This window comes from Trematomus bernacchii, unplaced genomic scaffold, assembly GCF_902827165.1.
Source record: "Trematomus bernacchii unplaced genomic scaffold, fTreBer1.1, whole genome shotgun sequence".
Classification (NCBI taxonomy): domain Eukaryota; kingdom Metazoa; phylum Chordata; class Actinopteri; order Perciformes; family Nototheniidae; genus Trematomus; species Trematomus bernacchii.
The window spans coordinates 4,087,616-4,218,804 of NW_022987840.1; the positions used below are offsets into that span (position 1 = coordinate 4,087,616).

Here is a 131,189-nt window from a genome sequence, read left to right on the forward strand (position 1 = left end):
GGTTAACATCACCAGGTCATGGGTAGTCTTTGAATGGTCTCTGGTCCCTTTGTACATACTGAGCACTGGAACTGATAAAACCTAAAAACACACATGGAGGAAAAAAAGAGAAAATTAGCATCATGTGATTTTTATACAATATAATAATGTTTTAAAAACTGCTGTCATCTTGTGTGCAGACTGCTTATCATTGTGTTCTTCATACACATTCTGATGTTTCCCCTTTTTACCTTCCTTGCTGTTTATATAAGTCACTCTTCTATAGATATGTTGTCATATAAATCAGGCTGAACTAAAAATAAACAGACAGGTGCATTAGTTTCAGTATGATAACATGCTGTTCTGAATGACCCTGAAACTCACACCACAACAACAATGTGTGTGTCTGTCCTAATATGCATGTGTTTGTGTGAAGGTCATTGGGAAAGATAAAGCGCAGACACAGTATGACGGCAGCACATGCTTACTATTCCAACTGTGAGCTCAGTCTTCACTCTTCCTCCATCACCTGCTCAGCAGATGTTGTACCAATCCGGCCTCGCTCCCCCCGACTGTCAATCTAAATCTAATCCCTCCTTTTCTCCCCCCTCAGACAGCTTGGGCAATAACAAGGTGTCAGGGAGGGTGTAGGACCCAGTGGGCTAACACAGATGGTTAATGACAATAATGACTTAATGGATGGATACATTTTATTACATGCATGAGATGCAGCCTATCAGACTGCACCGCGATCAGCATCTTGCCTATCCTCCAGACATCAAATCTGAACAACTACCAGAGAGATGATATGTCTGCTCTGCTGTCTGTCACTGTCCCTTTGCTCCGAGTGTGTAAGGAGCACAAGTCAGTGAATCCATTAGCATGCACGCTAACGATTTAGTCTACGGCTAATTAAGGTAGTTAGGTGACAAGTGAAGCTGTCATGTAGACGCGTTCATCTGAATATCTTAATCAGACTGCAATCTACTGCTAAGAAGAGTTGATGCTTAAATGTCCTGCTTTTCTATTTTACATGATTTTAAACTGTGCATCTTCAGGGTTTTTAAATGTTGGTTGGTATACACTAACACATTGAAGATGTCACCCCTGACTGTAAGAAATAGTGATGGGTGTTTTTTCACAATTTTATACATTAAAATTATTGATCAAATACATGGTCGGCAAATTATTTGAAAATGAAAATAATACATTTGTAAACATTTACTTAGTTTGCAAAAACAGGTTTCTGCTCAATCCAACCTTAATATTGTACAAAGTCAATTTAGCGTGAGAATCCGACCCCCAAAAATATTCTGATCAACGCAAAATAGGTATACAGAGGAGTCACATCAGATCCTCACTTATATATATTGACATGACAGTGTCAGCTAATATTGACCCATCAATTGTCAGTATCCACATTTATGTTGAGAGAAATTGTAGTAAAACACTTACAATTGCATTTTTTTAGTTTATTTCATTTTTTTGATTTCTTAGTTTTTTCTTAATTCAAATATTTTTAATTAAGTCTTATTTAAAGAGAGTTCACTGTATCACTCTACTATTGTTCAATTATTATCAAAAGGTTTTTATTTTTACCTTGTACAAATCTGCTTTAAAAAACAACAAAAGATTCAAGTCAAGTTTCTGAGTGCACTTGAGACGTGATACACTCTGAGAGTAACGTCCAATAAATCAACTATTTAATCAAAACATTTATAATTCAGAATATTAAGAAATCCGATGGTTGAATGCTCGGTAACGCACCTGTCTCCATACAGCAGCGGCTTGGTCAGACACTGTGTGCAGGCCTCGTGGAACCACTGACCGCAGCTCGCACACTGCAACATCTTCAGGTTCCACCTGCAGGCCAACAACAGGAGAGACTTTAAACACGTGAATGAATGGATGTGTCTAACATCTGTCACCAGACATGATATGTATAATTGAGGAAAGACAGAAGCCTGGTGATTGCAGCTGACAGTTCACATTTTCTGAGATGAAATGTGTGTTCAGGTGTTAACTCCCATTGGATCCAACTACTCACATGCCACTTGGGAGTTTGTTTTATACTTATTGATGTTTCGGGTAGTCGGGATTTGACACATAAGAAAAAGAGTGCAACATAAGTAAAGGAGCAGCAATTGCATTAAAAAGTTTAGTGTGACACATTGTTTGATTTACAACTTACCTGACAGTGAACTGATGAAGTGAAAATCTCATATCTCATATCATTTTGAGAAAGTCATAACAAACTCAAATAACTCCTGCTAATTCAGTTTGACACGTGTCTGATATGCTGTATGCAATTTGCAAATAAATCAGAAAAAAACGTTGATGAGATGAGATGCTGCTTTCAGAGAAAATGCCATATGTTAAAGAGCACACATGAACTGTTCATTCATTCTCAAACTGGCCTCTGCAGTGTCACTCACTCTCCAGGTCCGGCACAGTAGCAGTAGCACTGCTGCTGATTGGTCAGGTGCTGCTGGTCCCAGTCTAAAGACGACAGCTGGTAGGGAAGCCGGAGTTTCATAAATTGCATGAGCCGGGCAAAGCGTCCCCGTTTGAGCGCCCCGCCTCTCTGAAAAGACAATTTAAGGACAGAACTGATTGGTCTGTGACCCCTCAAATCACTGTCATGTCAAAGCAGAGAGGGAAACGGATCACATTCGGAGTGGAGAAGGCAATCCGTCTCGTTTCATTGTAGGTCAGCCGTGAGAGATAGTGTCCTAAACAGCGGAAGTCTGGACAATGAGATATGGACATTGACCGATTGACAATTAACCGGGTGCTTTCTCATCTCGTATCTACAGAACTGGAGCACATGTGATTGATTGACTTTAAATGTACTTCTCTCGACTTCAGCGTAGTTTTTCAGCTTCGCCACTATTGATTCTTCACAATTTCTTGGACACAATGTAGAACATCTAATATTGAAGTCAATACTGAGGGAATTAGTGTGCTTTTGCCTGGAATAAACCCATTTTCCGCTGTACACAACAGTATAGTGGCAGCAAATCCAATATATTTGACTGGATTTCTCCCATATTACACGCTGAATGTCTTTTCCCCTGAGTGTGAGAGGGAGAGATTAGCAGCCTGACCTTGGTTGCGACTGCAAAGACACATTGCCGACATATCCACGAATCGCTGTCAGCTTCCGGTTCGATGGTTGGCGTGTGGCACTCTGGATGATAACCTGTAATGGGAGGAAGAGGCAGAGCGTTTAATTTGTGTTTACAAGACAGACAGATGGAGTGACAATAATGGCAGAGAAGCTCCATGTTTAGCGCTCTGCTGGTTTGTTTCAGGGCATGCAAAACATTTAAATATGGTTTTTGGGAGACGGCAGTGTGTTTGTCTGCTTTTTCCTCAAAACAGACTAAGTGTCATCACACCTAGTCTGACAGAGCGATGAAGACATGATGGTTAACTTTGCTGCCCTTTACTGATTGTGAAGTCTGCGGCTGAGGGTTTGGAAAACTTCTTCCCACTTGCAGTTCTGTTTATTTCATCATTCACACTTTTAAAATCGTCCTACACAAAAATGTTATATTTTTTATTTGAGTTTTAACTTTACTGTGCAGAATGAGGCTTGTGTGGAGTTTGACACCAGATGACTATTTTTCACGTAAGATCTAAGTTTACAGCTGTTTGGAAGCCAGAGCAACTACTGTGCGGAAGTTACAATGACGTAGGAGACATCTTGTGCCCAGTAGTTAAAACGTTTTAATAGGACAAAATAAAATGTGCTTACTCCTAGATACTGGACAATTCAATAAGGGAGAAGGAGCAGATGTAGTTTTAAGAAATAGACAAAAAACAAATCAAACATACTTTACAATTTAATGCAGAGTTTTATAAGGTCTTAAAATATGTCTTGAGTGGATATTTAAATTGGCAATAAGCCCAAGTAAAGACATCTTGTTTTAGTCTATGACATAAGCTCTATGTCTTCGGGCATCTGATTCATTTTCACTCTAGAAATTATACAGGTGCAACAACTCATATCCATCATTTACGATGTATGGTTTCTGTGTGTCTTTTTAAAAATCTGCAACACTATTATTTACAATACTGTGTCAAATCTTCAAGGTCAGTGCAAGAAGTGTAGGAGAACCAGCATTTGACAGCGTATGATAAGGCGTGTTTCCTTACCGTGGCGACATTTAAGACAATTTATGAGGGGTTCTTTAAGAGGCGGAGCGTCACAAATACAGCAAACTTCTTCCACTCCAGCAGCGACTGAGGCAAACAGAGAAAGACAGAGAGAGGCAGGGGAGGGGAGGAAGTAAATGTGAAAGAGGAAGACAGAGAGAGAGCCGTAAACTGCATTAATTTATGTATATTGATTCACATCCTTGCCACCTCATTGATTTCAGTGTCTCCTGTACCCTTTCAGATTTCACTTCATTTGACGGGCGGATATTCAGCTTGGTCCTGACAAGCATCCAACTTCCCCCTTCACTCGATGTAAGGTGGAGTGGGGGCACCATCTCCCTTAAGAGTCATTAGTCTAATAAATATAGACTCTAATAAACCAATTACAACATGCCCAGATGCATATACTCAGTATCACAACCTACAACGTGCCTGTAATATATTTTCTGCATTGTTCTACGAGTGAAAATTCTGAGATCCTTTGAGATATAAGGAGGAAAATAATAAAATTGTTATCACAAAATTGGAAAAAGTATTTGTTTAACTCCTCATGCAGGAAACAACCACCTTTAGTATGAGTTCAGCTGAGCATCTGCATTCAAAAACCACATCTTATCACCTTAAATGCTTCCAACTGAAAGCTATTTAACTCTTGCAGATGAGGGGAGAGGGAGGGGAAAAAAGAGAGTTCTTCTTACACGAGTGAATGTCCTTTCTCAGTACCCAGAACTCCGAGTTGTCCTCGAATCTCACCAGACAACATTGCTTGACTCCATCTACCTGAGAGGAAGATAGCAGGTGAGCGGGAATGATTGACAAAACTAAATGGAAGTCTTTTCAGAATCCAGGTGAACACACTCACTGAAAAGTCCCCCTGCCACACACACATGCACACTCCCACACGCACTTACTCTTTTCACATTGCCGAGGTACAGTAGTCCATCACTCCATCGAGCCAACACATCATCTCCTTCACTTACTCCCCCCATCCTGAGGAGAGAGACAGAGAGGGTAGAGAGGGGGAGAGAGAGCAGGGCTCATGTGAAATGGAAATCCGATTTATTCGCTGAATACTTTGCTGCCATTGCTGACAGAGGGGTTTATGGCCCCGGCGTTACGGCTGGCTCTCAGACAGGCGGGCTTCGGTGCAAAGGGGTTAAAATCCCCCACCCCCTCCTCTTCCTTTTAGATCAGAGCATAGCGACAGCCTGTATCCACCACAGTGAAAGATGAGAGTGAGTACACAACCAGAGAGCAAGACAAATGATTACTGCACACATGAAACACACACACAGAAAAAAAACACTGCATGATGACTGCTGCAATACAGTTTGATTGAATGAGCAAAGATCACTGTGCAGCTACTTGAAGCATCTGCCAGGCACTTTTCTGCTTCTTCTCTCCCAACATCTGAAAAACTTGAATAGATGCATGAAATGACTGTGCAGGCATTATCTCTGCTCAAGCATTTGTTCCAGTGCATGCACTCAAGACCGACGCAGGATACACAACAGTGCATGTAGCCTTTTGTGATTCAAAGGGAAATCAGGCAAATTGCACAGTGCCGGTGAAGGGTACCTGTCAAGTCGAACTCCTTTCCGTCGGGGTCACAGTGATTCCTGGGCAGGCTGGACATGAAATGCCCTCATGAGCTGTGGATCTCCTCTGCCCAATTACTGCCCGTTTGGATGCGCAGCCCTGCGTGTTTCCAAAAAGTGGAGGATGTGCATGTATGTCCCTGTCTGTGCCAAGCGCCCGCGAGTGTGTGTGTCAGTCAAGCCGTCAGCCAGGAGGAGGGGGAGGAGGTGGGGTGACTGACTGTCCGTCCGTCTCTCAGCCTAGTTTGTCCGTCCTCCGCGATGCCGTTTCGTCATGTTCCCGTCGCTTTAGCCCTCCTCTCCCCCCTCTCCGCCTCCACCTATTGATGCTATTAAGGCGGGTTTGTCAGAGCAGCGCCGGAATCAAGCCGCCAGAGACGCCATCATCCCTGCCTCGCGCTCTACACCGACTTGTTGTGACGCAGACATAAAACACCGAGATAGAGTGGGAGGGAGATACTGATAGAGGGGGGGATCCAGAAGTGGAGGGGGGGTCCGCGGCGAGAGCACCTTCCCGTCTGAGAGACTGACCCTAAATCGTTGTGACAAGGTGGGATTGTGATGTCTGGCGGCAGGGGGAGGCATGGCGGTGCGCTAAAAGCCAAAGGAAGCAGCGCGCGCAGCGACAGGGGCCAATTAAGTGGCCAATTAATGAGTTTAGCCGCCTCATTAATTGAGCTCAAACACGAGCATCCAGCCAAGTTTAGGAGACCCGTGGAGAAAAGTTTTCAAACTGAGAGGCCCGAGCAAGAAGCGCCAAACTCTTCAACGTGTCTTCATCAATATTTATGTCTTATACCTAGAGGAATTTAGTGTGTTTGCTGTCTTTATTATGGGGGAAATGTGACTTTATACAATCTCTTCTGATGCTTATGTCTAAAATAACACGGTCGTCATAGTAAATACAGGTATAATGAGCTCACTAATTTGCTTGTTATAAAATTTAAATTTAAAATAGCCCTTTGCTGAAGATATAACTCCGAAGTGGACAAATACCATATCTGCAGGAGAGATTTGTTACCCAGGGTCACCTCCACTCACAAGATTGATGGAAAATATTGTTCAGATATGAGTATGCCCCTGAACTGATACCATCTAAAGTCATGGATCATCATAAACCAAACATGCAAAACGTTAAATCTATAATAAATAACATAAAGCTTATTGCATAATTAAAGACAAACATGAGGCCTACACTTATTTGAGAGTCAAAGCCACATAATCAACAATAATTATTAATTGAGCGTAACAGTCGATTATACTCACAGATAAATTGCTTTTGAACACGCTTTGTCTGCAGGCACGTGTGTCAAAGCCACGTTTTGGTTTGTTTATTTTATGTGTCTTTTCTTGTTAATGGATTCCTTACACATTACTCACACCAGTCAAGCGTGTGGTAACACCGTGCGGTTCAAAATGGCCCCTGGCAGATTAACAAGTGGTGAAGTGCCAATTCCCAAATCAATCCACCAGGTGGCGTGCAAATACCAGCACAGAAACTCTGATCAGTCTGGGGATGTTCAGGGTCATTGGGTTGAAACTGAAGTAAAAAAGGATGACATGATGTGATACTAGTTCCCAACCTGCATCAGAGGCAGTGGTGGAATGTAACTATGTACTTGTACTCAAGTACTCACACTTAAATACAATTTTGAGGTATTTGTCGACTGCTTATATGAGTATTTCAATTTTTTTTAGAAGAAGAAGACGGACCTTTATTGACCTTTTACGAGGACAACTTAGTTTTAGGAAGGCCCTACAGTGTTTTTACTCCACCATATTTATTTGACAACATACATTTCTAGTTACTGCAATGTAATCAGAGCCCAAAATGTGCAGGCAGTGCTTGTCTTAAAGAGTCCCAAGACAAAAACATTAGAAACCAGTTTGATGTCAAATAAAGTTGAACTGGTATGAACTGTGTTTTTTGCTGGCTTCGGTTAATGTGCTTTTTGTTTAAATAACTTACAATTGTGCTGAAAACCAATTTCCCTATGGGGACAAATAACTTGTATCTATCTACCTTAAAATAATGCACATGGTCATCACCATCCCATTATGCCTGGTGTAATGAAGGGGGGGAGGGGGGGGGGGGGGTTTGGTTACAGACAGTCCCATTCATAATTGCCTTACAGTTGAGTAACAGCAACAACATGTCTAACTTCAGTTAGTCTATCGGCATGTCTGATCCCCACTGGTAAGAGCATCAGTCAATTAATCAAAGGAGGGTTAAGCATTATACTGTGTGGATCAGTGTCATGAGATACCATGAGACTCAGGGGCACACACATAAACACACACACATTCAAGCTGCATGTCTAGTAGCCAAATGTGTGTTTCAGGCCAGATGAATGAAACATTACAAACTCTTTCGATATCTGTATTGGCATCCAAGAGGGCACATTTGCACTGGTTGTTTTTTAACATGGGGGAATCAGATTATGGATCAATCTAAAAATAGTAGGACTAGTAAATGTAATTGAGCCAATATAATTGTTTTCCACAGTCAAACTTTAAGTATGTAGTTTACATTAAAGTTTTAGGATGTGGATTATTTTTGGTTATTACAGTAATATTAGGTTAGAATTAAGATAGATTGGATGCACATTAAGCACACTGTAACAAAAAACACAGAGGATTTTACAGTAAATTACTGGCAGCAGAGTTGCCAACAAGTTACTGTATTTTTACTTTACAGTAGCGATCTTGTATTTTGTTTACAGTATCAAAATCAGTGCTGTATTTTTATATTACTGTATATTACTGTAATTTTGTATGTTGTATACATTTCCCGCCTAAGGATAATATTCCCACAATGCAGCATAATGTACAGTATCACACTGTATTACAAATTCAAAGTAAATTACTGTGGGTAATACAGCAATTGACTGCCTACATTACAGATTTTTTTTTACAGTGCATGAACCAAGGTTATTTAAATTAAGTTATAAATAGCCTATGCAATGTTGGAATTAAGGTCAGGGTACGGTTAGATGATGCGAGGGAAGTTACAGATTTAGGAACTGTCATTGGCAACAGAAAAGCGCGTGTGTAGCCTAAACGCTACGTGCGTGCGTACGCACGAGCCGTGTGTGCGGAAATGCTTTCGTGTCTTGCAGCGAATGTTTCTCTCCTCGATTCCTGAAGTCTCATCTCTCCCTACAGGAGCAGTGCGTTAAAAGCGTTCTGCCGTAGGCTACAGTATCCTCACACGGTGCACCACCCAGAGAGACGGGGCTGTTGCCAAAGCGCAACATACAGGAACTGCGACGTCAGAGAGAGAGAGAGAGAGAGAGAAAGAGGGAGGGAGGGAGGGAGGGAGAGAGAGAGGGGGGTGGGGAGGAGAGGAGAGAGAGGGAGTTTACAGCTTGTCCGAAGTGCGCTATCAGCTGCTGAAAGCTGGACACACGAGCGGTGCGAGGACACTGACAGAGGGGAGAGAACGAGAGATAGGGTGGGGGGACGGAGACCCTCGTGGTTGTCGGCGGTGACGGTGGCACAGATGGGCGCGACTTTCCTCAGCTGAGCCGGACACCGACCCAGCAGCAGCGGTCACCCGATGCTGCCTGAATCCAGCTGACCACCGCCGGATAGCACACATCCTACGAATGACACTTGGCTATAAGTAAGTTGAATTACAGCTTCCTTCATTTCTGTTCCTCTATTCGGTTAATTGTGCTGCGTTTATTTAAATTCCCTTCATGTGATTGAGTGACTCATATAGGAAGCACATATCAACATCTGTCAATCGTGTGTGTTTTAATAGGAGTGTCAGCAGGTACAAACTTTTACAGCCCTCACACTGTCAGGCTTTATTTACATCATCTACTGTGACAGAAGCTATCTCTATAGGACTTAGCATAACTGTAACCAGCATCCTATGGTGGCATTATTGAGCAGAAAAGGAGCATTCTGGGCTGGGACTTAACTGTAACCTAGTTACAGCTAACAGTATGAGTGTGTGTACACCTCAGTCATATGTGGGTTGTTTGCTTTGGTCAGAGCGTGAATAGCAGGCATTCAGAACTCTGCATGGCCGTTGGTTGGGACATAAACTGTACTGTTTATGACTTCAGTTTCTTAAGCAATATTATATTGGTACAAGAAATCTACAGCAATGATAGATCATTACGTAGGAGAAAGTAACATATTCTACAGAGCTGCAGGAGTCAGAGAGAGAAGCACAATGGAAAGTTGGGAGTGCCAGCACATTTTTATATTACACTTGAGGATTTTTTGCCCCTGTTGTTTCTTATCCAGAGCTGTGAGAGCTGCCAGGCGGTCCCGAAAGGACATTTTCTCCAGGATAGAAGTGTCAGCAGGCACTGTAGGGGATTGATTCGGTGCACTTTTAATTACAGCAGCCACCTGACAGCACACTATGCTGGAGAGAAAAAACTAAATAAACTCAACGCACACATCCTTTATCTGTAAATGTATTGAATATATAAGTCTCATTTCCATAGCACATATATACTGTGTCAACCTTGCTATCTCTCTCCCTCCTACACCTCTCTTCCTGAAACAGTGTTTACAAGATGTCTATCTTCATGGCCATCCAAATACCAAAGTGAGGAAAGGGAAATGGAAGGAGGGGTTGCTATGCAAATCCTGACCTGCTGGGGCAGAATGAATGTGTTAAACAAATGAACCACGCTATGGCCTCCAAGCTGCCATTAACTTACTGTAGTGTGTTCTTTCCATTTAAAATGTCATGGACTTGCACTCAAAGCTTGTGGTACTCTGCCTGTCACGGCTACCAATGTTGATCTTGAGAAGTTCCGAATATTCATAGTGAGTGAGTTACAAACAGGGCGTGGAAATAAAAGCTGCAATACATTTATCGGAATGTATTTTTGAAAAATAGACTGGAAAACCCATCTTTTCTACCTTTGTGTCAACAATTAGTAATCTTTATGGTAACACAGCAAAGTGTTTAAAAATACTAAAATATAATAGAAAAACAATAATATGCTATGATTGGAAAAAACAAACATCTATAGTTAAAGGTGGGGTAAGTTTGAGAAACCGGCTCGAGATACACTTTTTGTTATATTCCATGGAATGCTCTTAACATCCCGATAGCAATGAATATCTTAAGTGCTTTGACAAAAATTCCATAAAAAAATGTAATCTGTGGAAGCCGTAGTACTGTAAAAAGCACGACCAATCATTTTAGCCGGCCCGGCTAAAACAACTGGATGGCCTACCTGCCTGTCAGCCTTCCATCTGTGCACAAACTTATCTCGTGCCCTCATTGGTCATGTGCGCGTTCGTGTGTGTTGGAGGAGGGGCTCTGTAAGGAAGTGGCAGATTTTTTCCGGCTGTGTATTTTCAATTTCTAGCACACTCGAGCTGGTTTCTCCAAAATTACCTACCCCACCTTTAATTTAAAGATAATTCAATAAAAGGCCTTGACGAACAGAACAATGTAAGGCTCAATTTAAAACTGAAAGTTGGAGCAGATATTATGTGGTGCATAAAACTTGTGTATTAAAGCTTCAACAGGAAGGACTGGTTGGCAATAAATAAAATAATGGCAATAAATCAGAAATATATTTTGGCCAGTTAACCATTCTGTGAGGTTTACACATACTTAAAAAGAAAAGGCAGCAAGTGCTTTCCTGTTCTCTATACTTATCTAGAATGATAAATGATACTTTGTACTATCATGTACACAAATTCATATTATCACTTCCAACAAACGCTCAAGATGTTAACCTGAACTGCTGCCTCAGAGAGCATGAAGTACTTCTTTCCTAATGTCCTCCCTGTCCGTGGCAGCTGGCACCATGCTCCCCCGTAACCTGCGAACAGGTGGTTATGACCTGCCGGGGGTGGAGTCAAGCGACGTGCCTCTCATTGGCTACCGGCCCTTACTGTCTGACAGCGGCACCCCGAGCAACCAATCAAGGAGAGGGAGCGGCAGCGACGAGTTGGAAACTTCACAGGTGAGTGTTTTCCTTTCGCCTCAGTGAAACACATCCATCATTGTGTCACTTGAGTGTCTAACAGAAAGTGATATGAAGTTTATTTCTCACAACTTTGTTCTGTGCTGTTTGAGAACAGACAATCTCCGGCCTTCTTTATTAGTTTTTCTTCTGTTCACACAGTAAAGTGAGAACGGTACAAGCTGAGCTCCACAACCAGCTTCTTCTATAAACAGCAGATACGGTCCGCTGGTTTTCGGACCCTGAGGGAATTAAGTCAGTGTGATACAGACAGGAAAAAGAAAATAGATAGTGTTTGGGGAGGGGTGGTGTCATGTTTTGTTATTTTCTTTATACTGAATACATTCCTTTAGAGCAAACATCAAGCCAAACATCTAATATTCCTTAATATCTGCAAAACTACACTCCTGACAGCTTCAACAGTGCTTTGTCATTAGTTCTCATTAGCAAATGTAGATGTTGACTAGGGTAAACATTAAACCTACTTAGCGTCAGCATGTTAGCATGTTGACGTGGGTATTTAACTCACAAAGCAGCCAGGCTTTAGAAACTTTGTCCTTTTTAAGTGTAATTTGTTTTCAAGACTTATTTTCCGCACTCTTCTGAAAGTGTGTATTAACTGACTCCGGGATAAAGTCTGTAAAATGGATTTAAGTTGAACTAAAAGGCAGGAAGGTAAAAGGTTCATGACAGGGGCTAATTTCCCACAATCTGTCACCTCTGTTAATGTTTAGTGACTTAAAAGTGAGGTTATCAGAAGCTCCTAGAGGGTTTAGCTTCACACATAGATTGTAGAGTTGTTTTGAAACGTTAGCCCTAGAGAACTTTGTGGACTTATATTGCAATGTTTTAATCAGGTACATCTACAGCTGAAAACAGGATGTATTCTCCCTTGCACATGTGGTTCTCTTAAGACCTCAACAATAGCTGTATTTGTAATACATTTTCTCTGAGTCATGGTGACCTACTGACCAACTATCTTGCCCCAACCACACCTGACCTGCATATGGCTCTTTGGTTTTACTTCACACCGGGCCTAGAGAAACACCTCACAGCTAAAAACAGAAATTACACCGAATAAGCAGACTTCCTCCGTGCTTGTGTCACAAGGCGGCTGCTGGACCATGCAGTAAATAATGTATGTGGTGGCTTGGCCTGTGGATGAGGTGTACAGCTGCTCTCCCTATAAACAGTATCCAGTATCACAGGCTGTCTCCAAGGACCGGCTGTCGAGTGGAATCCGATACGGCCACTTGCTGATTCTTTAATGAGGGAAACTTGGATGTGTGAGTCAGAATGCTGGAAGTGAAAACCTCGAGTGAACAATGGAGCCTCGAGGTGAAAGAAACTAAATGTTTTCAGGTTCAAATTGATCGATTGAGATTAAAATCAAGCTTAAAACAAGTATGATAGCAGATTGATGATTTTGCTTCTCCCCTTTTTGTGTTTGGTGATGTATTTTTCCAATTCAAAATATACATATTGACAATATTTTGAATGCAGCTGCAAAAGATTGGACAGCTAGGAAAACTCAGAATTGTATCGAGATATTCAACAATTACACAGCAAGAAATTCATCAGCCAGAAGGCAGTAATAGGTTTCTGTAATGAATGTTGTCTTAATAGACCTCAATATAATGTTTTCTGTGGCCATTATGACAAATAGCTTCCAAGTTGCATGGCCAACAGCGTGTGTGTGTGTATAACACTCCTGATGAACAGGTGGCACCTTGTATGGTGTGTAAATGCTGACATTTGTGTAAAAAAAGCTTTTAGTGGTTGCAAGGACTAGAAAACATCTATACAAATTAAGTCTCTTTACAGTTAAGAGATGTTTTTGAGACCTTTCTTTTGAATGAGAGACGCAACGTTGATTTTGACGTGAGATGGAGTGCACTGATGATTAAGAGCCCCGTGACACTAATGTCCTTTTTTTGTTAACGCCAGCCTGATACGAAGGACTGGACATGGCCGTGGTTTCAGGAATAACACGTTCACTAATCACATATAGGTGTTATGTTTTGGTCTCCATATACTTCGCCTGGATAGGTACCGACTGTTTGCACCTATAAACACAATTTTGATTGACTTGAACAAGTTAATGCCTGTTATCTGGATATTTTAGTGAAAATGACTCACTGAAGTAGAATTTGATGAGTCAGATTAAGTCAACTATTCCCTACAAATTAACTTGCAGAACATCACAGACTGATGATATCTTACAGAGTAATCGTATCCAAGGCAGGATTTTTCCTTTAAGGGGAATAGAACAGCTTTGACCTGAATGCCACCGAGTTTTACTTGAAAGAGAGTAGATAACGGGCACCGAGGGATACATAGATGAAAGCGTGAGAAGAGGAGCAGAGAGAAAGATAGGAAGGAAGGGTCGGGGTCTCGGAACACTCAAAAAACAATGGTTATCTTTAAATAAGCTTCAGAAGATGTATTTATGACCCCCTGTTCAGTGGAAGTACTTGTGTAGGGTTTTAAATAAGGACTGCTGCGGTGTGTGTATTTGTTCAAATCCAAAGCGTGGAAACCAAGCTATATGGATTTATTTAAGTTAAAGATTAGAGCTGGATGTTTGGTGAAAATGGAGAGTCTGCTTCCTGCCCACTGCTTTTCTGATGCCGTCCAATAACTGGCGTAGTTGTTCAGGAGGAGAGGTTGACGCAGCCTCGGTTTGTGATAGAAGGAGAGGAGAAAAAAATAGCTTCACAACACGACAGCACGTCCTGCTTCCTGTGTTTGTCTCCACTTATTATGTACTTCCTGCATGCTGATGGGGGTGGGGGACTTGAAAAAAAAAAAAGGGGGAGCTTAGGGCCTTGAGACAAGGTCCCATCTTTGAAAAGAACATAAACAAAGTCTCACATATAGCAATAACAATGGTGCATGTGGGAAAAATCAATATTGGTTTTGATAATACTTAAAAACAACTAAATAACAGCTGCTGGGTTCTTTTTTACGCACCACAACCCATCATGCCACCCACCACTGTGGCCTATAATCATGCTGCTTATCTAGCAGCCTACGAGGCAGCTGAACTCCAAATTACATACATCTATAACGCTTTGAAAAGTTCCTCCACAGAAAGGCTGGTTCCTCTGACCCCGATTCAGTCTGGTTTCAAAAGGCAAACTCAATCGACACTCCACTGAAAATACTTTAATCTCAAGTATCTCATCACTTCTTTCTGGAATAAGGAAACGGAGCAAAGGTTGAGTTCTCTTTGTGTCTGTGATATAAAAGGCCCACAGGATCAGTGGAAGCTTTAAATCATTTCCACACTTTTATAAGCCGTAAGACAGTACATTGGGGGAACACTTTTTACCATTTTATATATATAATCTATATTTTAAGCCTCTTTTACAAGTCCTTTTTAGCTTAGCAAGACTCTTTAACCCTTTGATGCACAAGCTATGCAAACCCCTTCTAAGGGACAACATGGGTAAAAAATGACCCGTATTGACCTACAATGTTATTTCATGCATGGCTGAGTGTTTCTTCGCTATATTTTTGGAAATCCATTTATTTAATCATTTAATATTCCAAGTATTCATTAAATATCTTGTTTTTGATCACCACACATCATTATTTTCAATCAACCTTTCAAAATGTAGGAACTAAAATAGTTGTTGTATTAATACATCAGGTTTGCAAAAATGACCCATGTGTGCAAGTGTGATAACAATGATTACAAAAAACATACTATAATAATAATTTTGTTAAAAATAATTATTTTATCAGTGATTTGGACCAAACAATACATGTGGCTGGGTGGTGTGTGTGTTTGGTCTTTTTAGCCCACATCTTTCCATTGCCCCTGTAATGTGCTTTTGGAGGTGGGGCGTGCCATCCATGCGTCTCTTTATTCACTATATAGACACAAGTATTGGGCCATCAACATATTACACCTACAGGAGCTTTTATGACATCCCATTTCAAATTATTAGGCATTAATATGAAGTTGGTCCCCCCTTTGCAGCTATAACAGCTTCCACTCTTCTGGGAAGGCTTTCTACAAGATTTTGGAGTCTGTCTGTGGGAACTTTTGCCCATTCATCCAGAAGAGCATTTGTGAGGTCAGACACTGATGTTGGACGAGAGGGCCTGGCTCTCCATTCTAGTTCATCCCAACGCACAGTTTTGGTGCTGATATTAATGCCCGAGCTGGAACTCTGCAGTTATTGAGTCAGCAGAGCTTTGGCCACTTTTACGCATGCTCCTCAGCATTGTTCTGGGGAAGAGTCCCCACAATGGTCAGGTTCTTCTCAAGGAGCTTCTCAGCCAGAGGGATACTGGTGAAGAAGTTGTCCATTGTGATGTTGCGATATATAATAATATCGTACACTAGCAGCATTTGGCCAGTTCCTTCTGTGTAATTTGACATAGATAGGAAGTCTCTTCCTCACTAGTAATGGACTAGGTAATGTTCAAATATTATGTACTGTTATCTTTCACAAGTTATCAAATATCTTCTTAGGTAGAAGAAGTGTAAAATAAGACTTACATGAATCAGAAGTGCAAAAGCAGCCTGTTGAGTTGTGACAAGTTTGGCATGTGAAAAGTTGCAACTGCAATCGTTTACAAATAAAAGCTTCCTATCAAATTCCTTAGTGAATACATGCTTGGTCCAAATCACTGTAAAATAATTATTTATAACTAAATACTTATTATAGTATGTCTTTTTTTCTTTTTTTATCACACTTGCACACATGGGTCATTTTTGACCCATGCATGTAAACCTGATGTAGAAATACAAAAACTATTTTAGTTCATAAATTAAGAAAGGGAGAATGAAAATAATGATGTGTGGTGATCAAAAACAAGATATTTAATGAATACTTGGAATATTAAATGATTAAATAAATTATTTCCAAAGATATAGCTAAGTCACCAGTGCATGAAATAACATTGTAGGTTAATACGGGTCATTTTTTACCCATGTTGTCCCTGAGAAGGGTAGTGATACAAAAATGATTTTTATTCAAAAAGTAAGAAAGGAAAAATGAAAGTAAGAATTTGTGATGATCAAAAACAAGTTGATTGAGGAATACCTGGAATTCTGAATTATTAAAGTAATTTATTGCAAAGATATTTACAATTAAAACTCACTCGGGTCACTTTTGACCCATGTTGTGTATCAAAGGGTCTCTCTTGTCTGAGATTTTAATTCAAGGAAATAGCGTTCTTATTTGTCTTGTGTCTGCACATCCATATGTTATGTTTCACGGCTAAGTACATTTGAAATTGTAAGTGTGCATTGTATCAAAGAGTTTATATAAGTTCTTAAAATAAATAAAGCTCTTACATGTGTTGAGTAGGGAGTTTAATAACTGGAGATGGTGATGTCAGACTTTGCAAAGGTTTTAAGTCAGAGTAAATACAATTCACTTTGTGTGTGGTCTAGCTTTTTAGGATGACTAATGCAGGGTAGGAGACTTTTGGCGCCACTTACTGCCTGTGGAGTAGTTTGAAAAATACGATAGTGTGTGGGTTTTTTATTTAATTATTTTTCACACATATTTTGTGCATATTTAAACACTTCTCACAAGCACTTTAGGCTGAGTTTTAGACTAAATTAAGCACACATTCATCTGGAGGATTGCAGTTCTATTGTACGTAAGGCTGTACTAATTAATATTTTTTATAAACATTGGCTAAAGGAGAAAAGTAATGAAAGTGGTGCACATCGTGACAAGGTTTTAGAGAATTATCACCAGACTCTGCAGCTCCATTGAGCATTTTGGCGCTTTAAGCACATGTTTTTGGTTTTAGAAACTTTTCTGTTGTTAGACGTCTCACAGTTCAATACAACCTCATTTGCAGTTGAAACACAGACATAGACAGAGCTGTGAAAGTCTCCACCTAGTTAACATCGCTCTGCAATGTCATTAGCCCCTTAAATAAACACAGCTTGCTTCCTGGTTCAGTGGCCATCTGAACATGTATTACCTGTAAAGACTACAAGCCTCTTACTGCTCAAAAAGCAGAACAGGCTTTAGATTAAAGTACAGTATGAAGCCTTCTCAGTTTATTGTTGTTTTGCTTTGTGTTGTATTGAACAGGATACTCAGTCAAACTGGTTTATCTGTATGGGAAGGTCATATAGAAAGACAAAGAGAGCAGGAGAGAGACTCAAAGAGAGGGGGTATTGTTCTGGAAATAGCTTCAGGGCTTCTGCGTATGACGTATGTGTGTGTCTATTTGATGAGGGTCTGCATTTGTGTGAGCAATTTGTCTGTCCATTGGTGTAAAAAGAAACTAAAAATGAGTGTTGTGCTAGCAACACCAACATATCCGTATCTCTCTGTGTGTGTGTGTGTGTGTGTGTGTGTGTGTGTGTGTGTGTGTGTGTGTGTGTGTGTGTGTGTGTGTGTGTGTGTGTGTGTGTGTGTGTGTGTGTGTGTGTGTGTGTGTGTGTGTGTGTGTGTGTGTGTGTGTGTGTGTGTGTGTGTGTGTGTGTGTGTTTAATGGGTGTGCCTAGGTGATGCAGGCTAGCGGGGGCGGGACTTAGCTCCTGCTTCAGGTGTGTCTTTGTGATATAGAGCCACAAGGCATTGAGAGGCAAACAGTAAAGACATAAACACACAGATCTAGGTCGACTGACAGGTAAAAAAACGGCGGTCGAATTCAGAAAGGGAGAGAGAAGGAAGTGGGAGCAACAGATGAGAGAAAATGGAGAGAATGAAAAATCGATTCATACCTTCCTCCTGAAGATTTCCAGGAAGATTAGGGATTGCTACCTGTCTGGACTCGCAGAGGGAAAGGTAACTTGTGTGTCCAATTTTTTTTTCAGTCTTTCTGAGCTTGGGGTTTTTTCATTGGAAAGATAGAATTGCATGCAGATTTGTGTAGAAGCAAGCAGCGATAGCAGGTAAAAAAACAGGTTTGATACACGGATTAATGAGTACAGTAGGATCCTTTCTAAATGAAAGGAGCGCCTGCTTGGACTTTTGACCTTCGACCAAGTCAAGCCAAGGCCATTTGAAATAGGCTAATAGGGGCGAACAAATGCTTATTACAGCTAATTCGACTTAAGTCAAACATAAAAGATGGTCCTTCTGCTTTCTGTATGAATATGTTTCGTGGCTCATTCTGTGACGGACTTTGCATGAAAGAAAGCTTACATGTCAGCCTTGGCTACATAGATGAAAATAAAACTTGTCAGGTCATGACTTTTCCTCTTTATGACCGGAATACTTATCAGTCAGAAGGTTTTATAACATGTTGTGCTTTGAGTGTAGTTTCCAAGGTGTTGCTCATGTGTTTTTGTAGATCAAAACGGTTGACTAATGACGACGTACGAACAGCTGGAAAATGTTGCCAGACAACCAGTATGACTTCACTGTGTCTTGCTCATGCATTTTCTATGATGGAAAAAGTCACCGATGCGAACGCGTCACTGCCAGACGATGTGTAAAGTGATAGTGATCGATGGATTTCTAAAATGCATCGGTCAATTTGATGTAAACAAAAGGCTCAGCCACACCCACCTCCGACAACAACAACACAAGACCCTTATTCTGAAATGTGTTGACAGTTCTCTTAGCATAAGAACTAACACAAGACAACAACGACATCTAAATAACTTGGAATATATGAATGAGTAAAACATGCCTGTATCATCTGAGAAACACAAAAGCGGATTTCTGAAACCCCGAAACCACGAGAGGGAAAATGTGTCTTTGGTAGAAATGCTTATAATACATGCACACTCAAAGCATGACACACTGTTTTTCTAAGAAGTCGCAGGCAAAAAAGGTGAAGGAACCTTTGCTTATCTAAACAAAATGTTGTGTTGTGATAGCCAGTCATGTGCTTTGTTTAATGTATTAAGTAAAAGATAAACAACATAAGGAACATTTGTAATAAGTACCATATTTGTCTCTGAAATGTAGAGAAGAAGAGGTATAAAGTTGTATATGAATGAATACTCTGTAAAAATACTGTAAACTGTACTTAACTATACAGACCTCAACTAAATATATTCACTATCACTGGGTTTTAAAGATATATTCACCATATTTCGCTAATATCAGCAAAAGCAGGTTTGTTTGTCTCTGGCTTTGTCTCTTTGGCTGTTTTGGCATTATTGAAATGTCTCTGCAGTGCTACTGTATTTCTCACACTTCTTCTTACTATTAAAGTGCTATGAGTCATCGGCCGCCTGCGACATGACTTAGGCTGCATCTACACGGAGACGAAAACGAAAACTAACCGAATTCGATATCAAAAAAGTCTTCCGTCCACACGGTATCGGCTCAAGAAATGTGTCCGTCCACACAAGACCGCTCGACCCGCTGGAGACGCTGTAGTACATATGCCGGGCCTGTAAGTGGCGCTGTACTTCCGCCACAAAATACACCAAAAGCAGTGAAGAAGACCCCCCCCCGAGCATGGTTGCCATGGTTGCCTGGTTGCCCTTCTGTTTATTCTCCGCAGTGGATTTAGCAACATGTAGTTCATGTAGTTCTCCATGTCCACTTGTTGCTGATGGTTGTGGTAGAGGAGCTGTAGATTTTGCACTAACATCTGTAGCATGGTCAGTAGCAGTAGCTACTGACCATGCTACAGCAGTGAGCAGCAGAGGTGGGGAGAGGCGGGCCTATGGCTTCATCGTTATCAGGAAATTATCGTATAGGACGTACACACGGAGCCGTTAGGCCCCGCAGATCTACCCACCTTGGGACCCGTTACCGTTTGAGGGCTCCGTTTCCACGAACAGTCCATACGATAGAGAACTGTAGCAGATACAACCCGTTTCGTGTCCGTGTGGAAGGGGCCTTAGGCCTCAGGATCCAATAACTGGACGTGTCACTGTCAACATAGTTGTTAAGACTGGGCACTAATACTGCCAAGACAAATTCGTAATAGTTGTACCTGTCCACAGGCCTTTGAATTGTTTTTTTAGGCTGCACAAAGGCTTCATTTTAAGCTACACTGAATCATGTATGAGTGATTGTTATTAATTAGCATCCATTTTACTTATAATTGCGTAATCTGGGGAGTTTTCTGGTCTCTGTGGGATTGATACCTGATGGCTATCACCAACAAGGCAAACTAAATTGGAAGATAATCTAGATATATTTTTTTATTGAATTGATCATTTAAACTCTGTTTAACCAGCCTAATGTTAGTTTATTTATTTAACCAAGGTTCAATATAATGTTCAATATAATAGAAATTATGTGAAAGTTGTTGTGGCTTATAAATGCTTTACATGTGTGGGATTTGTTAGACTTTATAATTAAAATCTGAATCTTTGCATATTGTGCATACAGAGCCAATATAGTCCTGTAACACAATATGTGTTCTCTTTTGTGCACAAAATGTAAACAGAAAGTCATATTTTGGGACTGTGGAAGCTTAGCATTATTCAGCTTCTTCAAAATTAACATAAGTGATGCACATGTGTCCACCTGATAAATTAAGTATTTTCTTCAAAACTTTTCAACATTTCTTGTGATATACTAACATGCATTTGTACTTTCTGCATCATCGTACCATGTAAATCATAAATTATGCAGTATATGGGTCAGAATTAAGTAAGTGAGTAAGCCGACCAACCACAGCCTCAGGCTATACACTTAATGATTGTATGATGTGTTGCTTTACTGCTGATTTGCTTGTTTGGAACCAAACCTTTTCCTAATATGACAAATAAGTTAAGCTTGTGTTTTGTTTGGTTTTCTAGGCAGATCCCTCACCAATGAAGACCACCTGGTACTGTCCTCTGGATCTGGTAAGGCCAGTATGTGTTGTGCATGTAACATGTCCAACATAAGGTGCCTGTGAGCCAGTACAAGTATAAAGGGTAACTGTGTCAGGGACTTTCCTCCAGGCTACAACAGGATCATTAGAGCTCCATGTAGCGTGTTAGAAATTAGTTCAAAGCAGCTTGATTTTATGCTCTTTTTTCTACATTGATATTGTGTGTCTCATGTAGAACGGATTATACTTTTCAAGGTGTAAATCTGTTTAGTTCAGTAAAAGGACATGATTACATTTAGTATGTGGAATCAGTACCAGGAGAAGAAACCATCTAGATTTTGACCCACACAATGAAATTCCTCACAATTCCAGTATCCTTATCAGAATCCACTGTTAATTGATACACTCTTTGCCACACAACAACACTGCTTTAATCTGGTTTCACTGCTCTACAGTCCACTGTGGTTGAGGAAGAGGAAGATGGAGTGATATACACAGTGGTGGTGAAACAGCAGCATGGCACCCCCAACAGTGTGACGGTGAGTCATGTGTAACTGAATTGAGACAAGGGGTTAAATAAGTATCTTATTTGTTGTAACACTTAACTTACTTTATTATTTCTTCTCCTCCAGTCAGCGGTGTCTCGCTCCCAGTGTGTGAAAGCAGGGACAGAAGAGAAGCTGGTGCTCCACCTCCTTCACTCCTTTGCTATGGGAGACTCCTCCTTCATCACAATCTTCCTCTCCACCTATCGATCCTTTTCCTGCACAGGCAGAGTGCTGGACATCCTCACTGACAGGTAGGGGACAAAAATGTCATCTCAACGGCATGTTGTTTTGCTCTGGTAAAATAATATAGGTTTCTGGGAGAGTTATTAAAATGACAAGGAAAAATAACTTTTCGGATTGCGCGTCAGCGATCACTCGGTTCTACGCATGCGCAATGGCCGATCTGAACTTTACGTTACTTTGTTAGCCAGCAGTTTAACACCATCATGTGTCTTTGTATTCCTTTAAAGACGAATTCATTGTATTGTTATGGTTATAACGGTCTTAAAGGGAAATGTCCTCAACCAACCTCTCGTCAAACCAACTAAAATGTTGTTGACATTGTCTTCTTTTTATGGGAAAACCAGAGGTGCATAGCAGGTTAGAGGCTACAAGTGCACACGCCACCAACCTGACAGTAGTGTTGAACGAAACCGAGCACGCACAGTCGGCACGATCGATAAGCGCACGCACGGTAGGCGTGGTCATAGATTTTGGGTTCAACCCTTTTTTTCCATGCCCAGCAGGAGTTCAGTTAAAGCAGTTTACTTTTCTCTTGCTAAACTGGGAACATTACAAAATTACAGTCTTCAGCCTTGCTAGCAACTCTCTGATTTGAGACAGTGTTAACAAAGGGTAATGGGAATTCCCTATGACAATGCTAACAATTTTATCAGGTATAATGTTTAATATACCATCTTAGCTAAGTGTAATTTAGCTTGTAAATTAGCACCAAACATGTCTTAAATATTTGTTGCATATTCACAAGACTAGTCGATATCCATGCTAGCTGCTCTGTGAGGCTCTGTGATTAAAGCTACCATGCTAACATGCTCGCTGTGACAATGCAAAAAAAGTTTGAACATGTTCGAATGCTAAGATTTGCTAATGACCATTAATGAAAATGTTTTCTCAGTGTAAATGGCAACTTTATTGTGGCGCTAGAAGATAAATCAGTCTGATATATTCTGAAAACCATGCACATCTGCACAAGATATTGTTTCAATCCATGTTGTAGAAGTTGAGATATTTCACTAAATACATGAAAACTCTGACACGCTAATATCACCTTATTAAATATGAGAAAATCATCAAAGTCCTTTTTGATGCATCATATGAGCACTGGGCTTGCCTGTTCTAAGTTTCATGTCAGTTCATCAAGTAGTTTTAAAGATATTTCAATTTTGTTGGTGTATTGATTGAGTGGTCGACATTGCCGTCTTTGTAGTCACACTGCTTAATAGCACAGATAAATGGTTACATTAGAGTCTGCCAACTGGGTGATCAATCCACTGTACATCTAATTTCCAATTTGCACAAAATAAACAGATGTTAGTTTAGCTTTGCTATTTGTCAAGCTCTAATTTAAACACCAGTAGCTAGATTAATTGTTTAATTTAATTTAGAGACACTTCCACAGTTGAGGAAGCACCATGTGCCAGTTTAAAAAACTGCAAAATAATTCAGCAAAACGCTAGTGAAGGCTTGTTCTGTTATAAAGTCTATATTAAATAATGTTTGTTTGTTTGTAGCCTTTATTTAACCAGGTTAAAAAATCCCATTGAGATCAACGATCTCTTTTTCAAGGGAGACCTGCGGTACATTAGTTACACATAAAAACAAACAGAAAACAAAAGGACATCACAACATAATTACAGGGGTATACATTAGCAACCTATTTACATTGACAGGTATCCAATAACATTTCATCCAGCCGTGCTTTAAAACGATGCAAGGGAATCAAAATGCTCAGTTTCAATATTTTTTGCATGGTGTTCCAAGCTAGAGGAGCAGCGCACATAAAAGCTTTAGTACCTAAAACAGTCCTAGCACTTGGCACATGTAATAAAAATACATCCTGGGATCTCAGGCAATAGCTACTTGCCACTCTCCGTGAGATCAAAGAGCATATATAAGTCGGTAGTTTACCCAGCATGGCTTTATATATGAATATGTACCAATGACTGAGCCTCCGACCAGTAAGGCAGACCTGCCTTGGCATACAGGGTACAGTGATGAGTAAGTACTTTCTGGAGGCGTTTGCATGAAACAGCTGTTTGGAAAGTTTTTCCGAAGACGCAGTGTTACCTGTAAACATCATGATAATGCCTTGGAGAAAAAGCAACTTGAAAAAAACAAGCCATAAATTAATTTATCACAACGCATTATTTATGACATAGCAGATGCGCACATTTGAAGTTGAATAATTGTTATGTTTCCTCATTTTCTCTTTCTGCTTCACTAACAGATTGGAGAACCCACCTGGGGAAACTGAGAGGAGTCACATAAGACAATCCTTCAACAGGTGAGCTTATGAAGGCTACCCAAAATCTTTTAGCAACGTTTACTGTGATATGCTGTATGTTGACGCCCCTTTGTAGCGCCACACAGCTTTCCCCTGCTACTGCTAGAGAGAGATTTCTCAGCTAAACGCTGCAGTGATTAACTGCCATGTTATGCTCCTAACCTCTTCAAGCTTTATTTCTGAAACAGTATGGAGCTCAAACCTTTCTCTCTTGCAGGGTTTACCACAAGGACATTACGTTACACATATTCTCTCCAGTAGCCTACAGCGTTAGCTCCATGGTTAGCTCTGAGTGTTAGCATGCTTGCTAATGTAAACACACAGCATATTACTCCACACGCCGCGCATTGTTTCTGATACAGCACATAGCTTGACATGTTCTTTCTTAAGTGTTTACCGCTAGAACAGTGCTTATTATTTAGACTATTACTGGTCAAACATCACCTTCACTTTGGACTATGTGACTGTTGCCAGCATCCATAGTATATAAAGAACAGTGATCTACTTATTTATGAGCGACTAAAAGGCCCTAGGAATACTACAGCCGTATCCTATTGATTGATTGATTGATTATATGTATTATATATATAACAACTTTACTCTAAGCCTCCTGCAGACATCCTGCTGAATACACAGACACACATTAGCGACTGTATACGGAGACGATAGGTTGGGACGTGTCACGTGTGCCGGAGACGATAGTTTGGGGCGTGTCACGTTGGCCGGATGTTGCCAATGACGTTATAGGAGCGAACATTCTGGATCTGCTTGTTAGCACCCCCTTTTTTTTTTTTTTTTTTAGATGTGGGTACGGAGGAAAAGAGAAAGGGTTTTGTTTTCTGACACTTTGTGAGTTCCCTGACACACCGGGGACACATTTATGTATAAAAGACATCAAAAAGTACATTTTGCATAATTGGTCCCCTTTAAATATAAGTGTGGAGCTACCGATGCCAAAAATACATCTTCTAAAAACTAAAGCTATGATGAAAGTAGTTACTCCTTATTGTTTCATTATCTTTTTTTAATTACCCATTTAAATAAAACAAGTGAACATCAGCAGAAGACACCAACACTAAAGCCAGCAACAGGAAATGCAAACTCTCTACCAGCTCTTTACTCTGAGTTTTAACATAGACTGTAAGAACCAACACAATCTTTATCTTACAACATATCCACTAAATTATAGACTTATCTCGAAGCTGCTTTTCTACTTTAAACCCCTTGAGAATGTGATTTATTGGCAACCTCAATATCAATATATTCAATCAATTCCAATCTGCAACAGCTTGTTTTTCTGCTTCTGGCAATCAGAGTTTAAAACAGAAACAGATTATTTTTCTTCAAGGAAACTCTCGGATTGATTTTAAAATGTTTCTTTCCTTTGCTGATGATCTGATTTATCGACGCAGTGTTAGAAGGAACCTTTTTGTTTTCAGAACTCTGAACTGTCTGGAGGTCAAGGCTTAAAAACAAAAGACGATCATGTTTCTGATGTTGACCTAAACATTTTAGAATTGCATTCCCTAAATCCCTCAAAAATCATTTCTTCATTCCTCCAGAGCGGTGTGTACGGTGTTCAGCACGTGGCTCTCTGAGTATCCTGAAGACTTTAAGAGTTTGGGAGAGCCGTCTCGCCTGCTGCGCCTCGCTCCCCTTTTCCCCCAGGACTCCTCGTCTGCAGCCGACCTCCGTGCTCGCCTCCTCAGGATCGCAGAGGAGCTCAGCGAGAAAGCCCTGCTCCCTGACTCCCATAGAGGTCCGTAAATAAACTGGGATTTACATGACACCAGTTAAAACTAGAGGAGGTTTTCATGTCGAAATATGCTTGTCTGCTCAGCGTAAATCCCAGGCTGCAAAAGACAACAAATTACAACATGGGCTGGTTGTGGCTTTCTTTCTTAAAGAAAAGATACAAAATTGCTTAACAAAATCCAACATTTTACTTAAGTTTTCTGGACACTAATCTGCTTTGAAAGCCAAAGGTGGCCATGCTTGCAATAATTGCTGTATTTATTGCTAATTAGAAATTGTAAGCCTGCTAACATAGCTAAATGCCGAACATCGTTAGCATTATACATGCTAAACATCAGTATGTTAGCATTATTCTTTTGTTCAAAGCACTACTCAGTCTTAGTACAGGTTCAAATACACTAACTCTTAAACTTGTTTTCTCATCCTGCAATCTTGAGGTCATGAGTGAATAAGCTCATTATCTCTCAATAACAAACACATTTTCTCATTTAAATTACATATTTATCCTCTGGTGTTCCTGAGATAACTAAGCTGCTATCAGTAAAAAGTCACCATTAGCCACACTGGACACAGTGACGGATGAGAGCAACAGAAACTCTTAGAGAATCTGTTTCTTGCTACTAAAGGAAAATACAGACACCTGGGGCCCACAAACAGGTTTTTGTTATGCTCTGAATCGACTCCATTTTATTGAACAGCTTCACTCTTTGCAGATGAGACCGGATTCACCAGCCCTCTTCCTGACGCCTCCAAGTTTGAACCCACCTGTATCCTTGGATTTCCTGCCGCGCTGATCGCTGAGCAGCTCACCAAAATAGAGACTGTGAGTCCTCTTATAACATGTTTCTGATGGATCAAAATATTGACCAATGATATCAAAAAAATTATGTTATTGACTTATATTTTATATGGGAATTATCTAGTACATTTAGCTGATCCCTATATTGCCCGCTGGGTTCGCTTACATATTCATTTACATCAGGATCTCACCAACATGATGCCCAAATATACTTCAGGGTTTTCATCCTCATTATAAGACTTGGGTACATTTTCTCTTTACTCAAGTGCTTGATATATCATTTGAATGAATATGTGTAGTTTCGTACAGTCTGATTTCTTCCATCATAACTTGCTCTTTTGCTATATCCTGGTTGGTGTTATGATGAACTTTGATCATCTGATATGGATACATTTAAATTGTTTCTCCTGTATTTCCTCTCCATCTGTTGTCAATTATTTGCCGATCGTGCTGTTAACACCAGCAACTGCAGTTGTTTAGAAAACACAGAATTAAAGTAGAGGAACATGAGCCGCCTTGGCTGCAAACACAAACAAGAAATTGTGCCACCCACATAAACCCAAACTCTGTCAGCAGGAAATCTAAGCAGAAAGACCTCAGAGTATGGGTCACATGGATTGATGTGATTGTTGGTAAACAGGCTGGTATTTATTGATCTATGCTGTCTCTTATCAGGAGCTGTTTGTCCGTCTTGTCCCGTACCACTGCCTCGGCTCACTGTGGTCTCAGAGGGACAAGAAGGGCAGGGAAGGCGTTTGTTGGTCTGTCCGGGCCACCATACGACAGTTCAACAAGCTGGCCAATGCAGTTTTAGCATCCTGCCTTTGGCCCACAAATCTGCGCAGCCAACAGAGAGCCCGGCTGCTGGAGAAATGGATCAGCGTGGCAGAGGTCAGTGTGAAAGAAAGAGAAGGTCACATCTTAAAAAATGCAGGATTTTATGCCATTTCTACCGGCTAGAATTTAAAAATGAAATGTTGCTGGTCTTTAAATGAAATTGTTAGCAGTATGTCAGTCGGGGTTGCAAGTCTTTCAAAATCCTCAACGGTGCATTTTTACTTCACTAAACCCCCTTTAATCCCTAAACATAATCCTGTTTTCAGCTCTGACTATGCACATACCATTACACGTTCACAGTCAGCTTGGTTTCTTCTCTGACTGTATTTTCACTTTAATATCTGCGAGCAAAACATATTATTAAAAACACATGTATGGTCGTCTTCTGGACAGAGCGCCAGCAAATAACAAACGATTTGACCGCAGCTTGTGGTACTTCTTTGCTGAGAACAACAAGAAAGATTGTAAAAAATCAGCAACTTTGTTAGACTAGAAGTAGACTTGCAGTAGACTTGTACACCTTGGAAATCAGGAAATAAACCAGGAAATAAAATAGGAAAATATTCTCAGCATGACCAGTTGTTCGTTCATACAAGAAAAAGAGTCCAAACAATGTGATGTATGACCTTTAGGCAAAATGTAAAGCTTTCAAATCTGCATACAAATTGCAGTATAGTAGAAGATGAATGTGGATTAGTTGGGTTCTGTCACAGCTTTGTGGATATTGTGCACAACAATCAGTTTATTAAAAAATATTGAAGAGATTTATTCCTCTCCAAGCATTTTTGCCTGTGAATAAAACACTGCTTCTCTCCAGTATTCCTGTAGGAAACTGCATTTGTCATCACATACACACACTCACACACACTCCAACATCCTCTTTGGCAAAGCGAGGTATCACTGGTTTGCTGCCAAAGTGCCGTCCTAAGCACACCGCAGGGTTTTTTGGGGACAAACCTCTTTAGCACTATGCATTATTCAGCTCCTCAGGCTGACAAAGTAACTCAATACCAGCCAGACCCACACCACAGGTGTTCTCAGTTACAGTGTGGGTGTGTGGGCATGCAAATGAGTGCGTTCCTCTGTGTGCTTTCAACAGGAGTGCCGAGCCAGGAAGAACTTCTCCTCGCTGTATGCCATCGTGTCCGCCCTGCAGAGTAATCCCATCCACCGGCTGAGGAAGACGTGGCAGGAAACTGACAGGTGTGCAGCTGAACAACACGCAGTTTTGTTCAGGACATTACTGATTTAATGATTCATTTTATTAATGGATTATAGATACAGAAACAAAAATGTATAGATCACATGTTCAGGTGCACACACTTATTTGCAACATGTTCTCAATATATTAGAAGACAAAGAAAACACAAAGACAGCATGAGACATCAAGATAAAAACTAAACAAAAAATACATATTATATAGTATTATTTTTTAACTTAATATAGTGTAGAGCAAAATGATCTATACAACTGATCTATTTGTCTATTGATTAAAATACAAACCAACCTTTTTACAACAACAATCCCAATATAATCTTCTTTCATTTGAGCCTTGCTATTCTTTCAGACTTATATGAAAGAAAATCAATACTTATCCTTTTTTGTTTTTGGACTGACAAATGTATTTTTCACTATGTTCTTATGTTACAATTTTGACCGGACAATTACAAATGAATCAAGAAAAGAATCCTCAGATTAATCAATAGTCAAAACTGTTGTTAGCTTTCAGCCCTGCTATTGTGTGGTGCTTGAAAATATTCAAAAGAAGCTTATAGTAAATAATTAAAGCTGACCCTCGTCTTTCTGTGATGTACTGTACGTGATGTAGTTATTTTTGGATGCCAAGAACGTGTTATGTCTTTGATCATGTGTTAAAAATATATTTAAAAAAAAGCTACCTTACATATAAAGTATTATATTAACTGTGAATGTGTCGTTTATTTAGGACCTGGAAGGCAGTTGCTTCAGCTTAAAACAGCAATGCAGGATGTGTCCCTACAGACATTGAATTTATTATACACCAAGTCAACCTTGTAAATAACTCTGAAACCATATAAAGACGAAGTGGTATAAAAATGTCGGAGATATTGCCTCTTCAGCAGTGTTGTCTCCTCAACATAAACCAAATGTACTTTCAGTCATGGCATCGTCCCAGAATCAGTTTCTGTTTACAAGAATTTGATTTTGACAATGCAGACTATTTAAACTCAGTTTCTGCTAAATGTCTTTATTGCATTTCATTAGCCTTATACATTTGACATATGAATAATAACGGAAATCCAATTTAAATTCAATGTTTTGGTCATTTGACAGGGAGGCAGTGAGGAGGTACGAGGAGCTGTCAGAAATCTTCTCAGAAAAGGACAACTACTCACAAAGCAGAGAACTCCTCAAGGAGGTACGTGTCTGCCACGCCAAAAACAGAGTCACAATGGAAATGTTATATACTGTCATTTGATATTTTATTTATGGCATGCAGCGGCTTGTTTCTAGCCGAGTCAGGCATCAGACCATTTGGACCTTTTTTTTTTTTACTTTAAAGCGAAAGGTTTGAGTTTGATTATGTGTTTTATGGATGTCTTGTCAACTGACTGCTTGTGTGTTGGTTAAAACGTACTGGTTGCTTAAAGCTGAAGAAGCAGTTTGGGTATCAGATTTCGACAACTGTTTTCTGATGTCTTGGTTTTGTTTGAGGCCTGTTGTCACTAGGATCTGTGTTGCTCTTGGCAGCTGTCTTCAAAAATACTATCCCCCCTTATTACTAGAAACACTTGAAGTTTAAACCTGTGTGTACGATGTGTAAGTCCTAAATCATTAATGTATTATACAGAAAGAAGGACACTGTTTACTGTACGCAGATCTTTATTTTGGACTGTATTATTCAGCTATCAGTCGTAATACAACATAATCACAGTGTACAACCTGATTTTAGAAAATGACTGTTTATTGTATGAGCTAATCTGTGTGGAAAACAGGAAAAAGAAAGCTGTGTAATGCTGTACTTAGAGTTGTGAGCTAAATAATAATGTAAACAATGGTAGAGCTAACACACCATTGTTAAGAAGGTATAATGTTTGGTAAGTTACCTATCTTACTTTAGTGTGTAAGCTCGGTTTGCTTACAAATGTTAATGCAGTATTTGATCATAAACCATTATATTGGACAAATGCGTCTTTATAATGGTGCTAGAATAAAAGTCAGGCGGTCACCAACATCAACAGGATAATTCCTCTTGGAACCATGAATATCTGTACAAAATGTCATCTGAACCCATCGAATAACAGTCAAGATACAGTATGTCAAGTGGTGAACATACAACGCACTTCTGACATGCTATGCCTAGAGTCTAACAGTTAGCATGGCTAAAAGCAACACACGTGCTTACTGCAAGCACACAATGCTCTGAAAAACCATGTGACTCCTCTGCACTTACATCTCACATCCTGCTGACACACATCCCATAATCTAAACAGCAGTATGTGACATTTATTAATGTGTCTGTCAAGAGCCACTACTGGACCACATTTGTTAAATCGGCACAATCTGAAGCCAAGCATTCTCCTCGGCTGAAAACAACACTCAGAAGAGATATACGACTGCTTTAAAAGACCAGGAACCAAACCAGTCTAATCTGGTTGAGTAGAACTGCCCTTATTCTGTCAACACTTCCATTTCAGTGCGAGACACCCATCTGAAGACGTATATTATATTTAGTTTGCACTGTGTCAGAGAGTTAGGAAAGTTGACAGGATTAGTTGTGTTTTGATTTGCTGTGATGGTGCAATGCGGGCATCAATACTTTCGCATTAGTTGCGATTTTACCCATCATACCCCCAAAGGAATTCATCCAAACATATGCTTTCATTTTGAAAGCTTCACTACAAGCTTTGATGCCAGAGAACAACATCGCCTTCTGTTGCCCTTTGATTTTCCTCAGCACAGCGACTTGCTTCCCTTTATCTCTCAGCTTGTCTAAAAATGACTACCACAAGCAGACAGAGTGAGATGAGTGATTCAGACTAATGAAAGACTCACTAAAAGTTTAGGGAAATAAATAATACACAACACTGTCATTGAAGAATTTTATGAAATAATATAACTATAAAGCATTATTAAGATTGATCCCTACAGCAGGACTAGATTGTGGTATTTTTATTGTAATGGTTCATTTATGGTTTATTTATTTCTGATCGCATATGTTTTGACTTTGTGGCGAGGCTGTTCTCTCAACAATTGATTCCATGGTCAAGATTGAACTTTCCTTGTTTTTGTGTTTCAGGAGGGCACATCCAAGTTCGCCAACATTGACAACAGGATCAACAACAAATATTTTAATCGGGTAGGTAGAGTGGAAAGAAAGACTTGTGTGAAATGATGGAGGTTTAGCTTTTAAGGAGACAGTGTTGTTTGTGGAAGGTCACATGGTTGACCATTAAGAAATGAACTCTCTAACAATCTGCTAAAAACCAAAGACTGTTGATGCAAAGGTCAGCAGCACCCAGGTGTATATGGCTGAAATATTGCAAATAAGTGTCTTTAAACACTCAGCTTTGCTCAGTTTAACATTTGTAAATTATTCTCAGTGGAGTGTCAGATCACCAAGACATATCAGAAATAAGAAATGACCTCAACCTTTGTCGTTGAGGTAAAGCATCAGATCTTAAAGCACATTAATAAAGAAACTTTTTACACTAACTTTACAGCCCACGCCTAGTGTGCATACTAATTGTTTTAGCCTGAAGGGTTATACACCACCACAGGCCTTTATGGGAGACCTTGGGACATTTATGAATGATGTAAGACCCTGCAAAAGTGTCATTAGTATTGTAAAAGTTAGGGGACAAAATGTGATATATCTTTTGAAAAGTGTTCTGTGTTTAAAATTGCAAGGAGATGTAGTTGAAGGGCCTGTCATGGATATTCAATATAGGTTTGGTATGTCACACGCATGAAAGACATTATTGCTAAAAACATGAATAGTTTTTAAAATCACAGTTTTTCTACAAAAGAGTACATTCAATCATTGATACTGATGTCACTTCTGTTAAGAGGGGGGTGTTTGAGAGGTTTGATGGAGGGCATGCAGCGGTGGACTGGAACAGAGGGCTGTCGTGTGTGAATCCTGAGCCATTGTTTGAAAAATAGCTGCAGGCCGCCACTTTGTAATCTTTCGTTGGGCGGGCTCGTGACAAAGTCAATAGAAACCTCTGGGGAACTGATGAAACACTTGCCTTTTCTTTTCTTTTTTTACAGTCTAATGCCCAGGGCACAGTGCCCTACCTGGGCATCTTCCTCACTGACCTCACCATGCTGGACACTGCGGTCAAAGACAGGCTGGATGTAAGTTGCTCCTATCTCTACCAAAGGGAAAGCTGGTCATAAAGTTGCTCAGTATTTTACAATTATCAAACTGACCTAACACATCCTGTCACTCCCTTCACAGAACGGCTACATCAACTTTGACAAAAGGAGAAGGGTGAGTGATGCAATCGGTGTGAGAGATAAAAGGTTGAGCTGATGCTCTTGACTAATGTTCTGTTTCTGCAAAATCATTAAAAAGTCACGTGACCCTGTGAAAAAAAGAAGAGATGCATGGCATAATCTTTTAGATAAAGCGTAATATATTGAAAAGAGGTAAAATAATATTGGAGGGAGAGTGGAAAGGGCCTTGTGGTGCAGAAACAAAAAAAAAACTAGCACTGTAATACCAGGTTAGCCAACATAGGTCATTTTGTTTTATTATGTAACCTTTAGGTGATTCTTTGTTAACAGGAGTTTGAGGTTTTGGCTCAAATCCGTCTCCTGCAGTCTTCCTGCAAAAACTGTGTGTTCACCAGTGACGAGGCCTTCACTCAGTGGTATCAGAGCGTCCCTACACTAACAGAGGAGCAGAGGTACATATATATACATGTATATTCTGTATAAAGAAAATTCATTTGTATGACATGTTACATATATTTGATCTTGTTGATATTGTAATTCAGTTACAGGCTGTCCAGTGAAATTGAAGCCCCTGGTGAGCCCAGCCCCCGTGGCCTTACTCCCACAGTCATCATCACACAGTGCCAAGAGTAAGCTATACTGACTGCTCTCACACACATAAAACAGACAAATTACCATTATACCACACATACATTTGTTGTGCTTTTGATCCCTTTTTCTGGCATTTTTCTGATTCATTTTAAAAATAAGATTGATTAATCACTAATAATAAAAGCACTACTTTCAACCCTAATTTGAAAAAAAATTCTCGTGTTTTTCAGCCTGAGTAACTCTCGGAGCAGCCTGACGGGTGACAGTGACAGCCTCTTTGACTTTCCCTCCCCTGTCAATCATCTCCTCTCAAAACTCACAAAGGTAATACAGTTTGATTTGTGCTTAAAGGCCAATTTGTATTAGCTTGTTTCACAGACATATTCAGAAACAACTCTTTTATTTTGCCTAAATCTGCTAAAAAGCTTTGTACTGAACTTGGAAGTTATACTAGAAAAACCCTTTGATTATCATCTGCCCCGTTGCTGTTTTTCTGATTGCAGCATATGAGATCTCCGTCTGTGTCCTGTCTGGATGTTGACACGTCGTCTTCAACCATTGAATCCATCCCTGCCACGTTGACCCCAACCACTCCCACAAAATCACACCGCCGATCAGTCTCCTGCGGCAACAACCCCACGTACAACATCCAAGGGTCGGGGCCTGACATGCAAATCATCAGGATACGGATGGACCTGCACGATGGAAACTTATACCGAAGCATACTGGTACTTTTTCAAGCTATTTTATTAACGGCTGTAATGAGAAAAGCTCTGGTCCCGAATTATCTGCGACATGCTGCACTTACGGCCTTTCTTCTTATCTGCGAGGATCCCGTAATGATAGTCATCAGGATCAGATCCTTGGCTTCAATGGAGCCAGGATATCAATTAGTGCAAATCAAGCTGTCCCAGACTCATTGTTATCCTCCTCGCTCCCCTCAGGTCACCAGCAATGACAAGACACCCACCGTCATCAGCTCTGCCTTAGAGAAGCACAATCAGGACCCCAAACAGACGTCCAGATATGAGCTGATCCAACTTCTGCCTGAAGGAAAAGGTATAGACACACGTGACTCCAGTGCAACAAACAAAAAACACTTATAAGAAATGCAAATTGTATTTTTCACTTTTAAGAGTATCAGAATCAGAATTCCTTCATTCAGGGATATTGACATTATTACCACAGCAGAAGTATAATAAGTGTAACTGAGTAAAGTAAAGAGAATAGACTTGCATGTTAAGAAAATAACAAAGTAGGCAAAAGTTATTAATAATAAAAAACACAATAAGTAAAAAACTAAAAGCAGATAAGTACACCATGGTCAAAATAACTAAGGAGCAGTATGTATATGTTTAAAAGGGACAATACAAAATTAAAGAGGTATCTGGCACTGTGGTAGGTGGTCTACTTTGACACAAACTGAGTTCATCTTGATAATTGTATTTCTACTTCTGCTATCTATAACTTTGGTTAACTTTTGGTTTTTGGTGTAGCGCAGCAGCAGCTTTGGAGAAGCTTTATTGAACCCTGTCATATGTATTCATGTATTCCTCTCTCTTCTTCTCTGAACACAGAGCTGGTCATCCCTGCTACAGGAAATGTCTTCTATGCCATGACATCATCTAGTGTTGACTTCCTTTTGAGGAGGAAAGGCGGGAACACTCCTCTGGGCTCATCGCCGCTCAGCACCGAGACGAGCGCCACGTTTCCTCGAATCAAAGCCAAGGGGAGGAGACTGGTCCGGACACTATTTTGACATCAGACTTTCCTCAACCCAACCTTGTCCACAGTGACGGGGTTTTCTCCTCACAAACAGTAAATGTGGCCTTTCACACATGCCTTTCCCTCATGCTCCTACATAGCTTTTTCTACCAAAACACCAAGACCAGGACCACGTCTGAATCTGCTGCTGAAGAACTGTCCGTTTCCTCTTCTCCACACAGTATGCATAACTTTACACCAAGAGAAAGAGCAATGGAAGCCTTTATCTGAGTGCTTTTGGTGCTGGCTCTAGATTCCCAGTCAGGGACACTTGATGCATATTTTTCATTCCATCTCAATGAATAAGATCTGTTTTAATTGCTTATATCCGCAATCCGGAAATTCCCTTGTTGTTGCGTGCCTCAGTTGTGAGCGAAGCTTCGAAATGTAAAAACCTGAGATGCTGATGAAGGGTTAAGGAGAGAGTGTTTATTTGGGAAGAAGCATGAGGAAATCTAAATATACAGAGCCTGTCAGACGAGTTCTTGGTGAAGAGCACACATGAGGAGAGCCCAAAGACATAGTGAGAGTGCACTGGAGCTTGACAAATGAGACCTATATATGTTTTGTACATATTTATATATTTTGTACGTCTGAATGATGTCAACATCGTGTTTACACTGGCGAGGAGCTTCAGGTCCATGTGTCCGAATTGTCTAAAAGAAAAGATGCATCAAATACCTGCAAGATTTTAAATTTTTAGTCATACAGATGTTTATTTAAACATAAACTTGAAGCTGCATTAATCAATCAAAAATTATTTATTTTTTATTTGAAAGGAGCTGCTTGTTTTGACTAACCTAAAAATAATGATTGACTACAGCTATGTAACACGTTTTGTCCTGTTTAAGCAACATTTGGAGGGTTTGCAGAACACAGAAAGTTCCTTCATGGTGATTCTCACAGCTGTCATCAACCCTGTTTCAGCAGCAGCTGTTGGGTGAAGCCCCTGAATGCCACCTGTCGACAGCAGACACACACAGTTAGAGATTTGCTGGTGAAACAATGTCAGCTAACGAGAAAGATATCTTTTCTCAAGAGTTGTTTTAGACAAAACCACCCCTTAAAGGAGAGTGATAAGCACTTGTGTTATCAGTCTGACGGTAATACAACTCCAGATAAACACTTCCTCTTCAGCTTGTTGCATAATTAGGCAGCTGTTTGGCAACTTTATAAGCTGTCATAGCTTGTTTAAAAAAATCTTCTGACCTCTAGTGGCCAAAACATTGATTATTGCAGCTTTAAAAAACAACCTCGCAGCACTTTTAAAGCTTGTGGCTGTGCTTCAGTTCCTCACTGCTGTACCAAAACCATGAGGAAGGCACTAAGGAAAATCTGATCTCCCTTCATAGGTTTTACAGGTCTTACATTATCAACAGTGCATAATGTAATTCATGCACATTCGTACCCAGCTCTGCAGCTTCACTACTGTTTACATACAGTACAAAGCCTCATGTTATAAATTAACCTGTTACCTTCCATGTAGGTTTGAAACACGTGTGACCTCTGGCTGTATCTGCTCAGTGCTTGTGAGGCCTCCTTACAGGCTGAGGCTTGAGCATAGCGGACCAGGGAGAGGATTCTGGGTAATAATGGATGACGTGTACTAGCATGATACTATGCTACTGATTGTTTTAGTGCCTTTCTCCACAGGATACTCATCTTTCCCGTGTTTGATTTAGAATGTATACAGTGTACGTGAAGGAATCGCAGTCACCTCAGTGCTGTGCAGTTTCACATCAAAGCTATTTATGCACTACATGCAGGATGTCTTATTTTTGTGGTAATAAATTTACTTTTCTATGAATTTCAATGCGTCTGACTGATTTGCTGTAAAACATCCCACGTTCAATACAGACATATATTTTTTAATGCTGCTCAGTATCCCATGAATATAAGTAAAGCTGCCTGTATACGTCAAATACACACCTTATTTATTTTCTAATGGAAAAGGTAAACAAGCTAAATTAATGTACAATCAAATAATACTCTGTTTTAGATTCTTTATTCAGATTCAAGCCAGCAACTCCACCTTCAAGCATAATCAAGGAATGTATGATACAACTATAAAATCTAAGACACAAAAAAAAGAGTTCTGGATATGTCAGAAAAGCACATTAGAAATTCATAAACAGTTATAACCAACCTAGTTAATAATACGAGCATTCGTGAAACACAAAGTATTAAAGCATTCCTTAAACCTGAAGGTTGTCAGTATCTGTAGTTGAATTATTTGTAAAACATCACTTTCTGCTGAATGTAACAATTAATAATACCAAATTGTTGAAAAATGTGAAATTATATTTTCAACCTGCAAAGCTTGAGAATCCCTGAGAACATTCCCACAAATCATTTAAGGCGAATAGAGAAAACAATCATCAAAAAGTTTTAATTTATGGAGGTAGCTCATATCTACCGTTTACCACAATGTCTCTTCAGTTTCTGTTAAAAGAGCTCACAGCATTGTTTAAGACCCTTGATCAAAATGCATTAATTTAAAGTAGCACTTTGAGGTTTTTTTTTAATTATTATTAACACTGAATTTCCCATAAAGCCCTCTGCTTCCTGTCATATGTGTCCTCCTCCAGCATTGTTCTGTATGCTTTTAGTCTGAAGAGGAGGATGCAACAGCCCTTAATAACATCCAATGATCATTTGGAAGTCAAATTGCTTTGGGTACCAAAAACCTTAATCCGCCTCTTACTTTGAGTGATGCAGTCCCACATGAACTCACCATTTCCTGCCAAATGTGGATAAGTTTCAGCCCTCCAATTTTAGAAAAGATCATTAATTTAATTCAATTTAATCAAATATGAAAAGAAACATGTGCAAACATTTCACCTAAAAACCCACATGCCGGTTATTATCTTATGCATGTTGTTCCTCTCCTCAGGCCCAGGTATCCGATCATGCTCTAGCAGCGAGTCAACACTGACCCGTTGCTCCTCCACAGCCCTGGCACTGCAGCGCCGCCGTCCTGTAGGCCTTCCACACCACGGGGTCCTGCAGACACACCGTGCCGCCGCCCCGCTTCTCCTCCGCCTGGTTCCGGTTGATGTCTCCCACACACACCCATCCCCCTCCGGACCCCGCCCCCCCCGCCGTGGGGCTGACGGCCCACTTAGAGTGGTCCTGGCTGTTCTTGAAGTCGAACGTCTGCCCCGGGTGGATGAGCTTGATGTCCAAGACCTTCCATCCCAGCGAGCAGTCGGAGGGGAGGATGCCTGTGGAGCGAATCCAGAACTGGACCAGGAGATCTGACTGGAGGCTGGGGGCCACCCAGGAGTGGTACAGGTCTGCAGAGAGGCAGGATGGAAAAGAACAGGTTTTTATTATCTTAAAGGTCTCCTATTATACCGTTTTTCATCAATATATTATAGGTCTCAGATATATACAAACATGTCTCTGAAGTGTTCAGCTCGAAAGCCGTGTTACCTTGGTTGGTGATTGGCTAATGGTTACACAAGCCAAAAAATCATTATGACATAAAGTGGCCAAAATCTGATCGGCTCATTTTCAGCCAGGTTTTTATATAAATGGATCAGGACAAAAAGTGAGGGAATCTTTTTTCCTGAAACTTTCAGAATCTCTTTACACAGAGGAGACACATGTTTATGTATAAAACACATGGAAAAAGTGGATTTTGCACAATAGGTGACCTTTAAACAGTCATGCTGTGTCATAAAAAGTTTAATGTGTTTAATGTTTAATGTGTTAATAAAGTAAAAAGGAAGAACTTTTTTCATTAATGAGAACATATCATGCTCACATTGGCCAGTTTATACCTGTAAATAAACTCAAAGTTAAAGCTGACAGATACTTTAGAACTTATTTTATCTCTCCAAAGTCGTACCGTTGTCAAAAGAAGCTCCTTTGGCAAAGCTGATGAAGTTGGTGCCAGCCTTTGAGGTCAGAGTCACGCTGCGATTGGATACAGGTTTGATGTGTGGAAAGATGTGAACAGAAGGATGTTTCTTCGCACAGAGATCAGCCAGAGCGGGCACGAGGGACGCCAAGGACTCTGGGACGTCGCAGTCGTACACATTAGGCTGATTGATCTGAAGCTGCTCTCCTGCGGTGCAAAACAAATTAGATTTCAGGCGAACGCTGCTAACGGCACTGTAGGCCCTTTACTTGTTAGGTACAGTAAATGAACAGCACTATCCTGGTGAAGTTGGTACAGAGGGGTATACATTACTTGCACTGCTACACTGTGCACAGACACATATATCTAATTATAGATACTGAAAAATAAATTAAAAAATCATTCATGTAAAATTGGAGTAATTTGGATGTTTATAATTGCTCTTCTTGTCCCTACTCTCTTTCAACCATTCTTGATGCAAATCTCCTTTTTTTTTTAAACAAAGGAGTATTAAAATAAGCACATTGTTCTTTATTTCACTTAAACAATGCACATTTTCTCTCTAACCATTATTATTGATTAACCAATCCATTACATAATAGACTGCTTTATCATCAGAGGCCTAGACCCATTGTTTATTCTATAATTAAATAGTCAGTTAATATAAAAACCTCTAGAGAGTCCAAGGTGACGCTTGCTTAGAGGAATTATTTAAATGAATTATAAATTCTGCACAACAGTCATGATGGTCCATTATACTTTTAGAATTTGCTGCAGGCCAATAAAAAAAATGGACCACGGCCCCCGGGCCATAGTTTGGACATCCCTGATAGGGCCACCATGAGTTTGACGGTTTGGGATTGACATTCATGAACCCTTAATTCATGAAACATAATACGTTTTTTCGAACTTACATTTTCAATTAATCCAATACAATGTTTGCCAAAATATTCTCAAAACGGCTTACATTTCTTTTGTTTACAGCTGCTCTTTTTGTTAAATTACTATGAAGATTAGCATGGTAAATATATTTCATGCTAAACATCAGCATGTTAGCTCGTTGACATCGAGCCAAACTACAGCCTCACACAGACTCTAACATGGTGGTTGTGCTGCCTTAAAATAAGTCCTTTTAATCAACTATTCAAATCGTTGTTGATGCAGATTAGATCAATTGACTTATACGCTCTTTGATTCAGCTCTAACTGGTAAACATAAGTACCTGTACAAATCAAATCAGTAATTAGGCTTATTAAATCATTATCAAGCACATTTTTCTGACCACATACTGGTCTAACACATTGGAGAGGTCGTATTTGTGAACTTGGTGAACAGTATTTTAGTGATAAACTAAACTAAATCTCAGTTTCACCTCATTAATGTGCAGATTCCTGCTTCAAGGTGCTTTAAAAATGAAACGTGACACCTTCTGTATGCATGTCACCCAGGACACGGTCACGCTCTCAGCTCCTCAGCTAGAGAGGCCGAATATTTGATAGAGCAAATATATGCCGCAGTGTCAGGGCCAATATCTCTATGGTAACATACTTCAATCTAATTAAATTACCCCAGGCACTGCCATAGCAACGGTGCCAACTTGTGAGTCTGCCAGGGATCTGCACAGGCAGCGCGGTGACACGGTGGTGACACCTGTTTACGCTGATTATCCTAGATCTGCATTATCCTGTTGTTGTTGTGTCAATACCTGACTGGATTATAAAGCACCCCCAAGAGAATAATGACTTAAGAAATCCCTTTTGAAATGAGAGAGAATGACATGAAAGGACTATGAAATAATTAAGGAAGAATATTCTTGGTAAAGCCTTATAAACAACAATTACACCCTCATGGGAAACTAAGACTAAAACGTATTGAAACTTATTTACACCAAGCTGCTCTTGAAGGCCGGGTAATGCTCTTATCAACATTTAGAGAAAGTCTCAGATAGATTGTACATGATTATAGGTTTAATATAAGCGTCTTTGAGCACTAGGAAAAGCGCTATAAAAATTAAATGTATTATTATGACTATTTTAATATGTTTTGTCTTTATGGAAGAACTGCTATTATATTGGCAGGGGATTACATGATCGGCTGATGTGATAACTTGAATGTAATTTTAATAAAAACGTAGAATGTATCAGACACCCAATCTATCAGTCTAATCTTATTTGTTCTCTTGCAGACTTTGCTTACAAAATATCATCATTTAAGAAGCTACAAGATTGGGTATTTGTTATATATTTTGCATAGAAAAGGATAGTTCTCACCAATGTAGATTTGATGGATAGGAGTTTCTCAAATGAATTCATTCTTAAAACTACTCATTAATATATAATAGCAGATAGAAGGCGGATAATTAATCGTTATTCGCTCCCAGCTCTCATACTGTTATTGTGATTTAATACCATCATCCCTACTGTTAAGTGCATTGTATACCATCTTTGCCTGTGCTATCCAGCCTCATGGCAGGACTCCAGTCTTACCGATGGTCTGGAAGCGCTCGAGCGGGTAGGTAACGCAGATGAAGTTCTGCCCGTTGATCACACCGCTAGGAGGGTAAGAAAACGTTCCCGCCTTCCGTACAGGGGGGAAATGAGGGGTGCTGTGGACCAACCAGAAGCCCTGATTTTTATCCAGCAGGACAAAACCTGAGGAACAAACATATTAAAATGATCAACAAAAAACTTCAAGGTCTTCCCTCCAGGTGGTTGATACCCAAACCAAAACTAACTAAACTGAATTATGCTCATATATCTCATAACTCTCGAATAACAGGCCAGGATGCTGCAGTTAAAGGTGATAATTATCTGTAGCTTCATCACTACCAGTGAGTCCTTTCACATTGTCCTTTTTTACATTGCATACTCAAGCAATGAAATTATTTGGGCACTAAACATGAGTTGGGCTGCTTTAAATCTAAATCTAATCCAAGTCTCTGTCAGGAGTTCTGTTTTAGTGTTTTTGACCAACTAGATAAGCATTTGTTTTTATTTGTATTTCCCCATACTTCCATACAAGAAGTAAGGCTGTAATGACATAGGAATCTAAGGTGTGTAACAAAGCTTCAATTTAAGAAATCTTAACAAATATACAGTGTTGCGATAGGCTTTGAAATGTTTCTTTGACAGAGCTATAGTCCTTACACACTTGTCCATATTTGCTGATTTTGAGTATAAAGTCAAATCACTTGCAGCATATATGAACTATTCATGTAATGGAGCTGGGCCACTCTGGAGTTCACCTTTTGTGTGACCCCCTTTACTCCCACTGTTGTCAACCCATCTGTCACCAAGGTCCTCGGATGGCTTCTGGTCATTGTAAAGGATGTATGCTACCTCTGTGTTCTGTGGAGGGAGAGTTTTTTTTTAGGAACATTTAAGAATGTTATTCCTGGGTACATTCCAAACACACACATCTGTTAAACGAAATAAAACAGCATAACAATGTTAAGATAAGTAAGGTATACAATCATTTGTTTTGTACGATCATGCAAACTACGATATTATCTTTCCACAGCTGTTAGCAGACACAGACTGCATATAAATAAACAACTCTCAGTTCTCATTCTCAGTTTCCAGGTTTGATCTAATTTTGTCAAGTCATGGCACACTCATAGCATTGCGGTGGTGGCGAAGTCCATAGGGACTTGGCTTGGCAACTGGAAGGTCGCCAGTTCAAGTCCCGGAAAGACCAAGTGCTACCGAGGTGTCCCTGAGCTAGGCACCGTTCCCTACACTACTCCCCAGGTGCCGTACATAATGGCAGCCCACTGCTCCTAACACTAGGATGGGTCAAATGCAGAGAAACCATTTTGTTACATAGTTCCTACGTAATGACAATAAGTTTAATCTTCTTCTTCATCTTCACAATAAGTTGAATCTTCAAGATTTCTATCAAACTAAGAATTCTTAGGTCTACCGTTAAACATTAAAAGCAGCAAAAAACGACATTTTAAACAAGTGTTTACTACTGATATTGCTTGAGCTGAATATAGTTATATTGTGGAAATTCAAGAAAGGTATGTGCAAAGAAATGTAACATTGAGAGTAAGGTTTAAAACCACTATGCTATACTTTATATGACTGTCAGTTTTAGAATAAATAAAATCTATCAAACAAATACTGGGATGAATTTGTACTTTTAATGGGTATCATTTGCATTTTAAAGAGCTTTTAAATAACATGTACAGTCCTATCTGTCATTACAAAAATTAGACTTTGGAATTGCCATTTGACAATGATCATACATATTAAAAACATGAATAATAAGGAAGTGAAAACTGTTTAATAACTCAGTGTCACATGTATGCTGACTCCAGCTCTCAGTAAAACAAAGCTTCAGTTAGACTAAGTATTTGTTCCAGTTTCAATACAGATAAAAAGACGCCTGATGGAAACAGACCTCTCCTTGTGAGTAGAGTTGTCCGACGGTCCTGCCCAGAGCGCCCGTGGTGTCGTTCACTGTCCCCTTCCCGTTAGTCCAGCCTTCACTCCCTTTGTCCAGCAGTAAATACATCTCACCCTTGTGGGGAGATTTTTTGCCATGTTCTTTAGGCAGCTTGTACAAATAGAACCTGACACAGAGAACGAGACACAAGAAAATATATAGATGAAACAGCTTGACATTAAACTGATATGCAAATGCTGGTTTAATCTAGAAAGCTTTCTTATGACACGTGCATTTAGGTGTTTAGTGTATTTGCAGAGGCTTGTCTTGTGCAGCACTCAGTGATTTACCAATCCACAGCATCTCCTTTGTCGTTGTAGCAGGTGATTGGGGAGGTGTCGCCCCCTGAAGGCACACAGAAGATCAGCAGGGACAGGAACAGAAGCATCTGAGAATACAAAATAGACTTATAATAGTCATTACAGTTAATACTGTTCATACCGTAAATATGTTTTTACAATAATTGTGTATTAACCCCTGTAACTGGGTTCTAAATTGCTGCATTACTTTGGCTAAAGGAGTTTTCCCCCTGTTAACAACACATATTTTAAACTATGGAGATACTATGTGCCTCATTCCAAAATTGAGGAAGTACTCTGGTATAAAACTTTATAACGGTACCAATACAACAGTGAAGATATTACAAATTAACATTTACATTCGAAGTTATACTTCAATTTAATTTCAAACCTTTATTTAACCAGATTGGTCCCATTGAGATCATAGTAGGGCTGTGCGATTATGGCAAAAATCATAATCACGATTATTTTGGTCAATAATTGATATCACGATTATTAAATACGATTATTCATTGACTTTGAAAACATCCATTTATTGAACTTTAAAACAAATTAAAATAATAATTTGAACAGTATCTGTTTAACTGTTGATTACCCTGAACGTATAATTCAACTGAAAAACCAATAAATAAAATAAATGATAAATGATGTATATTCACATTTAAATAAATAATATCAAAATAATAAATACCAATAAAAAAATATATATATAATTTGGAGCGCACTTCAACAAGCTACTAAACATATATAAATATGATAAATAAATTAGACTATAAAATAAATTAGATCAAATATGTTGCAGTGCACTGTCACAACCTAGCAAAGCAAAATAATCGTTTTTTTCGATTATGTTGTTTTTGTAATTGTGGGAGGCCAAAATCGTAATTGCGATTAAAAAACGATTAATTGCACAGCCCTAGATCATAGATCTCTTTTTCAAGGGAGACCTGCAGCAATTAGGTTCCATATGAAACATAAAACAACATAAAACAATAAAGGACATCATACAACATATTTACAGGCTACATTTACATACTTATCGACATTTACAAGTAGCCATAGTTTCAAAGAGCATTTCACTTAGACTAGCTTTAAAAACATGCAGAGGAATGAAATTGCTCAGTTTCAATTCTTGCTGAAGATTGTTCCAAGCAAGTGGAGCTGCGCACATAAAAGCTGTCTTACCTAAGACAGTCCTTGCTCTTGGCACATCTAACAAGACTACGTCATGCGATAGATACAAGTACAAATATAATTGAAGCACTTTAATGCTACTTTAAGTTCACCAGTTGGATACTTAAGGAATGCACCATTTCAGCATATTAGCTGGTGAAAGGGGGGGCTATCTATTTGAAATACTACATAAAAGCATATTCTCTAATAATACTGCGTTTATTTGTTGACTGTATTTAGTATCAATAACGTGAAGCATCAAAGTAAATACATATATCAAATACATGTAGTGGAGTGAAAAGTATATTACTCCTCCTATGACAGACCTTAGTGACCTTAGTAACTTATTAATAAATATCATACTGAGTTTAAAATCTGAAGGGGGAGTATAACGTAAATCAGAGCAAGTCGCAGTCTTTGAGCTTGGTACTAAACACGGTAGGAAAATAAAGTTTAATTTAACCACTTCTACTCACCTTTAGCTGAGCGTCTTTGTCCTCATGCATGTCCTCAATGTGTTACTATCGTGTTTTTTGCACAAACTTGTAGCTACTGTAGTTCCACATTTCTGAGCAGGTTTCATTTTTGTCCACATCCTTGTTTAGGCAAAAAAAGAAAAAATGGGATGAGACAGTGACGTCATTAAACCGACAGGCTTCTTGAACTACACACAAGACACATCAACTAAGAAGTGTTAACTCTTAAGAGAATCAAGTTTACGAAACTACGATTGACAAAAAAACATTATTTATTTTAGATTGAAATGCTAGTCACTTCCTTGTCCAAGCCTTTAAATCTATAAACGTCCTTGGTTTCAGTGAAGTGCTCGGTGACGTCACTAAATGGGCGGGGCTGAGTAGAAAAAGTGGTCATAGCTAAATTATTTAGCAAATAAACACAAAAAGAAAAATAAAGAAAGAAAGTACAACCCTTGAATGCCGAGTAATATTAAGACATTATGTTTTTTTATTAACTTTTTAAGATTTTATTTACTTTCTCATAAAACTTTTTAGCCAACTTGAATTTTAAAGTTGATTTTATTTTATTTAATCTAAAAGAGCATGGTACTTAAAAATATTTGAGAACTGTAACCATTATCATTCCCAGTTAAAGAGACATTTACTGTCTTTAATCCCTTTATATGTCTCTGCATTGTGGATAAGCCTAGGAAACTCTGTATGCATAGACAGTAAACCTCCACGCTAAAGTTAGATGTATCTGAGGTTTTATAGACCTAAACACTTCGAAATCTGTTTGAGTGAAATACCCCATCACCACACTAAAAGGAGCTCTCAATCAACCATCTAAAATGAAAAAAAACACATGCTGATCTGGCAAAGGCCTCACAAGAAAAATTGTAGTGTATTGACCAATCCTACTCCATTTTAAAATTTGACCGTGAATGTAGTTAGTTTCTTCCTGTTTGACTCTTTCACAATTGTGTGTGGTTATTTTTTTGTTAGGTGGCATTTTAATTGTTCTCCTCCTTTTTCCACTTTATTTGACTTGATGTCTGGAGCACAGGCTCATAAAAGCAGGTTGCTTGAGTTTTATTAAGACATACATTCTGACCTTTGACCTTACATAAGAAATTCAAGTGGATCAAGTGAATGGGATCTGGCCCTTCCTACATCCAGGACATGGTTAAACCATACACCCCAGCACGTGCACTCCGCTCTGCATCAGGCAAACGGCTCGCTGCACCCGCACTGCGAGGGGGACCCAAGTTCCCATCAGCAAAAACACGTCGGTTTGCTATCCTGGCTCCAAAATGGTGGAATGAGCTCCCCATTGACATCAGGACAGCAGAAAGCTTACACATCTTCCGGCGCAGACTAAAAACTCATCTCTTTCGACTCCACTTCGAGCAATAAAATTACTAACAAAGCACTTATATACTAATAAAGGACTGGCTTATCTAAAGCTAGTTGAGTAGCACTTGAAATGTTTTGGCTCTATGAAACCTGATGTACTTATATGATTCTGTCCTCTTCAAGTTTGTATCTTCTTGGTCGAATGCACTTATTGTAAGTCGCTTTGGATAAAAGCGTCAGCTAAATGCAATGTCATGTAACTTGAATAGGGTTACACCTTTCAATGTGGATTTCAAGTATCAGTGTTGATCAGTGTTGCTATAACATCTCTATATGTGTGTTCAATTTGAGGAAGTGACAGAGCATTCTGCTGTCACCGCTACCGTCACTGGTGCAGAGCGATCAGGACTTCCTCAGAAACATTTCGCTCTAAGCTGAGTGGACGAAACCCAAATTAGAGAAGGTCAAAGTAGACCACTTCTGGCTGCTGACACAGTGTGGCATTGGATTATTACGTGTAGTATTGAAGTCATATCAGACAAGTTTTACAAGTTAATATTCATGAAAATAAACCTATTAAATGTGTATATCTCATTTTTGTCTTTAGATCTTCAATAAAAATGACAACATTAAGGAACTTCGAGATAACACCTGCTTTCAGTTAATCCATTCTGTGAGATATTAACACCCTTATCTCTTCCTCATTTGTTCTATAATAGCTACCTGTTTTTTTTCTATGTGAATGTTTGATTTACGCCCTACAGGATGTTTAAAAAAGATTAGACCATATCACAAGTTTGTGGGAATGTGACATAGCAAGGGAATGAATAACGAGGAAATTATTGAACATGTTTTTTCACATCCTTGTTCGTGGCACTGCTTAAATGCCTGCAAATACAGGCTTACAGGCAATTACTGTGTGTTTTATATGTGAAATAATGATAGCATTAGAGTGTGTTAAATCTCCTTTTCTCCTGACAACATTTTAGACAAATGTAATAAATGGATAAATGCAAATGACTCTGCTAGACATTCTGTTTATTTCCTGGAGCACAATCATCCATATACAGTCAAGCACAGTTTAGCCTTGAAGCTATCTCCTCAACACTGTCCATGGTGTGTTTAATGCCAACTGTACAAATAGGGAAAAACAATTGAGATCAGTCGAGTGCCTCCTCCACATTAAGAACAGCAACACACACAAAGTCCTCCAACCACTCATCGCAGACACTCAATAAAATAAAAATGTTGGCAAGATAAGAAGGAATCTCTTCTGGTCCTTTTTACCAGGAAAGAAAGCAATAGCTAACAAGCAGTAAACTTAACAATCTTATCATAACATCCCTCAAGTTACGTTAAAAGCTCTGTTGCTCAAACATTAGCGTTCCTTGCTACTTTCTCAACAGCTTTAACACTGAACAACAATTTCAAGGGGCATACAAAGCATCATCGGGGTCGACAAAAAATACTTGTTTTAACAGAAATCAGACAAAAAAAGCGACAACACTGTGCGGCTGCACTACAGCCCTACAGTTTTTTCGGTCTCAGGTTTGTAGCAGGCCAGGTAGTTCAGTCCTCTGCTCGTCCATGCGTCCCCCCTGGACCCTCAGCAGCAGGGAGAAAAAATCCTCATCATCCATTGGACCGGGAGCTCTGCTGCGCTGATCCTCCAGCCTGCCCTGGGCCTGAGGTTGGAAAATAAGTAGGAAAATAAATGCCAGAACTAATGTTTAAATATTTTCAAATCATGATAAAAGCATTGAATCAAACTATTTACAAATTACTCACTTGTGTCGAGAGAATCATATTATAGAGATCCTCTTTGGGCACGGGCACAGGCACTGGTGCAGGCGCTGGCCTTCTTGCAAAAGAGAGTTGCCTAATGCTGCCCCTGAAACTTCTGCCTTTTGATTTTGGTGGCTGAGACTTTTCGAGCTGGGCCCTCTGGTCATCGAGCCGGCGAGCTTGAGCGGTGGCCACCAGATCAAAAAACTCCTCTTTCTGAAGTGAAGTCATGGAGGAAAACACAACTGTGGATAAAAGTGAGAGAAAAGCTTTGATGGTCAGATGGTGGAAAACATTAAGTTGTCAAGAGAGACATAGAAACATGAGGGTGAGTATACGTATGTAGTTTCATGTTGTTTTATCTCAAACAACAGGAGTCAGCATTTGAAACAATGCAATGGCTGCACCCATCTTATCACTGTAACACTGTAAAGCAAAATAGGGCTTTTCAAAGCACACTCCCACCTCTGTGTGCTGGCCTGTTGGCGTTGGGCTCAGAGTGGCACCTCCTCCTCATCCCAGTCTCCAGCCTGAAGGAGCAGCGCTGGTCATTGAGGCGTCTCCCCTCCTGAAGGGTAAAGAGCAGCTCGTACAGTGCCTCTGGGAAGTCGGGGGTTAACCTGTGAGCCTGAGAAAACACAGGTAGGAAGAAGAGAAAGCAAGAAGGAGGGAGTAAGGGTTTCTCAGTTAGCATCACAAACTGTTTGTTGGCAAAGCAAATGTAATCCTTCAACTCCTACGTACTCCCACATGCTCTGTAACAAAATGACACATGCTGTTTCCACCATGGGTTTTTCTCTAAATGTCAAGAACGTGATAAACAAATACATGCTTACAATTACTATAAAGGTAATCTCAGGGCCTATAATGAAGTCAAAGTAAAATAATAAAAACATAAAAACCTTTGTTGGATCCTCCTCTTGGTTTTGTGTCCCTTCACGTTGTTTTACAGAAGAATTTAACCTGTTTACGTCCACTTGAGGGTCATTCTGTGTGACCTTTTCATGCTCTTTGTCACTTGGTTTCTCCGGTATTTTATAACTCCTCATCACCACATGTGTCTGCCCTTCACTCTCAATCTCACCCCTGTTTTGTCCATCATTCATGTTATTTGGTTTTCCCTCTTTAGTCACAACAACCCCTCCAGTCTGGTCTTCCTCTCTGTTGGTTTGTTGTTTTTCGGGGATCTGCTGTTCCAAACACATTTTACTTGCTGTCTTTTTTTCGTTATTGCCAGCTTCGTTGTGTTCCTCTTCCTCTTTCAGAATCGACTCTCCGCTGCGGCTCTGAAGGATGACAGCAGAACTACTCGCTGCCCCTTTGTCAACAACACTTTCAGTCATGTCTTCCTCTTCGGTGATGACAAGACGTTCCAGCAGCCCCTCTTCAGCCATTTCAACTTTGGATGTTTGTGCAGTCTATTAATCTCACTGTCAACCCTTGACAAGAAGATACACATAAACAGGGGTTAGGTTAAAGACTTTGAGGACCCCATTGTTAATACTGCAACCAAACCTGTTAAAATACTTGGAATAGAGAAATGAAAACTGAAGCTGTGTCTTTTCCTTGCACAGAAATGTATGAGGAACCAGTTTGGCAAGTTGTAGCATGTTGACTACAGATGTTTAAGCCGAAAATCCAATAAGTATATTCCTGTGTGATTTAGCCTGATAACATGATTACATGAAATCAAAACTTCTTGTTGTCGATTCATTTCTGTTTGAAATGTTGCCAAAGGTAATTCTTGTTGTTTTGTCTGAAAAGTAGCCTTTCGGCAAATAAATTCAGTAAATTCATTCTTACCTTTGTATTTTAAACTTTTCTCTTCAAAGCATCATCTCCTGAAGTCCCCAGAGACGGACCACAGCATGTTTGGCTTGATTCTGCCTCGTTAATAACTTTAAACAAGAAAATAAACTTGCTTAGAAGAGTTTCGCATGTCGAAGTGACAAGCTCTCACCCTTTCTGTCTGCCGCGCTACCTTCTCTCTCGTCTCCTCTCTTCCTGTTCCTCTTACCACAGCCCACCCTTATTTACTCGGCCCGTATCTGACACGCCATGCTATTGTGAAATAAAGGTGTCAAACGCAGGAGGAACCCAGGTCATGCATTTGATGAGGCTAGGTATGGTCCAAACAAAGGTTATTATCAACATTTGAGAGAAACTTTAAGCTGTCAGCAGCTGCCGCTTTGAGTGCTTCTCATTTGATTATGAGCGAGTTAACTGCAACATGTTGAGACAGGCGCGCAACTCTTCTGACACTGATGTGGTTTTGGCTCACATCCTGTTGACGTGCAACTAGAACGAGAAGTAGACTCGGGCAAGTGAGAGAATGTTTTTCTAAGTGATCACGTCAAACCAGACAAATACAAAATCATTGAATGTCTCTGTTGATAAGTGCATAGGATGACACTGGAGCCCAATATCTACATTTTTTAAAGATCAACTAATTTATGTTATTCCCAGATACGCATACTTATTTCTTTGAGTGCATATGTTTTGTTGTTGCAGTTCATTTTAACTCAGCAGGTTCACTGCCTACCACATGCGGTGCACTGTGTAGACATGGCTTGTACCTTTTCCTGTCTCTCGCTAGGGGACCCTGCTTTGCACGATGCCTCGGATCAGGCAGTGTTGTGTGTCTGTGAGCACAGTCGGGCAGCAGTCGTCGCCACTGTGCGTCGCTGAAGATGTTGCAGCAGCAGCCTCTGACGGGCAACGGGCCCTCCAGCGGCCGGGGACTCGGCTTGAGTGGCCACCCCGGAATGCATGTGCTCAACTCGGTTCAGCAACCTTCACAGCACCGGTCCGATGACCCGGCCCTCGAGGGCACAGAAAACGGACATGAAAACCGCAGAGATATTGGTGACATACTGCAACAAATTATGACCATCACCGACCAAAGTTTGGACGAAGCGCAAGCAAAGTTAGTGAAAACTAGTTTTTTGTATCTATGTAAAAGTGTGTCGATACTGCAGCCGTCTTTTTGTTTTTGTTTTGCCGACTAACAGTGACAAAGTTTACTGAACTTCAATGCATTGTTTAGATCATTTAGCCAGTAGCTAACTAAGAAGCAAACGTTAGCTAACTAGAATAAACTTTATTTTGTTAAAACCTGTTCTGATATATTATTATATAAGACAGAAATGTTAATAGTTGCTGCCATTTACAAAAGCTATATTTAGCAGGGATGGTCTCAAGCGTACGGTTAGCTTTTGTTAGCTTGCTAGGCTAACTAGCTGAAGCTACAGTAGGTAGCTTTCAGGTAGCGCTGATGCAAATGTTTAAACAGTCAATTCTTTCATATGTAAAGACCTACTACGTGAAACAAAATTATAAGATGACCAAACTTACTGGTTGTCGTATACAGACATTGCCGGTGAACATTTGCCTCCTTAGCTCTTAGCTTGTGAGAAGCTAACGTTTGCTAAATTAGCCACGGTGAAGCTAACCTAGTGGGTATTATGTTGTGTTTTTGTTTTGGTCAATTTGCATATTGTCACCATACTTCTGCTTGCATTTAGCCTGTTAGCTATAAGTGACGCTCTTTTCTTTCTGCACAGGAAACATGCACTTAATTGTCACAGAATGAAACCTGCTTTATTCAGCGTCCTTTGCGAGATCAAGGAAAAAACAGGTAACGTTATTTGCCTAAAAAGAGTTTTGTTGTTGTCAGTCATATTGCATTTCATTACAAATTACCGCCTTACTGAGTTTTGCTATACAGGAGCTTATGCCTCGTTGCAGCGTTATTAGACTGTGTTGACAGTGTGTCACCAGAAGCCAATAAAATCATAGTAAACCATACACACAGACAAAAGGGATTTCACGCAGGTTGTCAGTAGCTCAATATGTCTACTTGCAATAACAAAAACAAACCTAGAGCCAGATAAATGTAATAATACAGCTATTATGTAAAATCCTATATGGTGTAAAAATAGAGACGATCTACAGCAGTTGGACAAAGAAACACACAATGCCTACAGGGCTATACAATTATGTTGCTGGTTGATTTTCTTTTACAGTGCAATAATGGGGTGGTAGAAGTGCTGCTAGATATTATTATGTATGCTACAACAGCTTATTTGATTACATCTATATATTTTTTTCTCCAAACAAGCAGTTTTTCAAAGGCATACATAAAAGAAAATCTACCATACACACTTTAATAAATCAACTCTGACCTACAAGTTCCAAATGTAAAATGCATGAGTTGCACAGGCTAGACTGTGCAAAACTGTATCACAAGTTGACACAGTCCTCTGTTGATATTTCATCTTATGAAGCCAACTGACATTTGTCTTATTGACAGGCCTGTCCATGAGGAATGCCCAGGAGGACGAGTCTCAGGATCCTCAGCTGGTGCGATTGGACAACATGCTGTTGGCAGAAGGTGTCGCAGGGCCGGAAAAGGGAGGAGGAGCTGCCGCTGCTGTGTCTGCGGCCACAAGCTCAGGAGGGATGTCACCTGACAGCTCGCTCGAGCACTCGGACTACAAAATCAAGTTGACCCAGATTCGCGGTATCTACCACACGGAGCTGGAGAAGTATGAGCAGGTACCGTGTAGAAACAGGAGACGATCACTCACATTGCCCACACACGCATACCTGCACTAATGCTGCTCGCCAGAAGCGTAATTCATTGGCATGTTAGGTCTAGAGTTCAGTCAGTTGCATTTCATTTGCCGGGTAATACACTTATCTCCTTATGTTGCTGATCAAAACACACCAGCTATAATTGACATTTCTGTATGAAAGGAGGCTTTTATTTTATTAGCAGAAAACATATTCCAACCTTGACCAAAGCCCATCGTTTTTTCTTTCAAAACACTGTTTAGATGTGTTGTGAAATCCACTATTATAAGGCTACTCATCACCAACATACAGTACATAACTCTTTCAACACAAATATAAACCTTCTATAAATTGTTTAAATGTCAAATAACAACCCCTCTACAGTAAAGTTGTAAAGAGTTGCCTTACGAGTCATTCAATTTACCAGGAAACGGTTATGCTGGGATCTTTAGTAATTATGCCATTACTGTACATGTTTATACATGCTTGCCTACAAGCAAGGCCATGTTGCACATTTGATCACTCATATTGAACTCACATGAAATAATACACCTCAGTGCATTGCTTTGAGAATTTCCGCCCTTCACTGTTTGTCTAATGCACCCCAAACCTAGGCTTGCACAGAGTTCACCACCCATGTGATGAACCTGCTGAGAGAGCAGTCCCGTACGCGGCCCGTGACTCCGCGAGAGATTGAGCGCATGGTGGGCATCATCCACCGCAAGTTCAGCACCATCCAGACCCAGCTGAAGCAGAGCACCTGTGAGGCTGTCATGATCCTGAGGTCCCGCTTCCTTGATGCCAGGTAGGCGTGTGTAGTTTTTTTTATTATCTTTTTTCCTTTCTTTACAGGTTAACAAATATAGGAACAACACTCGCAGAAAAACAAACAGATTTATGCATAGACAAATAAGAACACAAACGACATCACATCAGGGCTACTTATCTCTTGTTCGCAGGCAAGAGCTCTTTAACAGTCATTCAGCAATCTTCCTATTTTAAGCTAAACAAAATCTGGCCTTGTGGGCCTCACCAAATCCCGCCATTCCTTCCACCTCTTCTCAAACTTTTCACTCTGTAGCCTCAGTGCATATGTCAACTTTTCCATTACATATATCTCATGAATCACGTCCATCCACTCTCTCTCGGTCGGAACCTCTTGGCTCATCCACTTCCTCGTTATAGATGTTTTGGTTGCCACCCTTAAAATGTTAAACATGTACTTATTGTCATTATCCATGATATCAAAGTCTACTTTCCCCAGGGACATCACTTCAAATTTCAATAGTACTTTTGCATGAAGTATTTTTCCCATATAATTGTGGACCTGAGTCCAAAGAAGGATTATGGATGGACATTCCCAGAACAGGAGAAAGTGGTTGGCATTAACATTACCGCATATCCTCCAGCAGGCCGCCCCAGTTTCCCTATACTTCCTTTGAGCAGGCGTGATGAAGAACCTGACCGTGTTCTTCCATTCAAACTCCCTCCAGGTCTGGGAATTGGTTGTCTTCCATAGTTGTTTACATATTTGTCCCCATTCTTCTGTCGTAATAGTAAAATGTGCTTCTCGCTCCCACTTTTCCTTGGTGTAGGTAGGATGTATCTATCAATTTCGAGTTCTGTAAACCAATATATATTTTTGCTATTAACCTTCTACACAGTTCCGAATTGTACGCATCTACAAATACCCAGTTGTTGTCTTTTTTTTAAAGGAATACTGCAATTAATTATTTTGAGCTTCATGTAATCAACCCTGAAGGCTTGCAATGTGGATCTGAAAAGGTTGCACATTCCCCTTTTTGAAAAACATTAACTTTAGGCAGCTTGGATACTCCAGTTATTATGGTCTCAAATGGCAAATGAGTATCTTATTATTATTTTTGTAATAATCAGACACGTGTCCTAACATGAGAATTATTTTATTTTCATACAAATATTTGAAGAAAAAAACCGCTTAGACTAACAGAATCTAAGAAATGTCAATGGATATTTAGTGTCATCATAATTGTGTGGCCTCTTCTCTTTATATCTCGTAGTTTTTTAACTTTTTTCTTTGTATTTAGTAATTGATTTAATGTCACAGTAAATGAGGGTTGCCCTCAAAGTTCTCTCGAGTATAAATAAAGGTTGAACGATTAAATAATATGCCTGTTTGTGTTTCATCAGGCGCAAGAGGCGCAACTTCAGCAAACAGGCCACAGAGGGTCTGAACGAGTATTTCTACTCCCACCTGTCCAACCCCTACCCCAGTGAAGAAGCCAAAGAGGAACTTGCCAAATCGTGTGGAATCACCGTCTCTCAGGTAAACCTGACTGTACATTAAGGAGTGAGCCTCAAGAAAGGGTGGTGGAGAAAGAAAGGATGAGGGTTTATTGTTTATTGTTTTGAATCCATCTAGGGTTGACATTCAATGTTTCTAAAGCGGTCTGTAGTTGAGTTTCTGTGATGGTGAAACAAAAAGTGTCAGGTTTTCTATACTCGAGCTTAAAGACACCTCTCTTGTAATTCGTCAATTACATTTTGCTTTATGTGTTAACAATTTACTGCTCAGGATTTATCAATTTCATTGAAAGAGTAAACTGACCTTTGTATTGTTTGTATTTACTGCCAGGTCTCCAACTGGTTTGGCAACAAAAGAATCCGCTACAAGAAAAACATTGGCAAGTTCCAAGAGGAGGCGAACCTTTATGCCATGAAAACAGCCTTGGTGGTCCGGCAGGGCAACGACTCCCCGCACACTCCCAACTCCACAGGTACTAAAAATCAACCAAAGCTACACTCTGCAGCTGCTGGCTTTAAAACATTTCTGCATTTTGCCTCTCTGCCTCCCTTTGTCCCTGTACCAGAACGTGTCAATCATATGCCTAACCTTAACACAATGTATATCCTGAGGCTCAGGAAATCAGAAAGGTTTCTGGTTGTCAGACATTGAGCAAGCACATAGTGGGTGTTTTCAGTAATTCACCTGCTCTGTGACTGCTAGACTCACTTTCCCTGCCTCAGTTTATTTGGCTACTGGCTTGTATGAATCATAATATGACAGCTTGAGCAGTAAGATACAGCATCTAGCTGCTCAAGCTGTACAGGCTGAACATGTTGGCTTGATATAGAGCATATAAAGAGCATTTCATCCTACATTTCTGCAAGTTTTAGGTCTTTTTTAATACCCCGAGACTTCTCATTTCAAGGCAATATAACACACAATATAGACATCGATTATACCAATAACCACATATTCATAGTGTTCCTCCCTAAACTGCTACAACAACAACAACAACAACAACAACACAGAAACAGTTTCTAACGCTCTGTTGTCTGTCTTTAGGATCTGGATCCTTCTCTCTGTCTGGGTCAGCTGACCTGTTTTTGGGAGTTCCCCCTGTGAACGGCGATCAGGCCGCTTACCCAATGGGAGTGCAGGTACTTTATACCACTCATGCAGTAGTTCCAAACATATTTAAATGATCAGGCTGGGGATATTTTATTTCCGTCAACAAATCCCATGAAACATAAAAAACGACAATAAATTGATCTATAGTCAAAATTGATATATATTATTCTTCTATGTCAAAGAGCTTCATTCGAAAAGCTATCAAAAACACATAATTGAGCGTCACTGTGTTCCTTCATACTGACACACACACGCACACGCACACACACACACTGAGGGAAGAAACACATGTTGGTTTTGGTCTTTCAATTAATGTGATTGGTCTAACAATATACTTTTATTGATAACTATGACATTTGAAAAAACAAACACTAAAATCATGTTAATAACACACAAATATTGTGTTAATATTATGGCTTTATACATTTCAGTATCCATTAGTCCCATTTTGTTTTGTCGTTTCTTTTCACCCCCTTGTGCATTTACAGACTCTCCTTCCACCTTCCACAAAATGCACAATAAACACATTTAACTCTATCCTACATTTATTTCAAGCCTTTTGCACTTCATTCCCCCACATAAACTGTGATAGAAGCTACCCAGAAAATGTGAAATTAATCCAAAGCATCTTGTGATTATGTAGAGTAGATGCACTAATTATGCACCCTTGTTGGTTAAGGTGCTAAAAATAACATGTGGTGTGTTAAAAAAATGACACAATGGCAAGTGCAAAGCAGACATAAGGCCCACGTTGTCCTCTGACACTTTGTCTCTTTGTTTTTCTTTCTATTTCCCAGGCTAACGGGAACTGGAACGGTCGTAACTCGCCCCCCGCCGGCGCCTCGCCCCACAGCGACCACTCGGACAACTCTGACTGAGGACCCTGCCCACTGGCACAGAATGACAGCGACGGAAGATTGATGGCAGAAAAGACCGAAAGAATGATCATACACTTCCCACTTGGCTGCAGTTGTTTTTGTACATTGTTTGTTTGGTTTGATTATTTTAAATGTACGTTGTATTTTATTATTTTCTTACCACTCAGCGTTGGTCATTATTATGTCTGTTTGATTAGCTGAGTGCACGGATGGTAGAGTGACAAACGTGTGTGTGTGTGTTGTGTGCATGCAGGTGTGGTTTTATTATCAGGGTGAAGGGTTTGTTCTCCACCACTTGTCAAATGTTACTGAGGTGTGTGTTTGTGGTTGGGAAGGAACGGGGGGGGGACAGCAGTATCATTGTTTTTATCACTCTATATCGTTATTATTAATATTATTGCCGTTTTATTATTAATGCTACAACTATTATCATTTTAACCGCTCAGAAAAAGAGAGAATGCATTTAGTGAATGAGAAGACAATAGAGAAAAATCCAAAGATTTTGTGTGTTTGTTTCTCTGTTCTGTTTGTTTGTTTTCTACCGGGCTTATGTGTCCCTGTAAAATGAGTGAGGCGTGTGTGACTCCATGTCAATTGTTTGAATGGGTATATCAGCAGTGCTGTCTTTTTTCTGTACAGTGAAACACCTGTATTCTCTCTACCTCTTTTACAATAAAGACTCTCTGTATTCACAACCAGATGGTGATTGGTCCAGAGTTATTTGGAGTCAAGGTCAAAAAGCGTCAAGCTACAAAAGGTTGGTTGATTCACAGACACTGTATCTAGCAAGGCCAACAGTTTTGGTTTGATTGGCCCAGTTTTTTAAATGTTCGCCTCTCTTTCCCCAATACAATGGAGGTGAATAGATTATATAATCCACAGATCTCATGGACAGATTTCTCTGAAAGTTGCTTTATATTTATGAGGTAGACATAATGAAAACTGTGCACAACATGTTATTGTGTATCGCCCTAAAGGTTGTACCATCACCGTAAAGCGGGTAACTGCCCAAAAGACTAAGACATTAATTGAATTTCCTAAAACTATTGTGGACCAGATAGGTACAATATCAACCAAGTGCATAATCGCTTAATCTCATGCACTGTCAGATCAGATTGAGTCAAAATACACATTCATTTTAACAGTGTATATTGTGCTCATATGGTGCTTTTCTAACGTAATGTACCTTTTATTCGTTTATTAAACAAGGGTAGCATTCAACACCAAAAAGATCTGTAAATGAGTTGATCTTAAAAAAAACACATTTGTTGTCCCTGGTAAGATCTAAAGCTACACCTAAGAAAATATGATAAAAAACACATAAACTAAATTGTGCACAAAGTAATACAGGCGCATCAAACATTAGCAACATCTTAGTATTAATGAGTTAAGAGAAAATAAATGTGTATTCCTATGCAGTGTGGCGTGTGGAGCTATAATGCAACCAAGGCTGTTAATTAATCTACATCTTCAAAGGTCCCCTGAGGGCTCTCGGGCTCACACCACTTGATCAAAAAGTGCCACGTGTGCGTTGTCACCCTCTCTCATCTGTCCCACGGTGGCATTGTCATCTTCAAAGAGTTTCCACGAGCAAATGTGGAACAACTGTGGCGCTAAAAGTTGCGCCAGCACGAGACGGCTGCCCAAATGGCACGCGTGGTCTATTGTGACATCGAGGTGTGAATGCATTATGTTAACCATGGATTGTGACACCCTGCATTCTGACTAACAAATGCAAAGGCGTCAAGTGTGAATGGAAAGGTGTTGGCACTCGCCGTAAGTGAGCGCGCAGTTCGTAAGGGACCAATAAGGAAGAAAGAAATAAAGACAGACTTATTCAGCAGGAACATAACACCTCAAAAGTGATGTTGGTGAGCCACGTGTAATTAATGCTTTAGACAAAATATGTAGACTATCATTGTTTAACCTACCATCAGAAATGGCACCCTTGTCCGTAGATGTCCCGGCTTTTAGTACATTATTAAACCAGATGAAACGATGGATAGAAGTGCTAATTTATCCAGTCACTCGCACCTCAAATGGTACACAAATGGTCTATACGCTCTCTCTTACGCGCAGCTGCATCCAGGTCTCTTCGCATTAGGCTAGTAATATTTCAAGAACAATCTATGGACATATTATGTAAGGCTTTTAAATTACAGTAAAACAGCTACAAACACTACAGCCTTTTTCGGATTTTTTTTCTAAAGTTAAAATGTAAGAAAAAGTCCAATGTATTCAAATGCTATCCTACTGGCAATAAAAAGGGTGAAGTCGAAGAGCTGACGGGAGGGGTTGGGTTGTAAAAATGTGTTACTGGAGGAGCCTGAGGGATGAGGAGGATAAAAAGCAGTCAGACACGACACGCGCCACATTGCCTGATCAGTTGCAGAACTGACAACACATAACAAGAGCTCACAGGACCACCGGCTATAATGAAACTGCTACAGGAAGCGGGGGATGCACCACAAGAAAGAAAGGTAAGAAATACATCTCAATTCATGTTTTTATGAAAACCATAGGAAACATTGAAATCAGACTATTTGAAATTGAATCTCCCACAACTGTACATTTTATTAATCCCCACATCTTTTTCTTCTTCTTTTAGATTATAAAATCTCAGATGGAGAAACGCCGAAGGGAGAGGATGAACAGCAGTCTGGAACATCTGAGGACCATGTTGCTCCAAGACCCACCACAACCCGTAAGGAATCACACAAAAACCTCTCAGTGAACTTGTATCTTTTGTGAAAAGAGATACTATGGTTTCTGTCTATAGCTCAGTTTTACAAAGATGTATTTATCATTCAATGTATAGAGATCTTAAACAACCTGCCTGATTTAAATCTCTTGATATTTAATGATGTTGCTTCATAAAACAAGAAAAAGTAACTGGTCAACTGAGTAGCCTATATGCATCTTTTATCAAATTCAGGCACATTTAAACATTCGCATACTATTGAAGATAGAATTGTTTAGGTATGTTACTTTTTTTGCATCATTATGTAGCATTCAGGCCTTATACTGACAATAAACTATATTAACTCATATATTTGTTTCATGCAGGATGGGACTCAGCGCAGAGTAGAGAAAGCTGAGATACTCGAGCACTCAGTGCTTTTCCTGCAGAACACCATCCAAAGACACAGGACGAAATCTGCTGCAGCTTCAGCAGGAGCCCAGAAACACTCCTTCCAAGACGGCTTCTCCACCTGCCTGCAGAATGCTGCTCAGTTCCTGGGACCTGAGGGGAAAGGCCTGTGGCTCGGAGCAGCACTGGATGCATCTCTTGCTGCTCGTTTTTCCCGCTCAGACTCTGATTCTGCAGGTGTTAAAAGGACAACTGAAGCGTGTTCCTCCAGCTCTCTGCCGCACACAAAGACCATTCTCCAGATGCTGAAACAAAAGTCCAAGCACAGACTGCACACACAGGGCCACAGTGTTGCTCATCCGTACCAACTTCCAGTCCAGCAGGGGTTTCCCCAACAGACTCTGAGACAAAATCATCTTGAGATCAGCGTGGAGAGTCGAGCTGGAAAACAGAACCCGTCCCAGAGCAGCCCGCTCAGCCAGAGTGTGTGGAGACCCTGGCCCTGACCACCAGGAAGTGGACTCTGAAACTAAAATTGTATTGACTATCAACTGAACTATAGTGCTCCTGAAAGAACATTTGCATTGTAATGTTGTGAACATGGCCTCTGGTCATCTGATTGTGATGTTAATGTTTAACACAAAGCTCAAAGCCTGTAAATAATGAACATACTCATTAATGCATGTGAGTAGTCAGTAGGCAGGCACAGTGATTTTCTCAGAATGGGACACACCTGAGCTAGATCAGGAGGCTGCTGTGCTGAAGAGAAAGTTCAGATGTGAGTATCATGATGCATCTGTCCTTCATACTCTGCTCAAACCCTCTGATGCATCTACTGTCCAGATTTAAGACTGTGGACAACGATCAAGTGTCCATCCTTTACCGCAGGCAATGCGACCCCTCACATTCACCTGTGTGCCATGAAGTCTGCTGAAATGAAACATGTCAACAATATAACTTATATTCTGTTTAAATATACGATTTGCCTATTTTGCACAATAATTTATTCTGGATGTCTCCCTATGGTGAGCAGTATTTCTTTTATAATAAAAAACGTTTCTTAAAATATAAAAATTGTGTCAGATTGTTTTTTTTCTTCCCGAAGCTATAGCTGAAGGCCCATTGTTTGTGCTGACATTGACAGCTCCTTTTAGTCGGAGCTGGAGGTGTGAAGCTAATATAGCCAGTCACTGCTAAAGGCTTACCACCACAAATAAATAAATGAAAGAATGCAACTTAAAAAAGGGATCTGTTACTTATTTGGAGTGTGGACTGCTATTGGAGAGGTCCCAGTTCACCTCCTGCCCTGCCGTGGTGCCTGTAGTCCCCCCCCCCCCCCCACCCCCACCCCCACTCCCATTGCTCCCCGGGCGCTGTACAATAGCTGCCCACTTCTCCTAGTACTAGACTCCTGGTAGGATGGGTTAAATGCAGAGGCCAAATTTCACTGTGTGCTGTGTGCTCTGCATGTGTGACCATTATAGAGGGTTTCATCCCTCCCAATTCTATTCTATTCTATTCTATTTACAAAAACATTGCCTATTTGCAGAGTCTCTGTCATACTTATTGAGCACTTTAGCTGCTTTTCCAGCAAGCACTCTTTATCTTTTTTTACATTATAATTATCTATAGGGTTAGAATGAGGTTAAATGATTGAAAATCCCACTAGTATACAGAACATCACATCACTCTACAACTCCCCAACTACATTGGCACATTCTGTGCAACCTCAATATATAATGTTCTTGAAGAAATTCTGACTTATTCTTAAATTCTGCTCCTACAGTTAGTGTTATACAATTTTTTATAAAATGACTATACGCCATTGGTTATGTCAGTTCAGAGTCTCTCTAAGTTCCACAGCTTTCCACTGTTTCCATCAAGGACTACTTTACAGTCTTAGCTAAAAGTGAACTTCGTTAGCATAGTCTTTACCAGATGAAGTTAAATTATCTGACAACCCCACCTCAGCCCACGTCTGCGTTTGTTTTCATTGTAATTAGCATTCATTTTCTCACCTTCTTCGTCCCCAGCTGCTCACAGGACGTTTGTTTCCTACGCGTGTCTGGTGTCACATAGGAAACAAAACGTGTCTTAACACCTCCATCAGCCCTTTGAAGTTCCGTCACATTCAGGGGGCATTTGTCTGGTTATAGCTGTCTGAATACTGATCGATTTGTATCTGAAAAATACAATTATTTGAACATTATTTGAAAACCGTCAAGCGAGAAAGAAATTGGTGGATTGTCCGGTTACGCAGATAAATGTGCCAGGGTGTTTTACTTGGTTAAGCTGAACAGGTAGACAGAAATCCAAATTATAAAGGAGGTTTTATTGGTTCTTGAAGTTAAAAAAACAACTGAAAATGTGCTTTTATTTATTTGTGTTTGTATTATATTTTTTTATGGATAAATGTTACTTGCTGGGTGTCACTGATTCGATGTAAGTGAGCGTGGGAGACACTTTCCAAGCTCCTTCTCATGGGAAACAGAAAGCGACTTGTCCATTAGCACTTTTATTATCTGTTAGTATTAGTACATCATTAAATAAGTGTGTGGAGGACTGCGAGCTTTCAGGTTCCCAGGCACACGATTGCGCACGCTGGTCACTCAAATGCAAATTACGCAGTAACATTGCCCCGTCATTTTACTTCTTTCACACCAATAAATGGACCTGTTTTTAACCCAACCTCTGCCTTCAGTTACAGTGAATAGCACTCATTTTGTAGTTGTTCCACTATAATGTTTTATGCCTCTATCAGCTGATCTCTACTTGCTGTAACAATAACATGGTGTAGTGGTTTCTTGTGAACAAAGTTTACTTTTGTTTTCCATTTGCAAAGTCAATTTATGGCACTACATTTGCGTTTTTTAACTCAATGTTTACAATAAAAGGCAGCAGGAGAGTCCTATGCTGGGTTCATTTCTGACATTTAGGATTACAGATTCGGCTGGGGACATTTTTAAGTTTTCATCGAAATGTATCTTTGTCTGTCTTTCTTAATGGAGGCACGTGCCATAAATATTATAGCTGATAACGACTCAGGAGCCTCTGATATTGAGTTTAGGAAAAATATATATTTCTTGATTATATTTATCTTTTTAGTTTTATCTTGATGGGACAAACTAGTCAAGTTCCTGTAATGTACAAACATATATTTTTTTAAGTTGTTGCAGCCTGTAACTGTGTTAATGAATTCAGTGAACTGTTAAACGTTTTTTTCAGCTGGCGCGTGTTCGAATAAGTGTGAAGTGGTCACTAGCTGCTCGGCTTTCCATTTCAAAAGGGTTTATTGGATTTCAAAGTTCATTAAATAACAAAGAAACACGGTTTGAGGCGCTCTACTTGAATATGCATGTATTTTACTTTACACTATTAAGATATTATAGCATTATTCACTTAATTTGTAGCCTACTTTTTACTCCATACTGAAAGTTACTGTAACATACTAATTGAGATTTTAGTGTGTATAACCCAGGAGGTTCATGACCCTAAAAACCGCCTGAACCTGAAGTCAAAAGCAGCTACATTTCGAGCAAATTCAACATTTAAAGGTTGCTTTCAAATGATTGCCTTATTATTAAAGATCTGAGTCAGAATATGCACCACCACAGAACGAGAACATGTTGCTGATATTTCTGAGTATAGTTTTGAATGCAGGTATTCTGTAATGGAGCATATTTACCTTGTTCTAGTGGTATTTTTTCTTAAATAAAGGATTGGGGTGCCATTACTTCAATACTGCTTGCTAATGCAATGTGAAAACAAACATTATTCTGTTGTTGGGAGAGTGAGGCAAATGGGCGTGTGCTTCAAACCAAATCATAATAAATACGAATGTCCTTTTGTCCACGAGTCAACACTCAGAGACAAATGTTGGATAAGTGTGGCTGTGGGAGACTGTCCCCAAAATCTTTCTCATGGGAACGTGGAGCAGGAGGCTGCATGTTAACTTTATTACCTGTTAAACCCGATACCTCTTTGCAGAGTGTGCTTGGATGAGAGCCAGGTGACGTTCAGTTTCCCACAAGCATGCAGGGGACGTTCTGAAAATAACCGTTAAAGGATTTGACAAGAGTAAAACAATGATGTTGTTATCCGTAACTAATTGATAATAGCCATGCGTAAAAGAACAGTCTTTACGCATGCTTGTGTTGTCTCTTGAGTACTTACACTAGACAAAATGTAACGTATTTGTAATATATCAAATAGAGTTCTGGTTAGATGATCCACCGATGACACAATAACTTGATTATTTTGTGTGGACTTGTGTTATTACTGAGTTGACTTTCCACACCGACACACTTTCAATAATAGTGTAAATTGTGAGAATAGCTTGGGCACGTCGTGGGAGAATATCCCCAAAATCTTTCTCATGGGAACGTGGAGCAGGAGGCTGCATGTTATTACCTGTTAAAACCGATACCTCATTTTCAGAGTGTGCTTGGAGGAGAGGTGACGTTCAGTTTCCCACAAGCAGGGGACGTTCCGAAAATAACCGTTAAAGGATTTGACAAGAGTAAAAAAATGATGTCGTTATCCATAACTAATTGATAATAGCCATGCGTAAAAGAACAGTCTTGACGCATGCTTGTGTTGTCTCTTGAGTACTTTCATTAGACAAAATGTAACGTACCCTATTTGAACATAGATAATATAGGCTTAAATGATACAACAACAGATGACACAAGGACTTGATTATTTTTGTGTTAACTCAGTGGACTCTCCACACCGACACACTTTCAATAATATTGTAAATTGTGAGAATAGCTCCTTCAACTCCCTCTCATGGGAAACTTCGGCACGGTGCTGTATTCTTACTTTATTACGTGTGAGAATCGATACATCATAACAAAGCGTGCTTGGGGGAGACGTGGCTTTCGGGTTCCCACGAGCTGCTTCTCAGAATGTGATCATGAAATGTACCATTTGGTTTTAATCGTATCTTTTCACATATATGTGCAGAGGCAGAGCCATGCGTAAAAGGTACCTTTACGCGCAACACGTAAACGCTAATTTCAGGCGACTTTGGAGTTGTTGCATATTGAGAAACATATTTTGAATACAGTAAGATGTATTTAACACTGGACTGCGATTTCTGACCTGTTGTAACTTACAACCATGAGGCAACCGTCAAAAAAGCAGTGCATAAACGAGTGGACTTTACGCACGACATAAAAGTTTCCCTGGTGAAGATTTTAGAGAATTTATGAGAACCTCAATTATTAGTGAGTCATTACTGAGCCCTTATCAAAAAAGTTTGAGATTTCTCCCGATATTCTTTGATTTTTTTCTGACAGTATAGACCTGGGGACATGTCTCGTTTGGTCGTCCATAATGAGGGCGTGAGAAGTCACCCTCGGTCGTTTGTCTGGGCTTCACGCTGTTCTGGCGGATGCTTGTTGCTTTCTCACATATATGTAAAATGTGTCACACGAGCTGGCAACACCTTTCACAGGCGCGTGGCACTGACACTCAGCGGGGCAGCTGCACGTGCCTGCAGATTAGTGAAGGGTCTTTAGGCGCGCTGTTCATTCTGCAGTCATCTTCAGAGAATTATCGAAATGTATTAAAATAAATAATAGAGAAAGTAAGACATACATAAAACATCAAACTTATTATTTTATGTTTCAACAATAATAGCTTACCTTTTTCCACTGATACTTCCAGCTCATGACTTTTAATTGAATTGAAGCAGACAAACTACAGCAAAAAAAGGGTCACAACATGAGTAGTCTTTCAATTTTAAAAGGTACATATTTTTTACAAACATTGACGACTTTTTTAAATAGAGTTTAGTGGCTTCGTTAAGGTGTAAAAACCTGGGGGGAAATAAAGTCTGTGACCATATGGAGGGTGGAGCCTAAAGACACGCCCACATGTTTTATGGAATAAAAGCTCGAGCTGTGGCATCGATGTGCACATTGAGCTCTGACCGACACCGATTCCACTGCTGTTACAAGATCTTCGAATAACCTATCATGAAATTGATTCACGAATCAGAGGACGCGAAGTTCGACAGAAAGGTATTTTAATCTTTTTTGCTTTTAAAGAATATTTTGAATCTCCCAGCTTTATTTGTAACTATTTTGCCTGCAGTTGTCGTTCATTCATTAATCATTGTATCTGTTTTCCTCTTCTCAGAATCTCAAACCTCAGGTTGAAAGACGTAGAAGAGAGAGAATGAACCGCAGTCTGGAGAGCCTGAAGACACTTTTACTGCAGCAACAGGTAAGGAACCCAAACTCTCTGGAATACTTTTTCATTTTTCGGGTTTAAATGCATTTTAGAAGTGTCTGATACACTGTTTACCAAATTATTTGTTGTCTTTCCCAGGAAGCTTCTCAGCGCAGAGTGGAGAAAGCTGAGATACTCGAGCACACTGTGCTCTTCCTGCAGAGAACTGCTGAAGAAGACAACACGAGAGTTGGAGATGCTGCTGGAGCCCAGAAACACTCCTACCAGGACGGGTTCTCCACCTGCCTACAGAGAGCGTCTCGTTTCCTCGGACCTGATGGGCAAGGCCTGTGGCTCGGAGCAGCACTGGATGCATCTCTTGCTGCTCGCGTTTCCAGTTTAGACTCTCATTCTGCAGGCGTCCATAGAAGAACCGGAGTCTACTCCTCGTCCAGCTCTCTCAGGAACTCCTCCACGTATATTCTACGGATGCTGATACACAGGTCCGGGCACAAGCTGCGCACACCTGCCCCCTCTGTGCTCAGTTGTGTTCAGACCCTCGGAGAATCACATCGCTCTGCCACAACTCCCCACCAGCCCCGCAAAGTGGCGAGTCCAGCGAGCAAACAGAGCCCGTCTCAGAGCATCACAGCCGGCCTGTGGAGGCCCTGGCCCTGATCCAGAAGCAGTGACTCCAAAAACTGAACTTTTAATGACTCTTAACAGGCCGGTTATTATTTATAAAAGAACATGTGTTGTTAATTCGATTTCAAGGAAGTCTTCAGTGCAATATATCCAACACGAAATCCTACATTCTGTTAAGTCTGGCAATATGTAAATACTGTAAATGTATTTTGATGTATTTTGATCACACCAAGTGCTGCTATAGTCTTTAAAGGCTAACTATGTCACATTGATACGTATTTTTGCACCTTAATTTATATTTATTTGTCATTTGCGAATAAACGAAAGGAAAAATAATTGAACAATGCTATGTGTTAATTGATGTTGCTGGCGCGTGCCCTGAGGAACATAAGCATAAGTGTGGACTGGTGCTGCCATACGTGAGGATGAGAGGCGCCATGCAGTGACGTTTCACACAATGTAACAAGTTGAATCCTTTGAAGATCTTTGATATGCATACACGTGGTCAAACATTAGAAAAATGAAATGCATACATGTAAGATAATAAGCCTTCAATTAGAAGTATGTTAGATACTCATATTTATTTTAAAACTGTATGCATATCTTATAATTGTAGTTACATTTAAACTGAAACCATACATTAAAAAAAAAAATGTTTTTCATTAAAGGAAAAGGAATGAAAGTATTGCGTAAAAGTGAGATTCTCGTGCCATAGGTCATATCTATAGCTTAAAAAAACGAAATGTATTGATCAAAATGTTTTGACAGTTTAAATAGAGATTTAATTTAGAATAAGAATCACTGTTCTGGCCAGAGTTACTAATGAGTGGGTAAAGATTGAGGTATTTTACCGTGCGTAAAGCAGTTTTTCATACGGTCTCAAACTAATTTGCATTTCAAACGTCTGCGAATGCGCGTGGGAACGTGGGAAGTGTCTCCTCTCTGTGTGCGACCCTCTGCAGACATGTATCAGTTTTAACAGGTCATAAAGCTGTAAACGCAGCGCCACTTCCTCTTTTCCCACGAGAAAGAGTATGAAACCTTTGACGTCTCTTTATCTAAAAACATTTAGTGTGAGGTCTGTTCCAATTACAGCTCTATATAAGTCGCTGTTGTTGAGTTATTTTTAGCTCAAGTTTGTCTCTTGTTCCATGTTCTATCAAACTATTGTGTCCTAACCTTCTTAATGTTTTTTTTTTATGTTTAAAGAAAAACGTATAACCAAAAAAGAGTTTAATTACAGTTTTAAAAAGTTTTCCTGTGTACCAAAATATCACTATTTTTGTGTAAGAAATATGTTTAAAGGTCATAGAGTATATTATTTGTATGTCCCCACACTTGCAGACAACATCATAATAACGTAAGTATAGTCTTAAATGGGCATGGTATTTGTAATGTGTAACCCTAAGATTTTGTATGAAAGTATAAATTAAGACAAAAAATACATTTATTATGGCAGTCAAACTGAGAAAACACTTATGCTGAGTAAGGGTTAGGTAGGGTTAGATAATAAGTGTATGAGTAAAGTTAATTTAGGTACATTCTGAAAAAAAAAGTTCCATATAAATGTGCATGGAAAAGTCTTTATTGCATGCATCAGGTCTCACATTCTTGTGCAACCAAGCGCATGTTTCTTTTAATTATTTATTTTTGACTCTCTTTGCAATAATCAAAATACAACCTGTTTGATGTAAAGACAATATGTATATATTACAACATTTGTCAACAAGATTCAGAAGATGTTGCAGTTTCAGTGATATTCATCACGTTTGACTGGTGTTCATCTCAGAACAGTTTTTTATTTGACATCTCATGTAACATAATATTTACAAAAAACAAAATCCTCCTCCCTAGTAAAAAATATAATAATAATAATTTAGACAAGGCTGAGTGAAAACTGGGGTGGTGATTTAAGAAAGAAGTGCTGCTGTGTGTTAGTTTGACAGAAATGTAAAAAATAAGAAATCTAACAAGCAAATCAGTCAGACGACAACAGATGCATAATGGATAACAAAATCCCAAAAGTACAGTAGTAAATCAAGGTTGGACTCCCTGCAGATTGCGGACTCTTGCTCAAAATACTCAAAATACCAAACTAAAACTCAGTGCCTCTTTGTCATAATGCTGCATTGTCATTATCGTCACGTGTTCTTCAATGCTATTCTAATGGGCAGAAATGTGTAGCTGGGTTTTCTACAAGGCTGTTTGTGTGGAGTCAGAAGCGTTGTTTAACCTCTCACCTCTGGATTTATGCTCTGGATTTGTTGAATTTGCCGCTGGTTGCTCTGCTCTTCTGGGAATATCACCGTTTACAACTGGCGGGCGATCTGATTGGTTGGCAGCATCTGTGCGAGGTGAAACAACAACTCTTTCTACGGGCTCATTGGCTGTTCTGTCTGTCACGATAATGTAATTGGGCTCTGGCTGATGGCCACTGGAGCGACGCTGCAATGCATGCTGGGTGCAGGAAAAGGAACGTTGCCGAGGCGCAGGCTGGGGCGACAGGAAGTGAGGTGTTGCAGCTCTGGGGACTTCCTGGCTCCTATCACGATCCTCGTCTTCTGAGGTCACCTCTTGTAAGGTGCTGATTGGCCGAGGAGAGCGGCCCATGATTCTTGGAGGGACCAACGCTGTTGCTGATTGGTTGAGCTGTGGTCGCCAGTTCTGAGGGGATGGGTACTGCACCCGGCTCATCGACCAATCACTGGCAAGACAAGAAAATCATCACAATGTTACGACGCCCAACAGTAACAGAGACGTTTGGTCAAATATAGATTTTCTGTCCTCGTGAAGAAAGGGTAAACATTTTAAACTTGTACTCCAAGTTGTCTTGAATTCACCACCATTGAAGCATTTTCAGAACAGGGACTGCATTAGGACAATATTTACAAAAAAACTCTGTAAATTCTGTATAAGAATTATTTATCTTAGTAAGTAATTATCAAGTGATATCTGATTTGTCAATTATTTTGTTATAGTACTCGATGCCCACACCCCTTATTTCATACACAAGTGTAAAATACTTATTTCATGCCAACAGCGAATACAAAGTATTATGTGATGTTTACAGTAATTGACTAACATTTGCAAATAATTTACAAAAAATAGTTTATTTTGGGTTCATTGATAATTATAAAATTTTTCTGTTTATGGACTAGTTGATTTATCTTTTCACTTAGCTCTAATCGTAAAATTCTCAATGACTTATTTGGTGGCACATCATCTTGAGCATTTTATGATTGAAACCTTACTTTTGTGGCGGTGGGGTCACATCTCGATGCCCTATGATCCCGGAGAAGGAGGCACTTCTTCCAGGAATGCCCTGTGACCCGATCCACGGCGAGTAAATCAGAGTGCGCTCCTCCCACAGCATCTCATTGGCCGAGTCCACGGGAACAGGCCCTCTCTGAATCTGGTGAGCCAATAGGAGCTCCAGGATCTGGTGATGGATGCCCTCTCTGGCCACGTCGATTGGGCGACGCCCTCTCCGATCGTGAAGCTCCAGGTTGGCCCCGTGTAGGAGGAGGAGTCTGGCCGTATCATAGCAACCATGGATGGCAGAGAGGAAGAGCGCTGTCTCGCCCTACATGAGATATAATAATAAAAACAACATAATTCTATCATGTCTGGAGGAAATAAATCAAACAATCACAGTCCGCATGTAGGCTTCTAAAGATGTAAGATTCAAAGGATTCAAAGGCTTTAATGTTAAAGGTCTCCTATTATACAGTTTTTCATCAATATATTACAGGTCTCAGATGTATACAAACATGTCTCTGAAGTGTTCGGCTCCAAATACCAAACAGATCATTGCAGCATCCCATAATCCCCTCTGTTTCAGCCCTGTTTCAAAAGTGCTGATTCTCTGTCTGTTACTTTAGAATCTAGATGAAAATAAGGAGCCACTCCCCACGCCCCTCTGAGAGATATTTGGTTAAAAAGAACAAAATGTGCTCTAGGAGGAGATTCAGGTGATAAGGTGGGGGGTGTTACCTTGGTTGGTGATTGGCTAATGGTTACACAAGCCAAAAAATCGTTATGACATCATAAAGAGGCCAAAATCTGATCAGCTCATTTTCAGACAGGTTTTTATATAAATGGATCAGGAGTGAATTTTGTTTCCTGAAACATTCAGAATCTCTTTACACAGAGGGGACACATGTTGATGTAGAAAATACATGAAAAAGAGGATTTTGCATAATAGGTGACCTTTAAAACCCAGGTTCCTTCAAAAATTACCTCTTACATAAAAGGAAAGAAAGAAAATAAATTGTGGAGAAAAATTGTGCAAGTGTCAAAAGATTGCAAGTAAAATGCAGGAATTTGTAAATTGTATACATGTAAAATTCAAATAAATGATATAAAACAGAATGTAAAGTGTACAGTAGAAACTCAGAACTCACCTTGTTGTCTTGCAGGTCCACAGCGGACCCGTAGCGGATGAGGGTCCTTGTGAGGGAGAGGTGGTTCACTGAGCATGCCCAGTGCAGGGCTGATCTCCCTGAGAGAGACAGTGTGAGCGGAGGGGAGTCAGGGGGAAGAAGGGAGGGAGTAAGTCAGCCAATGAACAACCATTACACAACAGAGTCGAGCCCGAGATGGTGAAGAGAGGCAGAATAGAGGGGTGTAGAAAGGAATTATCTTAGCTGAAGTGAACAATAGATGACAGAGACTGGGAAGAAAGACAGAAAAAGTGAGACAGAGAAACAAAAAGACTGCAAAAGCAAGATCAGCAACAAAGTTACTACGTCCATCAACCCGAGTTTGAGCACTCGAGCACGTTAACTTTGTTCAGAGTCAGAGGGTATAAGGGGATCTGGAGAAGGAAGAGATGGAAGCCGTGGAGAGATGAGCACAGGACGGGAGAGGAGGGACACAAAGAGAGGATGTGAGAGAGACGGGGTAAGTTACATCAGTTACTCAGCCCCTCAGTGTACAGGTGGCTGCTCAGAAGCTCTACATAAACCCATTCATGCACTGGATCCATTATATGGCAGGTGGACAGGTCAGTTTATTAGCCAAGCTAGCGGCGTCTATATATTGCAATTACGGTTGGTAGTAATAGTAGTAGTAATGGTGAGTGCTTTTTGATCATAGTTTGATTGACCCCATGAAATTATTAAATAAAGGTCAAGGAAGATCTAATTACTTACTTTTTGAGTTTTGTTTTTAGAATGTTGTTTTGTTTTTGAGTTAAATCATATTTATAAAAGGCTTTCTTTTTAACTATTCAATCTCTGCTACTGACTGTGATGACATAACATGGTTGGATCTTATAGTGATATGAAAAAAAGAATTGTATTTGCATATAATTCTTCATTTCTGTTTAATCCTGCTTTCCTTTTGATATGAATGATGTTTACTGTAACTTAAACAGAATAATGTTCAATGTCTGCTTTATATTGCTCCTACTTCAATAAGGTTAAATCAGGTACAAAAAACGACATGCAAATTCTGTTTGACAGAGGTTTAGTCTTGAGTTCATGTAAACTAGTATTAGTATCTGTGACACAGATGTCTTACCGGTATGATCGGTGTTGTTGACTGGCACTCCTGCTCTCAACAGCTCCAAAACGACTCTGTCCAGCCCGCTACGCACCGCTCGGATCAGAACCACTGAGCCGTCCGGACCACACCACTCTGCAGACTGCCAAAACAACAGAACCATGGTTATTATATATCATGGATCTACACATAATACACATTTCACATATGCATACATTTATCAGTGTGGACTAACATAAAGACATGGAAAGGAGAACAAACAAGTGCATCACCAATAGTTGAAGCTAAATAACATTAACTCCTCATAACATTGATAAAATGAATAGAATAAAATGTAAATAACAAGGAACGGACCTGCTGAGGAGGACTGAGCAGAGGAGGAGGGATGGCATCTCTCTCCCATCCTCTAGGTGGAGCTGAAGGAGAACAAATGGTGAGTAAGGGTGGATCTCCACCTTCAAGATATTGAAACAAATGTCAGTATGAGTTCTGTTTGACTTACAAAGCTTTACACCACGTGGTTGCAAATATAATGTCTACATTGACTCCTTAGTTAACTCCTGTGGATTTATTTATTATAATTTGTTGAACAAAGTAATTCAGAGTTTGACACTGAATTACAGCGTTGCATGTGGTGACAAAATGGTGAGGTTTAATCATTTTTAACGTAACGCCCCTTCTCTGAACATCTTCAAATCAACCCTGAAAACTCATCTGTTCAACAAAGCCTTCCAACATTAACTCACTCTTCCCCCCCCCTGCAATGTAACACTTCCATTTCTGCCACCTATGTCTTGTCCTTATATGTTCTTTGTTAAGCGACCTTGGGTTGATGAAAGGCGCTATATACATTAAAGTTATTATTATTATTATTATTTGGTAAGACGGCTGCAAATAATGATTATTTCATTATTTACATTCTACTCAATTCATTGTTATTACTATTTGCTGCAGCTCTTTTTCCGATAACAAATAACAATACATTAAAAAGTGTTATTCACACAGCACTTTTCATACAACAGAAACCAACAGGTAACTTAAAAGCAAGAAAAAAACAAATAAAGAATAATGCATGAAAAGGTATTTGAAAGTAGAAATTCCAAAAATGTTTACAGATTCCAGACTGATGTTAGTATATTGTGGTTTGGGATAGTAATGCTTGCTAATAATACAAGTGCATGTCACATTACCAGATTAATAAATGTAGGAATGAGCGACTGCCTTAATGTTAAAACAAATGGATGTTAAACCTTACGTTGTACAGGTCTGCGGGGCTGCGATGTTCCCCCCCGGTAGTGTTTCTGCTCCTGGGTCCTGTGGTCGCAGATGGAGGCGTCCTCCTGTCGCCTGGAAGATCTCGTGTTGATGTCTTCCATTGAACTCTGGGTAAAATCTGTGTCACTTCCTATATCCTGGTCTCTTTTGAGAGGTCTGGAAAGCAAAAGCACAATTTTGATATATTACATAAAAAAACTGCCAACAGTAATACTGTGTTTTCTTTTCTTTTCTTATTATTCTGATTTATGAGTCGCCCATAAGCTCTGAAAACAAACCCAAATACAATACAGTCTCGCCGTTTCAGGGTATGTTTTCCTAAAACATGCATGTGTTGATTGATAGGTTTTGAGGAAATGGACTCTGCAATATGACAGGAATTACAGTTAGTTATTGTTTCATGACCCTGAGAGAATGGGGCCCAAAAATGTACTTTCTTTGTAAATATTTTTTTTTGCAATTATTGCCATCGCTTATTTGATAGAATAACAGTATAAAAAAACAGGAAAGAAATGGAGAGAGAGAGAAGGGGTTATAACTTGCAACCAGGCTTCTGGCTCAAATTTTTGATGAATTAATAAAAAAATGCCCATATGGTGACATCCAATCCTCAAATTGCTTGTTTTGTGGGACCTGCAGTCATAAACCAAATGATGCAAATGTCTTTACAATTATACATATAAGAGAGTTAAGCATACTGAATGTAAAATAGAAAATGTTCGGCTTAGTCTTAAATGATTGCCTGAATATTAAAACTGTTTTTTTATTTAAACTAATAATCAATTTATCGACTAATTGTTTCAGAAAATTGGGATGGAAAAGTTAATGAGTAGTTTCTACACACACACTCACAGCCTGGCTGTGAGTGTGTGTGTGTGTGTGCTCAGGCTGAGTTCCGCGGTATCTCGCTGTCTCGCAGAACCCACGCAGCAACCAGGAAACGACACCAGTAATCCAGCTCACACTGTCCGGAGGGCGGAGCAGCGAGCCCCGCAACGTCCCGCCAACACGGCACCCAGACCCCACGCAGGATTCTCATCTGATTGTCATTAATGGTGTCATTTTCTGGTTGCTAACAAACGCCATTGTAACACATAATCACTGATGTTCCGCTGTAACGGTGGTGGACTCATCAGAACAGAGTGGGCGAGCTGACCAATCAGAGCACAGTGGGCTCATAGGGAGGGGGGGGGGGGGGGTAGGAGCTCCAACAAGGCGTGTAGGACAGAGAGTGAATACACATACTATACAGAGATGCTGTATGAGAAACCAATGTGATTTTGGAACATTAAACAATGTAAATCTATTCTAGTAGACCTCAACAATGGAAATATGATCAGTAGAAATGGCCATGTCATGGGACCTTTAAATAATAATAATACAGGATAAAGGTCATATCCAACTGATTAGCAGGAAAAAGTGGTATTCAGCATTTTCAACACAGGATGACCTCCTACTTGTTTCAGACTTCACTGTATTCGTCTACATGACCTCATCGCTCCAGCAGACAAAACTTCCTCTAATGTTTTTCAAAGCAACTCACTGCATTCGAATGGCATCCTCCCCCAGCGGCTCCCTCCTTCTTTTTTTCTCAGCTTCCTTCGCTTTCTTCTTCTTCCTCAAGCCGAGCTTCTCTTTCTCTCTGCTGGATCTCGACCTCTGCTCTTGCTGGGCTCCATGCGGGGTCAAGGCCTTGGGTTTTTGGTCATTGTCTGTGAGTGTGGACCGGTGTCTCACCCTGTCACCGCCTACCCTCTCCACCCGCCGCTGCCTCACCCTCCTCACCACCAGGAACACAGCCAGGGCCAGCACCAGCAGCAGGCCAATCGCTACAGCTATCACAGCCCACAGCCATGCAGGAGTTGGCTCTTTGAGAGGAAGGATTGAAAACAAAGCAGCAAAATATGTAAAAATATATCAAGATACTCAATCGTTTTTCAAGATTCAAGGCTTTTATTGTCATTTGTACATAGCTTCAGTGTAGTTATGACAATGAACATCTTAGGTCACAGACTCCTCCAACAGTATAACACAATAAAACAGATAAAATAGTGCAAGTAAATAAAATAAAATAGAATATAATAGAAATGGTGCAGAATAGTCTACAGTATACAAGTAATTGGAATGTTGATATATATAAGTTGCAAACAGATTAATGTTATGGATGTTCTTTCAAAAGTTCAGATTTTTAACAGTCTTAAATACTTAAATATCAGTTTGTGATCCGATTAACTAAAGTACTAAATATCATCTGATAGGAAGTCATATTCTCACAGTGATCCAACATTTTCCAAAAAAAAAGCACACATCACTATTACGCACTGGAAACGGAGAGTTGTTTATAGTGTTTTGTTTGGATGACATTCAAAGCTTGATGGGTTTGTGTGTGTGTGTGTGTGTGGGGGGGGGGGAGGACCTGTGAGCCTACCTTTGACTTCCTCTTTAACCACTTCCTTCTCTCTGCTTCCTATTTCCTCTCGGACACCTCTTATACTGATGACGGTTTTCAGCTCTGGTAGGGTGGGGAACAAGCTCGGCTTTAGCAGCAGTACGGCACGCAGGAAACTGGCTGCCTCTGTGGCATAGGGGAAACAGGTAGAGGGCAGCCGGGAGCACGGCCTGTTGTCCACTTGGAGGAAGAGAAGGGAGCTATAGGAAAGAGTGAGAGAAAAAGGAAACAGCAGGTTCATAATTGTTGAGTGCCGGAGTAATTTTGTTGATAAATTATATAACCATTACAATTTTAAAGCTTTATTATCTGATGTTTTGCGCACTGATGACTTTGCAACAGCTTGAGTCTTTGTTTTTTGTGTTGTCTTGAATACATTTTTTTTTTTAAATCTGGTAGTTGTACTAACATTGAAATAATTATTTTAAAGAAATCGATACACTCTCTTTCCAAAATTGATTATAAAAAATAATAAAAAATAATGCTCATATAATTTATTGCAAAATATATACACACAGTATAGATGTATACAAGATTGGCTTACTGTACTTAACGGAGTTCCCCAAGGTTCTGTGCTTGGGCCACTTTTATTTTGTCTTTAGGTTTATTTGTTTCTTTTATTAATGAAATAGTAAACTTGTTTAAGTATTATTTGTCTTTTTTTTCACCTGAATTTGTATTGTTTTACGCTGTCTTGGCCAAGGGGGCTAACTTGTTTAATAAAACAGGACTAAACTCATTATTTTTGACAGTTCATTTAGTACCTACCCATCAGCGTCAGCCGCAGGAGCCTGAGCCAGCAGGTTGGAGAGCTGATTAGGGTCGAAGTCAAACAAGTTCCTGTTAGCGGCGAGGGGGGCGGATCCTCTCAGTGTTAATGGCGACTGGAGGAGGACACTGAGCGCCCAGAGCAGAGAGCTGTTGGAGAAGACCCCACGTTGTTGTGGGAAGTTGGCGTGAAGGACCAGGGTCCCCTTGGCCCACAAAGAGCTCTGATGTTTGAAGCAGTCGCTGCCATCCCATCCACAGGGGGCGCTGTCACAGCCCTGCTCGCAGTGGGAGTTGGCGTAGTGATCGCGGCAATACTGGATATGGCCCGGACTGTGAACAATGATGGGGAGGAATAAAGAAATTAAGAAAAAAAGACACAGTAAGATATTTGACAAAAAAGTTGACTATAAAATGTGGTATTTGGCTGTTAAACTATTTCTAAGGTCAAGAATGACATTTAATTCTCAAGATAAAAAATCCAGAACAGGGAGTAATGATTTAACATCTTTCTTATAATAATGTTAGTTTTTAAGTTGCCATTTTTACACTTTTTACAGTATTTTGAATAATTGTATAGAAAAACCGATTTATTGTGTAACCATTTCATTTTTTCTTTTCACAAGTGAACTGATTTGAACTGATTAGGACAATATTACTATTGATAATAATTATTACTATTGAAAGGAATATCGAGTTGAGTCCACATCGAATAAAAAACCTCCTTAAACATTATTTATGTCATTTACTGTATGTCATATAATGATGCAAATGACGAAAAAATAGATGAAAAATACATCACATAAACCAACAAATAATCATTTTAAAAGACAGCCACAGCTGGCACAATAAGCAAACATATTGTAATTAACAACATTTCCTGTAAAAAGCTGGTTTTGATGGTTTTCTAACACATTTTTTTTACTTGCAGTGTCCCCGGTCCTTCAGGCAGTCGAAGCCGTCTCTGAGACACTCGGGCTCCATACACTCTCTGTCACATGACCCGTCTCCAAACTTGTCTTTACACTTTCTGTTGACAGGACACTGACCCCACGGATCACCAGACGCAGCTGTGGACACAAACACTGATTAGCAGCAATAGTCAACAATGTTGTACTATAATTGTGATCATTCTTATCTTTCAATTGTGGTTAAAAAATAAACAAGATGTACTATGCTTTGTTCAGTGTCTTGTAAATGAATGAAACATGTATGTCTATTTAAAATGCAAGAGAGTTTGTAGATATGTCAAAGGCAAACAACATTACTCCAAATATCACAGATGTGCACACTTGGCAATTATGTTTTTAGATTATATCATGAGGTCTTGCAGTTTCATTTAACGACACAAACTGTTATCACTAAATGTTTTATCGCAGGACCAGCTGACCCACACAATAAGAGGCTCATTGTCTCAGAGCATTAGCCACTATTCATAACAATGCAGGTCAAGCCATGAGAGGTGGGTCCTGATACGGACCGTTAAAGGAAACAGGAAATGGGCCCGACATAAACAGGAAGTTTCAAGGAGAAGCGAATAGCAACAGGAAATGGAGTGGGCTGGGACTTGATAAAGGTTAAAGGTCGTTACCGTGGAAATGAGGAATGTGATGGAGTTGGACAATGGGCTGGCAGGTGTGTGCGGGAGCAGAAAATCATACAAACAATAAAAAAGTACAAACAATAGTGCTGAAATTAGACATGTAAAATGTTTAACACTTCTGTTCCACTTGATAATCAAAGAGAGCTTTCCCGGTATGGGAGGAATGGAAAAATAAGTTATTATAAAATTAAGTTTTAATTAGTCCTTTTGAACAACCTATAAGAATAATTTGAAAGGTTCATTCATTTTATACATTAATAATAAAAAACAAATAACTAATAATAATGATAAAACTAGATGATTACTTAAGTTTACATCAGTATTAAACAAATAAAGGGCTTCATATTTTATTGTAAGACATTAATTTAAGTTGAAAAATCCTCCATAAAATAAATTAAATGCAGTTCTCAGAGTCAACGTCATTTTTGCTAAATCAGTCATTGGTGATCAGATGTCTACCCAGGGGTTAAGTTGGGATTTGATATGTGGGGGGGCTCTGTGTGGAGGTGCGAGAGGGGGACGGAGGTTGAGGATCTCATTATTTGACCTTAAGGGATATACACTGTGGCCCCTAAAGCAACTGCTCCATTATCTGTATCAAATGCACACATTGATGCCATCAAATCATCTGAGGCCTGGCGCCCCCCCCCTGCGATCCAGGTTGGGAACAACTGCCCTAGAGGATGTGACGTTGACACCCCAATTAAAACATGTTCATACAATACTGAATACATTTGAAGCCTTTTTGATGTATATTACCTATGTCAATAAGTTTCTGTTTTTGTAGTGTATTGGTCTTTTGTAGAGATTTTTCATTTATTCTTTATATATTCTATTGTGTATTCCTTGGATACTTTTATCTTTTCTACTGTACGATTGAAGTAAATGTGGGAACCGTTTAACAACAGCCATTTACTTCAAAGATCTTTCTCAATGTTATTCTTATTTTTGTTAATCCTGGAAGAATGCCAGAAAAAAAGACATTCTCTTCAAGACTAAAAAAAACATGACATTAGTAATTGTGATAACAAATTAAATAAGTTGTTAGGTTAACGGCCCGTCCACACGGCGGCGTGCGTTGAAGCTTCAACGCTTCTGCCCATTCACTTGGAATGGGGTGACGTCACGCTTCGCCGAACTGCATTGTGGGAGCAAAGCGTAGCTTTGCTCGCGTTGCTCGCTTCAAAAGTAGAGCAATGTTCTACTTTTGAAGCTTCGACGGAAGCGTCAGCCAATCGAATCATATGCCAGTACAAGCTCTAGCCAATCAAACCGCTGCTTGTGTGTCCGGGGCGGGAGATTCATGTGATTGGTTGTTGGTCGAGCGTCAGACATGCCCGCCGGCAAGCTTCAACGCACGCCGCCGTGTGTAGGGGCCGTAAGTCAGGGCCGGTTTTTGGCATAGGCGACATAGGCGGTCGTCTAGGGCGCCAGATCTTGGGGGGGCGCTGCACGGGCAGCTCTGGGAGGGAAAAAAACATTTTTGACTGTTTGTGCTCATCCTAATTTTCAGCCTTGATGTAACAACAATATTTCCAAGGCACTCCTTTATAATTATTTGGATAAACAGGTTTGAAATCATTTCAATGTACACTATAGGACAGTAAACCAAAAATATTGTTTAAAACTTGAGAGATAAAAAAATATGCATAAATAAATGTTAACTAGGTAAAATAAGATATGAATGAACAACACAAATTAAATAAGTTACATTTATTTGTTATTGGCTATGGTAGGTTATTTGTTATGTTCACATACTTATTTGATTATTAAAATGTAAACCGATCTTTTTCATATGGGTGTTTAGAGTTGTACCCCCTAGATCTAGTCTCTAGTAATGTGTGCTTAAAGTGCACCAGATTGAAGCATTTTACTTTCAATTTTCAAACATTTCTTCCCGGGGGGCATACCCCCGGACCCCCCTAGAGGATGTGACGTCGACACCCCAATTAAAACATGTTCATACAATACTGAATACATTTGAAGCCTTTTTGATGTATATATGTCAATAAGTTTCTGTTTTTGTAGTGTATTGGTCTTTTGTAGAGATGTTTTCATTTATTCTTTATATATTCTATTGTGTATTCCTTGGATACTTTTATCTTTTCTACTGTACGATTGAAGTAAATGTGGGAACCGTTTAACAACAGCCATTTACTTCAAAGATTTTTCTCAATGTTATTCTTATTTTTGTTAATCCTGGAAGAATGCCAGAAAAAAAGACATTCTCTTCAAGACTAAAAAAAACATGACATTAGTAATTGTGATAACAAATTAAATAAGTTGTTATCTTAAGTCAGGGCCGGTTTTTGGCATAGGCGACATAGGCGGTCGCCTAGGGCGCCAGATCTGGGGGGGCGCTGCGCTGGCAGCTCTGGGAGGGAAAAAAACATTTTAGACTTTTTGCGCTCATCCTAATTTTCGGCCTTGATGTAACAACATTCATAATTAAGTAAATGTAACACCCTTTTCACCCCGGTTACACTTTTCATTTGCCCTGACGGGCGCTGTAAGTGATGAAAGTGGGGGGTGTTGGCTTATCAGGCGTCCGCAGCTCACAGCTAAAGTGGGCGTGGGATCGAGCGAGAGAGATAAATGCAATTTATGTAAACAAATATTTCCAAGGCACTCCTTTATAATTATTTGGATAAACAGGTTTGAAATCATTTAAATGTATAGTATAGGACAGTAAACCAAAAATACACACACACACACACACACACACACCGCTGCAGACTCTCTGCACGAAGGAGCCGCGGTGCTGCAGCTCCTGATCGGAGCAGAGACACACGTTCACTAAGCGGAACAAAACTATATCCTGTCACAGAGATCTGCTATTTTAAAGTAAAGTCAACACATATCGACCCTAAATAAAGTCTATATTAAGAACGAGAGATGTTTTAACATATGGCTTAAACAAATGACAAATGAGCGAGGGTGATGACGTCAGAGCATCGTCCTATGTGCCGGGGCTGAGCCCCGGACAGCTCCGGCCCAATTTAACCCCTGTGTCTACCTATACACTTCATCCAGAAGATAAGGTATCGCACAACTTTGATTGAACAGGTGACACTTTGGAGTATTTATAAAGGATAGATAACAATCTGTTGAGAATAGGGTGGCTAACTCACCTTCAGATATCCAGCTCAGTCCCAGCAGAACAAATGTCCTCAGGACCAACATCTTCAGGTTGTTCACCAGCTGCGGGCCTTTTCTCCTCCGCTCAAGAGAGCCAGTAGTCCAGTCCAGCTGTTTATTAGCCTGCCTCTGATCTTCTCCCTCTGACCCTTTTTTGGTTGTTAATCTGTAGCTCTGTGGTGTAGCTGCAGTCCTGCTGTTCACAACCAACAGTTAACTCTGAGTAAAGCTGCTCATTGCATCACCGCCGCCACCACCGACACCTTCCAACACCACCACCCAGCCCACTTTGTTCACTCGCCTTTTTTTCAGAGGCCCTGCGGATATCTGGACAACTTCCTGCCACTGTGTGGAGAAGAATAGGAGGTTGATGACCGTACGTGTATGTGTATGCATGAGATTTGTAGCTCTTACTGTGTTTAAACTTGAAAAAAAGCACACACTCTACGGGGTGTTAGAGGAGCCGCTATTTCAATGAGTAAAAGCTACAGGGTGAGAGGCGACGGAGTGGTTTGAATTTGACCTTTACGAAAGAGTGGGTTTAGTCTAGCTCTTGAGTCGGGAAAATAAACAGACTTTTAGTGCTCTGCCCCTAAAACAACTATGTAAACTGTTTCTGTTGAAAAGAAAACTTAAATGTCTCTTAATGTCTGTCTTAAGCACAGAATAAAATAAATAAAACAAATAATTTGTAAAGTTTGCAGTGTTGCGAATACTTTAAGGCAAATTACGATGACCTTTCACATCACACATATTGAAATCCCAAACAGTAGATTAACAGATATATATGTTTTAGTATTTTTCCAACACATTATGACACACATTTGTTTTAGTCTTGAACTAATTATAATGGTGAAGAATATATATCTCACAAAATAACTCACATTTTAGGGAACAACAACGCATTCTCAATTAAAAAAAATTAATAAATGTAGTGCTTAGATAATTCCAGTGAAACGACGGCTCAGCTGCATGGAGACTGTGTTGATTATAGAATCTATCACAGTCTATGCTCATAATGATTTGATAAAATGTGAGAAGTCATTTAGGCAAAGTCTTGGAATTGTTCTTTCCAAAATGTGTATATGTGTATGTTAAAGTCACTCCAACATAATATATTTTGGTCATGAACCCTTCTCTACTGGATTACCCGCTTTCTCTGATTGTGGCCCTCCTCTCTCCAAGCAGTATTCCTCCCAGAGCTCATTAAACAAATTCCCAGTCGCACCGAAAGAACATCCCTGATCCCTTTTGGATTCACACAACCTCAAATCCATCTTTTTAAATACAGCACAGAACACCTGGCGAGAGAGCGCTGTGGTCTTCCTCTCTGAGCAGTGGTTGTAGTAGTGCCTGTACACATCGGACATGTTGGAGAAGACTGGCTCCAGATACAGTTTGGAGACGGACGTCCCGCAACAGTACGAGGGAACCTTTGGTAAACTCTGGAGGAACTCATTCAGGATTATATGCTCAGACGCTTTACGGGATTTCCCTTGTGTTTGTTTCTTAGTGATTTGCTCCGAATTGTCCTGCTGGGATATATGTTGTGACCAGTTAAGCACTGACCACTCTCCAATCCCCAAAGTGGAGAGGAACATCTTTTTGCAAACTTGTTTTCTGTTGCCGTCGGCTATCAAATGATACCGCATCGAGACAGACCTTCTCGACTGAGTCCACGGTGCTCGTGTTCTTTCAACCGGGTCGCAGTCGACTAATCCGGACACGTAGACCTTTCTCTGAGCCCACGTCATACACTGCCAGAAACTAGTGAACAGCTGGTTCCTCCCTTCTTCACTGAAGTCAGCACAGAAGCGGTTGGATGCCCTTCTGCAGGCACTGGACGAGCATCCCGATCCCATTGTCCTCTGACCTTTAGTTATGGTGGTGCCGTCTTTCTTTCGTTTGCTGATGTACGGTTTGCCCTCCATCCTGAGTTGCTTCTGTCGATTCTGCTTCCACGTCAGCGGCTTGGCAACTCTGGATTTATTTCCGTCTGACCCCTCTGGTTCTGGCTGCCTGTCTCTGTCAGTGGCAATCACTTGTTCTGCAAAAAACAGAGAAATGGTGTTAACATATAAGAGGTTATACTGTGATAAACTACAATGCTGAACAAAAACTATTTATGGCACAAACTTAAATTTGTACATTAGTGCACTAAGTTGTGCAGTGTGTTTTAATTCTCAATGAATCTCTTGATTATTTTTCTGACTGATGATTAATCATTTAGATCATAGAAAATCTAAAAGTGGGACATTTCATGGTTGTTTTGTCCAATCAACAGCTATACACCCAATCGAGTTACAATGCTTTATATCTAGTTCCTATAACATTTGAGGAACTAGAACCAGCACATGTTAAGCATTTTTGCTTGATATGATTGCTCAATGTTGTGCCAGTTGAGTATTCAGTCATTAAATACTTGTTTCAGACCTACAACTATCTTCGGTAAGTAGCTAAAAAGGAGAAAACACTCACCCTGGGAACCTTCTGCAGAGTTATTGACTGCAGAAGTAACTGGGTTGTGTTGTGGGCAATGAGGGACAGTCTGGCTCTTTTGTAATTTGTCTTCATTTGATTCATTATTTGTTTGTTCTCCTTTCTGTGTCCAGTTGAGCACAGACCACTCTCCTATCCCCAGAGTTGACAGGAACATGATTTTACACACTTGTTGCCTTTTCCCATCCAACATCAAGTGATAACGCAGAGAGACTGATCTTCGCGACTGCAATCCCACCGCCCGAGATCTCTCCACAGGGTCGCGGTCCACTTGTTCTGCTACATACAGTTTTCTCTGAGCCCAGTTCATGTGCTCCCAGAAATCATCAAACATTTTCTTCCTGGCCTCCTCATTGATTTCATTACAAAGACGATTTGTTGCCTTTTTGCATGCATTCGAGATGCACCGCGGTCCGATTGATCTTGGCTGTTTTATTACTTCCTCGCCGTCTTTTTTGCGTTTGCTCACATATGATTTACCCTCCATCCTCAGCTGTTTCTGCTTGTTTTGCCTCCACTTGGATGGATCTGCAAATTTGGCGTTGAGTTTTTCCCTGCCGGCCTTTGACTTATCCATACAAGTGTTTCCATTTTTGGCAGCAGACGGGAGCGCTGAAAATAAAATACAAAAAATAATATTTATTGAAAGAAGGCAAGGCAAGGCAAGGCAAGGCAAGGCAAGGCAAGTTTATTTATATAGCACCTTTCAACACAAGGCAATTCAAAGTGCTTTACAAAAATGGAAGACATTATGAAAATGGCATTTAAAATCAGTCAGAAGAAATAAAAAAAAACACAACATTGGTTGGAAATATCATATGTGGTTTATCCCTCAAAATATTGCGCAACAACAAATGTTATTCATAATTCTGGCTAAAAACTGCAAAAACCTACTGGGATTCAAGACTTCAATTTTTATTTATTTTTTTGTATGTAGATCTACAGACTAATATTGTAATGCAAATGTTTTGATGATCCCTTTCTCTCTGTTCACATCCCAAAAAACACTTTGTTTTCCACAGTTAACAGTATAAATAATACATATATAAACAGGTTATCAGTTAGGATGAGTTTAGGTGGGTTGTGAGTGTAAGTGGATGTAGAAAATGTGTGTAGAAAAAAACAAATACAAGACAGCAATAGAATATAAAAACTAGCATACACAATTGTGCTTCCAACTACACATGGTTACAGTGTACAGTTTAATGTATCCTAAAACAAGATTAAATCATCCTTCTTATACATCTGCAGACTCGAGAAATCCACTGCAAACACAACTTCAACACACTGTTACTTACTGGTGTCAGCGCCTACACTCTGTAGAGGAAACTGGGGGATGATCTGTGGCTCTGCTATCATTACTGAGTGGGACCTTTTTCTGGATGAACCATCTTTATACGTGTCAGATTTCCTGCTTGCATCAGTGATGTGCAGACTGTCTGGATGAAACAGAACACACATAAACATCTACATTAAACATGCAAATCACTGCTTTGCTTCATATTCTGAGCCCGTACAGACCTGCTGGGATGTGGTGCAGCCCAAAAGCCTCAGTGACTGTGGGTCTGGGAACAGGGGGATCACTGGTGGCTTTGGGATGGAAACCAATATCCTCCATTGCTGCAATAGCTAAAACACAAGAAGCAGGTTGTTGGGAGTGTTAAAGATTTAGCAAAAAACGATGTCCTAATCCTACAATCCAGACTCTGTAATTAGCATTAGCCTGCTTGTCCATTCAGACTCAAAAGCAATTAGAAAACATTGCTTGTGCATGTTTTACTGTTGACAACAAAGCCATGTGATGTGTCTAAATCCAGATGTTTGGGTAGCTTACGTAGAAGTAGGCGTTGCAGGCCTGATTCATCGGAAGGTAAGTCGAAACGCATGTAATACTGGTCATAGTACATGTTTAGCTAACTTTATGCGCAGCTAAGTCCTAGCAACTCTGCTTGCATGGCAGACAACAAACACCACTTTTAAAATTACACATATTTTTGGCTTTGCTTACATAGTGTTATACATTTGAAAACGTCTCGTAGACGGGTCGGTTCCATCCAGATCAGATTTCTCCCACTGCCGAGGTTTTACTCCTTCATGGTTCGGACAGTGAAACACGACCTCTGTCAGCTCAGCTAACTCACGTTTTATTTTGATAAATATATTTGACTGTGGGCTCTGTGGAGCTTCCCACTGGCAGCTGCCATGTCCGAGCATGCGCACTGGCTTTCAGTGTAAATACAGTTTTTAATTCACTCATTCAGCTAAATAAAAATCACAAAAAAACACAACAACAACAAAAACAGCAACAGCAATTGTATAATAATTATAATAATATTATTAATCACAGTAATAATAGTTTTTAATTGTATAATATTTTTCTTTTTGTGGGCAGTGTTGGAAGTAGTATTCAGTTGTAGTCCTGTATTTGGAATTTTAACTAAAAAAAATAAATGAATATTGTTGATATTTTTAAAGGTTCTTTTTTGCAAAAATCTGCAAAAGTATCCCAATTAAATAAGAAATATGAAAAGTAAGGAGTATCTCCAGATACTCCTTACTTTTCATATTTCTTATTTATATAAGAAAAATCAACTACTCCACAAATATTTATTTGGTTTTTTTAAAACTTTTTTTGGAACTACTAACAGCTCATATATGAGAACTAATTGAAATAATCTAAGTAAGTAAAATAATTTTCCTCCAAGAAAGAAACTGTAAAGAAATGTAATTGGGTTTTCAAAATACACACCAAAGGAAACATATAAGTGATTTATGGAGGGTTTAAAACAGGCTCCCTAAAAAAGGGATATTATATATATAGCTTTACTCATCCTATCTTTCTAACATGAAAGCAGGGGGAAGGAAGGAAGCTATCAGGAAGTTCAAAGTTTCTGCTGGGGTTTCATTCCCCTCAGTTGTCTTAATGGGTTGCAAAACATGACAAGAATAACCAACTGGATAAAGCAGGCCACTGTCCTCAGACACACAGCTGCAGGGACAGCAAAAGTCTCAGGTTTATAGCCTGTCAATTGTTTTTTGGTAGTTTAAATAATTGCACATTTGTAAAATAAAATGACTGATTTTAAACTGTCTTGTTGACTAAAATGTGTCCCACAAATCTTGAAAAATGTTCATATAATATAGGTAGGCATACAAATAGATACAACTTTATAGAACCTTACTAAACAAAATAAAAGTCCGGGTAAACAAGTAAGGCTAACAGCATCAAATAGAAATACAACTAGCTATGCTTACATTAAATGGGTGTATATTTAATTTAAAACCAAATACATATGGTAAGATAGACATTTAGTGTATGTTAACATGAGCACACAAAATAAAACTGTAATGAAAAACTGTATTTCAATAAATAGATCTAGGTTAAATAAATGGGATATCTATTAACACAACTTTTATAGCACACTGTAGGCCTAATGTTAACTCTTTATTATTCCATTGAAATTATTTTTTTGCAGCAAGGCAACATTAAACCAAACAAAGTGCATTCAAAATTCAACTCGAATTCCTAAAACCGTGAATGAAATTAATTTTAGGAGGCTATTGAATTTACACTGTTGACATGTGGTGTAATAATCATACAGTCTATGGTAATAATGCACATATTTCCAGGTCTAAGGTTTGAAAGCTATAGCAGTTACATCTTCTCGCCACATGGTGTCGCTGCTGGACTGTTTGTACATACCCTGCACATATTCAGGGTTCAAACCGTTCAAACCGTTCAAACCAAGCACTATTACACTGCACAACGTGCAACACACATTGTTGCCATTTACTATAGTTTTTGAAAGCATGGTTTGGGATAAATACCAAACTTCATATAACCAAAGAGCATGTTATAAGTCGTTAGTCTTCGTCCGTGACTGTGGCAGATATGGGACTTTCCGCTGTAAAACGATATAAATAGTTTACTTTCGGTTTCAGTTACAGACAGATAGACTCGGTCGACGTTTGAGCTAGCAGGCTGTTGGGATTAACTAAAAACAATGAGTTTGTAAGAGAAATATCGGTGTCAGATTCCGTCCTCAGGCTAATTTCAAACCTTCACATCAGACTTGGTTGGTCGAAAGGAAATGTAAGTTGAATATAAACAACTGTAATGCTACTAGCAGCTAAACTGGGCTATCAAGCTTTGCCATAAGCATACGTTACAGTTCGACTTAATAATACTGCATAGCAATATTGTATTTAAGAGTGTTTAGCTTATTCGTTGGGTGGGTTTGACTTGGGGTTACTGTGGAACCGTTTCAAAGAAATCCGCAGCGTGGAAGAAAATGAAAGTAACTTCATGCAGAACACTGCTGCAAACTGAAAGTAGATTCTCACCACGAAGTTCATGCAATATAACGTTTTTGTCTTAGTTTGTATAGTTATCAAGTGGTAAACAGGCTAAAATGTCATACATTACATAGCTTGATTAGTCATTATGAAAACAAACATGCTGTATCACTTTCAATCCAGCTACCTCATATAAAACACATTATACAATTATGAATACCATGCATTACAGCACCTCTTCACACTGCACAGTCAAGTACATAGTGTCTAAAAATGACCCTTTGGTGCTGTGTGTTTATATATATGTTTTTTGTGTTTCCTGTCTATGTGTGTCTGACTTGAATATACTACAGCTACTGACCCTCCCCCCTGTCACTTGTATTTGCAGAATCTGGGCATTATGCAAAAAATGAGCTACTTCTCCCCCCTACTGTTCGTGTGCCTGGATGTGTGTGTGGTGCACGCCATCCGCTTGGCCCATATCTCATCCGCCATAGTCTTTCATCCGTTCATCACCCTGTGGGGAGGAGGGTTGGCCAGGGCTTGCCTCCTCGCCCTCTTCACCCTTACCTCCCCTGGAAGCCTGCTGTGGATGAGGAGCTTCGAGGGGATTCAGAGCTTAGCGGTCCTTTGCTTCCACTTCCCTGTGTTCATCACTCTTCTCTGGGCTCTAGATCAGTCTACCTTGGATGAAGTGTGGGGGTGGCACTCCTGGGAAAGGGTGGGTGGCTGTGTTTTATATATTGATGTGTTTGTTGCAGGAGGGATAACATCAATATAATAGCAGGCACTTTTCTTAACACCTTATGTTGCTGCGGGGGTGACAATGTTAGTGCAGGGCCCATGATGCATTGTTGCTCCCTATCCTGTGTGTGTGTGTGTGTGTGTGTGTGTGTGTGTGTGTGTGTGTGTGTGTGTGTGTGTGTGTGTGTGTGTGTGTGTGTGTGTGTGTGTGTGTGTGTGTGTGTGTGTGTGTGTGTGTGTGTGTGTGTGTGTGTGTGTGTGTGTGTGTGTGTGTGTGTGTGTGTGTGTGTGTGTGTGTGTGTGTGTGTGTGTGTGTGTGTGTGTGTGTGTGTGAACGTGCTGATAGAAAACTCGCCAGACTTCCAGATAAGCAGCTAAGGCTTTTGTACCCCAATTTAAACTAGTAAAAAACATGGATGTCTTAAAATGTATGATATGAAGGTGGTTAAACTCCTTTACTCAAGGCCACTTGGCAGATATGGTGAGTGGGTAGATGCTATTGTTGCAATGTGGCTAAGCATAACTGTGAGGTAACTGTACTGTACCTGAATATTAACATTTCATTTAAATGTATACATCTACTCAACAGCATTTCAGAGGGAAATACTGTACTGTTTGCTCTAATACTGTACATGTATCTGATAGCTATATTAACTGGGTACTTTGCAGATTAGGATTTTAGATATAACTGTGATGATTTTATATAATAATATGCATAGCTATGGATTAATAAATGTTGTAAAAGTTAGGGTTAGTTGCTTTTCCTAAATAATCTCTACTGTTACCAGCCCTCTTTCTGTAACAACAATGTCAACAGATACAAGACTGAAACCAAAACCAAACAAGTCAGAAGAGAATACATCCTCCATTTTAGAAATGTTGTTTTTGCTTTACCCCAACTCCTGTCAGAATCATTTGAGGCATTCAAATATGTATTTCCAATAATATTTTTCTGGTTTGTGTATTGAACCTGTGTTTTGTTTTGCAGGTGTTACAGGGTTATGTTGTGACGGCAGTGGCATGGCTTTACTGGAGTCGATATGTGTCATCACTTTTGCTCTCATGTGGTCAATACATCTCCTCTCTGATGAAGAAGGCGCCATCTGAGAAGCCTAAGGAAGACACCTGTGACCCTCTGAAGAGGCTGATGGGATACATGCAGCCTTATTTCTGGCGCTTTGTCTCTGTGCTGACTCTTGTAATCCTCTCTTCTTTGGGTAGGACACTTTCATTTAAATTATTCGCTTGTCGTTGATCATTTATATGAAGTGTTCTCATACAACTGCAACGTTCAGAATGATATCTCTTAGTTTTATTGGGTTTTTTTAAGCTTCGTTCATTATTTAATGATGAAGTCGTCGACAAGCAATTAGTTTAGCATCAAGTATTTTTAGAGGCATTTTATAAGTACAGCTATTAGGGCATTCCTGTTTTTCTGTTAAAATTGTGAAGCTTGGAATGGCTATACATAACATATTTAAATTATACTTATTTGATGTGAATTTCTGACCTCAGGTGAGATGGCCATCCCTAAATACACTGGTCGTGTGGCGGACTGGATCATAAATGAAGAAACACCAGATGCATTCACAGAGGCCATCACAGTCATGACACTTATGACTTTTGCCAGGTAATGCAACCTTTTACCTAATTATTTTGACCGGTTCTAAGTTTGTATAGTACCTGAAAATGATTTTAAAAAGTAGAGGTGTTAAGTACTTACTGTATATTTTGGTTACTTAACATTGTAATGTGTCTTGTGTCCTATGTTTCAGTGCTGTGCTTGAGTTTGTATGTGACCTCATGTACGTCGTCACCATGAGCTGCATACACACCTCAGTGCAGGGGGCCGTCTTCCAGGCTGTGCTGAAACAGGAGATTGCTTTCTTTGAGGCAACTACAACAGGTAAATCATGCGTGTCCTGTATATATGACTAACTCAACAGAAAGTAATCTTTAAGGAAAAGGTTCTGTACACAATCAGTCATCATTAATAAATCCATTTATTTCACTTATGCTACACACTTTCTTATCGAAGCCAAGCCCATTTCTTTATAGTAATGAATTTCCTAATAGATATACTTGACAAAATGTGTGGTACATGCACAACTCTTTTCTTAGGTGAACTAGTGTCCCGGGTTACCACGGATACCAATGACATGAGTGAGGCTCTGAGTGAGAAACTAAGTCTTGTGATGTGGTACACGGCGCGTTTGGCCTTCCTCATGTTCTTCATGGTGAGCCAGTCATGGAAAATGTCTCTGCTTACCTGTATGGGACTGCCCATCATCTGGGTCATACCCAAGCTCATTGGACACTTCCAACAGGTAAAGAAGACTTCCTGATATGTCTCGTATTTTTATTAGTAGAGCTGCAACAATTAGTCCGCTGTTTTGATGTATAAATATGTAACGTGTCATTTTGATTTATCCATGTTACAGACTATTGCTGTAAAGGTTCAGGAGTCTCTGGCTAAGGCCAACCAGGTGGCCACGGAGACTTTCTCCAACATGAAGACGGTGAGGAGCTTTGCCAACGAAGATGGACAGACAGAGAGGTACAGAGAGCGGCTGGAGGACACTTACTCTCTCAACAAAAAGGAAGCACTGGCCTATGCAACCTCTACCTGGGCTAACAGTGTGAGTTGAATACTGATATGGGTTGTGTGCAGCGATTTCTAAGCCTAAATGTATCTGTGAGTATAAGTCATTGGTGGGGTTAAAATATGCGACCATGCTCGTATGCTAAAATTACTATCAAGACACTAAGAACCTTGGGAAAAAACTGAGAAATATACTTTCAACCTCCATTAGTTTTGACATTTCACCATGCAATGGCCAGTGATTTTGACCTTTGCTTTCGTTGAAGTATATTAAATACAATTAAATGCAGTAGCTTTATTTTATTTATTTATTTGTTTATTCCACACATGGCAGTTATTTTAAAACAAAACATGTACCCTTATACTGTTTTGTTTTTTTTGAAAGCGCATGGTGGAAAGGGGCAGTGAGAAGAAAATCTTATTTTACCTGCCCCTTCTTAAAAAATAAATAAAAATGAAATAACCATAAAAAGGTACAATAAAAGCAATATTCTTTCAGTCACAGTTGCTTACAAATACTGAAACATAAAACCAGAACACAATCAAAAGTCAACTTCATACTGTCTAATTTCGCTTTCTTTATACATTTTCTTAAACATATACATGTTCTTACCGCCCTTTAAATCATTCGGCAAATAATTCCACTTCTTTACGCCAACTACAGAGAGACACATCTGCATGATTAAATGTTTAACCCGTTTTTAATTGTTTCCCAGATGACGACCTTGGCCCTGAAGGTGTGCATTCTGTACTATGGAGGGACTCTTGTGACCAGGGGGCAGGTCAGCAGTGGAGACTTGGTGTCATTCGTCCTCTATGAGCTTCAGTTTGCCTCTGCTGTAGAGGTAAGCTACAAGCCAACATAAAACTTGAATGAAAATTGAATTGACAGAATTCTTTTTCAAAATAAATGTATTTCAGTTCAATTAAAATGTGCCTCATTCTACCACCTCTCTTTCAGGCTGTCATGCAATATTACCCGGCAGTGAGGAAGGCGATTGGTGCCTCTGAGAAAATCTTTGAATATTTAGATCGCAACCCTCAATTACCAGCAAACGGCACTTTGTCCCCCAAAGATCTTCAGGGACACATTCAGTTCAAAGATGTTACATTTTCCTATCCCGGGAGTACAGACAATAGCAGTCCTGTGCTCAAGGTATGTTTAACTGTTGTGCATGTATTTCATCTTACATTTAATACAACTACATACTGAATACTAGGGATGCTCCGATCGATCGGCCGCCGATCAATATCGGCCGATACTCACTCTCTGCCGATCGATCGGTGCTCTCTAAAAATGCCGATCGCGAGAGCCGATCGCATGACGTAAAAATGATGACGTAAAATACATGACACTTTTCTCTGTGCAAAACAAGCTCGCCAAAATGGCTTCACCAGTCTGGCAGTATTTTAAGGTGTCCGAAAATGACAATAAAATAGCGGTATGCAACGTGTGTGAAGCAGAAATCCTGCAGCTCCACCCGCTGTGACGGACCGGTGAGCGGAGCAAAACACACACTAAGAGTTAGACCTAACACACTAAGCTATTATATCTACCTCTGGAACAAGCTAAACTAGTTATACATATATTTATTCTTCACTGTTGGGTCACTCATTACTGGATCAGCGAGCTGCATGAGATACTGACAGGCTGTCAGGAGAGAGAGAGCGAGGGGGAGAGAGGAAAAGAGAGCGCTTCCGCTCATTTCTCCCGTGTTATTATCCAAAGTTAATGTAAACTTGAATAATGTACTTAATTTGAATGTAATAATTATGTTGGTTGTTGTTTGTGGAAGCGCCAGTGAATGAGCCCCATTAACTGAGTTGTAAACATCACTTTAAATGGAAGATCCCCGTAGGCCCCGCCCACTCGATCGGTATCGGTGATCGGTATCGGCCGATACTGATTCCGGCGATCGGCCCCAAAATTGGCTATCCGAGCATCCCTACTGAATACAAGTATTTATCAATTCATCGTATTCCTCTCATCTACCAGGAAGTTTCTCTGGATATAAAGCCAGGCCAAGTCACTGCCATCGTTGGGCTCAACAAATCGGGGAAGTCCACCTGCGTCAAGCTGTTGGAGAGATTCTACCAGCCCCAAGCAGGGGAGATCCTACTGGATGGGAAACCTCTGACAAACTACAAAGACCAGTACCTACGTGACAAGGTTTCTACAGGACCAATTTTTTTTCGAATATTTTAAGCTGAAAGTGTCTAATTTGACTTTCATTGAGCACAATAATCAGAAACGTACAGGACCCATGATGTGTTTTAACCAGGGATCAATGTTTCTTCGAATGCATTCCTATGTTGAATGCGTAAAGACATTAATTTGTATAATTGAGATATCTATTTTTCACCAAGAAGAACAGCATATTCAAACAGTAAAGACTGCATTCAGTTATCAAGTCTTTTGAGAACTTTCTTTATGGCAGAAATATCAAGAAGCGTAATTACTGCATTCTTTTTTTGGGCATTAAGATGAAAAAAGACATAACAAGATACAGCCTGGAAGCTGAAACCCTGTAGGTTTATATGTTTGTCACAGGAATATTACAAGAACACTTAGTAGCAATTTCTGCTTATTTTTTGTCAGATGTTACGCTCATTGTAAATCAACAGTCCCACAGCAACTGACGTTTCCTGTGCATCCTGTTTATTTATAGATTGCTGTGGTGAGCCAAGATTGTTTGCTGTTTGCTCGCTCTGTGCGGGAGAACATCAAGTACGGCCGCGAGGATGCCTCTGATGAGGATATGTACATAGCTGCCAAGCTGGCCAGTGCACACGACTTCATCATGGAGCTGTCAAAGGGATACGACACAGGTCCGAGCCACGACACAATCCATTAGCATTCAATCCTTATGTGTAATTCTTCCAATCGGTTCTTTTTACTTCCTGGAATTAAAAGAATATAATTTTTTTGTAATGTTTGCACAATGTTAGAATCATCTACATATTCTTAGTAGTAGAAACAGGGTGACAGGGTGTCTTGGTAACAGAGTATATGCAGGTATTGAAAACCATATGATTATGTTTCCTCCAAAAACAAGCTTAGATAGTAATAAAAGTTCTTCAATTTCATTAACATAACACTTTAATATTATTACTGACAGCTACAGTAGAGTAGCTAGATCACCGTATCAAGTTTAGCAAAAACTCATATTAACTTAAACCATTTCAAATTTAAATCAGGTAATGCATCCATTTATTTTCTGTTATTGTTATATACTACTGGAAAGAAATGGAAAACGTGGTTCAAAAGTAAAGGATAATAAATGTATATTCAGAAATACAGTTAGAGTAAGTTGATCACCTTAGCATGAAAACATGTTCTATTAGAAACAAGTATGAATCTGAAAATGAGAAAGTGCTCGTTTAACCAACAGTACATCTTGTGGTTTTTCCTCATGCAATAAAAAATGCACTGCTCCCCAAAGATGTACATAAACACAATAACAGCATGCCCTTGTGTCGCACAGATGCCGGGGAGAAGGGAGGCCAGGTGTCAGGAGGACAGAAGCAACGCATCGCCATTGCCAGAGCTTTAATCAGACGTCCCAAAATCCTGATCCTGGACAACGCCACCAGTGACTTGGACGCAGAGAATGAATATCAGGTAGGAAATTCTTGCTCTGAGTTTCATACATTTTGCTCATATTAACCAGATTTCTTCATGTAACACTAAGTCATTATTGTACTCAACAGGTGAAGCAAGCTTTGTTGAACCAAACCAACAACTGCACCGTGCTGTTGATATCCAACAGGATGAGTGTTGTAGAGAAGGCCAATCATATATTTGTCCTCGACGATGGTACGCTGAAGGAGGAAGGCACTCACGATGAGCTGTCGAGGAAAGGCGGCCTTTATGCTGAACTGTTAAGAAAGCAGAATATGGGCTTTCACCGTCAAGAAGAGGTGAAGAATGATGCTCAGTGATACGTGCGTGCAGGGGTTGCCCTCAAATCAGAAAAGCAGACGTGTTACCGGAAAGTTGCTAGTTAAAAATCAAGACATGAAGAGGCAAAACTCCAGCTTTAAATAACGACTGAGTTGTGAGACCAAAATGTATACATCAAAGAGTCTTTGAGTTTTTGGAAAAGGGCTACGTGGAGGTGTGTGGCGCAGTGGGTTGTGTGTTGGTGTTCGGATCAGGGGGTCAAAGGTTCAAACCCCACTGCAGTCAGCATGTCGTTGTGTCCCTGGGCAAGACACTTCACCCAAAATTGCTCCTGTGGGGACTGTCCACATTATTGAGTATGTAAGTCGCTTTGGATAAAAGCGTCTAACAAGTAACATGTAATGTAATAAGTGTCATGTATTATTATTATTATTATTATTATCCATACATACAAGTGTTGTGAGTATTTGCCTATTAGGAATATTTCCCTTCTTCATGCCCCTTTGAAGCAGGTGGAGTTGCAATATGCCAATGGGTGTGAATATGAATCATCCAATCCAATCCAATCCACTTTATTTCTATAGCACATTTTAAAAACAGAGGGTTTGCCAAAGTGCTTCACAACAAACATAACATTATAGCAAAATATAATATTACAAGAAATCATCTTGAAGATAGTTTATCACACACTTCTTTGCTTCATACACACGTTTTATGTTGATATTCTGCAAAAAAAAAGCAGAAGTAAATAATAAGATTAGATTAGACTATAATCTTAAATCCCTATAATCATTTTAGAGATTTAAGATTGTGTGTAATGATGTGATTGTATATATTGTGTATATTGTGATTGTTTTATCAAATAGGCTTGTTTGATAGCTTTTCCCTGCATTTCTATCAGAAAATGAACGATTACAGTTTGAGCTTTTTTGTTTCTAAAATTATAATACATGGCTAAAAGGGCTGAAATGTAGTTTTTTAAGGAATTCTATTTTTGTAATGATACTCAAACTACTGATTTATTCTGAAGCTTTATGGCTTGACACAACTTAAATATGTGTACATTAAAGAAACTTTTATTTTAAGGAAATTATTTATGGATTCATGGCAAACATGCAACAAAGGTTTAATCAAATGCATAATAGAAGAATATCATTTCCGAAATATCGCTAGCACTTCAACTTTATTTATGTTTCTGGTTTTTTACATGTTCACCTGATCCTGTTGGTCTTAATGCAAATATGTTTGTACATACATGGTAAATTGTTTAAAAAAAAAAAACATAATAATTCCACCATTCCCTGCAGACAAAATTAGTTCATTTGTTTAAGTAAAGTCGTAATTGTGAACACTTTGAAGCCATAATGTAAAAAATAAAAAGATTCAACGCTGCTATTGTGTTCCATGCATTTTTGTTAGAAAAAGTGGTGGGGGCATTTCTCCAGATTTAACATCAGCATAGCAGTGGACCAAAGATGTCCCTCCGCTGGGTGTTGAACCTCAAGCACCTGCATGACAAACTAATGCATAGACCTCTGGACCACCAATGTGTTCTGAAAATAATGAATGCCCAACTATAGGTCTTGTGATGTGATTTGGATTAAATGTGTACCTTTATGCACACAAAGAGCACACAGGTATGGAGGAAAGAATAATTTACCAGCATAAGTCAAACATAAATAAATGCATAAATAAGTGGAAAAAACTGAAATAAATACAGGAATAAATAAACACAAGAAAAATCAATAAATACAAGAACATAATGTGGAAATAAATACAGGAATAACTAAACACAAGAAAAATAAATTAATACAGGAATAATAAATACATACATTTGGAAATAAATACAGGAATAAATATAGACAAGAAAAAATTAACAAATACAGGAATACATAAATAAATGTGGGAATAAATGCAGAGAATTTAAATAAACACAAGAAAAAAATATAAGTAGAGAATTAAAAAGAACACACATTATATATCTTTAATGTATTTCTACATTTATTTTCACTTACATTTATTAAAGTGCAGTGTCTTCGCCCTGCTGCTGCAAAGTGGGAGCAATGTTTTTTTTTACAATTTAAATTAAAAGTATACTAACATGTACAAATTGCACATATTGACACTAAACCAGTGTTCTTGTTTATTACATTCCTTTGTGCACGCTATTTTTCAGAACATTTGTACGTTATACTTTTAAAAAGTGGTGGGGACAGAATTGGCCATTTCAAAAAGTGGTGGGGACATGTCTCCAGCGTCCCCAGCGCAAATGACGCCTGTGGCTCCATGGTTCAAATATGACTGAGTACCGACCATGAAGATGCTGGGCGTGTGCTGTTTGATAGACGTCTAGTTACAGCCAATAGGAGGGCAGAAGTACCCCTAACGTGACAGGAAGTACGCAACACGGCCACGCGGAGGTTTATATAAGGTTCAAGCGGAAGCGATAGGTCGCCATTTCATTTTGGGGTTGTTTAGTGGTGTAACAGTGGAAGTGCAGCGTAAACAGTGGTGGAAAAATTGGATTGTAATAACACTCCGCCTACAGGCCAATGGAAGCGGCCGTCAACCCGCATCACGACAGGTAAAGCGCGCTGTAATTTCTGTCCACACCTTTGTGAAATGAAACGATGTAAATGTCTTGAAAGAAAGACTAACGTTAGCTTTGAGTGCATCATTTAACATTAGCTACGTTAGTTACCGTTAGCCTCTCGATAACAACGCTAGCTTGTCAGCAAACGGTTGTCTCTGTACAGTGCCTTGTTTAGCTAGCTTTTAAAGCAGACTATCAAAACATGACTTGTTTACTTCATTGCAGCTAAATGTGTTTGCACTTTATGTGCAGCCCTTTTCTTTTAGCTTTTAGCTTCTGTAGAGAGCTCGCTTAAAGGGAGGCAGATCATGACAGCTGCAGCCCCATCGGCTGGTTCCCCGCCCGGCTTTCTGTCAGTCGGTCATTCATCGCTCAGACATCCTGCAAACGCTAATCCCACTGCTCATGTGACTATCTCAGAACATAACTGGAAATGTAGACAGTATACCACATGCTTAATACACATATCTTGCGACATGTAGCAGCCCCATATTAACCGATTCGTCAGGCAGTGTTACCGTCCGGTGGCGCGTTAGCTGTTTGGTTAGCTTCATAGCTCCTGTTCCGGTGCTATAACGTTGTATGCAGTGGAGAATGAGTGGGATCGACTAACGGAATCACAATGTAGCCTTTCCTAGAGCATAATAAGGATTTCTTGTTCTTGATTTGACATTAACTTTCTCCCCATTATTCTTTTCTGTCATTGTGAGGCAGTGTTTACAAACAGTGAGGGCGGGGCGTCCGAACCACGCGATCACCAGCTGTTGAATTGTAAAACCAAGAGTCTGACTATTCTTTGTTTTGAAAGAAAACAACGGTGCTTTTTAGCTCTATTGTGTGAGAACTGAGACATTTAAGTAAGGCTATACGTTTATGCAATGCAGGTTGAAAACACAAAGCCACATTAGTAACCTGTAAATGTTAACTAATTAATAATAAAACAGTAGTCTATATCGTATATTAAGACGTTAGGATTCATGCAGGACGATTAATTCTCATGACACGACGTAATAGACTGCATTTAAAAATAATTTACTGTAGAATTGATGAGCTAAGAGGATTATTGATGTGGGAAAAGTATACTTAAGGTCAACTGTCACTTGAGGCTCAGTTGTCATTACCTGACTATATCATTGTATTAACATTGCATATGCTCAGCCTGAAATACTGCAGTAATATCACAAAACCTTGAAGGAGGGAAACGTTGTTGTGTCTTTACCACAGGAGTCAAGAACATCTACAAGGTCCTGCTCATCTTATTTGAATGCTTCGATACACAATGCAATGCTTCCAAACATTAAGTGTGCAAAAGGTAAAGAACTTATAAAATGCCTCTAAGGTTAATTCCCATGGAACAATAATTTTCTACAACAATAACTTAATGTATATTTATTTTTAATAGCAAATGTTTACAGCACAAAGTATCGTCTGTGTCACGACACATGTTTGCCAGACATTTTTTTATAATCATGTATATACTTTTTGTTCGTGCGAAAGCCACATGATTGAGATATATATATATATTTTTTGTGGTAAAATAGGCATGAAACCATTATATTTAAGAGCTATTACCGTTACTCCGTGGACACAGAAGCACCACAAAATCATTACCAGTAACCCCCGTAAAAAAATAAACGAATACCAAAAAGACAAATATAGCTACATTTTCATTATTACAGTGATTAAGATTTTCTAGTGCATTTCAAGTAAAATATCACAAAAAAACGAATAAATCTCTATTGTTTCGATTAAATAAAAATTACATAATACTTGATAAATAATCTGGAAAGCTTAAATAAATTAATACATTTGACTGGAAGTTTATATTGTATGTTTTCAATACACAATGGCTCATGTTTTTCTAAATGCTAATGTGGTGCAGCCTCTCATTGTGTTGCTGGCATTCTGAATGATGTAGAAAATGCGCTCACAGGCTTTGCCACAGCTTGTGTGTCAGTGGGGCAAGTGTGTGTCGTGTCCTGAACTCTGGGTGAGATTTAACTTTTTCTAAATCTGGTTCATGTGCTCTGGGGAGATAAAGTGGAAAAATGGAACAATAGGGTTTATGGTGACATGATGACCTCATCTAACTTCATAGACAGAGAGACTTGTTGGGCCTATTTACAATTTGTCCATGTAGTTGTGTTGAACCACAGCTAAGTCTGAAGAGATGCCTGATAAGTTGATCTTTAGAGTCTCTTTTCTAAAACTTAAGTTCTTCAATTCCTTTTGGGAAATGTGTCCTACAAATTCTTAATGCTAACTGTACGAGTTCTGAGCAGCTGTACTGCCCAAGGACAAACTCCAATTTTGAGGCCACAGTGCCTCAAATCAAGGGCATTTGCTGGAGTATCCCTGACATTCATTATTTTGTAAATAGGAGGGAAAAAAATATTGTACCGACAAGAGCAGACTTGATTTGAACCCAACGTGCCCTGCTTATAAGGACCTGTTTTAGGAAAGTATTTATGTGTTGGATATTCATTATGTATTAGCTTTATTGTTATGTTTATTAACATTAGTAGTTAGTTGTGGTTGTGCAGTAACCTTGTGCATCATTGCAGTTAACAAATAATAAAAAACATATAAATCTCATTGAGTATGAGTGTCAGGAAATAACAAAGATGTAATTCACGATCCTATTGTTTGTGTCGTATACAACAAATCCCTAATGCTAAATCCCATCATTATTTTCCCATGATTTATAATGTCTTAATGAGTCAAAGTAAAAACAAATATATATATTCTTTTTTTTTCTGGATTTGTGTGATATAATAGATATTGGGGTCTTATTAGACTTATTACAAGTTAATGTTTTGTTAAGAGTGAGGGGCCATGCTATGGTTGTTCCCATGTCTGTGCTAAAAGTAGCAGCCTATTGATAGAATCTGAGTTTCCCAGATGACGGATCGCTGACTGGGAGGACAGAGCCATATTCAGTTGTCATGGTTCAGTGGAATAAAGCATATAAAAAGGCTGCACTTTATGACAATACACTTTTTCCATGGACGTGGGTAGCAGATTTGTGAATCAATGGCTGCATCAATGAGGTTAACAAAGGCCATACAGTACTGTGAACTTATAAGTGCAATTTCTTTCACTAGCCGAACATTCTTGCTGTTGACCGGTTTCTTTTTCTTTCCTCCTAAATATGTGTTCACTGTTCTCCTTTTTTTATAATCTCTAAAAAAGTGATATGATGTTTGCAATTTCATTCTAACTTTAATGTGAGGTAGCATCTTAGGTCCTGCAGGTTTTTTCTGATTGTTCCCTCTTATCTTTATCTCATCCTCTTCGTCTCCTCCCCATCAGCTCCCTGGTTGGGTTGTCCGGCGGCGGGATGGACCAACACAGTAGTTCGGGCAAACGCATTCGTAAGCCCTCCCTGCTGTACGAAGACTTTGAGAGCCCGTCTTTGCCGCACATGATGCCTCAGGGTCCTCCTCCCCCACCACAGCCTCCGGTGAAGGATCCCAGCCGGCCGAGCCGCATGACCAACCAGCTGCAGTTTCTCCAGAAGACCCTGATGAAGTCACTGTGGAGGCATCAGTTTGCCTGGCCTTTCCACGAGCCTGTGGATGCCTACAGGCTTAGCCTGCCGGTGAGTTAAACGCAAGCGCATCAGACTTTCCCTTTCTTTTTTCATTTGATATCTGTCAAGTTTTATTTATGTCTCTGATTTGGTCAATTTGCTCCATCATTTTGTTTAATAACATTTCTTTGTCTTTTTCATTATGTTTTTTAAGGATTACCATAAAATTATCAAACAACCCATGGATATGGGGACCATCAAAAAGCGCCTGGAGAACAATTACTATCGCAGTGCAAGTGAGTGCATACAGGACTTCAACACAATGTTCACCAACTGCTACATCTACAACAAGGTAGGTTATAAGGTAAAAAAACAGATTACATATCATGTGAACCTTACCCAGACCTGGGATAATAAATGATTGTATATAGACTCAAGGCACTGGTAACATATCCTAGTTTTAACGGACGATAGAAAACTTTTATGTTTTTTGATGATCGAGGCCCAGAAGCAGACCTGGAGGTTCACTTAAAGGAGAGGTGTCATGGCCATTTCCACTGATCATAATTCCATTGTTGAGGTATACTAAAATAGATTTATACTGTGCATTTTTCCAAACTCACATTGGTTTCTCATACAGCATCTCTGTACTGTAAACTACTTGTATTCACTGAATTTCACTCTCTGCCTTTAACGGCTCGTTGTAGCTCCAAAAGCTCCAGCCCCCACCCTCCCTGTGAGCAGTGTGCTCTGATTGGTCGGGACGTTGTGAATCGCGCTGAGCTCCGTGGAGGTGTTGTTTCCTTGTTTAGGATACATAGCGAAACACAGCCAAACTCATCCTGAGCACACACAAACTCACATCCGAAGTAAAAACAATAAGTGTGGCTTGATATTGAGTAAGAAAAAGGTTGATAAACGCTGTGAGAATGGGTCTGCAGAGAGAATTTTGCCGCGATCCCAACTGTCTGTTATCAGCCTGCAGCCAGGGAGGAGAAATCAGCTGAGCTGCCTGCTCCCTGCACACAGATGTGTGTGTGAGGAAGTCTGTGGATTGGTCAATTTGGACCAATCAGCGGGGGCTTAACGTAACGGCTTGATAAACGCTGTGAGAATGGGTCTGCAGAGAGAATTTTGCCGCGATCTCAACTGTCTGTTATCAGCCTGCAGCCAGGGAGGAGAAATCAGCTGAGCTGCCTGCTCCCTGCACACAGATGTGTGTGTGAGGAAGTCCGTGGATTGGTCAATTTGGACCAATCAGCGGGGGCTTAACGTAACGGCTCCGCGGACGTAACTGCTCCACGGATTGGTCCATTTCGTTCCGGGTACGGGTTGACATCATGCCGTACCCGGAAGAATCAAATGGACAATGACGTATCTCCAACGAGGCGTTTTGGGGAGGTATTTTCTGTGTTAGAGTTTTACTCGCTATAGGGTGTACTTTGAGGGTTTTGACTCTGCACACCGTTTACAGGCATAAAACCTTCATAACACACAAGGGGACGGGTAATAACCGGAAAAGCATGACACCTCTCCTTTAAAGTGGCCCTATTATGCTATATTGAAAAAATATATTGTAAGGCCATACCTATACAAAACATGTCTGTGAAGTTTTTTGCTTAAAATACCAAACAGATCACCCATTGTAGCCATGCCTCATACTGCTCATACCCCTCTTTTGCAGCCCTGTTGCAAACAGGCTGATTCTGCTTTAAATTGAACGGCTGCTGCTAGCCACGCCCCTTTGTAGTGTCACGCAGCGTTCCCCTGCCAGAGAGACATTTCTACCGGGAGAAACTCAGCTAAACGCTGCAGTGATTAAAGGCCATGTTATGCTCCTAACCTCTTCAAGCTTTATTTATGAAACAGTATGGAGCTCAAACCTTTCTCTCTCGCAGGGTTTACCACAAGGACATTACGTTACACATATTCTCTCCAGTAGCCTACAGCGTTAGCTCCATGGTTAGCATGCTTGCTAATGTAAACACACAGCATATTACTCCCAAAACACACCGCGCATTGTTTCTGATACAGCACATAGCTTGACATGTTCTTTCTTAAGTGTTTACCGCTAGAACAGTGCCATTATATGTATTATTATTATTAATATATATATATATATATATATATATATATATATATATATATATATATAATAATATATAATAATATAATATATAATAATATATAATAATATAATATATAATAATATATAATAATATATATATATATATCAACTTTACTCTAAGCCTCCAGCAGACATCCTGCTGAATACACAGACACACAGCTGCATACGGAGACGATAGGTTGGGACGTGTCACGTCGGCCGGATGTTGCCAATGACGTTATAGGAGCGAAAATTCTGGATCTGCTTGTTAGCCCCCCCCCTTTTTCTTTTTTTTGTAGAGATATGGGTACGGAGGAAAAGAGAAAGGGTTTTGTTTTCTGACACTTTTTGAGTTCCCTGACACACCGGGGACACATATTTATGTATAAAAGACATCAAAAAGTGCATTTTGCATAATAGGTCCCCTTTAAGATTCCGAGAGAGGGACATTTTACACCTCTTTATTTCCCATGAGAAAGGGGTTATCCAACACTTTGCAAACAGGAACTTGTCTGGGATGCTATTTTAAGTCATAACATAACCTGTGCTAACTTGCATGTACTGCATTTAACTTGTTGTTATGCAAAAGTGAAAATGGAAATGCTAAGTTGACAAAGAAACTAATGACATCAGCATCCTCAACTCAAACATGTTGCTGCCTCATAAGATTTAGGGGAGATCCATTACTTGTTTTAACAAATCAGACAACTTCTCTGGAAATGTACTAAACTTCGGATGAAAATCAAAGATGCATTCAATGATTTCTTTAATAAATCTTCGATAGAGTCAAGTATCGTGACCGTGGTTGTAATAATTGTAGTTGTAAAGAATCCGAAAAAAAAGTTGATTCTTTCTTAGCAGCGAGGGTTGATTCAGATAATTAAAAAATATTTTTCATCCATGTTCCACTGTTTTTACCTTTTTGTTATTCATTTAATTTGTAACACATTAGAAACAATGTCAAACTCCAGAACAAATGGCAAGCATTTAGGAAGTTGTTCCAAGCAAATGTTTGGTTTTTTCAGACTGTTCATGATTTGTACATCATTACAACACTGACTTAAAAAGTGTATTCAAATAAATCTCTATTCCAAGAAAAAAAAAGTTTTTGTTTTACTGTTAAGGCTTCTTAATAGCGTGCTAATGTTTTTATAAATTGTTTCCTTGGGTAGCCGAACGACGACATTGTGCTGATGGCCCAGCCCTTAGAGAAGATCTTCCTCCAGAAGGTGGCCCAGATGCCCGAGGAAGAGGTTGAGCTGCCTCCTCCAACTCCTCGCAGCAAGAACAGCCGGGGAGGAGGTCGCAAATTTAACTGTGAGTTTGTGACTGTGTTGCAGATTTTGAAATAGTTTCTATCGTAGCATTCATATAAGCAGCAACTTTAAAGATCACCTATTATGCAAAATCCACTTTTTCATGTCTTTTATACATAAATATGTGTCCCCTCTGTGTAAAGAGATTCTGAAAGTTTCAGGAAAAAAGATTTGCTCACTTTCTTTCCTGATCCATTTATATAAAAAACTGTCTGAAAATGAGCTGATCAGATGTTGGCCACTTTATGTCATAACGATTTTTTGGCTTGTGTAACAATTAGCCAAAAACCAACCAAGGTAACACCCCCCCACCTTATCACCTGAATCTCCTCCTGGAGGACCATTGTGTTCTTTTTAATCAAATATCTCTCAGAGGGGCGTGGGGAGTGGCTCCTTATTTTCATCTAAAGCAGGGGTGCCCAACCAGTCGGGGAGATTCCCAGTCGATCGCGAGATGTGTCTAAAAATGGAACAACAATATTCTGTTTCATCGTTAATGTCCTATAACATAATCTTCCTGTGCCAGAATAATGCACTTGAACGCATCAAAGCTTTGTGATTGGCATGACCCCATGTGTCGGGGCGTTGCTGGTGGGCACTAGTTAGCAGTGGGCACTAGTTAGCAGACGTTGTCCATGTCAACAGGAGTGACAGTGAGTCCGCACACACACACAAGACCGCAATTATGGCAGAAGCAAAAAAGCCCAAAATATATCATTTTCACTCCGAGTGGGAGGATGATTATTTTTTTGTTTATTCCAATTCAAAGTCCATCGGTCTCATCTGCAATGCGAGCGTGGCTTTACCAAAGAAGGGTAATTTAGAGCGGCATTTCAAAACGGTGCACAAACGCTACGAGACGGAATTCCCTCCTAATTCTGCCCTACGCTCTTCTGTTCGTTGCGTGTGAATACATAATTATAAGTTTGTGAATGTTTAATTCATAATAAGTTGTGAATTTTAAGAAATGAGATTGTTTCATTTAATATTTTAAGTTTTGTTTCCCATGGGAACACCGTCCCGTTGCACGTCCTCCGTGGACTGGCCATCTGTAGAATCTGGAGAATCACAGAACAGCCCGTCGTCAAGGGCCAGCTCAATTCGCTGACGGCCGTCACCGCCCTTCATTTTTTATGTTTTTAAAAAGGCATCATTGAAGTTGCACCGACAGAGGTACGCCGTTTCCCCGCAGCGCGGCTCCCCCCAGTTGACAGTTTGCTAGCACTCCCCCCTCTCTATTTGGACTGGTAGATCTCGGCAGACTGGCAACTTTAAAAGTAGCTCTTGGTTCAAAAAAGGTTGGGCACCCCTGATCTAAAGTAAAAGACAGAGAATCAGCACTTTTGAAACAGGGCTGAAACAGAGGGGTTTGTGGGATGCTGCAATGCATGATCTGTTTGGTATTTGGAGCCAAACACTTCAGAGACATGTTTTGTATATATCTGAGATATTTGCTTTACTCTGAACTGTTTGGACATAACTATTCAATCTAGGGCTAAATCCCATCACTAAAGTTGAATATTTGTCTCTCCCCAGCGAGGGCTCAGCAGGTGCCGGCAGTGTCCCAGTCAGCCTACTCCCCTTCTTCCTCGGACACGGGGGAGTCCATGCTGGCCAACTCTCCCCAGACTGTGCTAACCAAAAGCCTCCCACCGGCTAACATCATGAGCCTGCCGCTAACACAGCCCACCACCAAGGTACAATAAACTAATTAATGTTATTTATAGTTAGCTAAATGACTCGGGTGTAACGGTTCACATAATTCACGGTTCGGTACGTACCTCGGTTTGGGGGTCACGGTTCGGTACGGGTTCGGTACAACAAGTAAAAGCAAAAAAAAGTCCCAAATGCATAATTCCAGGTTTGTTGTTATTTATTTTGAACAGTAGTGCAAGTTTCAGTTTAAAAATAAGGAACTCTAACATTTTGAATAATTAACTGTATTACACAGTTAAAGGTATGGTAGGTAAGTTTGAGAAACCGGTTCGAGATACACTTTTTGTTATATTCCATGGAATGCTCTTAACATCCCGATAGCAATGAATATCTTAAGTGCTTTGACAAAAAATCCATTAAAAAAAAATCATCGGTGGAAGCCGTAATACTGTAAAAAGTACGACCAATCATTTTAGCCGGCCCGGCTAAAATAACTGGATGGCCTACCTGCCTGTCAGTCTTCCATCTGTGCACAAACTTATCTCGTGCCCTCATTGGTCATGTGCGCGTTCTTGTGTGTTGGAGGAGGGGCTCTGTAAGGAAGTGGCAGATTTTCTCCGGTTGTGTATTTTCAAATTCTAGCGATCTCGAGCCGGTTTCTCAAACTTACCTACCCCACCTTTAAAATCAAACCACAAACAGTACCACACACACTCAGATGGCCATATTATCTATAATGGCTGATGTCAAACAAGCTGTAAAACTAAAAAGAATGTCTTGAAAATATTAAATAATTAATTATAAGAAAGTGTTTCAAGGGCGCATAGTCGTTGAAATATATATATGCCAATAGCTTCCGTTATTTATTTTGGTCTCTCGGCTTTCATGTCTATTGGCTTCTTAAAAACAGCGGGGATAAGCTGTTGAACTGCTGTTGTCTTTTGCCGGGCTCCGGTGATTGGCAAATCTGGGTGATGCCTTCTGATAGGATTTAGCATGTTTGGCGTGTGTTACCATTAGCATACCGCACCGCTGTCGAACAACGCCGACACATCGTCCTCGTCCGATCCACCACTCGCACTCCATCGTTATTCTAGTACACAGGGAACCCAAAATGTTCCCAGACAGCTGATTTAAAAGAAGCAGATGGGTCTTCTAGCTCCTGTGTCTTATCTGAAATCGCCATATTAACTTTTCTTCTTCTTGTATTTTGTTCGTTTTTTTTGTGTTTTCTTCTTGTTCTTCATTTGTTGTTTAAGGGCGGCTGGCAAACAGCTTTTAGGCGCAATACCGCCCCCTGGATTATATATTGTGTAATGGATACTGCCCTGAGTGACAGACTTTTTTCCCACTCATAAAAAAAGGCGTATTCGTCGTGTGACTGCATGTGCCGAACCGTGACGTCCGAACCGTGGCGGTTCGGGACGAATACGGATACCGTTACACCCCTATAACGTCTATGACATTTAAATGAAACAATGAATGACAACCGAGAGCAGTAAGTGAGGCTTTTGCACATTCAATTTAACACAAATGTCTAGGGTGGGGTTGCTTATGGGGCTGCTGAAACATGTAGTATATGTATCTTAAAGGACTATGATGAAGATGGACTTAAACCTTAGTATTGTGACATCCCCACTTTTTTATTTCTAGAAAAAAGGTGTAAAACGTAAGGCAGACACCACCACCCCCTCCACCATGGGATTAACTGTGGGCATGTCAGGAGCAACACACATGGTGGGCTTGGGGAAAGGAGGCCACGGGGGCCAGGTCCACGACACCTCCATGCACTCCATCTCTTCCATGGGGGGCATGAGCCTGGAGACCCCGTCTGGGATGGGCCTGGTGAGGAGCCCTGGAGGTCCCATCCTGCTCCAGCCAATGATGGCGGGCGGTGGACGCAGAGTGGGCAGCGGACGCCCCATCAAACCCCCCAAGAAGGACCTGCCTGACTCAGTCCAGGCTCAGCCCCTGAAGAAGGGCAAAATGAGCCCCCAGCTGAGGTACTGCAGCGGCCTGCTGAAGGACATGTTGTCAAAGAAACATGCAGCGTACGCCTGGCCGTTCTACACCCCTGTGGACGCAGCTGCACTGGGACTTCATGACTATCATGATATCATTAAATGTCCCATGGACCTCAACTCCATCAAGGTGACTTGCTTTTAACTTTTTAATTACTGAATTATAACATATCAAAACACTTTTTTTTACAAGATTAGTAGGGAGTTTAGGGTCCTTAACAACGGTCAATAAATCCTTGACAGCGGTCTGTCTGTTCTGGATTAACAACGTGTCACGTGTTCTGAATTGACCAATCAGAATCGAGTATTCAACTAAGCCATGTAATAATAAATAATAAAAAATCTTTCAATATAAAAATGTTCATTTAAAAAAAAAAATATGATAGAATAGAATAGAAGAATAGAATAGGGAGGGATGAAACCCTCTTTAATGGTCACACATGCAGAGCACACAGCACACACAGTGAAATTTGGCCTCTGCTTTTAACCCATCCTAGTACAAGGAGTCTAGTACTAGGAGCAGTGGGCAGCTATTGTACAGCGCCCGGGGAGCAATGGGAGTGGGGGGGGAAGGGGGGTGTCCGGTGCCTTGCTCAAGGGCACCACGGCAGGGCAGGAGGTGAACTGGGACCTCTCCAAGTAGAAGTCCACACTCCATATTTAGGTCTGGTCGGGGACTTGAACCAGCGACCCTACGGCTCACAGTCCAAGCCCCTACTGACTGAGCCACTGCCGGACAAATGGGTTATGTTTTGTAATTGGCAATTAGTATTAAGTAGTATTAAACTGATAACTGGAAGGAAAAAAAACATTTTGTTGACGTTCTAAAACTGTTTGTCTCTTCATCAGAGGAAGATGGACTGTCGGGAATACAGAGACGCTCAACAGTTTGCTAGCGAAATCAGACTCATGTTCTCCAACTGCTACAAGTACAACCCACCCGACCATGATGTTGTAGGCATGGCACGGAAACTGCAGGTGAGCTTATCTGTCCAATTGTACTTTTAAAATAATCAGGCCAACAGACTGTGAAAAAAAACCTTTCTCTGTGACAGTTAATTGTTCATTTTCTCCCCTTTCTTAACGTTTCTTTATTTGCTTTCTTTTTGTGCCCCAGGATGTGTTTGAGTTCCGATTTGCCAAGATGCCAGATGTACCACATATGGATCACTCAGCCATGTCAATAAGTGGCAATCCATCATCATCATCTTCCTCTTCTTCCTCCTCCTCGTCCTCATCATCCTCCACCTCAGAGAGTGAGCCAAGCAGTGAGAGTGAAGGGAGTGAGAGCAGCCCTAACTCCGACTGCGAAGAAGTGCGAGCACATCGCTTGGCTGAGTTACAGAATCAGGTGTGCACACAAGTAAGTCCTTTAGTATTGGTTAGTCATCTTTGATCACAACATCTTGTATGTGGAAACAAACTTGTAGATACATAGATAATTGTCTTTTAATGTTATTTTCTGATCAGCTCAAAGCCATGCACGAGCAGCTCGCCGCCCTCTCTCAAGGCCCCATCATTAAGGCCAAGAAGAAGAAAGAGAAGAAGGACAAAAAGGAGAAGGAAAAGGAGAAGAAGAAAAAGAAGAAGCTGGAGAAGAGGAGTCGAACTGAAAGAAGCAGAGCTGGCTCTGAGGAATGGAAAATGCCCGGCAAGATCCTGAAAAGCAAGTCTGCCAAAACAGGTGGCTCCCAGCCAAAGAAGAGCCAGGGGAAGAAGAGTAGCAAGAATAGCAAGTCAGTAGTAAAATAATGACCCATCCTACAGAAATACCATCAAACTGTATCATGTTTTCACTTCAAAGAGTTGCTCAAGCTACAGTTACAAATACGCAACCTTGTATATTTCATGACTTATTCAGAAAATCAAGTAGCTCACTATAATGGGCTATTGTCCTGACTTTACTGTATGCTTCTCTTGATTCTGCAGGCCCACAAAGAAGCCCTTCTACCCCCCACCGCCCACATCCATGCTGCCGCACTACGACTCTGAGGAAGAGGAGGAGTTTGTGCCCATGTCGTACGATGAGAAGCGCCAGCTGAGTCTCGACATCAACAAGCTGCCGGGGGAGAAGCTGGGTCGGGTGGTCCACATCATTCAGTCCAGGGAGCCTTCCCTGAGGGACACCAACCCCGAGGAGATCGAGATTGACTTTGAAACACTGAAGCCGTCGACACTGAAGGAGCTGGAGCGCTACGTCATGACCTGTCTGAGGAAGAAGCCCCGCAAGCCTTACGGTGAACTAGGTAAATGAAGCAATCAAATAACAGAATATCTTTGTTTCAATAATGTCTTACAGAGTTATGTTTACGTGGGGAAATGACAGTGCATACATTATTTGAGATATATTTCGAACTCAGACTTCATTTTAAGGACATTTCGGCCAGGGAGGCAGCGGGACGTGTAACTCAGAGATGAGCAGCACCAGCGCTCAAAGAGCTTTTACGCACCGCCTACACTGTGTTTACCTACATTCGAACAGCTAAAGAGTGACCGTAGGCTGCTACGTTTGAACCACACACACCTCTACACACACACACACACACCTCTACACACACACACTCACACACACACACCTGGGTACCTGGCTTGCGCCCCCTAGCTGTGCCGCCGCTATTTGTATATAGGGGAAACACTGATCTATTAAAACAACCAATAAAAGAAAACAAACATGTTCAACTATAACAGGAGGTGGCAGACATGAACATGAAGCAGCTGAACAGAAGATGAAAAAGATTAAAGCAAGCAAAATTCATAGTAGGAAATGTACAATGGCAGCATGCAGAATGTAGCTACAGCTCTTCTGGTCACAGACTAATATGCCTGATATTGAGTGTTAGCATTTGGGTTGAACAAGTTTTTTTTACCTTTACTTATCTTTCTTTGACTTTAACATGCCTTCCAAGATTTCTCTGAATCCAAAAACACTCCAATACACTATAGTCTGTTAACTGCATTACTCTGTGGATCACAGGTCCGTAACAATGTCGTCGTCTTTTCAGTTTCAGCAGGAAAGAAAGGCGGTGTTGCCTTGTCTAAAGAGGAGCTGACTCTGGAGAAGAGGAGGGAGCTGGAGAGGAGGCTGCAGGACGTCAGTGGGCAACTCAACTCTGTCAAGAAACCAACGAAACCTAAAGGTAAGCACTCTCATCCATATTCGGTTTGTGCATGTCTTCTGAAAGTAAATGTTAGATGTAATCTGTTTCTTTATTATTGTGTGTTTCCATTAAATATTTTAGAGGGTACATTAAAAGCTCTATCTGGTCTTTCAGTATTTATTAACTCGTACTCATTGTTCTGTCCTCAGTGGAGAAGCCCAGCGTTGTGGAGACCAACACTCAGCCCGCACGCCTCAGTGGAAGCAGCTCCAGCTCTGACTCCTCTTCCTCCTCCTCCTCCTCCTCGTCCTCAGACACCAGTGATTCAGACTCTGGTTGAGATCCTCAGCCCTGGCTAACAGAGAAAATGCTAATAACTCAGGGACTTGGGCTGGCCCAGGTCACAACAAACCCTGGAACGGCAGTGGGCTGAGATATTAAACACATAGAAAAACACTCTGAGTGGCTTTGAATGTGGGAATGAGGGATGAGAAACAACGTCTCTCTGGATAACGGTAGAACCCAGACTCTAAATGCCTTGGTTTCCCCCTCCTCCCCTTTGTAAATATTTGTACAAATGTATGTTTCTTTTATAAAGAAGAATTTTATGGTGATCCCCCAAAGAGGGAAACGGATTTTAAAAAATGTGGAAAGATTGGCCTTACAAATCTGCTCCGGCTGGCCTTGCGCTGCCCTCTGTGGAGAGGGAATGGAAGAGCGTTTATTTATTTGTTTTCTTTACCCCCATTTCCTCAGACAATACTGGAATTTGAACAAGCAATCTGTTTGGTCTCAAGCCTTGCTTCTCTAACATCTGGCCTTCTGTTCCACTTGATTTAAATATCAACCCCTAGACTCGGCCTTAATCATCTAGGTTGTTTATAATATTTCCGTTATTTGGATAAATAATATATTGTTAAGGAGCTCTAAGATTCCTTCCCAGGAGTTATTAGGTCGTAGAAAAACAAACCTCTGGTATCGGACATTTTAAGGACAAAGTATGACTTTGGTTTGAGTTCTGAATCATTCCTCTTGTGTTTACACACATTTCTCTTGAAGTTCAATATCAGTTTGACATCAAGCTTTTAGCTGCAGTATCTTTGTATGGCATGTTCATGTTTTTAAAAGTAAATTGGGTTCATGGTACAGTATAGAAATGACTTAACATACTTTAATTACAAAGTTTGCAATGACGTAACATACTCATTCAGTTGGTATTGATTTTGATGGCAGCACTAACTTTCTGATAGTCCTCCAGCCATGTTGGACTGACTAGTCTTATACACACGGCACTAGTTGATTCTGTGTTCAGTATCTGAAATCAGCTCTTTACTGTTGTCCACATTGCTCTTCATTATGTCAAACTGTAATTGAAGTGTGTATCTATTCCTAAGAGCTGGACACAGGCTTCTGAATGTTATCTGATTGTAGTGCAGGTTTTTAATTTCCACATGAATCTCCTGAACATGTGAAGTATTGCATTGCTGTTTCTTGAAGACATCTGTAGCACTTAAAAACTCAGTGAGAGTTTCTTAAAGAAATCTTTTGGCTACTCAGCACTTACTGGAACCAATGTTGTTGAACAAGTAACAGCAAAAGTTTCCTATTAAGAGAAATCAAAGTCCTTACAGCCCCATGCATAGTTGAAGCTGTTGTTGAATGTTCAGTAAAAGAATATATGCTTGTATATACTTAAACTGTATTTGCTGTTGCACACATTATTGTATTTCTGCTGTTCTGTCCTTATTTTCTTTTGAGTTATGTCGTTTCCTTTTTACACGCTGTTATTTCTCATTCCAGTCTTAGTTGTTTACTGAAGAGAGTTCACAGGAGCATCGCTGCCTCTCAGAAGCATACCTTTCCTTTGACAAGTGTGTTTATTAAAACATTCTCTTCTGTAGAAAAACATTGGCTTTTTTCTGGAATCAATGGAAGTGATAGTTATTCATGTTTAGTTTCTCAATTGTGAAGATTACCAGCATTTTGAATCAATGTATATTTTATATACTTCAATTTGTTTTAACTGAAATTAGCAACAAATATATTAGAGAAGTGATTCATTTAACCACACTGTGCATTAATGAAAGTCACCAGCACACAAAACCCCCTCATTTATGTGATTTTGTTATTTTTAATTACATTACAGCTATACAAATGCATATAAAGACATCGGAATATACTAAAGTATATTGTGATATACATTTATTAGGTCCTTCCATAGCTTTAAAAAGGCAAGTTAACCCCTGTAAACTTGGTATTTTAAGTGGAAAAGGTGTGCCTCTCCTGACCGGTGCACATATTGTAATTATGTTTTTCCTCCACTAGGTGTCAGCAGTCACTCATGTCAAAATTGGAGTAGCATGTGTCTCCAGTGTTTTCAAGGTGTACTGTACACATTGTTTTCACTGAGTTAAATGCATTGATCGATTTGTTTGAACAGGAAGTAATCTCCCCATGTGAATCCAATGGTGTGAGTTTGGGAGGAGCTGCAGGCAGTGAAACCTGCGCAGTTTGGTGTGCAGAGAATATTAACTGCAACAGGGCGATGAAACTCTTCACAGTGCTGCTGTTATTTGTCTTTCCAAATGCACTCAAGGTACGATTTTGAGGAATGATCAAAAGATTTCGGTCTCAGGCTCTGGAGCTGCAAATAAAAGTTTAAAACACAACACGCCTCCGTACAGTAACAGCCAGTAAAGAGTCACACTGGAACTTTCATCTTATCCACAAATGATTATATAGCCACATTTGTCTGCCATTACAGATCTCTCTGTACAGGTGGCTACAGTATGTATATCAGGTGATATCTGACTGAGTATGGTGACAACATCACAGACATGGTATATGGTAAAAAACCTATAAAACCATAAGCTTTTCACCATGTATGACTCTCGTGTTGGAAAGTATAGCCAGGGTTGGAAAGAGCACACTGGACAGAAAACGTACATGTAGACCTTACCTGCTTCAAAACATTGAGAAAAACGTACCTTTTTAGACTGGCTTTTAATGTGTGATTAGTGTTGTGTCCTCGTGTTAAATGTTGTTTTGTTATTTTTTAATCTCCGAAAGCGTCTTTGAGCACTTGGACTCAAATTATTATTATTATTTCAGATTCCTATTCTTTGTTTCCACTGAAGGAGGTTTTAAAGCGGGATATTAAAGGCCCAACATTGCCACTTTATTGGCTTAATTAGCTTTATTGGAAAAGGAAACAATTGTTCTCCCCTATTCTTTAATTAAATGGCTTAAAGAAAACTGTTTAGCCCGTTACTCGCTCTACACCCAGCAGGTCATTCAGCTAATTTTGTTCTCTAATCACTTCTACACTCCAGTGCCTCCAGTTGTCAAGGTCCATCAGACCAAGCATTGCGGGTTATTTCCTCAGGAAGAGAGGGTGATCTGGCTGAGAGACAGGTCGAGGTCACCACAGATGTGTCATCTACAGATATCCTGGCCAACAGGGACTAGTATATAGATATATAGATATAGCTTCACTCTAACCTGGAGCTCTTACCGGGGGGAGAGGGTGAGCTGCAGGGGGGGGCACACCTGGAGGTGGAGGGTGGTAAGGATTAGTCCAGAGGAGAAAATATACTCAGGAGGTGATAGATACCACCAACGTAAAAACGGAGTAACGTTACTCTTTACTCACCATGTTTCACTTGCTTCATCACCTTTTTCAATGCCATACAGCCAAATGAGTGGAAAGAATTTCCAAAAAAGAGACAACATCTGTAATGAACAAAGCTATTTTTCTCTTTTTCTCTAAAAGTTGTGATAATATTGTTATTGTGAATTATTTTGTCCATGATATCTATGTAGTTGATATCTGATATCATTACAGCCTATTCCACAGTTTCAAAAGAGTTCTCCATGACATAAATATATACATTTAGGAATCTAATAGTTATGATAACTCAGATCTAACATGAACACAGCATGATAGCTTTAGGTTATAGGTTGATATTCTGGGCTCTATCAAAAAAAACATCCTCCCCTCGGTCATGAACCTTGGAGTGACATTCACCAGCACTTTTAAATTTGACAAGCAGGTCAGCACCGTAGTAAAATCCTGCTTTTTTAAAATAAGACTATTGGCCAAAACCAAGTCGTATTTATCTTTGAATGACTTAGAAAGGGTTATTAACGCCTTTGTAACCTCGAGACTGGACTATTGTAACGCTCTGTATGTGGGTATGGACCAGGCCTCAATCAAACGCTTACAGCTAGTCCAAAACGCTGCTGCACGTTTGCTGACTGGTCACAAAAAGCGCGACCACATCACCCCTATTCTGGCCTCACTACACTGGCTTCCAGTTCGGTTCAGAATTGATTTTAAAATCCTTTTATTTGTTTTTAAAGCCCTAAATGGGCTGGCTCCGGCCTATATAACTGAACTGCTCCAGCGCTACACCCCAGCCAGAGCTTTAAGGTCTGCTGACCAGATGCTGCTGGTAGTGCCCAAGACCAGGCTAAAAACCAGAGGGCACCGAGCCTTCGCAGCAGCTGGCCCTAGGCTCTGGAACACTCTGCCCCTCCATGTGAGGTCGGCCCAGACCCTAGGGGTTTTTAAATCAAAACTAAAAACACACTTCTTCTCTCTGGCTTTCTAGTTAGAGCGGAGCACGACTCCTGACTATTCCGTGTGTTTTATTCTTATTTTGTTTTTTAAGTTATATCTGTTGTAATTTATTGTCGTTTATTGTGTTTTGTAGTAATGTGTTTTTATTACATGTACAGCACTTTGGCTCGACCAAAAATCGCTTTTAAATGTGCTTTATAAATAAAACTTGATTTGATTTGATTTGATTTGATAGCTGTGATGGTGAGCAGTTGGTTAGTTGTCTTCACCTTTTAACTCCCTTCAGCCTCAGACATTCCCCCCTGTACAGATGTATGTTACTTGTGGTTGTTCATATATTTCAGCATCACCTGACCTCCACACCCATCTGCTCACCTACTTCTCATCCATTCATTCTTCACTACTCACACCAACATTAGTCCTTAATGCCAGCCAGGCAGCACCCACTCCCTGCCAGGTTGTCGTTGTGCCCTGTGAAGACGTAGTGTTCCAGCTGCTGTTTTTGTTTTGGCTGCCTGCCTGTTCTTTTCCCCGCTCCCCATTTTTGGATTTGTTTGCCTTTGCTGATTGACTGCCTGTTGGCGACTTCTTTACCTTGTCTCTTTCCCTGAGCCTGGCTTTTGAGTCGAAATATCTACTGCCAAAACCATGACATACTCAGTCTGGGTGACAGAAGTTTTAAGAGCTGCATTGAACAGCTGACATGTGAGATTGTTTAATGGTAGGAGGAACAGTGTGATAGTATGGGAAAGCAAAGGCTGGAGAATTAAGAAATCCAGTTGAGGGAAAATCACCAAATGAATAAAGGTGAATACGGGGAAAAGGTTGTTTTTGATCTTCAGCAAACGCTTCATCAGATGTTAACTGCAATAGGGTGGTGTTTCCTGGCACACTTCACATATCTTATCCTTATCCACAGCTGTGTGTTGCTACAGTATATGTTCAATACAACATTTTCCATGACGAAAAGAAAACTTGACTTAAGAGCACACCTCTCACTCTGAAAATGTATTGGCTTTTAGATGGGGCTAACTTTAGCTTCCTGTAACTTTACAGTATTTGATTCCTGGCCTAGAATAAGTTACTAAAAGTGATTACGGTCATTGTTTCATTTAGACATTTCTAAACACATAAAGAAGAGTGTAGGGATCCTCTTCTTCTTTATCGGCTTCCAGATGGAGCAACTGACAACTGACTTGGAAAAAGAGGTGTGTTGGCGTCAGTGTTCGTATTATGAAACCCTTTGCTTTTCTTCTGTGCCTTGTTAATTTTGTTCCTTGTTAGACAGTTAAATCTTGTGTAGTTGTTAGGTTTCATAACCTTCTATGTGTTAGGTTTGACTTCAGCCCACTAACAGACAAGGACAAAGATCTCCAAGTCATCCCTAAGACTTATGAAAGAGTTTGTAACAAAGAAACACGTAATAAAGTTCTCCTGAAAAACTGCACTTTTTTGCAATATAAAGAATTAAAGCTTGTGACACCTTCAGCATACAAGAAGGAGGAGGATGAAAAATGCATTGTGGGAAGATGACACGCAATTGTTTATAACTGAAAATGGCAGAGCTCCTCCATTATCCTTTTAATCAACCAAGGACTAATCTGACATATTGTCCTTAGAAATAAAGGTGCCATAAATTGCTCCAACATTTCTTTATGATAATTCTGTAGGATAAATATGTCAGACCTGTCAATTCGAAAAAGGTGCGGCACACCTTGAAATAACACTCAACGTCTTGTACTTGACATATCTTCTGTGTCTGTTGGATGTGTGTTTCTGAAACACATAAATAACTGCATAGAGTATTTGTATTATTATTAATAAATTCAAAAAATAGAATCTTCTCTTTGAAACCAAACGTATACTTGCAAAAACACGGGGACAACTTCCTGTGTTCACTTGGTACACTTTAAAAGCCACTCTACTATATGACAGAAGAACATATATTATTAATGAATAGTATATAATTAAATGTATTAATCTAGCTATTTTTGTTTTTTGAAGTTTTGTCTTACTGTATAATCATTTGAGGATCTTAACGTTGTTGAAAACACTTCTGGACACTTCCACACTGCAAATAAAATCTGATTTAAAGCTGCTTGAATCAATATTTTAAAATTAACAATAAACCACAGGACAACCTTTTTGTGTAGAGTGTTGCTGACAAATCCAGAGAGTATTATGTGTGAAAAGTGTCAATAAGTGTCAATGTATGACATACCGAAACCCAGAATAAGGTTGTTTTCTTTAATTCAGTGAAAATCGATTTCTCAGATCAGATAAGGTCTGATATCTGCATGTATCCCTGCAAGACAAAATAAACCTTTCTAATAATCTTGTATTTACTGTTACTGCACTCAAGCTATGCATTTTTGGACAACAGTCATTGCAACATTAATTACAATACTTTTTTAAAGTGTAAAAGGTTCTGTTGCTGTTTAACGTTACCCCAGGGATCACTTTTGTAAAGGTAGCAGGTTTTTGTGGCGTTTTAATGTCAAATTCCTATTGAATTCACTGCTTGTCGAAATGTAAGAGGTGAATGCATTCCTTGAAGCCCAGCAGAGAGCCTATTTGAACTAAACTTCTTTCTCCAACACCAGCTGTTCAATCCCGCGCCGCTCTGTAAATGATTCAACCTGATAAGAGTGGTCTATTTTAGAAATCACTGGGAAGCTATAAGAGCTTTGAGCCCGACCCCTCGGTACTTGTTAGTTGGCATTTCAGACTGAAACACTGAATCATTGCTGTCAATATGGCAAGTCTTTCCACCATCGTGGCCATGCTGGCTGTGTTGTCCAGTGGGTTTTGTGAGAAGAACTTCCTGCAGCGAGCTGGCATGGCCTTCACCGGCAGACAGTACAGGTCTCTGCTCATAGTGCCCAACGGAGAGCAATTTGGATACTGGACCTGGTCCGAGATGTGTCCTGAAAAGTTCTTTGCTGTTGGCTTCAGTCTCAGGGTAAAGACACTCTTAGATAGGACTAATATTTTACTGCATTTAACCAACAGTAGAAAGTCAAAGAAAGAAACTGAGGGACACAACAGGCTGAGGTCAAAGAGAGAACATCTAAAAGGACAATGAAAGAAACATGCATGTTGTCTGCCTATCTCTTATTGGCGTTACATTAAGAAAAGATCCCTTCACAGCAAGCAAAAGATGAGAAACACAGCATAAAAATACCAATGGACATGTACAAATAGATTTAAGGTTAATACTTGATGTGAACCTATCCTTTAAGGGAAAAAATATCTGATGTTTCAAACACAGAAAACACATTAATAATAACAGAGCTGATGAAACATCTATAACAAATATTTCATTGTTTATGTCTGTGAACCTGTGTACAGAAACAATTCTAAGTGGCTGAGTTGCACTGTAAATAGAAAAAAGCTTCTTGTTGTCCCAGATACTAACCCACACGTCTCTACATAGACTACCAAATAATCTACACCTTTACCTGACATGAAGTTTTTCACCAGATCTGGCAGCTGTTTCACCTGAACAAGCAGGCTTATCAAGAGATGTTCTGGGAACTGTTTCTGTTTCCTCAGGTGGAGTCTAATCAGTACGTTGCGGATGACACCGCTGTGAATGGGATCCGCCTCATCTGCGCCCAAGACGAGAACCGAAGCTTCATGTACTCTATCGAATCCCACACTGGCTAGTGAGTAACTAGAAATAATTTACTAATGCCATTAATAAATGTCACTGACTAACATAAATCCTATCTCTTTCATAATAATGCACTTCTTTTGTTGGTAATAAATGTTCATGGTTCGGCAGCAATCATACATGTTATTAATGAGGAGTTTAAGGTTAAATCAAATCTGCAGTTGTGTTAATACATTGTTAGTTTATAGATTTTGGTCTAGATGTCTCACATTAAAACACATTACAAAGATATTTACAAAGGAAAAATAAATCACCACCTTAATTATACATAATCCAGCACACTGTTATATTCTAACATACCAAAAAAATTAAGAAAAATAAAACAGTATAAGGATAAAAAAAAAAGGCTTTCTAATAGCCTGTTAGGCCCTAACCCTGTTTTTCAGGTCTCAGGCTCGAAAATGACATTTCCAGAACAAATGACCTTAACTACACTTCTAAAAGGGGAAAATTAATAATCTTTTTTCTCAAAGTAATGATAAACCTGTGAGTTGGATGTAGAAAAGTCAGAATCAATATAGATGTTTTTTTATTTTAAAGAAAATTCAGATTGAACATAGTAAAAAACTGTAAATTATGGCGCATTTCCACTACACGGCCTCGCTCGGCCTCGCTCGGTATGGCTAGGCCTCGTTAGGACTGGCTCACTTTATGGCGCATTTCCATTACAGTTTAGGAACTGGGGTAGTATCTATAGTAACGCAGTATAGGCAGAGCCGTGACGTCATCTTCAATGAGAACCCCAGAAAAACAACACAGCCGTTAGCTGTTAGCACTCAGAGCTCACAGCTCCTCATATCTGTTTAGAAACTAGACAAAAGTTAACCAAGTACAAACCACAGACTGTCTGTGTCATGGCGAATACAGTCGCTGGTTAAATTTATGTCTGTATAGGCCGTTGTTGTGAGTGTGGACGGTCGGAGCATATATGTGACCCGCTCTATCGAAATCAGTCGGATGTCGCAACGGCTCATTTCAAAATAAACGTGGATTTGCGTAAAAAACTATTTTTTCGGGGTTCGGGTGTTTTGTTTGATTTTAAATAAACAAAGTCTTGGCTTTCAGAATATGAAACTTTTATTTCCAAAATCACACGATAAATACATTTGTGAAGCTTGTGAAGGGAAGATGACAGGCACCTCTCGCTCGCAATCTGCTCTTCCGTAGCGCAGCCCCCCCTCCCTCCGGCTGAAATTATGAATGTAAGGCATATAGTTATCTAGATAACACGGCGGGGTCCGTTACAGTTTGTTTTCATCTGATTTCAATTAAACAAAGTCTTGGCTTTCAGAATATTAAACTTGTTTCGGCAAATTTAGATGATAAATACAACTTTGAAGCTTGTAACGGCATATTTACAAGCGGAGAACGGAGTCATTTAACGTCACAGCAAGCATAACAACAGCCGGTGTTTCTCGTGAGTGTTTTCCCCGGGAAACAAACACAATACACACAAACGCAAAAATACACAAACACACACACACACATACACACACACACTCGCGAGCTTCCCCCAGACCAGTAATCCAAACGGAAATATTTCCCCTCCGGACTATTTTGATCATTTGCTCCGCTAATAATCAATCAGATCGATGGATTCCAGAGAAGAGGAAACTTTGAAGGCCTTTTTCTCAAAATGATGACTCGGTGACAGTCATTATATAATGTGACATATTTTGCTTAATATTTGGAGTACAAAAACAATCTTGATATCATTAGAAAGCTAGGAATCTCCTCTTTCCAACAGTGTATACAACTCAAAATGTGTCTTCGGGTCAATGCGACTGATTTCGATAGAGCAGGTCACATATTGCGTTAGCTTAGCCAATCTCCATTTAGAAAACACGCATTTTAAAAGGTTTTTTGCCTGCCGTCTGTCTGCAGACTTGTCAAAGCATTAATTCATGGTTTTTACTAACCGGTATCAGTATGTTGTTACTTCGGCATCATTTTGAAACGGGTATTACAATTAAATCACGGTCAAATATGTTCATCTTGTTGTAGTTGTAGCCCCCTTGCCAGCGATTCTCTCTCTAGTTTAGCATACTCAGCCCGACTCAGCCTGGTTGTTCCTGGCCCTAGAACCACGATTTTATGGGGCCAGAAAAACTGTGAATTAGGACCCGCTAGCCGGTACTAGGCCAAGTGGAAACGCAACCAAAGACGGGCCGCTGACGTCACAGCTCTCTTAAACGGGGCTCCGCGCTGTAGTGGAAACGCGCTATTATAGTGTCCGTCCAAAAATTCTTTTTTACTTATAGTGAAAATCACCCTTGGATGATGGGTTAGTAGACTAAAAGCTTTAGGAATCCAAAGTACAACATATAATAAGTACCCTGTATCAAGATTGATGCAAAACAAGTGAAATTTGACCTTTTTAGAGAGATTTAGCAAAAAAAAAAACACTTCTGGGGTCATTTGGGTGGATTTTCCATATCTCTGGCCCCCCTTGGTCGATTTTGATGGTTGACATCTCTTTCTAACCGTCAGAGCCAATGGAATCGAGGGAAAGTCCCCCATACACACACAGCTTACCAAATAAGGAGTGATAGTGACGCGTAGAAAAACCGGAAGCTGCGCTAGCCTCTGGTGGCTATCATTAGCAGCTAATCTTTCTCCTCTGATTTTTGCATAAAAATGGAATTATGGACTATCAATAATTTTTTCAAAGTGACAGACACATTGCTATAACCTATGGATGAACCTTCAGCCACGTTTTTTCTCGTTTTAATGCCATTGAACACGACTTTTGATCAGAATAACAGCTAAAGTGAGCATATCTCCGTGTTTTGCTAACTAAAGCTACTCGTGTGTTGTCTGTATTTGCTTCCCCTGTCACGAGTTCAGATCGCTCAGTGATGATCCTTATATTTCTATAATCTGTGGAATCTCAGGATGTTATCTAAGCTTGTTTGTGCAGATCCAATACGTATATCGATCGGTATAGCTAGAGTTCTGTGCTAACGGCCTTAATATTGTGTTGCCCATGGCTAATTCAGAGGCTCAGCGTTAGCATTGTGGGTTTAAAAAAAAAAAAAAAAAAGATCAGTTAGCTGAGTTTCTTCCCGTTACATGGACATAAAACATTCATCGTTTATTACATCTTAAGAAGCCCTCAGACACTTTTGCTTGCAGATGTTGTGATTTCGGCCCCTTTGGCGGGTCCGTGGGGCTTAAGAGGAATGCCTCATTCCTAATGCCTTACGTTTTAACTCTGTGGCCAGATCCATCTTGTAAAAGAGATGCTTGATCTAAGTAGGATTAACCTGGCTGTATTACAAAGTTTGAATAGAAATGTAATAAATACAGTCATCTGCAGCTGGCAGTTACCCATCATGTTCACAGTGGAAATAAAAAGCGTTTTTTTTCCAGGATTCCAAATGATGTTCAGATGTTGAAATGTCTCCAATCTCTTCCAGAGTTTCCAGTCTTCAAATTGGATCTCTTCCTGATTTGTTCCCCCGATCCCTCTCTTGTATTTCTCCTCTCCTGCCCAGCTTTGGTGACTGGTCACCTCCCCAGTACTGCCCCAGGGGCATGCTCACCTCTTTCCAGATCCGCGTGGAGCCCCATCAGGGTCTGTTTGGTGACGACACGGCTATCAACAACATCAAGTTCCGCTGCAGCAGCAACCCTCTGCTGGAGGGCATGGGCCTGGACTGGGGAAATTACGGCTCCTGGAGCGAGGAGTGTCTCGACGGAGGAATCTGTGGCATCGAGACCAAGATGGAGAAGTACCAGTATGGCCTGGATGACTCCACCCTCAATGACGTGCGCTTCCATTGCTGTGCCAAGCCTCAGCAGGTAAGACAGTGGGTATATATAAAACAAACAAAAAATCGATAGTTGACGGGTTAATGAAACATCTATAGAATGTATAGAAGGATTTCATAGACTATTCATAGGTTTATTTGTGCAAGTGATCGTTTTTTTCCCAGATAAGAAATTGTGTGAGCATTTTAGAGGTTCTGCCATCAAAAGTGTACAGTAACCCTTTTGTCTTAACATGCTTTATCCCTAACCTGATTTTAAATGCAAAGAAATCCAGCAGATAACATTACACAAATTCTGAGCACTTTAAGGTCTTGTTGTCCATGTTGCCTTAAAGGTACTGAACAGCTGGTCGGTATTATGAGATTGTTTTGGAATGTTTTATGTTAAAGTAAATTAAAAAAGTTTGCATGAAGACTTTATGAAATGATTGAAATGTAAAATGTAATATATTCTGTATAAACAGTACATTTGCTGTTCATGAACTCGTGTTGGGTGTTTTTGTTGACAGTGAACAGCAAGTTAACATCAAGCAGGCCGGAGCAGTTTGATCTACCCTCAAAGCTGATGAATAATAAAAAGCTTATTTGAATTGCTGCTGTCTCTTTAATGATTTAATGTCAGTTGCTTCTTTTTTAAACACTCAAATAAGGCTGAGATCAAAGTTTAGGGTGTTATTTGATAAACTGAGAGTTATTTGTCAGAACATCCAGCTCTACACAAAGTCCAGTGTCACCTTCAGCAGGAAAAACAGAAAGATTAAGGAGTGCTGCTTCAATTTAACCCCTCGTCTGAAGAGCCTCTTTATACATCATGTCATCCCCTGATCACCTCTCATCAGCATGTTTTCATATCCTGTCTAATGAACCAATGAGCTCACAGCAAAGTCATTATAAGCATGAGCACAAAACAGAGCCGCTGACACAGGCCTTTCCCATAATTCCTGCTGGAACTTAGGTAATTAAGAAATGACAAGAGAGGGGATATTAATTAATTTACAGTTGAAGGCCTGACAAAGGTTGATAAGACACCGATTGGCACACACAGAGGTAATTGTGTTAATTAATCGGTGGGTAGTTAATCTGCTACCACAGAGTGTGTGGGGAGGGAACTCGAGGACGTTATCAAACACTGTGGTAATGGTTTTCAGAAGATTCTGCAAGTCACGGCAAAGTGATTATAGTTTTTAACACAGAGAGCCTCTCTGTTATGGTAATGAATACACTCAGGCTGACCTCATATCTAAGTTCAAAGTGTACTTATTGGAGTTAGATGTTCAAGTTTGTCTGCTTGAAAGAAACTGATTCATGAATATCAACAGAAGGAGGTTTGACAAGGGGAACAGCTGTGTAAGAAGTAAGCTCATTTCAAGTTTAAAAATAAAAATGCATCTCAAAATCATTGTTATTGCTAAAAAATACAGAGAAAGGCCTATTAAAGTTCTGAGAGCTATATGTGTCATCTTCAAATGTTTGATTGTTTTTGAAAAACGAACTTCAACGATTAATTGGCGTCATTACAAACACATTTGAAGACGGCAAACTTTGATTTAAATTGTAGTGAAATCTGAAAGTTTCCAAAGATATCACAAATGTCAGGCTGAATTATGTCCATTAAAGGTAGGGTAGTTAAGAATGGAGAAACCAGCTGGAGTGCGCTAGAATTTGAAAGTCCGCAGCCGAAAAAAAATCTGCCCCTTCCTTCAGACTTCCTTACAGAGCCCCTCCTCCAACACACACGAACGCGCACATGACCAATGAGGGCACGAGATAAGTTTGTGCACAGATTGAAGGCTCGGCTGACAGGCAGGTAGGCCATCCAGTTATTTTAGCCGGGCCGGCTAAAATGATTGGTCGTGCTTTTTACAGTACTACGGCTTCCACAGATGAAATTTTGTTATGATTTTTTGTCAAAGCACTTAAGATATTCATTGCTATCGGGATGTTAAGAGCATTCCATGGAATATAACAAAAAGTGTATCTCGAGCCGGTTTCTCAAACTTACTTACCCCACCTTTAAGTAAAGCACAAGGCATCTAGTCTACAATTTAAAAATACTGGGCAAATGTTTCTACTTTACATAATAATATATAATGTGCTATAGTCACAACAGTTATAACTGTCGAGTATAACCATAGTTACCAAACAGCCATGCCACTGTAAAGTGAAAGAAAATAATGTAATAATATAAAGAATGGTTCATTATGAGTTAAGGTAAGCATAGGCTACATTGTGCATAGTAAAAAAAAAAGTTACATTTTGTATTAATCACTGGTGTAATGCACCATCTGGCCAGGACTCCGAGTGACCCAATTCCAAACACAGGTGCATCTTGGGCCTGGCTTACATGCTAAAAGCTAACATGCACATGTTGGATCCTGCACCTTTTATCTTCAGTGAGGTGTGTGTGAGGCCTTACTGCTGTTTGTGACGATAACCCAGATGTTACTGCAGAAGCTGTTTGTGGACTAAAATGAAGGAGCAGGGAAGTTTAACTGGCCGCCGGGATGCACAGGACTCTGGGAATGACGTTCAGACAGGTGAGGTGAGTATAAAAATTACCTACTGCATTGCCGTGAAACGTAGCATCGTGTGTTTGTTGCAGCATTGTGACCACATTGTATGCTCATGTTGTTTCTGACTGCAGCCACTGTGGAGTTTGTATGGGCTTCATCTCTGTGCTGTCTACGTTTTTTATTCTACTGATTATTATTTATTTAGCCCGATCAGTGGCGTTTTTATATGTACAAAAGTGGTGTGGCACAAAAAACGTAGATGTCTATATATAAGCTTCTGCAGTGACGTGCAGTGAGGTTCATGGCTGGTGAGGCACTGGCACTGACTCTTCAGGTTTACAAATATTATATTTTGACCTAAACCAAAATATAATATTATTTTCAAAAGCTTTTTTTGTCTGATGCTTCGATTAATTTTAAACAGACAGTTCAACAAAAGGATACCCAAAAAATGTAATTTTATCATTTAAATATTGAATTGTTCTCTCTTAGTAAGATCCCATTTTCAATCAAATTGCGGTCTTACCTTGACTTGAAGATGAAGTCCATTTGCCTATCCTTCTGGACAAACATTTCTATTACTTTTTTGTAAAAGTCCTCCTTATGTTCTTGTAGTTTCAAAAGTCTATCATAAATCTAATCCATAGATTTATGATAAAAAAATTATATAAGTAGGGTAGACATGTGGATGTTATCCGGCTAATCAAAACGTGCATTTATCTAACAGGTACATTTCCCACAGATCTTATTTCCAGCTATTTTCTAAAATCCTCTGGAGAAATCTCATTGCTTTTTTGTCGAGGGAAGCCATGCGCAGCTTACTTCCTGGTTTTAGGACGCGTCACTGCAGCTCTCTCGTCTCCTCTTCACACACCACACTTTTCGCGGCACACGTACTTACAGCCAATCAGCTCTGAATGATTTGAGATGACGTATGGTGGGGATGGTAGCTCCATGCCCCTCTGGTCATTATTTTTTTGCCACACACATTTCATTACAAAATACTCTGAGCATGCGCAGTGTAGTTTTTACAGTCACCGTTGACTTCACAGCGAGAGGGAGGGGCATAATCAGGTTTTGTCCCACATGGCTCTAAACAGCTCAATAGGCACACACTGTGACTGTAGACACACTAATTAGAAGAACACAGACTAAAACAGCAATGTACAGACGAATCAGATGATTAAACATGATCTTAAAATATATTTTATATATTTTTTTATTTATTTTTTTGCATTTTTGTAATCATTATTTGTAATACTTTCTGCTGACACTAGGTGGGGCTGTGCCCCACCTGCCCCTAATGACCAGTCGCCACTGAGCCCGATAATGATTATTGTTTGGTATTTTTTCTGGTTAAAGGTGGGGTACTGTAGGTAATTCACTTCAGAAACACTTTTTGTTATATTCCATGGAATGCTCTTAACATCCCGATAGCAATGAATATATGAAATGCTTTGACAATAAATACATACAAAAATGTAATCTGTGGAAGCCGTGGCGCTGTAAAAAGCACGACCAATCATCTGAGCCGGCCCGGCTAAAATAACTGGATGGCCTACCTGCCTGTCAGCCTTCCATCTGTGCACAAATTTATCTCGTGCCTTCATTGGTCATGTGCACGTTCGTGTGTGTTGGAGGAGGGGCTCTGTAAGGAAGTGGCAGATTTTTTCCGGTTGTGTATTTTCAAATTCTACTGATAAAGGCAGTTGTGTGTTCATAATTGAAAGTAAGTTATAGGCCTATGCATTTGCTGCATATGTCCTTACTATGTAGCCTATATTGATTTTATTATTGGGTTTGGAAGTTAACATCGTTTTTATTTTTTATCTAAGAACATCTTTAGTGCTGCTAGGATTACATGAGAAAAAAAACATCTTAAAAGTAGGCTAATTGCACCTTCACTACGACTTTACAGACCATTTAAAGGTTATAAAAACGTGCAAATTGAGCATTTCAAAAACCCCAAAGGTTTTGTTTTGCTCGGAAATGGAGAGAAGTAACCTAATGTCTCATTAGAATAACTTTAACCTAAACTTTTTGGGCGTTTTATTTAATAAATTAGAGATTGGACTAATGTCTAATGACTATTGTGTATTCTGAGATCTATTTCATTGCATATGAGGCCAGCCACTAGATGGCAGTGCTGCGTCAAAGGGAGTTTTTTGACACACAACTCACTAAAAATACCTTTTATGGCGGCACACATCCAATACAAACATCTTAGATAGATTTTATGTGTGTAATGAATTCTGGATCAATGAATTCTACGTTGAACACCTGGCACAGCCTTGCAGCTCCACTTCTCGCTCTCCACCTCTGGACATGAAGGCTAAAACCTGCATTCAATCAGCATCAATAAATGCTGTAATGGCATCCTGTACCACAATCATCAAAACCACATTTCTTTGACTCTCAAAATGAACTTCATTGTTCAAAACATGCTGCAACCTCAGCAAGTTGTTGTGTAGTATTACATCTGGGTCCCAGTGTGGGACCTCAAGGATGTAACGCCCCGGGTCATGCGTCTAATGTCCAAACTACAGGCTCAATGAGTTTCTGACCAGCTTAACGTCTCGCCAATGGTCTACAATCTGCCTCAAGAGCAATTAACGCTTCCTGTAGTGAGCAAAATGGATTTGGTGTGTGTGGTTTTGGTTGAAGGCAAAGCTCTCCTTTTAATGACCTTAAGCTCCCCTGGGCTGCCAGCTCATGACTTATAGATCACACCGGCTGTGTTGACTCAACTGTAAACACACTTCTGTTCATAAAACACCGTAGGGTTATTATCATGGCTGTCGGTTGCGGTTTTTACGTGAAATATTGATGCATGAGGGACCGTTTTGGGGCTATATGGCATTGTTTTGATGTAAGGGCAAGACAAATTGTATTGTTGTGATGTTTGGGTGTAATAACTATAAAGTTGATCTATTCTAAGGTTCCCACAATAATGAAGGTAATAACCAGGAAAAAGCAGATTCAAACAATCATCCTGGCCATGTTGTACTTTCATTGTGTTCAGTTTATTGAAGTCGTAATTTCATCTTTCAGTATTTATCCAAGGGCAGCATTTGCTGTCCTTGTGTGCAGCTGGAACAGATAACTTACATTTTTGCTGGTTAATGACACAGAGGTTTATTGATTCTGCAGATTCTCACAGATTTAGGTAAAGTTGACTGAAATCCTCTTATTCTTCAGATGTTTATATCTGTAATATCAGTCTCTGTATTGTGAGTACCTCCCATACTGAGAAGGCAGCTATGTAGTCAGTTGAGATTAAAAATAGAAACATTTACATTATTTAATGTCACATACAAGTACAGATAATGCTTATTTTGTTTTACGTTACTGTGTTGCAAACAAGCAGCCTAATTTCAGAGGTGTAGTTTTTTTGTGCGGGAAAGTATCATAGTTGTCTGCAGGACATTCTCAAAATATTGAAGTGACTGTTATTTTGTATATATTGATTGTTGTGTTTTTATTTAGGTCTTAATGTGTGCACATGTAAAAATGTGCCTTTTGAGTGTATATATATACATATTTGCACACATATTTTTATATTTTATATACATTCGTTTTTATATTTGGGATTGTGGGAAACAGTATTTCGATCTCTCTGTCTGTACACACAAACTGGAAGATTGACAATAAAGTTGACTTTGACTTTGAAGAACATACTCCAAAGTGATTGAAGTAAGTTATGATTTTTTACCTGATATTGACTC

The 131,189-nt window shown here is 39.9% G+C and overlaps 12 protein-coding genes across 17 annotated transcripts in view; 7 read left to right on the forward strand and 5 right to left on the reverse strand.

Annotated features, from left to right (window-relative positions):
• The window catches only part of phf1 (PHD finger protein 1), a 15,465-nt gene extending 9,148 nt beyond the window's left edge, over positions 1 to 6,317 (reverse strand). For all 3 annotated transcript variants that reach the window (XM_034112861.1, XM_034112860.1, XM_034112862.1), the window contains exons 1-8: positions 5,722 to 6,317; positions 5,055 to 5,133; positions 4,842 to 4,923; positions 4,141 to 4,227; positions 3,087 to 3,181; positions 2,415 to 2,563; positions 1,747 to 1,842; positions 13 to 81 (exon numbers count right to left, since the gene is read on the reverse strand). In XM_034112861.1, coding sequence (XP_033968752.1) covers positions 13 to 81; positions 1,747 to 1,842; positions 2,415 to 2,563; positions 3,087 to 3,181; positions 4,141 to 4,227; positions 4,842 to 4,923; positions 5,055 to 5,132 — 656 coding nt within the window. In that variant the 5' untranslated portion in view covers position 5,133; positions 5,722 to 6,317. The remainder of the gene's footprint in view (positions 1 to 12; positions 82 to 1,746; positions 1,843 to 2,414; positions 2,564 to 3,086; positions 3,182 to 4,140; positions 4,228 to 4,841; positions 4,924 to 5,054; positions 5,134 to 5,721) is intronic.
• A 2,771-nt stretch (positions 6,318 to 9,088) lies between these two features.
• Positions 9,089 to 37,482, forward strand: rgl2 (ral guanine nucleotide dissociation stimulator-like 2). Of its 2 annotated transcripts, XM_034112648.1 has the most exons (20): positions 9,089 to 9,366; positions 11,526 to 11,692; positions 21,393 to 21,440; positions 21,865 to 21,948; positions 22,042 to 22,208; positions 24,425 to 24,481; positions 26,044 to 26,240; positions 26,950 to 27,059; positions 27,711 to 27,926; positions 28,972 to 29,075; positions 30,186 to 30,270; positions 32,152 to 32,211; positions 33,126 to 33,212; positions 33,316 to 33,348; positions 33,645 to 33,766; positions 33,857 to 33,943; positions 34,136 to 34,229; positions 34,409 to 34,633; positions 34,850 to 34,964; positions 35,483 to 37,482. In XM_034112648.1, the coding sequence occupies exons 2-20, from the start codon at positions 11,534 to 11,536 to the stop codon at positions 35,662 to 35,664; spliced, it is 2,232 nt and encodes a 743-aa protein (XP_033968539.1). In that variant the 5' UTR covers positions 9,089 to 9,366; positions 11,526 to 11,533; the 3' UTR covers positions 35,665 to 37,482. The 2 variants fall into 2 exon arrangements, with proteins under 2 accessions (XP_033968539.1, XP_033968540.1); XM_034112649.1 differs by lacking the exons at positions 9,089 to 9,366; positions 11,526 to 11,692 and adding an exon at positions 18,241 to 18,465.
• A 175-nt stretch (positions 37,483 to 37,657) lies between these two features.
• On the reverse strand, positions 37,658 to 46,172 carry dnase2 (deoxyribonuclease II, lysosomal). The gene is made up of 7 exons (XM_034112659.1): positions 45,932 to 46,172; positions 44,274 to 44,371; positions 43,939 to 44,110; positions 42,779 to 42,881; positions 42,021 to 42,185; positions 39,523 to 39,741; positions 37,658 to 38,965 (listed from the first exon to the last, which is right to left on the reverse strand). Exons 1-7 carry the CDS (start codon positions 45,959 to 45,961, stop codon positions 38,595 to 38,597), a joined length of 1,158 nt encoding a protein of 385 aa, XP_033968550.1. The 5' UTR covers positions 45,962 to 46,172; the 3' UTR covers positions 37,658 to 38,594.
• Positions 46,173 to 48,286: 2,114 nt separating this feature from the next.
• LOC117500566 (G-protein-signaling modulator 1) lies at positions 48,287 to 51,078 on the reverse strand. Its single transcript, XM_034153463.1, has 5 exons — positions 50,858 to 51,078; positions 49,957 to 50,493; positions 49,520 to 49,682; positions 49,058 to 49,299; positions 48,287 to 48,954 (listed from the first exon to the last, which is right to left on the reverse strand). The coding sequence occupies exons 2-5, from the start codon at positions 50,446 to 50,448 to the stop codon at positions 48,814 to 48,816; spliced, it is 1,038 nt and encodes a 345-aa protein (XP_034009354.1). The 5' UTR covers positions 50,449 to 50,493; positions 50,858 to 51,078; the 3' UTR covers positions 48,287 to 48,813.
• A 261-nt stretch (positions 51,079 to 51,339) lies between these two features.
• pbx2 (pre-B-cell leukemia homeobox 2) lies at positions 51,340 to 58,601 on the forward strand. Its single transcript, XM_034153462.1, has 8 exons — positions 51,340 to 51,980; positions 52,618 to 52,691; positions 53,367 to 53,611; positions 54,244 to 54,434; positions 55,799 to 55,934; positions 56,244 to 56,385; positions 56,958 to 57,052; positions 57,821 to 58,601. The coding sequence occupies exons 1-8, from the start codon at positions 51,745 to 51,747 to the stop codon at positions 57,899 to 57,901; spliced, it is 1,200 nt and encodes a 399-aa protein (XP_034009353.1). The 5' UTR covers positions 51,340 to 51,744; the 3' UTR covers positions 57,902 to 58,601.
• A 1,626-nt stretch (positions 58,602 to 60,227) lies between these two features.
• On the forward strand, positions 60,228 to 61,727 carry LOC117468571 (transcription factor HES-7.1-A-like). Its single transcript, XM_034112763.1, has 3 exons — positions 60,228 to 60,381; positions 60,510 to 60,605; positions 60,968 to 61,727. Exons 1-3 carry the CDS (start codon positions 60,337 to 60,339, stop codon positions 61,496 to 61,498), a joined length of 672 nt encoding a protein of 223 aa, XP_033968654.1. The 5' UTR covers positions 60,228 to 60,336; the 3' UTR covers positions 61,499 to 61,727.
• Positions 61,728 to 66,913: 5,186 nt separating this feature from the next.
• On the forward strand, positions 66,914 to 68,397 carry LOC117468566 (transcription factor HES-7-like). The gene is made up of 3 exons (XM_034112757.1): positions 66,914 to 67,018; positions 67,137 to 67,223; positions 67,329 to 68,397. The coding sequence occupies exons 1-3, from the start codon at positions 66,974 to 66,976 to the stop codon at positions 67,845 to 67,847; spliced, it is 651 nt and encodes a 216-aa protein (XP_033968648.1). The 5' UTR covers positions 66,914 to 66,973; the 3' UTR covers positions 67,848 to 68,397.
• Positions 68,398 to 69,377: 980 nt separating this feature from the next.
• notchl (notch receptor, like) lies at positions 69,378 to 82,823 on the reverse strand. Of its 2 annotated transcripts, none has more exons than XM_034153439.1 (11): positions 82,546 to 82,823; positions 78,737 to 78,881; positions 77,812 to 78,144; positions 77,023 to 77,243; positions 76,138 to 76,462; positions 74,575 to 74,750; positions 73,674 to 73,735; positions 73,338 to 73,461; positions 72,218 to 72,315; positions 71,066 to 71,397; positions 69,378 to 70,518 (listed from the first exon to the last, which is right to left on the reverse strand). In XM_034153439.1, exons 1-11 carry the CDS (start codon positions 82,595 to 82,597, stop codon positions 70,008 to 70,010), a joined length of 2,379 nt encoding a protein of 792 aa, XP_034009330.1. In that variant the 5' UTR covers positions 82,598 to 82,823; the 3' UTR covers positions 69,378 to 70,007. The 2 variants fall into 2 exon arrangements, with proteins under 2 accessions (XP_034009330.1, XP_034009329.1); XM_034153438.1 differs by having other exon boundaries at positions 73,674 to 73,774.
• Positions 82,824 to 83,129: 306 nt separating this feature from the next.
• Positions 83,130 to 87,221, reverse strand: LOC117500553. The gene is made up of 5 exons (XM_034153441.1): positions 87,060 to 87,221; positions 86,573 to 86,680; positions 86,350 to 86,490; positions 85,031 to 85,663; positions 83,130 to 84,599 (listed from the first exon to the last, which is right to left on the reverse strand). Exons 1-5 carry the CDS (start codon positions 87,103 to 87,105, stop codon positions 83,677 to 83,679), a joined length of 1,851 nt encoding a protein of 616 aa, XP_034009332.1. The 5' UTR covers positions 87,106 to 87,221; the 3' UTR covers positions 83,130 to 83,676.
• A 1,608-nt stretch (positions 87,222 to 88,829) lies between these two features.
• tap1 (transporter 1, ATP-binding cassette, sub-family B (MDR/TAP)) lies at positions 88,830 to 97,989 on the forward strand. The gene is made up of 13 exons (XM_034153440.1): positions 88,830 to 89,144; positions 89,736 to 90,068; positions 91,080 to 91,308; positions 91,607 to 91,721; positions 91,867 to 91,997; positions 92,213 to 92,418; positions 92,533 to 92,730; positions 93,410 to 93,538; positions 93,655 to 93,849; positions 94,690 to 94,863; positions 95,363 to 95,522; positions 96,179 to 96,315; positions 96,405 to 97,989. Exons 2-13 carry the CDS (start codon positions 89,748 to 89,750, stop codon positions 96,633 to 96,635), a joined length of 2,226 nt encoding a protein of 741 aa, XP_034009331.1. The 5' UTR covers positions 88,830 to 89,144; positions 89,736 to 89,747; the 3' UTR covers positions 96,636 to 97,989.
• Positions 97,990 to 99,051: 1,062 nt separating this feature from the next.
• brd2b (bromodomain containing 2b) lies at positions 99,052 to 114,826 on the forward strand. 2 transcript variants are annotated; one of them, XM_034112758.1, is made up of 12 exons: positions 99,052 to 99,181; positions 102,503 to 102,791; positions 102,937 to 103,074; positions 106,002 to 106,146; positions 107,682 to 107,842; positions 109,455 to 109,952; positions 110,672 to 110,800; positions 110,940 to 111,185; positions 111,293 to 111,558; positions 111,752 to 112,068; positions 112,825 to 112,959; positions 113,130 to 114,826. In XM_034112758.1, exons 1-12 carry the CDS (start codon positions 99,150 to 99,152, stop codon positions 113,258 to 113,260), a joined length of 2,487 nt encoding a protein of 828 aa, XP_033968649.1. In that variant the 5' UTR covers positions 99,052 to 99,149; the 3' UTR covers positions 113,261 to 114,826. The 2 variants fall into 2 exon arrangements, with proteins under 2 accessions (XP_033968649.1, XP_033968650.1); XM_034112759.1 differs by having other exon boundaries at positions 110,940 to 111,173.
• Positions 114,827 to 120,208: 5,382 nt separating this feature from the next.
• Positions 120,209 to 125,545, forward strand: LOC117468536 (vitelline membrane outer layer protein 1 homolog). The gene is made up of 4 exons (XM_034112718.1): positions 120,209 to 120,464; positions 121,058 to 121,170; positions 124,676 to 124,982; positions 125,461 to 125,545. Exons 1-4 carry the CDS (start codon positions 120,258 to 120,260, stop codon positions 125,461 to 125,463), a joined length of 630 nt encoding a protein of 209 aa, XP_033968609.1. The 5' UTR covers positions 120,209 to 120,257; the 3' UTR covers positions 125,464 to 125,545.
• The last annotated feature ends 5,644 nt before the right edge of the window (positions 125,546 to 131,189 follow it).

Coding starts and splice junctions, on each gene's coding strand:
- pbx2 (XM_034153462.1), top strand. CDS start 51,745: ATGTTGCAGCAGCAGCCTCTGACGGGCAACGGGCCCTCCAGCGGCCGG. Junction 56,386..56,957: donor GCACACTCCCAACTCCACAG/GTACTAAAAATC, acceptor GTCTGTCTTTAG/GATCTGGATCCTTCTCTCTG. Junction 57,053..57,820: donor CTTACCCAATGGGAGTGCAG/GTACTTTATACC, acceptor TCTATTTCCCAG/GCTAACGGGAACTGGAACGG.
- LOC117468571 (XM_034112763.1), top strand. CDS start 60,337: ATGAAACTGCTACAGGAAGCGGGGGATGCACCACAAGAAAGAAAG. Junction 60,382..60,509: donor ATGCACCACAAGAAAGAAAG/GTAAGAAATACA, acceptor TTCTTCTTTTAG/ATTATAAAATCTCAGATGGA. Junction 60,606..60,967: donor TCCAAGACCCACCACAACCC/GTAAGGAATCAC, acceptor TGTTTCATGCAG/GATGGGACTCAGCGCAGAGT.
- rgl2 (XM_034112648.1), top strand. CDS start 11,534: ATGCTCCCCCGTAACCTGCGAACAGGTGGTTATGACCTGCCGGGGGTG. Junction 21,949..22,041: donor GCACCCCCAACAGTGTGACG/GTGAGTCATGTG, acceptor CTTCTCCTCCAG/TCAGCGGTGTCTCGCTCCCA. Junction 33,349..33,644: donor ACTTTGACAAAAGGAGAAGG/GTGAGTGATGCA, acceptor CTTTGTTAACAG/GAGTTTGAGGTTTTGGCTCA.
- tap1 (XM_034153440.1), top strand. CDS start 89,748: ATGCAAAAAATGAGCTACTTCTCCCCCCTACTGTTCGTGTGCCTGGAT. Junction 90,069..91,079: donor GGTGGCACTCCTGGGAAAGG/GTGGGTGGCTGT, acceptor TTTGTTTTGCAG/GTGTTACAGGGTTATGTTGT. Junction 91,998..92,212: donor CTTTGAGGCAACTACAACAG/GTAAATCATGCG, acceptor CTCTTTTCTTAG/GTGAACTAGTGTCCCGGGTT.
- brd2b (XM_034112758.1), top strand. CDS start 99,150: ATGGAAGCGGCCGTCAACCCGCATCACGACAG. Junction 106,147..107,681: donor AGGAGGTCGCAAATTTAACT/GTGAGTTTGTGA, acceptor GTCTCTCCCCAG/CGAGGGCTCAGCAGGTGCCG. Junction 111,559..111,751: donor AAGAGTAGCAAGAATAGCAA/GTCAGTAGTAAA, acceptor TTGATTCTGCAG/GCCCACAAAGAAGCCCTTCT.
- dnase2 (XM_034112659.1), bottom strand. CDS start 45,961: ATGCATGAGGACAAAGACGCTCAGCTAAAG. Junction 42,882..43,938: donor AACTCTACTCACAAGGAGAG/GTCTGTTTCCAT, acceptor CTCCCTCCACAG/AACACAGAGGTAGCATACAT. Junction 38,966..39,522: donor AGGAGCTTCTTTTGACAACG/GTACGACTTTGG, acceptor GCCTCTCTGCAG/ACCTGTACCACTCCTGGGTG.
- LOC117500566 (XM_034153463.1), bottom strand. CDS start 50,448: ATGGCTGAAGAGGGGCTGCTGGAACGTCTTGTCATCACCGAAGAGGAA. Junction 49,300..49,519: donor CAACAGGCCAGCACACAGAG/GTGGGAGTGTGC, acceptor TTTTATCCACAG/TTGTGTTTTCCTCCATGACT. Junction 48,955..49,057: donor ATATGATTCTCTCGACACAA/GTGAGTAATTTG, acceptor TTCCAACCTCAG/GCCCAGGGCAGGCTGGAGGA.
- LOC117468536 (XM_034112718.1), top strand. CDS start 120,258: ATGGCAAGTCTTTCCACCATCGTGGCCATGCTGGCTGTGTTGTCCAGT. Junction 120,465..121,057: donor CTGTTGGCTTCAGTCTCAGG/GTAAAGACACTC, acceptor CTGTTTCCTCAG/GTGGAGTCTAATCAGTACGT. Junction 121,171..124,675: donor ATCGAATCCCACACTGGCTA/GTGAGTAACTAG, acceptor TCTCCTGCCCAG/CTTTGGTGACTGGTCACCTC.
- notchl (XM_034153438.1), bottom strand. CDS start 82,597: ATGTTGGTCCTGAGGACATTTGTTCTGCTGGGACTGAGCTGGATATCT. Junction 72,316..73,337: donor CAACAACACCGATCATACCG/GTAAGACATCTG, acceptor TGTCTCTCTCAG/GGAGATCAGCCCTGCACTGG. Junction 70,519..71,065: donor GTGACCCCACCGCCACAAAA/GTAAGGTTTCAA, acceptor TTGTCTTGCCAG/TGATTGGTCGATGAGCCGGG.
- LOC117468566 (XM_034112757.1), top strand. CDS start 66,974: ATGAAATTGATTCACGAATCAGAGGACGCGAAGTTCGACAGAAAG. Junction 67,019..67,136: donor ACGCGAAGTTCGACAGAAAG/GTATTTTAATCT, acceptor TCCTCTTCTCAG/AATCTCAAACCTCAGGTTGA. Junction 67,224..67,328: donor CACTTTTACTGCAGCAACAG/GTAAGGAACCCA, acceptor TGTCTTTCCCAG/GAAGCTTCTCAGCGCAGAGT.
- LOC117500553 (XM_034153441.1), bottom strand. CDS start 87,105: ATGGAACCGACCCGTCTACGAGACGTTTTCAAATGTATAACACTAT. Junction 86,681..87,059: donor TTTCAAATGTATAACACTAT/GTAAGCAAAGCC, acceptor CTTGTGTTTTAG/CTATTGCAGCAATGGAGGAT. Junction 86,491..86,572: donor GCTGCACCACATCCCAGCAG/GTCTGTACGGGC, acceptor TGTTTCATCCAG/ACAGTCTGCACATCACTGAT.